We start from the raw sequence: 144179 nt of genomic DNA on the forward strand, positions 1-144179 counted from the left end.
TAGAACATGCCCGCTCCTACGCCCATGACATGAAATAGGAAACGAAAATAAAGTAAAATAAGGTGTCATGCATCCTTAGCCAGCACTACCGACACTATCTTTCGGTTCAGCCTGTGCTGGAAAAAAACCCAAGAATATATGACATTTAATATATAGTTCTGTTCAACCCGGGGCTAGGGGGGCGTGGGCGGTAGCATGCATTTCCAATGAACAGGTCTCAATCAAACCGAGCCTGCAACATTTTCGTTTTTGTCGTGTTGGACGACCTGTGAAGTTTCCACTTTTCTCTATTTTATAGGAGAGATCGTGTTTGTATACAAATTCTATTTTTAGAACTGATAAGACAGTGATCGGGTGGGCAGAAGCCGACCGTCCATGTTTTTTTTTGTAAACAGTGATGTTTTTCTAACGGTCTAAACTTTCTTAAAACACAAATTACATAAATAATTTTTTGATCAATGGAAAGGTTATAAAACAAGCAATTTATTGATTACTTTTAATTGTTATTTCGAAATAAAATGGATTAATTATGAACGCTTAACTTACACTGTTTTTCTAAAGGTTGTGAAAATCACTACGCCGCTTTTAAAATTATATGTCATTTAAAACGGTTATTCGTTGAAAAAAGATATTTGGATACAAAAATATGAAGATTGTTAGTATTTCAAATCTTTTTGAATTTTGAAAATCCATAAATGAGCAAAAAAGTTATTAAAAATTAAAAATTCTGATTCAATACGCAAACAGTGTTAAAATCATTTGTTTTGCCAACCACCAGATAAACAGATGTTAACGCGTGACGTCACGGCGATCTCTCCTATACATTCCTTGTGAAAATGTAGTGGTGCCTTAAACATGTTTTACTCAGCTCAGGTTTACGGTAGATCTAGATAACTTACCGAGACAAACACCTGTAAAATTTATTAGATTTGCTCTTGTTTACAAGAAAATGGCGGCCTTTTCAAAAACTCCCCTTTCAGTTATCAGTTATCTCCCCTTACCGTTCAACTAATTAGATAATGTTTGCAAAGGTCATGTCACGTGGTATGAGCGGCTAGGTGCACGTTTCGGGACAGTGCGAAAACTTTTGACTGTCTACACTTTTTTCTCAATGTGAACTCGTAGTGGTTTGTGGAGCGAAACAACTACTGTAGATCTACGTTTATTTTTATTGAACAGAGAAGATCTACGTAGGAAGAAAACCTAAGAACACAAACAAAAAAAGTCAGGAACCTGATAAAATTAGGGCCTATGAACAGCAAACGTGGAAAATGTACATTTCTCGCTGTTATATATCTAAATAGCCTACTGTAGTTAGATCTAAATGAACAATTACAAATAAAAAAAAAAACTCACCAGATAGATCTACGTCTAAAAATATGTTACTTCGCGCCAAAAAAAAAACACTTGTTATTCGTGCAGAAAGCATATATGTGACCAATCAAAATGTATTCTCTCTTACAAAACAACTTTATTTAGATCTAGACTCTACACGGATAAACGCATGACTGGACACGAGCGTGTTGCACGAAATTTTGATGGGATGACTTGCTGTAAGTACATATACGTATACATACAGCCAAAACCCGACAGGAGGGTTGAGAGGACAAGGGCGTCTTCAGAGGGGGTGCGGTGGGTGTGAACGCACCGCCTTTTCGTTCGGGCAAAGTTTGCAAACTGCATTCCATTAATATACCTTTTAAGCCATTTCTAGTATGTTTTCTGTATTTCTTCCGGCCCGCTTCGCTCGCCAATTTGCATATACTTACTTAAATTACTTTGTAAGTTGTCGCATATGCAAACTGGATGCATGCAAACAGTTAAATAATTACTTTATTAAGACTGCAAATTGTGTGCTCCTCCTTCAATATGGCGAGCATACACGTTTGATAGACTAAAACTGAGATTTTAGACATTTTAGTCAAACTTCTCGTTCGCTCGCAAAACTTTATTTCAGTAGTATTTATAAACACTTAAGGGGTTGCAGACCAAAAGCACTACCTCCATCGCAATACCTGCCACCGGCGAAGCAGAGGAGGCCCATTAAAATCAGGAAATTCACAGACTGTGATACGACAAACGTTCTTGAAAATCAAGTGGTTAATAATTCACGTGGTTTATTAGTAAGAAACTGTAAAACTGAGCAGTTAAGAAACTCTTTCTTTGTGAAAACGCCATCTGAAAGATTATATAATGTGCGCAAACTTAAGCCGGTGTAACATTAAATTTTGACCCCGTTGAAAATTGACCCCATGGGTCATTTTTCAACGGATTTATGATCACTTTTCAACGTTGAAAATTGACCCTTCCCGTTATTTAATGACCCACCCACGCGTAAAAATTTGACCCTCGTTGAAAACTGATCAAGTATAGGCAGGTCATATTTCAACGTTGAAAACTGATCCCAATAATCTTACGCAATATGCCTATAACCATACAAATGAAAGAATAATATTTCTGTTTTTTTTTTTTTTTTTTTTTTTTCAGAACTTTAAGTAGGCCTAATAATCGTTTAGTTATACATTCGAGTGCGCCACGAGCTAATAATACATAATTCATCGGCAATAACTCTGACTCTGCAGTTACTGGTCAGAAATAGAAGTTAAAACCAAGCTACACATCTTTGGATGCTTATTAACGAACTGATCAACTACAGTCTGGTCATATTTCAATGTTATATTCAAAAGCTCTCATCGATTTGAGGCTGTTGGTTCGAGTGACAGTTCTGACCTGGTTGCTTCTTACACATAAAAGTAGTTGTTTTCGTAATTAACGAGAGAAATTACCTAGTATAAGATAAGACACTATTTCAGTTTTTGGTGAACAATTTTGCAAAATATTTGGAAAACATTTCTCTAGTCAGGTCAAACGAAACATAAAAAAAAAATTCTCAGAATTTTTCAGATTTTGAAGAAATTATCCGATCGGGCACCTTTAATTGCATGCTTTCAGCGGAAAGTAGGACACTTTAAAGCTTTAAGCGTTTTGTGACGTAGCGATCTCGGCAGAAAAAAAAAGGTGTAGTAATATTAGCCGGATAAGGGGGATAATATAACGGATAACCTAACTGATCACGATGTAGAAAGTTTGGATGTACGATTTCTGCAAAAAAGTTTCGGAATGTGCGCAATACTCTCTCATTTTACAGAGTGGCTTAACATGATCCACCCATAATATATTAGGCATTCGTATCAGTTGGTGTTTTGCTTTCGTGTAAAGGTGTTGTATATGTTATATTTAGACCCCGTGGTAAATTGATATAGGGGTCATTTTACAACGTTGAAAATTGACCTCCTGGGTCATTTCAACGTTACGCCACCATTAAATGACAGACCTGTACTGAAAAAAGAATGTCATATCCAATTGGGCACTGTTACAATCCTGTTGTATTATTTAGAGAGACCTCTGTGGCCGAGTGGTTAAGATCGCTGGCTTCAAACCACATGCCCCTCTATGACGTACCATTTGGGTCAAAAGTCTGAAATCGCTCGAGCGGTACCATAATACACGGTAAGCGTGTAAATTTACACGCTCACCGTGTAAATCTATACGTTAAGCGTGTTTTTTACACGCTAAGCGCGTAAATTTACAAGCTTACCGTGTAAATTTACACGCTCAACGTGTATTTTCGTTGACCCGATTCCTAATTTAGAATTCGAGCGGATAGACCAATCAAAATTTAGTTTAGAACTGCAAAAATGACTGCATTCACAGCGGACCAGTAGTAGGGTCGTCTTCTGTATCAATATGAAAAGAATGCATACAGCAGTAGTTTCTTAAACGAGTGTATATTATTAAATTGGAAATAATGTACAACTAAAACAAATGGAGAATAATTTCATAGAAGAAATTGATAATATTTATTTCCGGGTAGCCAACGACCGGCTGCGCGAAGTCCCAGTTATGTATATGATGCGTACCTGTAACTAACAAAGTTACACTGAAATGGATAGTAATTTATAACTACAGCGAAATGGAGAATTATTTCATTGGCGAAATGGATAATATTTATTTCTGTGTAGCCAACGACTGGCTACGCGAAGTCCCGGTTATTTATTTGATGCATAACTGTTACTAACAAACTTAAATAAAATTGATAATAATTTATAACTACAACGAAATGGAGAATAATTTCATTGACGAAATTAATAATATTTATTTCTGGGTAGCCGACGACCGGCCGCGCGAGCATCCTGTAATATTTATCATGCGTACCTGTAACTAACAAAGTTATTACTGAAATGAATAATAATTTATAAGTAAAACGAAATAGAGAATAACTTCATACACGAAATGGATAATATTTATTTCTGGGTAGCCGGCAACCGGCCGCGCGAAGCCTAGAAAATGTATATTATGCGTATAGTCCCCCCCCCCCCCCCCCCCCCCCCATTTAATCATATTTTATTGCTTATTACTGTTTACATTTATACTAACAAACATCAAAAATGTACATGTACAGCCAAGAAAATCATGAAACAAATAGGTCGGGCCACAAGTACATGTAACTAACAAACTTATTGCTAAAATGGATAATAAATACAACGAAATGGAAAATATTATTTCATAGCCGAAATGACTAAAATTTGTATTACCTAAATGGAAAATAATTATATATGGAACATTTAAAGATCAATTATTTATACCAAAGTATTTGTCTTATTTCCTTGCTCGACCTCGCAGAACTTACAACCTGCCGCAATAAGCTTGCATGATACTTGTAATATAATTAAAAAGTTGAAAATGGAAGCCTTTCATATTGTATCCACTTATACTAAAGTGAGGATAAATTCATTCCGTATTCAAAAATAGTAATCATCTTAAAATTGTTATCATTTCTATTGATTCTTCGAATTGAAAGTTTTTATTTGAAAATATGAAATGGCAGCGGTCAGATTTAAGAGAGAGAGAGAGAGAGAAAGAGAGAGAGAGGAGGGTTGGGGGGCGTGTAGCAGCAGGGAAGAGTGTTCTAGACTTGAAATCTTGTTCTATTTTTTGCGGAATTCAGCTTTATCATAATTATTCTATTAAATTACGGATAATGACTTTGCGCACGATACAGTTTCAATATGAAAATGATCCAGCATGTAAATTAAAAAATAGAAAATTATAGATTTATATTAGCAGGAAGGTCTAATACGTATCAGTTGTTCCAGACATTAGGTATTTCCCATCAGTAGTAGTTTAAGTCCTTGATTCATATCTAACGAATTTACATTTTTTGTTACTACACGTTCATCGTTTTAAAAATAAATGTCCATTAAATTTCCAAATATATTCTTACAGATTTTAGAATACTAGATATCCTGTGAAATTTTTATTTTCGTTTCACAAGACAGCTCCGCCACGTGATATATTAATCCGTGTTCGTTCATATATAGTGGCATTGATGACCGAAGGCATTAAATTATATCATATCAAAGCCATCTTATATGCTTCAGTAAATTTTATGATCCGCTCTACTTAGTGAACCTCGAAAGGATTTCCTGTTCTGATAACCTAGGTGACATATGTTTTATCATGTCATTTTGCATAAAAGTTACGTAATGATTTCCGGTAGATCACTTAAAACAGCAACTTCAGTGACATGGAGCCGCTCGATTCCCCCACCCCTCCCCAATTATGTACATGTCATTAAAGTCGGAGAAAAATAAATACTATTATTATTTATATATATATTATTTGAAGTTGTAGAAAAATAGATATATGATAACAAATGACATTTTAAAATGTAAAGTACAAGTTTTATATGTGTATGATGTGTGGAATTAGACTTGAAATGCTTGTTCTTTTCTGACGAAAATAAAAATAAAGCAGGCTTTTCAGGTAAGATATAATAAAAAATATACATGTCTTTAATCAAAGCATATATACAGTAGAATTAATTACTTGACTGAAATCATCTTTACAGTGGCAAAACATTTCGTAATATAATGAAAATATTATATATGTTACCTTAAAAGTAATAATTCAACCATAAACTTTATAAATATCTTCCTTTGTAACATGTATTTTGATTGGCTAACTTATTTAAAAGTGTAATTCAAGCGAGCGATACGTGCTAAGCGTATAAATTTGTACGCTAAGCGTATATTTTACCCGGTAAATGCGTAAAAATACACGGTGAACGTGTACTTCTATAGATCTACCGTTTGAAATACACGGTAAGCGTGTAAATTTACACAGTAAGCGTGTAAATTTACACGCTAACCGTGTATTATGGTATCGCTCGAGCGATTTCAGACTTTTGACCCAAACGGTACGTCATACCCCTCATCGATGTTGATTCGAGCGTCATTTGGGACGTTGAATTCTTCCAGCAGGCGAACGGAAGGTCGGTGGTTCTAACAAAGTGCCCGCTCTTATTGTGAGAAGCAGACGAGAATTCGACCTTTCTCAGAACATACTCCATAAATGTCTAGCTGACACGGAACCCCAAGCTGAGAGGAGATGGTGCGCCCTCCCGACACTGGCATACAGCGCACTGTTCGGGAAACCAGGTATAGAAAAGAGGCCACCATAAGAAAGTTCAATAGTGATGATATCAGACGACGTCAGGAAGAAGGTAAATAAAGTACAACGAAATAAGTAATCAAAACACCGCAAAATTTAGCTGTTACCAGGAAGGTCTAATACGTTGTTCCAGCTGTTACGTTCACAAAAACAGTAGTGTATTCATCATTTAACTATTACAACCTGAAACTTTCAGCACCGCTAGAAAATAAACATAGTTCGAATTCTATAGCAATTTTGATATGATAATAGTAGAATGTTAAGCAACAATATATAGAACAACCGATTATTTTCTTTATTTAAAATTACCTGTAATATTTCATACGGCGCGATCGTAAATAGCTATTTCGTTTTTATCGTTAATAATTGTGAAATACTATGGGCATAAAATTCAGACTTTCAGAAGATATCAAAAACAGAACAAAAATCTTTAATAACTAAACAACGACAGCATTTTAAAAACATAGAGTAAACAGTGTTGTCAATCAAAATTAATTTCTGTTAAATTAATGATAGCTGCTTATCGAACGAAGAGTTTAAAGTTTACAAATTTTAAATATTGTTTTTGGGGGGGGGGGGGACATATTGTTTTTGTCCTGTCCGTCCGTCCGCCCGTCCGTCCGTACGTCACACTTCATTTCCGAGCAATAACTGCAGAACCATTTGACCTAGAACCTTCAAACTTCATAGGGTTGTAGGGCTGCTGGAGTAGACGACCACTATTGTTTTTGGGGTCACTCTGTCAAAGGTCAAGGTCACAGGGGCCTGAACATCGAAAACCATTTCCGATTAACTAGAGAACCACTTGACCCAGAATGTTGAAACTTAATAGGATGATTGGTCATGAAGAGTTTTGTTTGTTTGTTTGTTTTGGGTTTAACGCCGTTTTTCAACAGTATTTCAGTCATATAACGGCGGGCAGTTAACCTAACCAGTGTTCCTGGATTCTGTACCAGTACAAACCTGTTCTCCGCAAGTAACTGCCAACTTCCCCACATGAATTATCAGAGGTGGAGGACTAATGATTTCAGACACAATGTCGTTTATCAAATAGTCACGGAGAACATACGCCCCGCCCGAGGATCGAACTCGCGACCCCGCGATCCGTAGACCAACGCTCTTACCTACTGAGCTAAGCGGGCGGGCTTGGTCATGAAGAGTAGATGACCCCTATTGATTTTGGGGTCACTCTGTCAAAGGTCAAGGTCAAAGGGGCCTGAACATTGAAAACCATTTCCGAGCAATAACTAGAGAACCACTTGACCCAGAATGTTGAAGGTCAAGGTCACAGGGGCCTGAACATTGAAAACCATTTCCGGTCAGTAACTTGAGAACCACTTGACCCAGAATGTTGAAACTTCATAGGATGATTGTTCATGCAGAATAAATGACCCCTATTGTTCTTGTGGTCACTCCGTTAAAGGCCAAGGTCACAGGGGCCTGAACATTGATAACCATTTCCGATCAATAACTTGAGAACCTCTGGATCCAGAATGTTGAAACTTCATAGGATGATTGAACATGCAGAGTAGATGACCCCTATCGATTTTGGGGTCACTCTGTTAAAGGTCAAGGTCACATGAGCCTGAATATGGAAAACCATTTCTGGTCAGTAACTTGAGAACCACTTGACCCAGAATGTTGAAACTTCATAGATGATTGAACATGCAGAGTAGATGACCCCTATCGATTTTGGGGTCACTCAGTTAAAGGTCAAGGTCACAGGAGCCTGAACATGGAAAACAATTTCCGATCAATAACTTGAGAACCACTTGACCCAGAATGTTGAAACTTCATACGATGATTGAACATGCAGAGTAGATGATCCCTATTGATTTTGGCGTCAGTCTATTAAAGGTCAAGGTCACAGGGGCCTGGTCATGTAAAATCATTTCTGGAAAATAACTTGAGAACCACTTGACCTAGAATGTTAAAACTTAATAAGATGATTGGACATGCAGAGCAGATGACCCCTATTTATTTTGAGGTCACTTGATCAAAGGTCAAGGTCACAGGAGCCTGAACAGTGACTTGAGAACCACTAGGCCAAGAGTGTTGAAATTTAGCGGGATGACTGGACATGCCAAGTAGATGATCCCTGTTGCAGCCAACCATCAGTGTCTCTTTGACTTTCGCTCCTGACCCCTATTGACTTCTTGCCTATAGGACTTTGCATTGGGGGAGACATGTGCTTTTTTACAAAAGCAATTTCTAGTTTTATTATGTTGTTTTGAGCAATCCTTGCGTGTATCAGTGCTATACACTAGGCACGTTAAAGAACCAGGCTGTCTATTCGCAACGAGCTAGGCTAAGTTAGCCGGACAAGCCTGTATCTGATTTCTGATCTCTCTGTCGTGGGGGCTTTGTCTCACTCTGTCCCTCTGGTCAGATCGCTGTGTGTCTGCACTAGTAGAGGATGAATTATGCGCCCTGTGTGGCTGCATTTGAACTATGTAAAGCGCCTTTGAACGTGAAATTGATCATGAAAAGGGCGCTATATAAATCTGGTATAATAATAATAATAATAATAATAAAAAGTAGAGTATAGACAGTCCGTGGACAAAGGCAGTTGTTCCTTTGGATGTCAGGAAGGGAAACCGCGGGTATCCTTGTGGACGATTACGTAAAATAATAACTTGCAGTAAACAGCATTAAACATTTTCATAACATCTATTTAATATTTTTATAACATGTTTACAATTTGGAGCTTTAGACAAATTTGATCGGAAAGCAACACTTAAAACATTGCAAAAACAAATCAATTATAGCACCACCAATACGCAGACATGTTTAAAACTAACACCCGGGCTTTGAATTAAGGCCCCTTTAATCATGTAAAGTACACTAATTACGATTTGGAACACACCCAGTCTAGATCTAGGATAATGATGTTAAGCTTGCTAACATAAAGAATTCTGAGTGAGGCTCGAACCTACATTGGTGTATGGCATTCGACCACGGAGGCCCCTTGTATTTGTGTTGGACAGTGCGCACGCGCATATACTGCAATTGTGCGTATGGCACTTACTAGTGTAGGAGAGCCTATATCTGAAACATCCGTCTAATGAAAGAATGCTATGAAATAGCAAGTTCATTCTTTTTATCATTTCATTACATTCAGCAATAGAAAAAACTGAATTAATTTAAATCAGGCATGTCATTTTGACCAGTCTTGAAAAGATGACGTTAGTGGTCTTTTTAGAAAATATAAGGGACATAAATAGATACATTATTTCTGAGGAGCAGAGAAATTGAAAAGAACACTCTTAAAAATATCTGTGAAAATTTTATAACAGTCTGTTAAAAAATGTGGGGTGGCTCATTCTACCATAAACGAGAAAAACATAATACGCTTATTTGTTAAGCGTCGATTATATGTTATTTGTTATGACATTGACTAGACTGATTCTTGCTTAGTGTCACATACGTAGGGACATTGTGTTAAACTTTCGTTAACAGTTCCCTGTCCAGCATATAGATGATCTCGCCTACCTCGGCGAAGTTGTCAGTTTGAGCCCAGGCTCGGCCTTGTGAAATTAGTTTTAAAGAAGCTATCCAACAAGCCTGGTAGTTTCTGGTTCTTTTCATTGTGTTTCTCTACTACAAACAGACGATCTGCGGCGTTTAACATAAATTTAAATAACCGTTAAAAATGCACCATTACTGATCAAAATTTAACGACTGATCAGTTATCAACGACTTTTTGATCAAAATTTAATATTGAAATGTTGGCAGGGTCAATTTTCAACGGGGTCAAAATTTAATGTTACAACGGCCCTCCGATATTACTAGCACCTCCCCCCGGTGTCCAATTCCGTAACTGGTCCTGCGCCACAGATACACAAAATCTATCCACTTTTTGAAAGCATACATGTATATAACTTGGTCTCAACTATTCATGTTGAAATATGTCAAAAATTATTGCATTAGAATATCTTATATATAAAACATTATACAGTAACTTGAAATAATATAATAAAATTATATGACTTCCATATCCCATATATTAAATAGACGGTAGAAAACATGCAGAAGTATGGTGGCTGATTTCTGCCAGTGTCGTTCTGTCGTTCTGGCGCCCCCGCCAAAACGAAAGAACGACGTTTTTACATTTGGCGTTGTCTCGTTCTGTCGCCCCCGCCAGAACGACGTTTTCCTCTTTTGGCGTTGTTTCGTTCCCTCGTTCTGGCGCCCCCGCCATTTGAAACGATATAACGAAGAATGCAACGCGACAGAACGAAAGAACGACACTTATAAACGGCGCCCTATAAAACGTCGTCTTGGCGTTCTGTAATTCTGGCGGCCCCGCCACAACGACGGAACGAAACAACGCCAAATGTCAAAATATCGTTTTAGCGTTCTGGCGCGTTCCGGTAGAGCATGCGTAGTGTTGTCATGTTTCGGCAGAGTAACTCTATAACGTCATCATCAAATATTTTAAATATTACATGTATAAATCTTTGTGGGTTATCTACAAAAATTCTTTTCCCAGATTTTATTGAGTTAATCAATCAGTATGATATAATAGGACTTGTTGAAACAAAACTCGATGACTTTGATAATATATCGTGTGAAGGTTATACTTTTTGTGGTTTTAATCGCAAAAAAAAATATAATAGAATCTCTGGTGGTGTTGGTATTCTTGTAAAAGACCATCTATTTAAACAGATTAGGATACTTAATTCTGAAAATGAAAACTGTATGTGGTTCACATTCAATGGACAGGTGTTAGAAAGGGAAGTTATTTTTGGTGTAATATATATTCCACCTGAGGGTTCTGTATATAGTTCAATGGAATTATTTGATAATTTTGAGGATGATGTGTTAGATTTCTCAGTAAACGATCCTCTATTTTGTCTTCTTGGAGATTTTAATGCCAAATGTGGATTATTAACAGATTTTGTTATGTATGATTATCAAATTTTTGATGAAAATTTTGATTTTAATACAAAGTGTAATACTAACAAGCAGAATTTGAATTTGCTGGGAATTGCAACTCAAAGATATTCTTGTGATAAATCTTGTAATAACTATGGATATAGGCTGATTGATTTTTGCAAATGTTTTGATATTCACATTGCTAATGGAAGATGTGGTCAGGATAAATATATTGGTGATTATACAACAATCCATAATAGTGTCATTGATATGTCTTGTTGTCAGCTGAGTTATTTCCTCTAATAAAATCATTTCAAGTATGCAGCTTTGACCCACTACTGTCTGATGTTCATAAAGCAATTTCTTTTTCCATGAAAATTTGTAAGGACTCACAAGTTCAAGACAATACAGTCAATTCTGATACTCATCATTATACAGGGGCGTCGGAAGTGGGGCCGCAGGAGCCGCGACCGCGGCCCCAATAATTTGCCCAAAAACGATTTTTTGTAAATTCATAAGTTGGAGTCGCAGGTCCGCGGACCCAATATTTTGTATAGTCTATTAAATTTTGCTTCGCTGTACACGCTGTCCAGATTAGTGTGTTACCGTGTTACCGTGGTGAGTCATACACACGTGTCCGTGATTGGACTTAATTACGCATGAACAAATCAGCATGTTTTTAATTGGCATGTCTTTAGTCAATGGAACGTTTAAGCTATACCCAGCCGCAAAGATCTAAGGTATTAACTTATAAAATTCAGAAAAGTAATTATCATGTTTTTATTTAATGAAAGAGGTAAGTGTTAAGATTTATCACACCGCTAAGATGTAAGGAATTAATTACATAAATTGTTTTTACTCAAAAAATGATATTTCAAACAAAAATAAGAAATGAATGTAACATGAATGATTATTGTTCAATACATTAAATACAAAAAAAAACATACATGCAAACTTTGTATTGCGTTTATATAGATTATTAATTCTGATAAGAGTTTATTAAACTTTATTTTGCTTATAGTCATGTAAATAGTAAGAAAATACTGGAGACTTGAGATGCCCTTAAATGCACCAGAACTCGCCATTTATTATGATCCTGTTTTAAAAAAATTTCAGGGGGAGTTCCCCCTTACCCCCCTTACGGGAGGGGGATGCCCCCTCCCGTACCCCCCCCCCGCCCCAATATCAAACACCTTCCCGACGCCCCTGTCGTTTTTGGGCAAATTATTGGGGTCGCGATCGCGGCTCCTGCGGCCCCACTTCCGACGCCCCTGTCATGAAGAGAATGATTCATCAGAATATACAACTAAACCTATTTGGTTAGCAGGTTAAAAACAAGAATATATAGATTCCTTTGATATGCAGTGCATTAATCAGATCTCCCAGAAGCTTGATTATCTTTCAGAGAATCACAAGGAGTGTGCTTCCTCTATTGATAATGTTATCTCTGATATTTCTGATATTTTTTCTTCAGCAGCAAGAAATTGTGATATGATAAAAAATGTCAATATTAATAATAAAAGTCGTAAAAATAATGACAGGAGGAAAAATCAACAACTATGGTTTGATGCAGACTGTCGTAATAAGAGGACTTTGTATATAAATGCAAAGAAAAATTCTCGACGTTGTAATTCAGCTGCAGCTTTTCAAAATTTGAAAATAAATAGTAGTAAAGCATATAAAAAAGAAATGAATATGAAATTTCATAAATTTCATAAATTTCACAAAAATATGAATAAGAAGTTCAGAAATCTTAGATCCTCTGACCCAAAGGCATATTGGTCACTTTATACAAATATTCTAATGATAGGAATGAGACAATTTCTAACATATCTAAAGAAACATTTTTTGAACATTTTAGCAAGTTAAATGAAGGCAGTGATGATGTAGAAATAAACTTTAATCTTGATAATGTAACTAACTATAATGTGGAACTCAACACCAATATCACTGAGGCAGAGATATTGACATGTATGAACAAATTAAGTAATAACAAAGCCTGTTCTGTTTATGATAATATTTTAAACGAGTACTTGAAAAATTCCAAAGAGGTAATGTTGCCAGTACTTTGTAAGTTGTTTAATCTTATTTTTTGATACATCACTTATCCCAGATTCATGGTGTAAGGGAGTAATATTTCCAATTTATAAAAAGAAAGGTGATGTCAATGACCCAGATAATTATCGTGGAATTACCATCCTAAGTTGTCTGGGCAAGTTGTTTACTAGTGTACTAAATAATAGGTTAAACAATTTCTTGGAATCAGCAGGACAACTTTGTGAAGAACAAACAGGTTTTCGAAAACATTATGGCACTGTTGACCATATTTTTGCACTAAAATTATTAATTGATTTTTATTTAAGTAAAATTGTCGTCTTTATTGTACTTTTATAGACTATAAGAAAGCTGTTGATTCTGTTAGTCGAGTTTGTTTATAGAGGAAGTTACTTCAAGATAATGTTGATGGAAATTTTTTTGAAGTTATATACTCAATTTATGATCAAGCAAAAACTTGTGTTAAAAGCTGTCAAGGTCTCTCAAATTTTTTCATTAGTGCATCTGGAGTTCGACAGAGTGGAAATTCATCACCAATACTTTTTTTCTATTTTTCTGAATGATTTAGTGTCCTTTATGACACATTTTTACAAAGGACTAACAACTCTATCAAATGATGTTAAAGATGATACTACTGAAGTGTTTTTCAAATTATTTTTATTACTCTATGCAGATGACACTGTACTTTTGCTGAGTCACCAAATGAGCTACAAACATCTTTAAACGCAATATCAGAATATTGTGATATGTGGAAACTGACTGTTAACTCTAGGAAAACTAAAGTTGTTGTTTTTTTCTCGAGGTAAAGTGAGAATAAAACCATTTTTCCGTTATAATGGTGAAGTACTTGATATTGTTGATAATTTTAGTTATCTAGGCATAAAGTTCAATTATAATGGTAATTTCCACGAGACGAAAAAAACATTTAGTAGATCAGGCTACAAAAGCTATGTATTCTCTGTTGAGAAAAGCAAGAAAACTTCAACTCAGTATTGATTTACAGTTACATCTATTTGAAACAGTGATAATGCCTATATTTTTGTATGGATCTGAGGTGTGGGGTAGCAGTGATATTAGTTTAATTGAAACTTTTCAACTAAAATTTTTAAAGATGTTACTAAAAGTTAAAAAATCCACGCCAAATGTTATGGTATTTGGTGAACTAGGGACTTTGCCCATTAATGTTATTGTCAAAAGTAGAGTACTTAATTACTGGTGCAAGGTTATTGAAAGTAAAACTGATAAGATCAGCCATATTCTGTATAAGCTTCATATTCATGATGTATATTGTTGCCCTTGGATTTCATATGTTAAGAATACATTAGAACAACTTGGATTTGCAGAATATTGGATTAATCAGTCAGTTCCTTTGCCACTTTTTTTTAGTAATATTATTAAACTTAGATTAAAGGATCAGTATATACAAACTTGGACCAGAATGGTTCAAAACTCAAGAAAGTGTGAGCGTTATAAAATATTCAAGACAGTCTTTAAATTTGAAGACTATTTGAAATTGTTACCATCAAATCTTGCATTATCCTTATGCCATTTTAGGTGCCGTAATAATAAGTTGCCTATTGAAAAGGGTAGCCTATATTTCTTAATATTGTCCATGTGTAATAATGCAGCATTGGGTGATGAGTGTCATTATATTTTTGATTGTCCTTTTTTTAATCTGGATAGACAGAAATACATTCCAATTCATCACCAGATTTCAAGTGATAATAATTATCAATGTTTGTTTCAAAGTTGTGAAGAAACCCTTCTTCTGAAGTTGGCATTATTTACACAAAAAGTTATGTATGTTACTCAGTGAATCTGTTAATCTGGTGCTAGTCAGAAATTATTGATTTACATCAGATATGCATATATCTTCCGTTAAATACCTACAGTAAGATACAGTATCTGCTATGTATTTTTTACATGTATACGTTTTGTTTTATGTACATGTATTTGCATGTAAATGTTGCCTTTAAAAGGCTGATACCCATATGGGCCTAGTTCTTGAATAAAATCTGAAACTCGGAGTTACTCCCCTTTAGTGGAGACCGCCATTTGTTTGCGAAACATTGCAGAAGAAATTTTTGAAAGTTCTCAAAGTGATTACCGGCAGGTATTGTACTGTTCCGTATGCCAAGTAACTGAAGTAGAAGTCACACCATACATACAGTACTGAACTGCGTGTTGAACTAATTTTAAAGTATGAGCATCCGTTGAATATCCTCGCCCTCTTACAGTACAGGGCCGTAGGTACCTGGGTACCGGGGAGGGGCACAAATTTTAGAAAATTATGATTTTGACTCTGGTTATAGCTTGTTCATCTGACCATGGTGTTCATCCCCCCTCCCCACTCCCACAAAAGGTCATGGTCACAAAATGGCGGCTGTGCCTGGTTTTTAGTAGCTTGTTTATTTTTAACTTTTTATACAAGAACAGTCGTTTTTATCGAAGTCAACCAGCCAGAAAGTAGTTTTAAGTTTTATCATGCTGGAGATATTGATTATTCCAGATTTTAAACCTACAAGAGATGATTTTACGTTTGAGTTAATATCGTACCTTTCGCCACCACTTCTTAATGTTGGACTCGGTCACTTCGTACCTTCAATGAGAACTGTTGTGAATCTACAGAAATACTATGCTACTACAAATTCAAGATTTGTGTTTATAATTTTTCTACTGCAAAGTGGAGACGTGCATCCGCACCCAGGACCAGGAAACGTAGATTATGTTTTAACTGACAATAAATTTGGAACGTCAACAAAGAGGACAGGGAGACAACCCAAATTTCCGTGTTCGGTTTGTGCAAAAGGTGTAACTTGGTAAAGCTGTTAGCTGTGACATTTGTGAAGTATGGACTCATATAAAATGTTTGGGAAATAAAGATGATGTAAAATACTCAAACTTGATTCAAAGTAATACTGGTACTGATGATAAACCCGAACAGAAAATGAGGTTTTTTACGAGTGTAGGACAAAATCCCCTGTGGACAAAACCCCCTTTGCTCATTTTTGCATAGGCGGACAAAACACCCTTCATGTTTTTTACAAGCAGGACAAAACCCCCTTCGCGTTTTTTACAGGGAGGACAAAAACCCCTTCATCCTAGAATGAAAAGGGCAAATTATATAATATTATTTAATTAATCAAACTATCGGAGAGTTATTTAACAATTTACTTTAATGAACAGTTCAGTGAGAAAAAACATACAATTAACAAATTAACATGTCAATTAATTAAGAGATATTTCACACTTTTTTCTACAAACTATAATAATTGTATATGTATAGTCTGAATAATCTCAAAGTCATTATGGAACAAACTGTAATAATTATATATAACAGAGTAAGTACATCAATTATCCATATTATAATCGTTAATTATAATTATTTTCAAGACATCTTTTTCTATAAATAAAATGATAAATCTTAAAGTGTATTATGATGTTTTCCCTTTTGAATCCTTATAAAAAGCAAAGGGGGTTTTGTCCTCCTTGTAAAAAAATGTGAAGGGGGTTTTGTCCTCCTTGTAAAATTCAGCGAAGGGGGTTTTGTCCTCCTTGTAAAAAACATGAAGGAGGTTTTGTCCGCCTATGCAAAAATGAGCGAAGGGGGTTTTGTCCGCAGGGGATTTTGTCCGGATCTCGTTTTTTACCTGTAACTTTTTTATTTCTGCAAATTGAAATCAATGGTCGGTATCAAAATAAAGCTTAACCTTTGCTGAAAACTTTACATAATTCAAATTTATATTTAGTAAGCAAACTCACACGAAGTGAGGGCCTGAAAGGGGTATGTAAAAAGGGGACTTTATGAACGTTGACTGATGATAAATTCGAACCATTTGTCATTTACAAAATTTTCTTGGTATTATTATATTGAAACTTTCCCCAAAAAGCTGCAACAGTCATTCCTGATCAAGTAATGAAAAGTTAACAAATGTCAGGCCTTCATGTACAGACTGTAAGCATGCGCAAAAAAATACCCTCTTCCCCAGTAATTTTGGATAAATATTTTTTATACAAATTTATTTAAGTCATTTTTTTTTTACAGAATATTTACCAATTTTGTTTTTTTTTACACCAGTTGGTGTTGTAAGTGGAAACTATTAGATGGTGTGTTCAATTTTATAAATAACCGTTTGCAATTGAATATTTCCAAGGTGTTCGACTTTATCATCTGTCCGGGTTTATCATCAGTACCAGTACATCATTTAATTTTTTATGTCAGAAGTGTACTTTTATTAACTTACCTTTTAACCAGTGTGAAGAACTGAACAGTTCCTTCCAAAGAGTTGATGATCATCAAGGATATCAAGGTCGTTTTACTGAATCTTGTCACAAATTTAACTGCTTTGAACAAAAAGGGCTACATTTTATACATTTTAACGTTAGATCGCTCTTACCTAAATTATCAGAAGTGAAACTTTTAACCTCAAAATTTAGATTTGCTGTTTTAGCTTTCTCAGAAACGTGGTTGGATAATTCTATCACTGACTCAGAAATTCATATCGAGGGCTACAATGTGATCAGGAGGGACCGGGATAGACAAGGAGGTGGGGTGTGCTTATACATACATGAGGACCTGGCGTTCACCAAAAGACGTGACCTGGAAAAAGACAATCTGGAAGCTGTTTGGGCTGACATTTTATTGCCAAAAACTACACCGGTTTTAATAGGGTCATGTTACAGACCACCTAAACAACGGATTTTGTGGAAATTTTTGAATCTGTTCTATCTTTGTTTAGATCTGATATCGAATGGTATATTCTCGGTGATTTTAATATTTGTTTTTTACAAGTGAAATCAGACCTATATAAAAAATGATGCAAGTTCTTAATATCTTTAACTTGAAACAGATTGTTAAGGGCCCTACCAGAATCTCATCTACTTCTTCTAGTCTGCTAGATCACATTTTATGTAGTCACACTGAAAAGATTGTTCAATCTGGTACTTTGCCTGTAGGTCTTAGTGACCATTTGCCTGTGTTTTGTACAAGAAAATCTCAAAAAGGAACTTAAAATAAACACAAGAATGTTGTTATTAGGTCTTTGAAAAACTACAATGTTGAAAATTTTATAAATAGTTTAAAACTCTGTGATTGGTCAAGTATGTTTACTGCTAAATCTGTGGAAGATTCATGGGTATTTTTCAAAGATATTTTTATATCTGTTTTAAATACTGTTGCTCCGGTGAAGGAAGTTAGATTTAAACAAAGGAGCGAGCCATGTCAGAATTATGGCCCTTTTTGTACTAAGAAAATTTGAGTTTCTTGGTTGAAATTCTTGTTTAGGTCCACCTTTTCTCAGAAACTGTTAAGAGCTACAGCTTTGAAACTTTGCACACTTGATTATAATTACTAGATCTGATATGTCATAGAGACTCTTTTCTTTTTAAGTATAAAAAATACAAACAGAAAGAGATGTATATCAAATATTGTTATTACAGAAACATGGTACAGAGGGAAGTAAAAAAGGCCAAGTCTGAGTACATGTCTTATAAACTTGAAGAAAATAAAAATGATCCTAAAAAATTATGGTCAGATTTAAAATCACTTGGATATAGTAACAAAAGTAAATCTTCTCCTAGTATTATTCTAAACATAGATAGTGCTAATTGTTTTGAGCCTTCTAAGATTGCAAATCATTTTAATACTTTTTTTACCAGTGTTGCTTCTAGTTTAGTTAAAAAACTACCATCGCCTTACAACCTGTCTAGTGTTGATTCTGACAGTTTTAAACAATTTTATAGGAACAGAAACCCAGAGTCTAAGAAATTCAAATTACACACTGTTAGTGAAGACTATATCTACAAAAAATTGAGTAAACTCAACACCTCTAAAAGCACTGGTTTAGACATTATTCCAGCACACTTTTTGAAAGATGCTGCACCTTATTTAAAAATACACGTTACCTATTTAGTAAATAGCTCCATTTCTAGCAACACACTGTACCTAGTGAACTTAAAAGTGCTAAAGTTAAACCTTTGTTTAAGAAAAATAATAGATCTGATGTTTCAAATTACAGACCAGTTAGCATTCTGTGTATTATATCAACAATTCTAGAAAAAGCTGTTTATAGTCAGCTAGAGTCTTTTCACAATTCTAGAAAAAGCTGTTTATAGTCAGCTAGAGTCTTTTCTTGTTTTAAGCAAGGTCTTTTATATGAATTGCAAAGTGGCTTTAGATGTAATTACTCCACTGGATCATGCCTTATTCACTTGTCCGACCATATCAAAAATCAAAACTCCAAAGGTCTGTATACAGGAATGATCATGTTGAATCTCCAGAAAGCTTTTGACACGATGGACCATATAATTCTTTGTGACAAATTAAAAGAAATGGGTGTGGAGTCAGTTGAGTGGTTTCATTCTTACTTATCCGGTCGTAAACAAACTGTCAATGTGAATAATTCTATGTCAGATTTTATGAATATTTCATGCGGTGTTCCACAAGGAAGCATATTGGGTCCTTTACTTTTTCTATGATATGTCAATGATATGAGTATCAGTGTGAATAATAAGTGCAAGTCAATTTTATATGCTGTCAGATGATAGTGCTATCCTATTTTCTCATAAAGATCCAGAGGTAATTGGAAATGTTCTAGGAAGAGAGCTTGAAAACTGTAGTAAATGGTTAGTTGACAACAAATTATCACTGCATCTTGGCAAAACTGAATGTATCTTGTTTGGTTCTAAAAGAAAACTAGCAAAGGTTGACAAATTTAATGTATTTTGTAATGGTCATACCATAGAATCACAAAAATCTGTTAAATATCTTGGAAGTGTATTAGACAATGATCTTTCTGCTACATCTACAATTAACAACATTGTTAAAAAAGTAAATTCTAAACTGAAATTTTTGTGTAGGCATGAATATGAATATTTAAACATGAATATGAGAAAGAATTTATGTAATTCTTTAATACAATGTCATTTTGACTATGCCTGTTCATCTTGGTATAGTGGTATTTCAAAATATTTGAAAAATATATTACAAGTGACTCAAAACAAAGTTATCAGGTTTATCTGTGGTTATGATTATCAGAGATCTTTGAAAGTGTCAGATTTTTGTAATATTGGATGGCTTAATATTGAAAACAGAGTCAAACAACTAAGGCTCAATCATGTTCATAAAATTTTTAATAATAATTGTCCAGCATACATGCACAATAACTTCTCTCTTGTCTCTAAGAAACATTCTTATAATTGTAGACATAGTGTTAACAGCTTTCATGTACCTCAAGTTGACAGTTCTACATCGACTACTTTTTATTTTCAAGCTATAAATGACTGGAATAGCCTTCCAAATAACATAAAAAATTTAAAAAACAAGTATACTTTTAAAAAAGCAGTCAAAATGGAACTCATTGAATATATGAAAAGTGCTGAAAAATCAGATTTTATCTTTTATTAGTTGTATGATATCATTTTATCAATATGTGTGCAATATTTCATGATTTATTCTGTGATATGTATGTCATAATTGAATATAACTGTGATACTTGTAATAATCAGGGATAATACATGTAACTCTTGATTTAGATTTTCATTTATGCTAGTAAGAGTTGTCTTTCTTAGAACAATGTTGTATTTAAAACAGCCAATATTTTGTACCTTGATAACTTTTCATAAGGACCCCACTGGAAATAAGTAGAAATACTTCATAGGTTATCCTGTGATATATATGTCACAAAATTTAATTTAATTTATTTTATTTATTATATAAAAGAGCTAGTCCATTTTTCTTTAATATCATTCTGAGATATAAGACACAGCTATTTCTGTGATATAACTGAATGTATGTTTTGTAATAATGTTGGTTTTATAATGTGATATTTTGTAATATTTGTATTCATGACATATATATTCACGAATAAATCTATCTATCTACCCCCCACCCCCAACATAGCCGCTTATTTCACCAGTGATTTTTTATGTAGCAGATTCGTTTGTATCAGGTTCCAGTGGCAGGTCTAATCACCCCAGGACACACCGAGACGCCTTTTTATTATATTAGAAGTTGGAATTAAGTGACTTTGATGCTATATTTTAGCAAGAAATGGATGGACGAGAAGTAGCTTTATCTGTGTTGTTGGTATCAAAGACATTACTCCTCCGGGACAATACACGCTGGGACTTTACTCCTCCAGGTCGATCTTTACACCCTAGGTCTTTACACCTCCCTTATTTATATACCATAAAATCTACTGTGTAGGTCATAGATAAATATGGATTATTCAAGTTATAATTGATTTGATTAAATAGAGTGTCAGGCACACTTATAATTTATAATTAACAGTGGGTACTGTAGCAAAACATTATCACACTGTAACTCACTGCTTACAGTCGGCGAACGATAATAAAAATGGCGCGAAAATGTCAGGCGAGTCTAAGACAGATAATTCAGGTTGGTCAGTTATCACGATAAATGAGATAGGTATTCTCATGATACTTGTCAAATGAAAACTATCTTACATATGAATGGCAAAATAGCTCAGGAGGTTAAGCTGTCGGATTTACAATTGCAGTGCTTAAATAGCACGAGTTCGAATCCCGCAATCCGTTCATTTTCTAATGAAATGGGTTTTTTGTAATCCTGCTTATTTTTTTTTTTTATATTTGATTCTGAGTTTTTTCTTTTTTATTTTTTTTCTAATTACGTGTATTACTTATTTTTTCTTGTTCTATTTTCTTTTTATTTTTTATTATCAATGAAATTTCAATTAATACAATTTACAATTCATTTCATTTATGCCTCGTCCGCTGTATCTGTCGCAGAATCATCAGCTGTGTCCGTCTCCGAATTTTCACCTTCATACGCTGTGTCTGTATCAGAGTCACTGCCAGAGCTAACAGAAATCACCAACCGTTCCATATCAATATCTCTGGCAACATCCTGTTGCCAAATTCCTTCTCCACCCTTTTCACATGTTCGCAGCATGACTTCCAGTCGCTGGGTGTTATCTGTCCGAAAGCTTCTTCAACAAGAGAAGAGACTTCTTTCAAGTTAAACTTGAAATTGCGAACTGCAACCTGTCGTTTCAAGTTAGCCCAGATCAACTCAATAGCGTTTAGATCTGCGTGGTACGGCGGTAACCGAATACAGTCATGTCCATGACTTTTAAGAATGTTGTCAACAACGAACTTAGGTGCAGGCTTGTTCCTTTTGCATAACTCCAGAAGTTCCGGTTTTAGCATGTTGTCATCAAATCGGATATTATTTCGTCGTAACCAGTTTTTCACTTCCGCTTTTAACGTTGACTGTGAGGGACAGCGATCTTCCTGGACATTATGATATGGTGCGTTATCAATGACAACAACAGAATTGGCAGGCAAGTTTGGTATGAGTTGTTTCGTTAACCCTTTCTGAAAATTTTCTGAGTTCATTTCATCATGGTAATCTCCACTGCGTGATTTCGATTTAAAAACTAATCCGGCACCTTTAACAAAGCCAGCGTCAGACCCAGCATGTACAATGATGAGTCGATCGCCTTTATTAAATGGAACATCGAGAACAACATCTTCCGACTGCCAGCATTTCAAAGCTGTATGTGCTGCGTGCACAAATGTTTCGTCCGTATATATGATAGGGCGTCCGAGCTCCCTGAATGCCTTCATTTTCCGTAAATATTGCGCCCGAAGAAAAACAATATCTGACCGTTCCATTAATTGCTTCCTGATCGACCCAACACGTTTCCAAGAGAATCCCAGTTCCTTAAGTATGCGCCTTAAATGATGCTAACCGCCAAGATAATTTATTTTTTCTTTTAACAGGTCCGCTAAGCGTTTGGCTGTTGGAATAATTTTCCGTGAATTAATCATTTCTTGCACTGTTCTTCGTACAACAGATTTATCAAAGTCATCTATTTCATATTTATCTGAGCGAGTTTTGCGCGATTGTTCACGAATGTGGGATTCCTTACCGATCCTTTGTACAGTTGTCTCGGATACACCCGTCAAAACAGCTGTTCTTCTTACGGCAGCATTCAGTGGAACCTTCAACTGTCCCTCGTTCTTCTCTTCTTTGCATGTCTGAAATTATAAGAAATAAGGAAAACAGAAAAATACTTTAAAAATTACAGGTATTTTTCAAATAAAACTTACCATAATTTCAAAATTACAATAAACCTTTAGAACTTGTCGAATGATCTTCCTAGAATCCTTAGAATAATGAAATCGCTCATCAGAACCTTTTTCAATGTTCACCATTTCGGGTTACGGAATGGTATGTCAATGTATAAGGTGGAAATACTGTACCTGCATTCCATCGGTATAAATGGATGTTCACGAAAAAAACGTGTACGCTGTATTACCGTTTTACTTTCAAAGCCACTGGAAAAACCGGTATTGTATCTATGCTAAAAATAATTGAAAAAAAAACTTCAACCCAGTATCGAACTCCGGACCTCGCATGTCACACCTAGCGGCCTAACACATTACGCTAATACAGTACTTCATTCAGCGTCTCTCAATTTAGGATACATATTCAGATATCGTCTAATCGTGATTTACCTAAACTGGTCAATGATACGGTCGACTGTGTTTGTTTACATATATCAAATTATCGTTCGATTACTGTATGTCCAAACTTGGTAAATTGACTGAAATGCTGTTAACAAAATAAAAGTTGTGTTGATAGATTTATTCTTTGTAGACTCTCAACACAAAATATTAATTATATTGTTTACATGAAATCCAACAGCATTATTATTGACATTTCCACAATAGATGTTTTAAGAATTAGAATCTAATGCTAATTCAAAATGCTGTCAAGTTCAGGTATAATTAATTTTTTCAAATGCATTCATTATTACAGTATTCTAATTAATAACTATTTTTTAAACATATTGTGAATTGTAATTGTTCATCTTAGAATTAATTGTCAAATATTGTGAAGAAACATAATGCATTAAAATGAATTTTTTAAATATAATGAACTGACAAAGACTTTTTAATTATCCAATTAAGATTTTTGAGCATTGATTCTTGCATCTTGGAAAATATAAAACATGAAGGAATGAGATTCATATTTAAACAGAACCATGTTGTCTGAAATGTGTAATTTGACTGCATCATTGTTTTTTTTTGTTTTTTTTTTGTTTTTTCAAAGACAACCAATTACTTAAATCTAAATTCTTGCACACCAGACTGGCGTTTCCGGTAATTTTACCCATGCCGGCAAAAGCCATCTGGCACCCCCATGCCAGATGACTTTCATGCTGTTAATGACAACTGGTTGTTCATGCACTGATAATATATTGTTTATGTAAAAATACGAGAAAAGCAGGTACCTTGATAGTTTCTCTCCGTTCCTTATAGTATATTTCTCGATTCAAAATACTTTAGTTTATCGTAAAAACATAACGTTATGCTACAAACGATAAAACTAAACTAGTGGAACTTTGTTATTGTGCGTAACGCACAACATCATGACATCACTTCTGCTTGCGGACGTTAATTTCCCGAGCTTTGTGTTCATTCTCTACTATAAGAAAGAGTGCTAAAAAGGAAGTATTTCTACCTTTTTATAAAATACGGTATGCAAGAAAAATAATCTGCCAGAATAAAATGCTAACATGTATATGATATGTAAGAAAAAATATCAGTCATGTGTTTACGAACCGAATGGAAATGTCCATCCCTCGGCCACCTGCGCATGGGCGGTAATTTGGCAAGCCTCATTACCGCCCAATGCGCAGGTGCCCTCGGGACGGATATTTCTGTCTGATTCGTAAACACATGACAGATATTATTATTCTAACACACTTTATAAACTTTGATGGATCTGCTGTAAAATGAAACTAAAAAAAGTTGATTTAAAGACAATTTTTTTTTTTTTGGATAAAATGTCACAGTTTATTCAAGCAATCATTTTAGCACCTGTCGATAATCCTATTAGTGGAGATGTGATTAGATTAGCACATCATTAGCAAAGTAAACATCTTGTGTTACACCCAGAACTCATCGAAGGATTGTCAATTGATTGTTATTAAATTAGTAAATTGACAAACTAGTACTGGTTATCATAAAGTTTTAAAATCATATAAAAGTAATTTTTTGAACCAGTAAGAAAAGAATATTTCATTTTTATTTTTTTCCAAATTGCATAATATCTTTTTCAATATGGTACCAGATTATTGTCAAGCATTTGTAGTTATTCTTGAAATTTCCTGTCTTTGGTTTTGGTTGAAAAAAATATTATGGCTTCAACATATTGAAAAAAAATCTGACTCCCAAATCAGTGAAAAAAAAAACAGGCTCTTATCAGGCTTCTGAAAACCATATTTTTGTTTCGAAACTGCATTTAGATTTAATATTTTATAAAATAATAAGGTTAGTACATGTATACATCGTAACATAACAGCATTTTTTTCAACATTTAAAACTTGGACACTGCTGAAGAAGAGTGCCAGATTGATTCTGTGTCACTTAGTGTATATAAATTGTTATTTCAATATGTTATATACTGATAAATTGTTGAAATTCTCTTTGAATTCAGGATTTAGCAGGCACAGATTGCATAATATTATGTGGGAGGACCCTTATCCTCCTTGTACAGTAATAATACAACACTTTCTCAAAATAAGAATAATAATTAGAACTTCTAGTTGTTTTAACTGTATAATTTGTGATATCTTGGCCATCTTTTTTTATATTAAATTTGTATATGGCCATAGGTATATTGTATATGCCAATATGCCAATAAATCTTAGAACTCAAAATAAGATCAATCAGATGTCAATCAATTATTATAACAAATATATCAAAGTTTGAGGTTTTCAACATAAATGACATAGCCCAACAATAATCAGTTAACCATTGATTAAAATGGCCTCAGTTCCCTTTATTAAATGTCAGAATTTACAAACAGCACTGTGACAGACTCCAGTCCATGGTTCTTGACTACAGGGTTCTCTGAACTTCAATAGACTTGTTACCAGTATTCTGGTCTGACTACTTGCCTTCTCCTGTGTGAAGGTCCTTGACTGTTTGATACCCTTACTGGTACCTGTATGGCAAATCATGTGAGATTTTAGTAGCGAAACATAACTTGAAATCCTTATGTGTCTGATTCCATTTATTTAGACTATACCAGTGAAGTCATCATTTTGTCCTGTCACAGATTCTTTGTATTGTTGTAACGTTTCTTAAATTCTTCATTTGGTAGAACACGTCTTTATAATTACTCTTTTTGTTTCTTATAAATACTCTTTTTGTTTCAGGCTATGCATGATATACTGCAGGCAGTGGGTTTACAACATTTAACTGATATATTTGAGGATAATCAGGTAAGTAAACAAGAAAAAAAAACGTTTTTCTAGCTGTGTAATTAACCTTCATAGAATGAACTGATGCCATAAAAAAAAATTCAGGTAAAACACCAGACAATGCAGTGTTTTATATATGAATTAGGAAAGAAGCATCTTTCTCTGATAATTTATACATGTGTTACTTCAACTTACTTGTGTAGATTACTCATTATACAGTCATGCAGGAAGCTTTTTTCAGATTGGTGAGCATTTTCATATTTTGGAGCACATCATAATCATGGTATTCATTGACAAGATTTTTAAGTTGTGTTGTGTGATAAGATTTAACCTCGCTGGGAAAATTATTGGGGAGGCCCAGTCACCTTCCTATCCCCTGTTCTATGGGCCTGTTATAAACATGAAGATCTGTATAATTAGCTCCACTATTTGGAGAATAGGGGTGCTATTCTACTCACCCCAGCATTGGTGTCGGCATGAGCTGCCTTGGTTAAAGTTTTTTGGCAACCTTTGTTTTTAGCTCACCAGAGCCAAAGGTTCAGGGTGAGCTATTCTGATCAGTCACCGTCCGTTGTCCGTCGTCCGTAAGCATTTACTTTAAACGACATCTCCTCATAAACCGCTAGGCCAATTTCATCCAAACTTCAAGGGAATGTTCCTTGGGTGAAGCTCTACAAAAATTATTCAAAGAATTGAATTCCATGCAGAACTCTGGTTGCCATGGCAACAGAAAGGAGAAACTTTAAAAATCTTCTTCTCAAAAACCAGAAGCCCTAGAGCTTAGATATTTGGTGTGAAGCATTGCCTAGTGGACCTCTACCAAGTTTGTTCAAATCATGACCCTGGGGTCAAATTTGATCCCGCCCCAGGGGTCACTTGATTTTACATAGGAAAATCTTAAAAAATCTTCTTCTCAAAAACCAGAAGCCCTAGAGCTTAGATATTTGACATGTAGCATTGCCTAGAGGACCTCTACAAAAATTGTTCAAATCATGACTGCGGGGTCACTTGATTTTACATAGGAAAATCTTCAAAAAATTTCTAAAAATAAACCAGAAGGCCTAGAGCTAAGATATATGACATGTAGCATTGCCTAGTGGACCTCTACAAAATTTATTCAAATCATGACCCCGCCCCAGGGGTTACTTGATTTTACATAGGAATATCCTCAAAAATTGGCCCCGCCCCAGGGGTTACTTGATTGTACATAAGAAAATCTTCCAAAAAATTTCTAAAAATCATCAGTTTGACATTTGAAACATGTAGCTCATATTACTCTGGTGAGCGATCCAGGGTCATCATAACCCTCTTGTTCTGTCATATCTTCATTTCTTTTGTTTATATGTAACTGTAACTTCACATTAACATTGGGCAGCATACAAACAGTATTTGCAGGGGCTGTGTCCATTATACCCAACTTCCCAGGGTTAAGGTCATCCAAGGTGTTATACTTAGGTTATTTTAAGGTTAAAGTTTTTTGGCAACCTTTGTTTTTCTGTCATTTCTTTGTTATTTTTGCTTATATCACATAAACTTCACATAAACGTTGTGCAGCATACACACTAAGTATATGCAGGTGCTGTGCCCATTATACCCAAGGTCAAGGTCACCAAGGTATTATACTTTGGTTCTTTTCTGGTTAAAGTTTTTGGGCAAGCTTAATTTTCTAGACATAATTATCTTTGCTACTATCAGAGATATTGAGTTGAAACTTAATATATATCTTAATCATCGTGGAAACAATTCCCATAACTCTGATTTGCCTAATAGTGGAGCGGGCTGTCTTACTGACTGATCTTGTTTTAATTGTACTTTTTGTTTCCTCCAGATCGGACCTCGGGAAGTGCTTCATTTATCAGAAGCAGAATACAATGTTGTAGGCGTAAGCAATATTGGAGATAGGGTTCGACTCACCAGTTTATAAGTGGTATGTTATTAAGATTAAGATGTTATGAATTTAATAAGTAGTTTGATTTTCATTCTGTCTGCGGTCAAACCTTATGTTTTAGCAACTGGCTATGTTTTTCTTCCTCTTCATTTTTTTCTGATCTACATGTAGTATAGATGTATGTCAGGCCAAATAGAAAATATGTATGGTTCAGGTAACATGCCAGAAATTATTAGGTAGGAAAAAAATTATTTTATGTTTAATTTTTGTATCGAAATGTAAGTAAAGATATTGGTAAAGGTCTTGAATAACAATATGTACATATAAGCTAATATGAACAGAAAACAACATAGTTGTTTGTGAGAAATGATCTTAACATAATATCAGGACTTATTAGAAGGCAGCATTAAAAGATTTTGTTCTTCAGAATTAAAAAAGTTTGGGGTCTAGTTAAGAACTAGGGTAGGTAGGGTTACCTGAACCACACATATTTTGGCCTAACATATTTTGTGAGGGTCATTTGAGGCATTGTACAGTTCCTTGCCCTTGGAGTTGGCTGGCATAATGGGAGTTTGTGGCATGAACTACAATAAAACATCGATAACTCAAGGTTGCATGAGGACAAGCGAAATACTCAGAGTTATCCAAGGTCTTGAGTTATCCAAATTCAAGGCTTGTCTGTATCTTTTAAACCTGCTAGTGGCACTGCTAAAATAAGCACAATCTGTACAAAAACAGGACTTTGCATTTGTGCAGTTTTTATTCTTCAGTGTTGTTTGCAGTCTTGGTATAACATTTTGCCTCTATTGTACTTATTGAAATACTATGCATTTTGAAATGACCTAAATTGTGATGAATGGAGATGCAAACCTTTTTTATTATACATATATGCTCGAGTTATCCAATATGAACACAGAACAAAATAATGCCTTGGAGATAAGACATCGCTCAAGTCTTCAAGTTATTGATGCTCAAATTATCCAGGGTAAAGTTCCATTGAACAAATATAAAATTGGCCGGGACCATACAATGTCCTTGAGTTACCCAGGGTTCTCGAGTTATTGATGCTCAAGTTGACGGTATTTAACTGTACAACTTTTGCAGTTGTAGAGAGTTTCCAATGAAACTTCATAAACATGGTTATTATGTAGTGCAGATTTGTGTGACATGTTATTATGACCCTTGGCCTTGCAGCATTATACACCCTTGGACTTAAACTTCCTTATTTCCTTAGACAAAGCAGTAATTTTGCGTATTTATTATGCATTGATAGCTCTAGTTATGTACAAGAAAAAGTAGACATAAAGTAATGAAAAACAACTATCCACATGTGGTCTTACTATGTTTTGATAAGCCTTGAATATAAAGATTGCTTTACTAAGTGAAATATGCTTTTCAGGAGAAGCTGAGTCGCCAGTACTGACAAAAGTGAAAGAATTCCAACAGAAGCGAAAAAGAAAGAAACTCAGCTTTAGTCTAGTATGACATTAATTTTATTACAATTGCTTTTGTTAGATGCCTGCTCAGTTTTTAGCTCGACTATATGAATTATGGAGAGCTTTCCTACTCGACCCGGCGTCGGCGTCCTTCCGTCCGCACATTGGGTAAAGTTTTGATGCACTTTCTCTTTATCTTTGTTATTACTTGATGGATTTGCTTCAAACTGAAAATAATTGTTCCTCATCATCACCCACATCATATGGCACAATGGTCATAACTCTGGCACCAATATTTCATGAATTATCCCCCCTTTTCACTTAGAATTTCAGGTTAAAGTTTTAGTGCACTTTCACTTTATCTCAGTTATTACTGAATGGATTTGATTCAAACTTAAAATAGTTGTTCCATGTCACTACCCTCATCATATGACACAAGGTCAATAACTCTGGCACAAATATTTTATGAATTAAGCCCCCTTTTCACCTAGAAATTTAAGGTAAATTTTGATGCATTTTCACTATATCTGTTCTTTCAGAAGGGATTTGATTCAAACTTAAAATAATTGTTCATCATCATCACTTACATCATTTAATATAAGGGCTATAACTGTGACACCTGTACATTTTTGTATTTTATGAGTTATCTCCCGTTTTACTTAAAAATTCAGGTTAAAGTTTTTTATGCACTTTCACTCTATCTATGTTATTACCAAACAGATTTGATTCCAACTTGAAACAGTTTAGTCTAGTATGACATTAGTTTTATTAATCCCCCGCCACAAGTGGTGGGGGGTTATAGGAATGGTCTCCTTCTGTCCTTCTGAGCTCACATTTGCATACTTAGGTGGCTATAGGAACAATAGGTAACTGTACTTTTTCTTTGATGTCATTCATTCCGTAAGGCTTTTATGTGGCTATTTTTCTCTTACGTGGCTAAAAGAACAATAGAGAGAACAAGTGAGTAGCCACATAAGTATCCATATGTAGGAACATCCGTCCTTCCATAACACTTTCGTGTCCGCTCCATATCTCCTAAACCCCTTGAAGGATTTTCATGAAACTTGGGTCAAATGATCACCTCATCAAGACAATTTGCAAAACCCATGAGTCAGCCATGTTGGTTCAAGGTCAAGGTCACAACTCAAGGTCAAAGGTTTGAGCCTTCCATTTTGTGTCTGCTCCATATCTCCTAAGCCCCTTAAAGGATAATCATGAAACTTGGATTAAATGATCACCTCATCAAGACAATTTGCAGAACCCATGAGTCAGCCATGTCGGTTCAAGGTCAAGGTCACAGCTCAAGATCAAAGGTTTGAGCCTACCATTTCGTGTCCGCTCTGTATCTCTTAAACCTCTTGAAGGATAATTATGAAACTTAGATTAAATGATCACCTCATCAAGATCATGTGCAGAACTCATGACTCAGCCATGTCGGCTTAAGGTCAAGGTCACAACTCAAGGTCAAAGGTTTGAGCCTTCCATTTTGTGTCCGCTTTGTATCGCCTAAACCCCTTGAAGGATTTTCATCAAACTTGGGTCAAATGATCACCTCATCAAGATTATGTGCAGAATTGATGAGTCAGCCATACCGGCTCAAGATCAAGGTCACAACTTAGAGTCAAAGATTTGAGTTTTCCATTTTGTGTACATTCTGTATCTCATAAACCCCTTGAAGGATTTACATTAAACTTGGGTCAAATGATCACCTCATCAAGAACTCATGAGTCAGCCATGTCAACTCAAGGTCAAGGTCACAACTCAAGGTCAAAGGTTTGAGCTCTGTATCTCCTAAACCCCTTTTAGGATTTTCATGAAACTTGGGTCAAATGATCACCTCATCTAGACGATGTGCAGAATTCAAGGGTCAGCCATGTCAGTTCAAGGTCAAGGTCACAGCTCAAGGTCAAAGGTTTACCCTTTCACTATCCATACCAGTGGCGGGGGATTTAGCTGTCTTTCAGTCTGCCTTGTTACAGTTGCTTTTGTTAGATGCCTGCTCAGTTTTTAGCTCAACTATACAAAGTAAGGAGAGCTATCCTACTTGACCCGGCGTCAGCATCCTTCCGCATTCGCACATTGGTTAAAGTTTTGATGCACTTTCTCTTTCTCTTTGTTATTACTTGATAGATTTGCTTCAAACTTATAATAATTGTTCCTCATCATCATCAACATCATATGACACAAGGACCATAACTCTTGCACCAATAGTTTTTTAAATTATCCTCTTTTGTTTAAAATTTTAGGTTAAAGTTTTGATGCACTTTCACTTTATCTCTATTATTGCCAAATGGATTTGATTAAAACTTAGAATAGTTGTACTACATCATCACCCACATCATATGGTACAAGGGCCATAACTCTTGCACCAATATATCATGAATTATGCCCCCTTTTTTCTTAGAATTTCAGGTTAATTTTGGTGCACTTTCACTATATCTTTGTCATTACTTGATTGAAACTTAAATTAGTTTTTCCAGATCATCATCCTTATCATATGGCACAAGGTCAGTCACTCCGGCACAAAATGTTTTATGAGTTATTTCACCTTTTTATTTAGAATTTCAGTTTAATTTTGATGCTTTTTATATCTCTGTTCTTACTAAATGGATGTAATCAAACTTAAAATGGTTGTTCCACATCATCACTCACATCATACAACACAAGTTTGATAATGCTGGAACGAGTACGTTCTGGGTTATGCTCTCTTTTTATGCCCCCCTTCGAAGAAGGAGGGGTATATTGTTTTGCAGATGTCGGTTGGTAGGTCGGTCGGTCGGTCGGTCTGTCGGTCGGTCGGAATGTAGACCAGTCTGTTTCCGGATGATAACTCAAGAACTTATGAGCCTAGGATCATGAAAGTTGATAGGGAGGTTGGTCATCACCAGCAGATGACCCCTATTGATTTTGAGGTCTGTATGTCAAAGGTCAAGGTCACAGTAACCCTGAATAGTAAAACGGTTTCCAGATAATAACTCAAGAACCCTTGGGCCTAGGATCATGAAAGTTGATAGGGAGGTTGGTCATCACCAGCAGATGACCCCTATTGATTTTGAGGTCAGTATGTTAAAGGTCAAGGTCACAGTGACCCTGAACAGTTAAACGGTTTCCGGATGATAACTCAAGAACGCTTAAGCCTAGTGTCACAAAAGTTGATAGGGAGATTGGTCATGACCAGCAGATGACCGCTATTGATTTTGAGATCAGTATGTCAAAGGTCAAGGTCACAGTGACCAGGAACAGTAAAATGGTTTCCAGGCAATAACTCAAGAACGCTTGGGCCTAGTGTCAGGAAAATTGATAGTTAGGTTGGCCATGACCAGCAGATGACCCCTATTGATTTTGAGGTCATTAGGTCAAAGGTCAAGGTCACATTGGCCAGGAACAGTTAAACGGTTTCTGATCTTCTTGTCCAAAACCATAGGGCCTAGGGCTTTGATATTTGGTATGAAGCACAATCTAGTGGTCCTCTAGCAAGATTGTTCAGATTAATTCCCTGGGGTCAAATATGGCCCCACCCCGGGGGTCACATGGTTTATATAGACTTATATAGGAAAAAACTTTGAAAAACCTCTTGTCCAAAACCACAGGGCCTAGGGCTTTGATATTTTGTATATGAAATCATCAAGTGGTCCTCTACTAAGATTGTTCAAATTATTAGCCGCATGATATGACACATGGTTCATTACTTTTGCAGAAGTTTTCCATGAATTATGTTCCTTTTATACTGATCTGATGTTTGAGACTTAAGCTATTGTCCATTTTCTTCATCCACATTTGAGTCATTAAACACTCCAGTGACAGCTCTAGCTTCCTCAGATGTACCCAATTTCACTATCCAGCATCAAAGTAGTCGAGCGCGCTGTCTCCTGTGAAGCTCTTGTGTTACTGGGGAGTGAAGGCTTTCAGAAAGTTAAATTTTGAATTCTGATGGTACCAAATTTCAGAATTATAAAACGTAGCTCAAGAATAAAGAAGTATGAATACATAGGAAATAACTGTTGCTATAGTGATACATGTAGACAGTAAAATTGCATGCAATATTGACTGTTGAAATACTTTTTCAACCCATATTTCAGTCTGTGTTGGTGTATCTACTGGTATTAACAATCTGTTTGCTATATCCAGTTATACCATGTATCCAAGTTTGCTTTAAGTTGTTTTATTTTAAGACAACACTAAATATCCGTAAACCCAGCAAAACAAGACCTGTGGCTGTTGGCTGTAAACACAAGACAAGTTACACGTATCATTTGGTTGATCCAAAAAAGGGTGGTGGCAAGCAAGTTATCGATATGGACAAATGTCTATCAATAGATGAAGCAACATCACTAGTGGCAGCAAAGTACTTTCCAAGAGAAAGAAATTTGACAGCAAAGATGAATCTGTCCGGTCTAACATATTTTCTTGCTTCATTTATTGGTGAAACCATTAACTCTGATACCTATTCAACAATAGGAGATTTCTTCAACAGCCTCAAGACATCACCCATACGGATTTATCTTCACACAGAGTTGAAGGTATTCCAAAACAATAGCTTCTTTATAGTAATTAATTTGACACTTCAGTAAGTTGTAAGTAAATTCCCTGTACATTTGTCTGTATTATAAAGGAGGTAATTTGTTCCATTTGCAGCTCAACTATTTGAGGAAGAGGGATAGCTATCTTACTCACTACAATGTTGGTGTTTGCGTCACTTCTTGGTCAAGTATTTTGAAAACCAGACCTTATTGTGTCAAAGCTGTTTCACATATGCTTTGAAACGTTAAATATATACTTGATTGACACAATGGCCGTGATCTATAGGCAAGATACATAACTCTGTCAAGGATTTTGGCTGAATTATGGACCTTTTCCTATTAGAAGTTATCCAGAATCTGTATTAAGTTTTTCGTACCAGTAAACAATTTGTCAGCAGTTGCACATATGGCTTTGGAACCTACATGCTTATTTACCCTATAGGCAAGAGTACATAGTTCAGTGATTTGGGCTGAAATAGGGCCGTTTTTGTTCCACCACTCGGGGTCGGGGGAGCACTTATTTACCCTAGTCCATCTGTCTGTCCCACTTCGCTTGTGGCATGCACTATTTCACCTAAGATCATGAAACTTTACAGGGATGTGTAGCTCCATGTGAAGATGTGCACCTGGGATTTAGTTGCCACCCCTCAAAAACTAGGTCACTATGTCAAAAAATGTGAAAACACATTTTTGATTCTAGAGAGCACATTTTTCATCGGATCTTCACCAAATTTAGAATGAATATTTATCTTATGGAAACCTTGGAGGAGTACAAAATCTGGGTCAAAAAATGGGGGCACGGAATCAACTTAACAAGCTCTTGACGGGTATATTTTGTGACTCTGGCATCCTTGTTACTTCACTCATTTGGCTCATATTCACACACAACAATCTTTGTGACAAGATGTTCACTTTTTTTATTAATATATGACCATGACCTTTATTTAACCTTTAACCTTCACTTTTAGAAATCGGAAAAGATGAAATTGCCCTTAACTTTTTCATTTTTAATGACCAGCTTGCCTCAAATACAAACAGAACAATCCCTGAGACAAAGAAGCAGCACAGGGATACGTGATGGTTTCCATTAACAAATTCTAGTTAAAATCTGTGATGATCACTCTAACCAGTAATGTAACTTTCAGAATTTTATAACTGCTGTTCAGGTTGGTGATTGCATTGAACATGAAAGAACCTTTCAACTTTTTCAGACTTCATTGCCAGTTGATTCTTCAGATGATGATTTACCTTCTATCAACAGACAGCCCAGCATCAATCACAGGGTATGTCCATTTTGATTCCTTAAGTTACAGCTACAGTAATAGGAAAAAATTAGTTTGTCAATTAAGACTGAAGATGAATAGATGATCATGAAATTTGAATTTCTTAGATCAGCCTATGGAAGGGGACATCTGCCATTTCACACATTATTGTAATTGGTATTCCAGTATGCCAATTCCTTTCCAATGCTGGCAATTCATTTCCCATGTCGCTTTTTAATAGTGCATTATCCATATTTGTATGTAAATTGTGATATTGTAATGATAACACGACCTTTAATGTTGCAACCATTGAAAACATAAGTTTTTTATAATTCAGTCATAAGAATTAATATGTAGATATTTTAATAAAGATGAAGCATTTGGTTTGCTTACTATGCCAATAATACGAAAACCGCCGAGTTATAATTTATTCACTGGACTTTGTATGCAAATATTTAAATTATAATTAAGAAGTTATTTTGCTAACTTTCTCAATCATCATAAAACAAGGACCTGTTCTATAAAATCCTTGATAAAATATTTGATTGGTCCTCGTAACAGTGATTGCAAGTTAATACTATTGTTCTGCAAATATTTGTTAAACAAAATATGGATGTTCTCGTAATAATTTTGACATTAAAAGTTGAAGCCGAGCACCAGACCGCATTTTTAAGACAGAGGGCGCCGTTTAAAAAATAACCGCTCCTTCTCCGGTGCAACGTCCATTTTCACCTCGGGGAATCTACACAACGACGATAACTACCGCTGAGTACCGGTTTGTACATTTATTATTGTTTTAAACTTTTTATGCCCCCAAAGGGAGGCATATAGTTTTTGAACCGTCTGTCTGTCTGTCTGTCGGTCTGTCCGCAATTTTCGTGTCCGGTCCATATCTTTGTCATCGATGGATGGATTTTCAAATAACTTGGCATGAATGTGTACCACAGTAAGACGACATGCAGTGTGCAAGACCCAGGTCCGTAGCTCAAAGGTCAAGGTCACACTTAGACGTTAAAGGATAGTGCATTGATGGGCGTGTCCCGTCCATATCTATGTCATCGATGGATGGATTTTCAAATAACTTGGCATGAATGTGTACCACAGTAAGTAAGTTAAAGATCATTTTTCATGATAGTGCATTGATGGGCATGTCCGGTCCATATCTTTGTCATTTATGTATGGATTTTAAAATAACTATGCATGAATGTGTGACACAGTAAGACGATGTGTCCCGCGCAAGACCCAGCTCCGTAGGTCAAAGGTCCTAAACTCTTAACATCAGCCATAACTATTCATTCAAAGTGCCATCGGGGGCATGTGTCATCCTACGGAGACAGCTCTTGTTTCTATTATTTACCACAGTTCAAAGGTTTTAAATCATTAATATGTGTTAAGAAACCAATGTCATTAGACAGTCAATGAATATCGTACGTGTGTCATTTCCTGGACTAGTCATTTCCGTACTCAAATTAGCTCGTACCCATTTTTGGTCGCGATATATTGATCGTATGAAAATTAATTTTCTGCAGATTAAATCATAGGCGCTTGATGGTATGAGCGAGTAACCCCTGTGATTATGGATTTTACAACATAATACTATAGATTATTTAGATCTAGGCATCAGTAGTTCATTACTTACATGTAGTCAGTGTTAGTTGTCATTGCTGAAAGTTTGGATAAAATCTGTCAAATAATGAATGAGGAGTTCAGGTCACAAAAATGTGTGATGGACTGACAGACAGAAGGACGGAGGACGGACGGAAGGACAAAGTGATTTCAATATCCCCCCTCAACCTTACATATCCCCCCCAACCTAAGCCAAGGTTGAGGGGGGCATAACAACTATTTTTTCCAGAATAGAATTGAATAGAATAATTCTACTTTCCAATCGGACATTCAGTCACACTTATGGCCACTCAAGGCATAGCTTGTTGTTAAAGAGGAACAACAATTGTGTCACTATTAAACAAAAAATATAACTACAGGGTGTTCCCAAATGTAAAGAAACCAATACTTTTTATTAGCTCACTTGTCACTTAGTGACAAGGTGAGGTTTTGTGATCACCTTCGTCCATCGTCTGTGCATCTGTACGTCTCGTGCGTCCGTGCGTCAACAATTTTGTGTCTGCACGATAGTGGTTTCATTTATGATTTTATTTTAACCAAACTTGCACACAACTTGTATCATAATAAGATCACGGTTCCTTTCTTGAACCAGCCAGATCCCATTATGGGTTACAGAGTTATGGCCCCTGAAAGGGCCAAAATTAGCTATTTTGACCTTGTCAGCACAATGGCAGCTTTATTTATGATTTGATTTTTACCAAACTGGCACACAACTTGTATCACCATAAGATCTTGGTTCCTTTCTTGAACTGGCCAGATTCCATTATGGGTTCCAGAGTTATGGCCCCTGAAAAGGCCAGAATTAGCTATTTTGACCTTGTCTGCACAATAGCAGCTTCATTTATGATTTTATTTTAACCAAACTTGCACACAACTTGTATCTCCATAAGATCTTGGTTCCTTTGTTGAACTGGCCAGATTCCATTATGGGTTCCAGTGTGATGGCCCCTGAAAGGGCCAGAATTAGCTATTTTGACCTTGTCTGCACAATAGCAGCTTCTTTTATGATTTGAATTTAATCAGACTTGCACAAAACTTGTTTCACCATAAGATCTCGGTTCCTTTTCTGAACCGGCCAGATCCCATAATGGGTTCCAGAGTTATGGCCCCTGAAAGGGCCAAAATTAGCTGTTTTGACCTTGTCTGCACAATAGCAGCTTCATTTATGATTTGATTTTAACCAAACTTGCACACAACTTGTATCACCACAAGATCTTGCTTCCTTTCTTCAACTGGCCAGATTCCATCATGGGTTCCAGAGTTATGGCCCCTTAAAGGTCCAAAATTGGCTATTTTGGCTTTTGCAGCCATATAGAGACTTCATTTATGGTTTTATTTGATACAAACTTCCAAAATATCTTCAACAACAATAAATCTTTGATTCCATGACAAATCAGATCCAATCGTAGGTTCCAGAATTATTTTATATCTGATTACCTCCCCTGATTGTAATCAAAATGGATTTATATCAGTAAGTACTTATAGGATTTATTTGAAATTTCATTATTGCTATTAGTTGGACTGAGACAACCAGGGTAGATAACTATGGACTGATTTTATGTCAAATTACCTCCCTTTATTTAAAATTAAAATGGGTATATCTCCATAACTAATGAAGATACTGATCTGAAATTTCATTTATGTCAACAGATTTATTTGGCAGTTCCTTCTTTTGTTCACTTACAGTATTTTTTTATGCCCCCACCACTTTGTGGGGGGGGGGGCATATAGATTTGCTCTTGTCCGTCCGTCCTTCCGTCCGTCCATCCTTGCGAAAATGTTGTGTCGCGTGTAGCTCTGAAAGTATTTGACGTAGAGTCACAAAACTTTACAGGAATGTTGGTCAGCATGTGTAGTTGTGCACCTGGGGTTTCGCGTCCGGATTCATTCAGTCATGTAGAAGTTATGGCCCCTTACTTTGTAAAAATTGGTCATTTTAATGTTGTGTCGCGCCTAGCTCCAAAAGTATATGACCTAGAGTCACAAAACTTTACAGGCATGTTGGTCAGCATGTGTAGTTGTGCACCTGTGGTTTCGCGTCCGGATTCATCCAGTCATGTAGGAGTTATGGCCCCTTACTTTGTAAAAATTGGTAATTTTAATGTTGTGTCGCGCATAGCTCCAAAAGTATTTGACCTAGAGTCACCAAAGTTTACAGGTATGTTGGTCAGCATGTGCAGTTGTGCACCTGGGGTTTCGTGTCTGGATTCATCCAGTCATGTAGGAGTTATGGCCCCTGACTTAGTAAAAAATTGGTCATTTTAATGTTGTGTCGCGCATAGCTCCAAAAGTATTTGACCTTAGAATCACCAAAGTTTACAGGAATGTTGGTCAGCATATGCAGTTGTGCACCTGGGGTTTCGCGTCCGGATTCATTCAGTCATGTAGGAGTTATAGTCACTGACTTAGTTAAAAATGGGTCATTTTAATGTTGTGTCGTGCGTAGCTCCAAAAGTATTTGATCTAGAGTCACCAAAGTTTACAGGAATGTTGGTCAGCATGTGCAGATGTGCACCTGGGGTTTCGCATCTGGATTCATTCAGTATTGTATGAGTTCTGGCCCCTGACCTGGGAAAAATTGTCATTTTTGGCCCCTGACCTGGGAAAAAATTGTCATTTTAATGTCATGTAGTGGGGGCATCTGTGTCCCATGGACACATTTCTAGTTTTTAATTACTTCCCTTTTACGTTACTATAAATAGCTTATTTTTAGTAACTTTTTTATTATTGGCCATAGGGAAAAACCGAGACCACTTTTCTGTGGTACAACATGGATGGTACCTCCAATTTTTAGGTGTATTTTGACATAGCTGTACCTTGTAAGAATTATTTTTTCTTTTTGGTTAAATTTCTTTGTTTGTTGTTCCTGTCCTTTGGACTATTTTTTCTGAGGACCTTCTTGTCCTCAAGTGCAATGATAACAGGTGAGCGATATAGGGCCATCATAGACCTCTTGTATTCATTTTTAATAAATTGATGGTCACATATTTTTACATCTGTTTGTAACTCAAATACTTTACAAATGTTTGAAAGGGTACACATAGGCATTTTATTCATGTAAAGTAGTGAAAGAAGCAAATACTGCGAATTCATTATTATTCGTCGGGTTAAATTTTTATTGGCTTATCCTGGTTGTTTGTTGCAGTAGATTGACAAATATGTGCTTTAACATACTTGCAACACACCAGGTAATCTTCTGCATGCCCCCCACCCCAGTCACGACGCGCACGCCACTAGCGATGAGGATGTAGTTTGTTTTCCTTTTTTTTTTGTATTTCTTATATATTTTTCATTTCTGATTGATATACCTGTGATGCATAGGTCAAGAACAGTAGCTTCATGGCAGGTCATATCAGTGACGGTTTCACATTTAGTGTGATGCCACGAAAGTGATGTGTCAAGTCGCTTTCCATGCAGATGTCATTTATAAATACGGCTAGCTGCGAAAACGAACTAAAAGATCAAGCCGAATTTCAGGTGGATTTTTTATAAAGCGACCTGGATACATTTTTATTACATGTTTAAGCCAAATGAGCCGTGCCATTAGAAAACCAACATAGTGGCTTTGCGACCAGCATGGTTCCAGACTAGCCTGCGCAACTGCGCAGTCTGGTCAGGATCCATGCTGTTCGCTAATGGTTGGTCTAATCTAATTTGTAGCGCTGCCCCATAACAATCTCTCAAAGGGGACAAATTCTGAACATTGCATGAATATTATCATTTTGACCGGTTTTGGTTGGGCTACAGTTTGGGATATTTTATTTTGCTCACCGAAGGTGATGCATATAGTCGCCGCTTCGTCCGTCTGTCCATCCGTCCATCCGTCTGTCCCCCCGCAAATTCTTGTCCGCTCTATTTCTCAGCAACTGCTGGTTGGAATTTAACAAAACTTTATGGGAAGCTTCATTACCAAGAGGAGATGCGCATGTTGTCAGCATGTTCTGGTCCAATGATTTTTCACAGATTTATGGCTCTTTGATTTCTTCCCCTTAATAGTACATATAGTGCTATTCTTGTCCGCGCTATTTCTCAGCAACTATTGGCTCGAATTCAACGAAACTTTATGGGAAGCTTGATTACCAAGAGGAGATGTGCATATTTTCAGCATGTTATGACCCAATGCTTTGATTATTTCAGCTATATTTCAATAAAAGTTATGAAGATGTGAAATTTCGAATCAACACAACAACACTCCCCAACATCCCGACTCCCCTCGCCCTCAACTCCCCCCCCCCCTCTGGGTACACCCCCAATCCCCACGGGGACAAACCCCCCCCCCCCCCCCCCCTTTAGAAAACTTTATCACCCAGTTTTGGAAAACAGTATGCTTTGGGGAGCATCCATCGGTTTTACCGATTCCTTGTTATCCCCCGACGAAAGTCGGAGGGATATAGTTTTGGCGTTGTCCGTCCGTCTTTCCGTCTGTCCGTCCTTCCATCTTTCCGTCCGGAGCCATATCTAGGAAATGGTTGGGAATATTTATTTAAAACTTCATATACATGGTCGCCACAATGAGTTCTTGCCGGCCCACCACTGATCATGCATCCTCTGCCCCCCCACTCCAACTTCACCCTTTTACCTTTTTTTTATGCCCCGAAGGGAGGCATATAGTTTTTGAACCGTCTGTCGGTCTGTCAGTCTGTCCGCAATTTTCATGTCCGGTCCATATCTTTGTCATCGATGGATGGATTTTCAAATAACTTGGCATGAATGTGAACCACAGTAAGACGACGTGTCGTGCGCAAGACCCAGGTCCGTAGCTCAAAGGTCAAGGTCACACTTAGACGTTAAAGGTCATTTTTCATGATAGTGCATTCGTGTCCGGTCCATATCTTTGTCATCCATGGATGGATTTTCAAATAACTTGGCATGAATGTGTACCACAGTAAGATGACGTGTCGCACGCAAGACCCAGGTCCGTAGCTCAAAGGTCAAGGTCACACTTAGACGTTAAAGGTCATTTTTCATGATAGTGCATTTGTGTCCAGTCCATATCTTTGTCATCCATGGATGGATTTTCAAATAACTTGGCATGAATGTGAACCACAGTAAGACGACATGTCGCGCGCAAGACCCAGGTCTGTAGCTCAGAGGTCAAGGTCACACTTAGACGTTAAAGGTCATATTTCATGATAGTGCATTGATGAGCGTGTCCGGTCCATATCTTTGTCATTCATGGATTTTAAAATTATTGGGCATGAATGTGTACCACGGTAAGATGAAGTGTCGCGCACAAGACCCAGGTCCGTAGGTCAAAGGTCCTAAACTCTAACATCGGCCATAACTATTCATTCAAAGTGCCATTGGGGGCATGTGTCATCCTATGGAGACAGCTCTTGTTTTTTTTTTTTTTTTTCATTTTTAATTTTCAATCAATATTTATAATCAACATGTGAAATTTTGTTTCCTCTCCCGTTCCCCTGCACCCCCACCCCCTAAAGAAATAAATATATACATATATCTATATTAAAAAAGTCAGTAAAATCCTTGTGCAGGTATAAAATATATAAAAGTTCAATTTGTAAGGAATAAACAGCAGCAGACTTCTGTGTTTTACAATTATTTTAATTTTTCACTGCAAGCGCTTTCAATACATATATCTCTTCAGGCAGTTTACATTTTGAAATAATGTACAATGACGTCACGTCATAACAAAAATTACGGGAATCGTCGTAAACAGACGTTGCGGCAAACTTCAAGAAAAATGTATTATACACTAAAGAATACCCTGTGTATGTATGCACACAAAACTTGAAACAGATATATTGTACCATTTAAAAGGGAGTTAATAACTGTGCTTAAAACATATTTATACTCGATATATCAGTTTAACAAATAATACCAAGATGATTAATTAAAAAGTAATAATAGCTTAAAAATCAATTATGGATACAGTAAAGAGAAAGAATTGCTCAAATTACCCACACGTTCTTTATGACAAAAGTGGTATATAGTCAATGATAGATATAGCATCAAAAATTAAAGGGAGGTAATAAAATTTAAAGTTAAAACTTTATTTCAGGAAAGAAAAGAGATAAAAATTTAAAAACAAAGCAATATAGTACGTTAAATGTACACAGTTGATGATATTAATTTCTAAACAATTATGACCAATACTATTCCACGTGTAAAGATAGATGAGCAAGCGTATATAAAGAGGAGATTCTAGTTATACTGAACATGTAGAAATAAATTTAAGGAGATGGCTGGGCCCCAAGAACTAATAACAAATGCTGTTAAGTTCTGGTTATAGTTCTTTCTCATCACTGAAACTGTCACTATTAGTCAAATTTTTGAAAAGAGGGAATACTTCAAACTTCCCACCCGAGCATTCATGGATATGTTTATTTACTTTCAGGATACGTAGTTCATCATTATTAGTTTGTTGTCTATGTAGTGTCATTCGTCGGCACAGTTCATTCTTTGTTTGACCGATGTAAAATTGTTTGCAATTCGCGCAGATGATAGAATAAATAACATTTTTTGAAATACAATTCATATTCTGTTTAACAGTAAACGTTTTACCATTTGAAAATTTAATTGAGTCTCCTAGCAAATCTGGACACGTCTTACATCTGCTTCTGTTACACTTTGTTACAGTCGCGATATTTTCCACCATATCAAATTTCGATTTAGATAGAATGCGTTTTAAGCTTTTAGGTTGCCTTTTACTATTTATTATTCTTTTCTGTTGTAAAACATTTTTCATCCTGTCACTGTTCTGCAGCATTGCTTTGCATGATTGTATTGCCGGCGACATGTTCTTATTACGTGGGTTAAAAGTTGTTACAAATGGAATGACATTATAATCCGATGTTTGATTTTCGCGATTATTCGTTGCTATAGGTCCTTTTGATTCCGCCTTTGATATTCCGTGCTTAATAAATTCCTCCGGATAGTTTTGTTTCAATAATTGTAACTTTAATTCTGAAAGTCGTGTTTCTTGTAACTGTTTATCTTTCACTATAGTGATTATTCTTGAAGCTAAGTTAAACGGTATATTAACCTTAGTATGTTTAGGGTGACAGGAATTAAAGTTTAAGTAGTTATGTGTGTCAGAAGATTTACAGTACAGGTCCGTCGTTATACTATTTCCAGATTTTTTAACAAGAATATCTAAGAACGGCATGATAACATCATTCTCGCTGCATGTGAACTGTATACTTGGATGTAACTTATTAAGTTCTTGCAAAAATTCTAATGCGTTAATTTTCTTGTTCAGAATTAAGATACAATCATCCAGAAAACTGGCAAATTCAGAACTGTATCTATGTTTTATATTGTTGTAAAGTGTTTCCTCTAAGTATCCAAGTACTAATGTTGCGTAAGTTGGAGCGACCCTCGTACCCATTGCTGTGCCCTTTTTCTGGACGTAGAATCTACCGTCAAAATAAAAAACGTTTTTCTGTAGTATAATTTGAAGAGATTTAAGAATGAAAGCTATTTTAAAACGTGTCTCTATTTTTCCTGGTATTTTTTCTATCCAAAAACGAACCGCTTCCAATCCAAGATCATGAGGGATATTTGTGTATAAGCTTATTACATCAAAGGTTACGAGTGTTGAATTCTCTTCGACCTGTTCTGGTAAATAGTTAAGAAAATCTAAGTCGTCTCTGATGAAACTGGGGACCTCTTCACAAAATGGTTTTAGTATAATATTAAGAAAATGACTGAGTCTCTGCGTAACACTATTAGGTCCACCGACTATTGGTCTGAAAGGAACGTCATCTGGGATTGGGACTTTTATGTATTCGGAGTTTTGTTTCTTTAGTTCATCTGCTATTATCTTACTTTTATGGATCTTTGGTAAGCCGTAGAAATAACTAGTTGTGTATTCAAAATTTAATAAATAGTCTTTTTCTTCTTTCATTAGACCTTTGCCATACTTATTTATAGTATCGTGTATTAACCGTTGTGTTCTGGAATCTGCATGTTCATCTATGCATTCGTAATAACTAGTATCACTCAACATTTCTAAAATTTTGTCTCTATAATATTTCTTATCCATACATACCACGGCTCCGCCTTTATCTGCTTCTTTGATAATTATTGATGTGTTATCCAGTAGTGTTTTTAATGCAGTTTTGCTGTTTTTAGATAAATTACCTTTAATTGAAGCATTGCTATCTGTGGGGTATTCTTTCAACGATTGAATTACTTCCTCTAATACCTTGTCTTTGCTCTTAGGAGGATTCCATCCAGTTTTATTTCCATTCCTTTTTTTTTTTTTTTTTAAATGTTCAAACCTTCAACATGTTAAGTTGTGACTGCACAAACCTTGCCCTCAGCCATGTTCAAGATATCTTACCTGTGTTCTCTTAAGGACATCTGATCTTTTAAGTTCAAATAAACATGTAAAACAGCAACACCTGGTGCCAAACCACTCAAAGACAATATTTCATTCCAGTTAAACTTCAAGCTCACATTTCAATTAACTGCATTTAATTTTGAAAGCTAAGCTTATTACAGTAAGCATATCCCATTCAAAATAAATTCTTTAGTCAGGATCAAAGTATCATACATTTATTATGTACTCTTTAATTAAACATTTGTTTTCTGTTAAATTGATTTTGACTAATGAAATTATTTGCTTCTTATTAACATCCTTAACTTTTTGCCGGATATATCTTTTTGCCATTCCTCACCACAAACCCTTTCGGCGGGGGATATTAATTCATCGAATTTGCTTGTTATTTCTAATTTCACATTTGTGGTTGTTTCTTTTAGACTACTGCTCCTAATCGAGATGAAAAAGACAGACTGTACAGAGCAGACTTTGGAGAAAAAAGATATCTTTTGAGAAAAATAGTAGCTCGGAATATTTTAAAAGTCGAATAGAAGAACAGTATCCAAAACTTACTGGGATAGGAGGATTTGAGTTGTTGCGAACTCAAGCCCGAAGTAGGTGTGATTTGGAAGTCATACAATTACCTCCAGGAGGATACAATGTGAACTTTTTGGCAGACCAAAGCAATCTGGGACAGGCAGTCTGTTATATTAGGCCAATACAAAGGAACCTGTCTTTGAAAGAAGAAGAATACAATGTAAATATTCATTACATGTATATATTTGAATCCTGAGTCATAAATTCAAAGAACAAAGTAATGATAATAGAAGTTTTAGGATTGTTGGTATTTATGCCTGAGCCCCCCCCCCCCCCAAAGGAATGCATATTCAAATCGCGCCATTTGTCTGTCCTCATTCATGTCAAGACTGTAACTTTGTCATGCATTTTAGGAATTTTTTTTAAATAACATGGCACAAATATTTTGTACACCAAAAAAAGGTGTTGTGTGCAAGACCTACGTCTCTACCCTAAAGAACAAGGTACAGGGTGGATAATTATGGACACATTTGTGTCCAGACTTTTACTTTATTCTGTATTGAACAATCTCCATATATTAACTTTGAACATCTTTCACCATTATGACCCCAACTTGAAGACAAAAGGAGTAAACACTATTAAGAATTTAGACAGAATTATGCCCCTTTTATGACCTAGAAAAAGGGGTTAAAGTTATTGGTAACATTACATGTCGGTAAGTAATGAAAATAATGGGTTGCAACTTTAAGCTATGCAGTTGTTTATGATGTGTCAAATTTTGAGAAAAAAAAACTTTAACCTGACCAACATCTTGATCACTGTCAAATCTTGAAAAGGTGCATATGTATTTGGGTCATTACTGGAGGTCTCTGATCAAGATCTATGAAAAATTACTCTTTATCCCCCTTTTCAACTTAATAAATTTTGGTAAATATCTCAAACACTATCAGAGCTTTTCACTCAAAACCTTGCATATGTAAATTTGTAATAGGGGTCATTAGCAGAGGTCACTGACCAAGTGCCAGAACTCTTTCTGGGAGTTTGAATGAATTATCTCCCTTTTTGGAGTAGGGAAATCTTTGTTTAAGTTTTACATGCAACTTAATAACTAAAATTTATATTGATATTTCATTGAAACGTTACAAATATCTTCAGTGTCATAATGTTAGGTCATTGGCTGACATTGTCATATATTTGAATTTAATTATGCTTTTTTCTAATGAAAATCCTTGTTAACTTATTACAGGCCCGTGTCCAGGATTTTTCTGCTCGGGGGTGGGGGGGCTGAACCTGGGGTGGGTTGGGTAGGGGTAACCCATCCCGATATCGAAATTTTTTTAGTATGGCACATGGAAAGATGCATTTTCCTGCTATCTGAAACACATTTAAGGATGCATGAATGTATCATGTATTTAAGGAAAAGTCTATTTTTTAATCATTTCATCAAGCCTTTTCAATGTATGTATGACTGTACAGACACAATGTATGAACTTCATTTTTCTGTATGATACCCAGGTCTCAGTGTATTGGCTCTGATATCTACCAGTCCAATGTATAACCAGTCACCAGTAATAAAGAAGCTAGTGGTTTGAAAATCAACTTTTTTTATTTATCATAATAAAACGAACTATATGATTGTCAGCAATAATTATACTACATTTTAATCAAATGAATAAAATTTCATTCATTCTACCCTTTTCTTTCAATCATAATATAAAAAAAATTCTAATTAAAAAAAAATAATATGTGTTTACTAAGTTCACAAATAAATATTAATAATAAAATAAATAAAAACACAAAAATATCTTTTGAACTTTTTCTGCATTTCTTGTGTTCTAAGCAAATATAATGAAAAAAAATCGTTGAAGTTTTAAGATGATTTATTTATTTGCAAAATGGCCAATGTTTTTAGATTTCCAACAAAACAAAGTAGATCTATTATGACAATTACTATTAACATCATAGATTTCAAATGACAATGAACTCTTAATTGTACAAACTATAACATCACAGCACATATTTTTATGTATAAAACCCCTCATAAGTAGCGAGTTTTAGATGCGTTTTGTAAGATTTACTGAGAAAATACTTTTAAAACTATGAGGGTTTTAAGTAAGGTTATTTACCCAGTAAAATTGATACAGTAGTTTCAAATTCATAATTGTTGTAAAATTAAAAGAAAGGATAAATATCTATCAATTTAATAAATTTGGGGAATATGCCTTAATGTAAAAACAAAATACAAACCATCATAATGTTTCTATTTTCAGATTCATTTTAAGATTTACTTTACAAAACCAACAATGTTATGATCATTTTAACTTCCAAAGAGTAAAAAACATAATAGTTTCTCCACTACCCAATCAAGTAACCCGTTTAAAAAGCAAGTGATCAAAGAAGCATGTTCAGATAAACTTTTACCTGTAACATGCCTGGAGCTAATTTCCACTACCAGACACGGTTTTATGGCTCTTTAGCCTGTGTATTGCTGTCAAATCAAGCCAATTGGGCTGGTGTATAAATTTGTTAATTGAGGGGCCCATAGTAATAAAAATTGTAACTAGCCAGCCAGCTGGGGGGGCCCCCTGGCCCCCCACCTGGACACGTGCCTGTTATTATTATGCTGTTCATATGCATTTCAACAGACTTAAAGGCTTATATTTTACTATTCAGAACTGAGAATAGTTGTTGACAGCTCTTGTTTGCTTGTTTGATATATTTTGTGTGGACATACTGTTTTGGTCTTTTTGGGGGTATTTGTTACAAGTAGTGACAGCTCATGTTACTGTTTCATTTAGTGTAATGACTTTTCAGCTCATCTGTCACAAAGTGACATTGTGAGCTTTTGTGATCGCATTTCGTCCATCGTCCATCCGTCTGTAAACTTAAACGTCACCTCCTCATAAACCACTTGGTCAATTTCATCCAAACTTCACAGGAATGTTCCTTTGGTGAAGCTCTACAAAAATTGTTTAAAGAATTAAATTCCATGCAGAACTCTGGTTGCCATGGCAGCAGAAATCAAAAAACTTTAATCTTCTTTTCCAAAACCAAAAGGCCTAGAACCTTGATATTTGGTATGTGGCATCATCTAATGGTCCTCTATGAAAATTGTTCAAATTATGTCCTTGGGGTCACACAGGGCCCCGTCCGAGGGGTCCAAATTTTTACATAGACTTATATAGGGAAAAGCTTTAAAAATCTTCTTCTCCAAAACCTTAAGGCCTAGAACCTATATATTTGGTATGTTGCATCATGTAATGGTCCCCTATGAAAATTTGTCAAATTCAGTTCATTGATGGCTTGCATGGGGAACTATGTCACAAATAGGTATACCCCTAGTCCTGACTCACAAGCCCCTCAAAGGGGTCAATGTTACTAAAAATGGTAATTTTATGACAGCTTTCATATTGTGGGTGATGTGGAAGTCCACATCCATTCTGTCACTCTTAATTTTGAGGATTGTATTTAAAAGCTGGGCTAGTACACCAAATGTACGGGGGACGATTGGGGCCCCCTCTTGGCCCTCTTGTTTTAAAGGGAACTTATTATTGTTTTAAACAATAACTTTAATATAGGAGAGGTTGGTATTCAGGAGAGAGACAGTGTAATGACTTTTTCCATTGAGTTTGCTTAGGAACATGCAGTGTCTGTAAAGTTGAGATGGGTAAAGGGGGGGTTTTTTTGTTTTTTCCAAAAAATTTTATTTTTAAATATTTTTAAACCCCCCCAAAAAATAAATTTTTTTTTAAAATTTAAGCCATTTTTTAAATATTTTTTTTTTTTAACCACTAAAATTGAAAAAAAAATTTTGAAAGTATGTGCCTTTAAAATGTTATCTTTTTCCCTATGACTAAAATTCACCCGTTGTCAATGTATGTGGTATTATTAAATTTTTTTGTTCTGGTTTTAATTTGAAATCTTTACAAATATATTAAATAGGAAAAAGTCATTTTAAATGATGGGTCATTTTGTACAAAATAAAGGGAAAAAATTTTTAAAATTTTTATTTTCAGTTTGGTAGGGAGAAGTTTGATATTACAGTTGTTTGACCTTTTTTCCATGTGGCAGTCCAGAAATGTTACCTTTTATGAATAAAGCGGGGGATTAGCTTTTGTATGTTAAAAAAAAGGTCCAAAGTTTAAATTTGCGATGACTGATACTTGTTTTTTGAAATAATTGAACAAGACAGTTTTAAAGATGACATTCCTGACAAGATGTAACCTGGGGACTTTTTGTCAGCCGGCATAAGCTTTCGTTCCGTAGTTTTGTGTACCCCTAAATTTACTAAGTACATATCTCAATTAAAAAGATAATGCTAATGATATTTTTTGAAATAAATTGTGATAGCTTTGTAATGTAAACATTTAAAAATAGAATGAAATGTATTGATAACAAACATTAAAATAAAAATTTTAGTATATTGTATCAGCCCTAAAAACATAAGTACTTTGTATTTTTATATAAGAAAATTATAATATTAATCAAAGCTTTGACATTTTTAGGTGGTTCCCTAAAAAGTGGTAAATTAATGTTTTAAAAATTTTCAAAATTTGAAGAAAAGGGTTAGGCAAAAAGGGACATAAAAGTAATGTAAAGTAAAGATAAAATAAGGTAAATTATTGTGATAAAAAGGCGGCCATGCTGCACATACAAAGGAATTTTTAAATTTAATTTTGCCATTTATGGTTTGAAAGTGATTTTGCAATTACATAACTGTTTATTAATATTTTTTACTTGCCCCTTTTTTAGGGTTTTGAAAAAGGGACGATTAGGGGAACCCCCCCTGGCAGGGGGCGGGTGGCGTCCACAGACTTTTGTCGGAGATATTTCAAAAATGCATGGGGGATTTTGATAAATTTGGAAAATTTGTTCCCATATGAGACGGGTGTCATGCACAAGAACCAGGTCCCTAGGTCAAGGTAAAGGGGTCAGAGGTAAAAGGTCAAATTCAAGTATGATTTTGCCCGGGGGGGAGCATATTTTTCATGCATAGGGGAAATTTTTTGAGAAAAGTTGGCAAAATTGTTAAATATATGAACGGAGTGTCAGCACAAAAAACAGGTCCCTAGGTCAAGGTAAAGGTCAACTTAGAGGTAAAGGGAAACAAGAATGAAAACTTTGTCGGAGCATTCTTCTTATGTAGGGGGATTTTTTATAACTGGCAAAATGTTTACCACCACGGGGGGTTTCATGCACAAGAACCGGGCCCCTGGGTTTTAAAGGGTCAGGTCCACTTAGAGGTCAAAGGATACAAGAATAAAAACCTCCCCGGGAGCATTTCTTTTCTGCTTTGAGGGGTTTGATAAATTTGGCACAATGTTCAACACCATGGACGGAGTTTCTGTCTAAGAACCGGTCCCTAGGTCTAAGGTAAAGGTCACTTTTTGAGGCCAAAGGTCAGATACAAGAATGCTTTTTCGAAGATTTTTTTCCCATGCAGGGGGGGTTTTTGATGAAATTTACAAATTATACACATCAGAGACAAAGTGTCTGCGCATTTTCCCTTCTTAGAATTATTCCCTTTTTGTTACTATAAATAGCTTATTTTTTAATTTTTTCATTATAGTCATGGGGGAAAAATCGAGACACTTTTCTGTAGTAAAAACATGCATGCTACACCCAAAATTTTGAGGTGTTTTTTTGCCAATCTCTACCTGGTAAAGATTTTGGGGGAAAGATTAATTCCCTTGTTTTTTACTAAAAATAATTTTTATATTGAACTTTAAAATTGACCAAGGGAAAAAGCAAGACCACTTTTCTGGGGTAAAAACATAGATGTTACTTTCCAATTTTGGGTGTTTTTTAAGGTATCTCACCTGTAAGGGTTTGTGGTAGTTAGAAAAACAAAAGACTTACAGTGATTACTAAAAAACCCCAAAAAATTAAAATTCCTTTTGCAAAACAGGTTAATTTAAAAAAAATTTTTGCTGTGCGGGGGATTTTGTGACTTTTCTGGCACTTTTGTTTCACATGATTTTGTCAAGATGAAAATTTTGTTCAGGGAAAAAAATATTTAAAAGGCACATTGTTCACAAAAAATTTTTGCATAGTTGCCTAACATTAAATGTCAAATTGTAAAAAGGAAATTTAAATTTGGAGAATCTTTGTTGTTTTTCTCCATTTGGCTCAGTTGAAAGAGATGGATTTTAAAGAAATTTTTCGTAAAACCCTCCCAGAGTAGTCACTCTGAAGAAAAAAACCTCTCAGTAACAACATCATAAATTTCCCTAAGCTGAAAAAAACACAAATTTACCTCCAGAACAACAACCTAAACTTTACTAAAAAATTTATTTTATTCCCACGGGTGTTGCCTAAAGAGGTTGTTATAATATCATTTTTAATGTTTTAAGAAAAAAAAACACTTTCAACAAGGGGGAAAAAGTAACATCATTTTCTCATAAGGTGAATTTTTGGGGCATTCAAAATTTCATTATTCTTGAATTTTAATAAAAACATTTTGGGAATTTTTCTTTTATTACATCATGTACAAATCACAGGTTGTAGGTTGTTACCAATCAAAGCCGAAAATTCAAAATGCTCCCCTACATGTATAATTTTTCAGTTGGAAACTCCCAAATATCTTTTGAACGTTCTAAAACAAACCAGACAGAAATTTTGCGTTTTTTCAAACTCGTTACTGGGGTTTCTTTGTTTTTTCCCAAAGCGAAAAACGTTCGGACGAATTTTTGGTACGTTGGACCAAAACTCGGGGATGAATGGGCCTCCGAAATAAGGAACTCGGATCAATAGTGTTTTCAAAAAAAAATTTAAAAAATATTATTTTGGAGATTACTTTGCACCTTTTTTAGAGACTGTACGTAATTTTTAAAAAAAACGAAGAAACGTGAACTGGATGATTTATGTGAAATACATTCGAAAATGAACATATTATAAAAAATACAAAATACATTTGTTTGAAATAACTTCTGGCTGTTGCAATAACCCATTTATTTACTTAATAAAAATCACTGTCTAATTTATTTTAATATTCTAATTTTTATTTTTTATTGATGTTTAATTTTTTTTTTTTTTTTTTTTTTTTTTAATGTTTACTAAATATTTATTCAAAATGGTATTTATGTTTTTTTTTTAAATGCATTAAAAATATCTTTTTTTTTGTGATTTTTAGTTTTTTGTAAAAGCCTTTGAAATGTTTTGCGTAAAAATGGTTTAATAAATGAAACAGTTTCAGTTTTCAGTTATTTGAGTTTTTAGGTGAGATCATAGGTGAACATCATCAGATTTATCTTTTTATTTTTTTTATATTTATGAATATTCCCTGAATGTTTAAAATATCCTGCAATTTTTTTCAACAGTCCTTTTTTAATTTGTATTTGAATTAAGTATATTAAAATCAAAATAAAGCAAAAAAGCCAAGTAGGAACACGTTTGTGTTTAAAGAGGGTGATTCCCCTTTGCAAGTTGAAATTAACAAAATGTCAATTTGTAATTTACCTACTTGCGTTTGATCCTATATTTCTTAGCTTTGCAAAGTAAAAAATGAGTTTAATTGTTTTACAAACTGCTTGTTTTTCCCTTTATGAATAATTTTTATTTTGTTTTTTCCAGAAGTGCTGCAAGTGTGTTGTCAGGGAAAAAGACTTTCCCCCCAATGTGCGCATGTGATATTAAAGAGTGAAACCATCACTCTGAAAGGGGTTAAAGGTCAGAAAATTAAACCTTTTTTGTTTCTATAAAAAACGACAATTCATGTCTTTTCAAGGTTCTTTAGAGAACATCCCCTTTTTCCTACCCCAATTTTTTTCATAAAGTTCATACAAAAACCAAAAAAAATGAAAAGAAATGGGGGGTTGAATATTTCCTAGTAAAAAGCCAGTCTTTGTGGTTGTCCCCTAAAAATGGCGAAAATTTTGCTCCCCCCCCCGGAAAAAACACTTATTCGGTTTCGATCTCCCAAAATTTGCCATGGGTTGTAGAACATGAAAAACGTTCATTTCATGCAAAATGTATCTAGTAGCGAAAATGGTGATTAAAGCCCCGTTCTCACGAATTTGGCAAAAAAGGGAAAATTGGTCTATTTATTATGGACTTTTTTCGACTACCCCACGGAACCTTTTTCGCCCCAAATTTTTACTGACCTTATTCTAACTGAGAGGGAAAACCCCAAACCTGAAATATTTGACTTTTTTATGTATTTTCATTTGTACAAAAGGGTTTTATGAAAGACGTTACATATATTGTTAAATCATTTTTTTTCCCATTATGGATGCTGTAAAAGAAAGTTTAAATTTTTAAACAATTGATTCTAAAAATGTTAAAATGTGATCAATCAAAATTTAAAAAATTTAACCCTTTAAATTTGGATTTCAAGTTTATTTATTTTTGGTGGAGTTTGACCAGTCATTTAGCAACTTTTATGCTGGGGTCTTTTCCCTTGTAACTTAATTAAATTCTTTTAACCCCAGATTTGCAATTTTTTATATAAAAATTTGAATAAACAGTTAGTCTAATCAATCTAGAAATGATGTTCCACAATTTTTTAGTTTACTTTTTTTTTTTGATGTTCAACAATTTTTACTAACATCAACAAAAACTTGATATTTTCCCAAATTTGGGTTTTGATAAATGATTGTTTTGTTGATATGTTTTTTTCATTTCCATCCAGGGAAAATAAAAAAATATACTTTTTAAAAATACCCCATCATTCCAGTAAACATACTAATCAAGATAAAAGAAATAAGAAAAAAATTTGTGGAATTTTTTTTAAAAAAATTGAATAAGTCTTTGTAAATTTAATTTTTTAGAATGTTGGACTGTAAGGGGAAATTAAAACAAAAACTTCGTTTTTTGTAGTAAAGTTAAATGGAATTTTTAACTTGAAATAGTTTTATCTCGTGTTATCCCATCTGGTTTAATATTTTAAACTTTGTCATTGGCAAAAAGGGCAAATCATTATTTTTTAGTATACCTTGCATTCTGTGTGAAATGTTTTTATGGTATTCTTTAATATGATAATGCTTTTCTCTTACCAGGGGTTTAAAAAATATATATTTTTGTTTAAAAATTAAGATAAAAAATACTGACTGTTTTAATTGCAATATAAAAAAGTTTATATGAGAAAAAGGGGGTAATTCCATTAAAAATTTTGTAGAATGTAGAGAAAAATTTTAATGAAGGGGGGTAAAAAAATATTGTGAATTAAAAATTTCTTTCTTGAAAGCTATTAATTTTTTTCCCATTTTGGGTTTAATTAACTAAAAGTTGCCCTTTAACATTTTTATTTGCCGAAGGAAAATAAAAAAGTTTTTTGATGTTCTTGTACTGTTATTGTACCGGATTTGTTTACATTCCAGTCTAAAAGAACAATGAAACAGACTTAAGAGGGTATCCCGAAAATCCTAATTTATTTTTATTCAGCAAATTTGATGAAAAAAAGTTTTTTAGGATTTTCTACCTTTTTCCCAAAAATGTTATGGGGACTAATTTTTGGGGGAAATATGTCTTTTAAAAAATAAAATAAATACAATGTTGGTTTAATTATTGATGCACTTAGAAATAATTTTTGGAGTCTAAATTTAAAGAAAAAAAAAATCCGTTTTTAAATTTTTTTTGCTCGACTATTAAAGAAGGGGGGAGCTATCCTCTCCCCCCGGTGTTAGTTTGAGTGACGTGGGCGTCACAAAAATTTTTAAAGTTTGTGTACCCCCCCCAAATTTTTTCAAAGTCCTTGGATATTGCTTTCATATTTTGCATATGTTAACCATCATGACCCCAGTCTGTAGAAAGGAGGGGGCAACTCTATAAGCATTTTGATGAATTATGGCCCTTTTCGACTTAGAAAAAATGTTAAAGTTCCCGTCCCCCCCAAATATTTTAAGGGGCTTAGATTGCTTTATTTTTTTGCTATTTGTTTCCCATCGCCCCCAGTCGTAAAAAGGAGGAGGCAACCTATCAAGCTTTTTGACTGAATTATGGCCCCTTTTCGATTTTAAAAAATTAAAGTTTGGTAACCCCCCAAATATTTTAAAGTCCTTTTGAGTTTTGCTTTCTATTTGATTTGTTTACCATCATGCCCCCAGTCGAAAAAGGAGGGGGCAACTCTATAAAGCATTTTGACTGAATTTTATGGCCCTTTTTGACTTAAAATATGCTTTTTGAAATGTTAAAGTTTTATCATTGCTTATATTATAATAAAGAAGAGAATGTCGAGCCGCGCCCACTGACAGCTCTTTTTTTGTTACGTGTCTTTAATTGCAGCACTCCGTAGGGGCGAAAAACAAGGTATGAGGACAAAAAAGGGAAAGTTTCCGTTTTTAATGTCCTTTATTTCAAAAAAATTTACAAAATGTTTTATTAATTCTCAGCCCTTTAACTTTTTTTTTATTGAAATCCCCTTGAAAAAAAATTTAAATTAAAAAATTTTAGGTCGATAAGTTCCCCTTTTATTGAGCAAAAACTGATTTTAAATTTCAGTCACTGTGCAGGATACCGAATATTAAAAAAAGTAATTTTTTACTTTGACCAATAACCAAAAATTTTGATTTTAGGTGAAAACAGTTCATGAGTTTCTGCGAAACTGATTTTAAATTCAGATCACTGGCCCTTGACCTTGACCAAAATACAAAAAGTGGTCAATAAAAAATATGCCCAAACAAACCTAAAAAATTTCAATGTTCAATGAAAAAAATAATTTTGGTGACCTTGATTTGACCCTAGTGCCCTCAGTCTCGTTAGGAAAAATTTTGGGCACGGGGGGGATCATTGTGGACATTTCATCAAAATTCATCAGATTTATAAAAAAGGCGATAACAAAATTTTATAAAAATTTTTAAGTTGGGGTACTGTGCCCCTTGCCCTTTAATGTAGTGCCCTCATTTTCAGTTAACCCCAATGGGGAAATGGGGATCATTTTGGTAAGTTGATTAAAATCACCATTTGTTTAGGGGAGATGTGATAAAAAATTTTTTCCAAAAATTTAACTGAGGTCAATGTTTTGACCTTTGAGCACTGACTCTTTTGAGTAAGGATCATTGTGACAATTTTCATTGAAATCCCTCAGTATTTCAAAGTGATGCAAAAGTAAAGGGGTTATGGAATTGAACTTTACCAAGTGCCCTCTTTCATTTTGGGACCAACAAGGCACGGGGGATCTTTGGCAGTTTTGTCAAAATCCCATGGGGATTTAGGGGAGTGCGAAAACAAAAATTGTTAACGGAAGGCAGAGTGCGGACGAATGGCCCCACGGTTTTAAAGCTTTTTGACTAGCCCACCACGGGGACATGTAGATGGTGGGATAAAAATGAAAAAAAGTTTTTTCTTCATTTTTTGTTTTCCCCTTGCCCCTTTTTCAAAATAGTTAAAGTTATTGACAGCCCCAATATTCCAATATTTCGGTAGTTTTTAAATATAAAACCCCAAATTTGTTCGAGTCTTTTGAAGTATAGTTGTAACTGTTTTTTCTGATTTTTTTGTGATTTCCATGGCTGTAACAACTATGATTTGGATGAGTTATTAAAAGCCCCGGGTTGTAGTCAATACCTATCATTTTTCGTCCGAAGCAACAAAAGCATTTGTATAATTGCGCAATCTTTATGTAAGTTATATGAGCGACAAGGGGACATAGTCAAACTTGTGTTTGGTTTCATAAATTTATATCATAAAAAAGAGATCCCAGAGGGATACAGGGCATTTAAAACATGAACATGATATTTTAGGAGTTTCAAGGTCTTTTTTGAAAGGGTTTACCAGTTACCAGGTATTTGAGAAACAGTTTTTTTTTTTCATGTCAATGTGATTTTGAATTTGAATGTATCAATGTTTTCCCGGTGAAGTCTAGTCCCTTCGAAAAAGACCCCCCCAAAAGGGTTTCTCCTGTGAAGTTTGGGCAAAACCAATCAAAATTAACCCAACATAAGGTAAAATGTTTATTTTTTTTAACATTTTAAAATATTTTCACCATACATTGGTTTTTTTAAAAAAAAAAAACCATAATTTAAAACGTTTGACAATATACTTATGATTTCAGATCCTATGTGAAAAGTAAACAATAAAAATGAGCAAAAGATTTTAAATGTCAGAACATTGGGACCCTTTACCTTTGCCTAAAGGGGCCTTAAAAACATACGGGGTTCAAACCCCACATCTGAAAAAAAAACCCAAGAAAGTTCAAGGTTTGGGAAAAAAATAGTTCACCAAAAATTGAGCAGAAATGATTTCAAACAGCATTTCACTGTGGGCATTGACCTTTTACCCATGACCTCTTTTTCAGTTAGGACAACTGGGCAATTAAGGTCATGTGCCAATTTTATTGAATCCACCAATTTGGTTCAGAGGGGGATGCGACAAAATATTACCCTTTACCTTTGACCTATTTATCAATTCTCGGGGCAATCAGGGGACTGGGGTCATTTTGGCCCAATTTGTTTAAAATCTCCCGTGGTTTAAGAGGAGATGCTAAAAAGAAAAGTTTTTTGGGCGGACGAATGAAGGAATGATCACTTTAACTTTAGAAAAACTGGGTTTAAATAAATATTTTATCCCCGATCCTACCGTTTCATGATACGGTCAACCAAAATTGCAAAAGGGTTTGTTGTTTTTGTTCTAAGGGCCAATCGGCTTTGGTAAATCTATCTAAAAGAGCTTGTATTCTATGAAGAACAAAGGTTTTAGAACATTAAAAGGTTTGTTTGGGACCAGAAAACTGTTTTTTCCCCGCGTAATTAATGTGTAGTAAAACTTGAACACCCGCCCACACTTCCCCTCCTAACCCTTAATTCTGAAATAAAAAAACCCACAAATAGACAAAATAGTTGTGCTTAATACAAGGTGACCTTAAAAATTCCTTTTTAAAACAACAACAAAAAAATTAAGTTGACCTATCGCCCCCTTTGGAAACTCAGACCCGGAAATTTTGTCATCACTTTTTCTAAATGTCACAAATATGTAAAGTTTTATTAAAAACGTTTAATTAGTAAAAAAAGACAAGTGTTGGGCAAGTATTGAGGAATGAAGGAGGTAACAAGAGACTCCAATTACTTTACTCCCTCCAACTTCACGGCGGGGTATAATGCTAGTGGGTTTTCCAAAACAGATTTAAAAAACAAAAAAACCAAAATATGAAAGACAAAAAATTTTTTTGCTTTAAAATTTTTTTAATAAACTGTGGGGGTTGTTAAGCAAGGTTTTTCATGTCTTAAGAAAAAGTTAATCTATTATGGCTTTCCAGAGAAAACCCCGCAGAAACGAAAAATTAAACAGAAAAACCAAAAGTTTAGGGATGGATAATAAGTAACATTATACATGAAGGATGATGCAAACCCCTTGATTTTGTACAGATTCCCTGAATAAAGGTCTTTTAACTGATTTTTGAGCTGAAAGATGACTCGCCACTAAGACTTTTTTCCCCTTTGTCGACTTTACCCCAGCTGGCTTTCCAAACTTGTTACAGCCCTTTTAAAAAAGGGACATAGGGCAGTTTGTTCAATATTATTGCTGACCTTCAAAAAACGGGAAACCTTTTAAAAACCCTCCACCCCTCATGAATAACAAGGCGCCATCTGAAAAACAAGACCATTTTTGTTTTAAAACTTAAAACACACCCCTTTTTGCCTTTTTGCCGGAGTTTTTTGAAATAATTTTTTTAAAATTGTTTTGTTTCCCTTTCTATGTTTGGGTGATACATTTCTTCTGCAGTAAGTAGTATAAAAAGGGAATTGTTTTTTGTTCATACAGGTTTTCCTAGGTAAGAATTCCTTACCGAAGCATTCAGGACAATTTTTTACACTCATTCAAGAGTACCATAACTCACCTTTTCAATTTTTGATTTTCCCTAAAAATGCCCAGTGCTTGAGGGCCACAATGATATGTTCTTCTTGTATTCTAGATGTCAGAAAACTCTGCGAAAGAGCCCCCACAAGGATCACACTGCTTAGAGCATGTTGTACTTTTTTTCCCCGTATTTTTAACCTTTTGAAAAAAGAAGACTTTTAATAGTTCATATCCAACCCTTTTTAAAATGGGGCGAGAGCTGTTGAACTTCACTTTTTTTCCTCTAGACAAGTTCTTAAGTCTGACGGACTATAGATTAACTTTCCATTTTCTTTCAAATGTCCCTTACTTTCATTCAGCAACCGAAAAAGCCCATTTAGGGTCCCGAGTTTTTTAGAACTGTAGCATTTTTAAAGGGAAATCATATTTTTTCCCTTTTTTTACCAAAAATTTCTTTTCATAATGCTGTTTTCAGGTGTAAAGGACCAAGATCTGAAGTGTTCATGACAAACCGTATACGTTATCAAACAAACAAATCGGGACAGCTGTAACAAGTCTGTTAAAAACTATTGTAGTTTGTTTTTACTGTTTGAGTAGTCCCTTCTTTACTTGAATAACAAGAAACTTTTTGCCGCAAAGATCTATAATGCTAACAGCATGTTCTTCAGAGCTGAAACAAAAAAACTGCAAGAAAAAATATTCAAAATATCTTGTTTTTTTTTAAGCTATGATTAATTTAAAGAGAATTCCTATATTTTTTCCTTTCATAGATTTTTTTTTAAATTTCCTAATATGGAAAAAATTTTCTGAAAACAATGAACAAAAAAAACAAAAGGTCACCAGGCTTGTTTTTGTGAAAAATTGTTTTGAACAACCCACTGTTGCTGAAAAGCACGATTTTTCGAATTTTTTTAAATTTTTGCTTTTTTTTAGATACCAACCCAAAATTTACATCCCGGAAGCAAAAAATATGTTTTTTCTTTTTCGATTTATTATTAAATTTTTTGATATCATAGTCATATTTGTAATACTATTCCTTCAAAATGGGGACAAATGAAAAAAAAAAAATTTACAATTTCTTTTTTGAACTTTTTTCAAAGAAAAATCCCATAGTGAAGAATTTTTTTTTTAATTTTGTAAAAAACTCTTTCATAGAATTTTTTTTTTTTCTTTTTGTGTAAGAAATTTTTTTGAGCATAAAAATGCAAAAAATGATGGGGCCTAGCTAAATTTTATGTTTAAGACCCCTTTGAATACAACACCTGTTCGGACGGAATGCCGCGAACATGGCCCCAAAATTTATTACAGTTTGTCTGTAAAAGTTAAAAAAAAGTTTTTAAAAAAAACTTTTTTCTTTCATAATTGAAAATTTAAAAAATTGAAAGGTATATTGTCTTTCAGTACAAGTCAATTAATTTTCATATAAAACAACACTGTCTTTGTACTAAAAGCGATGTGAAAAAAAACAACCACAGAAATGCAAGAACCTGTCGGATGATACTTTTAATACAAAAAACCAGATAACATTTTATTACTGTAACTTCAAAAATGTTATTTCTTCAATTCCCCTATTTAAGATTGAACATGTTTAACAAAAAGTTGACTTCAGTTCGTTTTCCCTAGAAGTGTCGGTGCCAGAAAGATGCGATAAAAACAAAGGAAAATTTCCCCCTTTAAAGGGAAACCCCTTCCAAGATTCTAAACAAAAAAGTTATTTTTAGTCAGCGTAATTTCCAAAAAGGTTATAGTAAATTATTTTGGTAAGCAAGTAAGGCAAACTTGATTGAGACCACTTTTTTTTCCCGCCCAAGGGGGGTTTCTTAATTTTACATGGAACAAAAAAGATAAATTGCTTTTTTGGACATGTTTTTATTCTATCCTATTAACCATGATGGGCCCAAATTTGACAACAGACCCCGTTCTCAGTGGGGTAGTTGCCCGCTGTTTTAAAATACACCCAAAAGTTTTTTTCCCCGGTCATACTGTCCCTATTTCTATGTAATTCCAATTTCCATAAACCAAAAAAGTATGTAAATGTTACAAACAGTAGTGGTCATGGAGTAGCAACTTTTTTGTTGTTGAAAAGAGGGTCCATGTTGTTATTGCTCAAAAGCCCAAAGTCTTTTAAAAAAACAGCGTGAGTATGTGACCTCAAAACTACGCTATTAAGTTTTTTTTTGATTTTTATATTTAAAAAAATTTATAAGTATAGAATTTTTTCCTGTATGGGCATTGGGGGATTTGTACGCATGTATGGGCAGGTGCCAGCTATTATGTGTAGAGCTAGGAGCATATGACATTTTTTGAGGGGTTCGTTCTTTGTCAGGTGCATTTACCCCCGTGGTTTGCTCACTGGTGTCAAAGTAAATGGTGTGCCGACGCCTGAGCGGGGTTTGGCCCGGTTGGGGAATCAAAAGATAAAAAGGGGGGGAGGTGCAGTGTTAGTGAGTTGGAGAACCCACACAGGCGAAGCTAGTTTAAAATTTGGTAAAGCTACAAACTAGATCCTGGCGGTCGTGGGTTCGAGCCCCTCGGCTGCCTTTCCCCCTTTGTTTATATATCAGGTTTTTATCTAGAATAAACAGTGTCAGTGAATAGTGATAAAAGAAGATTTTTAAAATTGAAGCGACCCCCACCAAATCCACTTTAAAAAAAATTGGGGGACTAAATTTTGCCCTTTTTCTTTAAACAAACATTAATTTGTTTTGACACCAAGGGGAGGGTCATATAACCTTTTTTTTTGGGAAAGTAAATTTTAACACTTCCAAACACTGTCTTCACGTTGATGTTTGCGGGGCTTTTTTTTCTTATATAAAATTGTGCAAAAAACCGGTTTGGGGGGCGTTTATTATTTTTACAGTTTTTACAATTATCCCCCTTTTTTTAAAAGGGCCCTTTTAGTGCAAAGAAATTTCGTTGAAGGGCAAAGGGGGCAAAGTTCAATCATATGACAAAATCAAAATAGATTTAAAAAAAGGGGAATAAAAATTTAACAATGCCCTTTTTGCTATGAATAAATTGAGAAAGTTTGCAAAAAAACTTCTTAAAATTTTATTTAAATATTGCATACAAAGTCCAGTGAATAAATTTTTAAATCAAAAGGTTTTCGTATTTTGGCTGAATTTAATCAAATGCTTTTTCTTTATTTAAAAAAAAACAATTAAATTTTATGATGAATATAAAAAATTTTAAGTTTTCAATGGGGTTTCAATTAAAAGGGCATGTTACATTACAAATTTACAAATACATACAAAAAGGAAAGCATATTAAAAAAACGACATGGGAAAAGAATTTTCCAGCATTGGAAGGAAATTGGGATACTGAAAACCAAATTTCATAATGTGTGAAATGGCGGATGTCCCCTTCCATATCAGCCTGCCAGTGGCTCAAAATCATTTGTTTTCCAATAAAGGTTAAGGTTAAGCCGGTGTAGGGGCGGGGGGGTGTTGCAATTTCATTACCTTCATGAAAATACAATCAAATGGGTTGCATTATTCTTTGGGTTTCATTCTTTGCTTCTAAAGGATCTTTTTACAGATTTTTTCGTTTAAACCCCATTTCCCCATTTTGTAAACTTTGCGTTGATTCCAACCTTTTTTGGATCTAAAACCCGAATATTCCTTCTTTTTTTTTGAGCCTTTTCCTAAGCCCATACGTCCCCTTTTTTTTGCAATCTTTGTAAAAATATACCATTTACAAATACCCCAAAATGTCTGTTTTTTTTTTTACAGATAAGCAAGGTCTGTGTAAAATTTTAAAGAAGGGGCATTTTGGTTTTGTAAAAGTTGACATTTTTTTCATTTGATCTGTATTTTGTGTTTAGTGTTTAAGGGCCCCAAAGTGGGAATGGACTTTAGATCTTTTTCTCCTGCATTGTCAAAGGAGAACTGCATATTATCTTTATCTTTTTATACAATTATCACAACAGGTTTTGTGACCCTCCCCCAGACCAACCCTCCCCCAATTTTTGATGTTGTGCCTGCATGATTTTATCTAAGAGGTGCAAATATTTACATACATATACAAAAAAGCCTGCTTGCTTCTTTAATTGGTATTTTATGCTGCTGTTAACATGAGTAGTATGTCAAACAATATATCTCATGTAGGAAGTGATCAAAAAGTAAAAAAAAAAAAATTCGTTTTTTATTGTTTTGAGCAACTTGTATCATGGAGGACTAGACGATCATTTTGCTTGACTGAACACCAGAAGTTACCACAGTACTCCCGCAGAAAAGGCTTTTTTATAACGTCAAAAATGTTATATTGGAAAAATACCCTCCCACATCTTTTTGTGCTAACACAATCAACGCCAATCACTGATGCTTTTTGTGCTTGAAGTTTGGGGAAATTATTTGTGGAGTCAGCAACACCTGCGGTACATTTTAAAGCTACTCATCCTTTTGTTTTGTTAAATAAAAATTTATGGACTACCTGAAGCTATCATTATTTGGAAAAAATACGAAAATAAAAAGGTGGTAGAATAAATTTTGTAAAATTACGTATTTGTAAAAATTTTACAAACCAAAAAATACAGGGTGCAAAGACTTTTAAAAAATTTTTGGGGAAAAGAGTTAATTTTTTGGGGTGTAGCATTTTTTTTTGCCTACCAGGGTTGTTAATAATTTTCTTTCAAAAGTAAAGCATTAAATTAGCATTACTTCCCCCCAAAAAAACGGGATTTAAAATTTGCTTAGCATTTTCTCATTTTGTCAAAATAATGCATTAAATTACACTAATAGGGTGCTTAGATTTTCATTACTTTTTTTGGGAAACATTGCAGTTTTAATCAAATCATATTTTTTTGTTGTTTTTTTTTCATTTAACATTTTTGTTTTTTATTTTTTGCAGAACATTTACAATCATTTTTAATGAAATCAATCTACCAACTAGGGATTATATAAATTTGAGAATACTTGAAAAGATCCAACGCCCATAAGAAAACGGCATTTAAAATTTTTCAGTATTTTTTTATTTTAGTCTCCATGGCTGATATTTTAATGTATTTTAGTTTCACTGTTTCATTTTATGAACATGAGTGCTCAAGATTTGGCGTTTAGTCTGCTTTCAGTATTTTCCTAGGGAAACTAAGCTAAATACTGCATAACTTTCTTTTATTTATCTGAATTTTTCTTTTACCATTCCCTTACTTTAAAAAAACGAGGGCCCTGTGGCCCTATACCCCCTCACCTGAGTTTAATTTCTTTTTGAAATAAATTTTTTGCTAAAGCTAAACAAATAACCCATGGGTGGGGGCAATTGACCCGGAGGTCATGTTTGAACAAATTTTGTAGAAGTCTATAGGCCCATGTACATGTCAAATATCTAGATCTAAGCCTTCTGGTTTATTTTTAGAAAATTTTTGAAAATTGTCCTATGTAAAATCAAGTGACCCCTGGGGTGGGGTCAATTTTAACCCCGGGGGTCATGATTTGAATAAATTTTGTAGAGGTCCACTAGGCAATGCTATATATGAAATATCTAAGCTCTAGGCCTTCTGGTTTATTTTGAAGATTTTTCTATGTACAATCAAGTAATCCCATGGGGCGGGGTAAATTTGACCCCGGGGGTTATGATTTGAACAAATTTTGTAGAAGTCTACTAGGCAATGTTACATATCAAATATCTAAGATCTAGGCCTTCTGGTTTATTTTTAGAAAATTTTTGAAGATTTTCCTATGTAAAATCAAGTGACCCCTGGGGTGGGGTCAATTTTGACGCCGGGGGTCATGATTTGGACAAATTTTGTAGAGGTCCACTAGGCAATGCTACATGTCAAATATCTAAGCTCTAGGCCTTCTGGTTTATTTTTAGAAATTTTTTGAAGATTTTCCTATGTAAAATCAAGTGACCCCTGGGGCAAGGTCAGTTTTGACCCTGGGGTCATGATTTGAACAATTTTAGTAGAGGTCCACTAGGCAATGCTACATGTCAAATATCTAAGCTCTAGGGCTTCTGGTTTTTGAGAAGAAGATTTTTTAAGATTTTCCTATGTAAAATCAAGTGACCCCTGGGGCGGGGTCAATTTTTACCCTGGGGTCATGATTTGAACAAACTTGGTAGAGGTCCACTAGGCAATGCTTCACACCAAATATCTAAGCTCTAGGGCTTCTGGTTTTTGAGAAGAAGATTTTTAAAGTTTTTCCTTTTGGTTGCCATGGCAACCAGAATTCTGTATGGAATTCAATTCTTTGAACAATTTTTAAAGAAGACCATCAAAGGAACAACCCTGTGAAGTTTCATCAAAATTGGCCTGTTGGTTTAGGAGGAGATGTTGTTTAAAGGAAAGTGTGGACGGACGGACGACGGACGGACGGACGCCGGACGGTGAGCGATCACAATACCTCACCCTGAGCACTTTGTGCTCAGGTGAGCTAAAAACACTTATGTTGAAAGTCAAGTACCTGTTTAATGACTTTCTAACAGCCTATTTGACATGTAAAAGCTAGCAGCCTTGAGGTCTTTAACATCACTCAGTAGCATACTGTTAATTGATACAAAAGGTGTCAAAAGATAACAATAGATTCTGTTTGATATTTTGGTTGACAAAACTAATTATGTCACACTTTAATTGTTATGAATTTGCACTTTGGAGCTGTCCCAGATTTTAAATGTATAGTTCAATGCATTAATTTGCATTAGATACACTGTGAATGTTATTGAAAATTTAATTAGTTGCAAACAAATAGTGCTAGTGTTTTAAGTAAAATGGTGCGTTCAAAAATGTTTCATAACTAGATAGCCCATATATGATTTAAATTTTATCAGTATTTAGGCAGAATATTGTGCATACCTGAACATTTGGATTGTGTTTTATATCCTTCAGATCGAGGTTTGTGGTATATCTCTGAATCTGATCTGATTCACACCAAGTTAACTTGAACCTTGTATTTCCAGTGATACAGAAAATAATGCCTAAGTAATGCTAAGCATTAGCATTAGCATTACTAACTTTGGCATTAAATTAGCATTATTTTTAATGCTAAAGTTATGGCATTAATTGTTACTTGGCATTATTTGAAAAAAAATAATGCATTATTCATGCATTAGCATTACTACAACCCTGGCTCTGACAAGTGAAAGTACACTATTAGTGAAATTGTGGTGTTTCATAAATAGAGTAGATCTAGTATTTTCAGGAAAAAAGTGAGTTCATTTAAGAAGTTATAAATGTATTGAGAGAAATGTGACTTGAATTTTTACTTAGGAACCTACTGGCAGCACCAGCAATACAGAGGAGAGCTTTGAAGAAGCAGGCACACCAGCAATGCAGAGGAGAGCTTTGAAGAAGCAGGCACACCAGCAGTGCAGAGGAGAGCTTTTGTAGAGGAGAGCTTTGAAGAAGCAGGCACACCAGCAATGCAGAGGAGAGCTTTGAAGAAGCAAGCACACCAGCAATGCAGAGGAGAGCTTTTGTAGAGGAGAGTTTTGAAGAAGCAGGCACACCAGCAATGTAGAAGAGAGCTTTGAAGAAGCAAGCACACCAGCAATGCAGAGGAGAGCTTTGAAGAAGCAAGCACACCAGCAATGTAGAGGAGAGCTTTGAAGAAGCAGGCACACCAGCAATGCAGAGGAGAGCTTTGAAGAAGCAGGCACACCAGCAATGCAGAGGAGAGCTTTTGTAGAGGAGAGCTTTGAAGAAGCAGGCACACCAGCAATGTAGAAGAGAGCTTTGAAGAAGCAGGCACACCAGCAATGTAGAAGAGAGCTTTGAAGAAGCAGGCACACCAGCAATGTAGAGGAGAGCTTTGAAGAAACAGGCACACCAGCAATGTAGAGGAGAGCTTTGAAGAAGCAGGCACACCAGCAGTGCAGAGGAGAGCTTTGAAGAAGCAGGCACACCAGCAGTGTTATTCAGACGCAACAGACTCAGCTTGGTAACAATGTATTAGTGGGTTTAAATTAAACTACAGTATAACCTCTCCAGAGCGGCCCTCTCTTAAACAAAAACCTCTCTGTAACAACATCATCAAAATTTCCCTAAGCTGACAATATACTATCAAATTTTCCTCTCCAGAACAACAACCTCTGCATAACAGTCAATATTTGTATCTCCAAAAGGGAGTTGCTCTACAGAGGTTGCACTGTATTGCGTTTCACGTTTTTTAATTGATTTTGTAAGTGACGATAGGAAAGAACTTGCATACAACTGTATTTTTGAAAAGAGGCATTCATTGAAGTTTCTGTAAGAAAAGTGTAGTATCTACAAATAAACTATTTAAAAAAGTCGGTTATTAAATTGGCAAATATTGTGGGGGGACTTAATTTGCATTAACATACCAATAGTAAACTTTGGCAATAGGTGGCTTAAAGAAAAACCAAATTTGGTATTGTATATTGGGTCAAGTAAATGTACCTTCAGTGGTGTGGAATGGATGGGTATCGATTCAAATCCCACCCCGGGTCATCATTTTATTCTTTTTTGGTAATAAAAAAAGTTTTGATGATTTGAATCAGGAATGACTTATGGCAGCTGGAATTCTGGTTTACATAAAATTTCCATGTTTCTGCAACCTGTTGCGTTTTATGCTGGACATGAGAATGCATACTATTGCCTTTGGCATTGTAGTATAAGGTTAAACTTGAGATGGCATCTGGTCCAGCTGTGAATACACTTTTGACTACTCACCAACACACACAGATAAGTACATACATGTAACTTTTGAAGTTTATTTTACAGAACAGGAGAATCCAGACAGACGATGGTGAATCTCGTTGCGAAACAGCAACAGTAAGAAATACATCTGTATGGTAAGTTCAGTATTTTCAAATTTTAAGCACCTGCAAATTTCTGCTTTCCTCAGTTTTTCTTGTAAGCTCATCTGTCCACCATCTATGAAACACAATAGAGGCCACATTTTTAGCTCACGTGAGCCAAAGGGTCATGGTGAGCTAACATAATCACTTTATGTCCATCATTGCGCAGTGTGCATCATAAAACATATGGGTTGTAAACACTCAGGAAAATAGTAGAAAAACCTTTTAAACACAATAGGGGTTTTATTTATGAAAGAATTTGCATTGAATTTACTCAGAATGATTGTCTTGATGATATCTATGTCAAGTTTGAACCTGGGTCAGGCGGGGTCAAAAACTAGGTAACCGGGCCCAGTGAAAGAAAATTCTAGGAAATACATTGGAGACCATACATTTCAACCCAGATTTAATGAACTTGATCAAAATGTCATTCTTGGCGACATACAGGTCTTATTTGAAACTGGGTCATTTTGGTCAAAAACTAGGTCACTAGATACTTGCCTTGCAACAATCTATACTTATACCAACAAAGTTTAGGGGGTATATAGGAGTGAGCTTGTTGGTCGGTTTGTCAGTCGGTTGGTCGGTCCGTTGGTTTTCATGGTTTCTGGACAGAAACTGAAGAAAGGCTTGATAGATTTAAATAATTTCTGGTACATGGGTGTAACATCATAAACTACAGGTCAAATTCGACTTTGAGGTCAGAAGGTCAAAGATCAAGGTCACAAGGACCTGGAACAGTTAAACAGTTTCCGGATGATAACTTGAGAACGCTTAGGCCTTGGATCATGAAAGGTGAAGGGAGTTTGGCCACATAACCAGGAGATGACCCCTATTGATTTTGATGTCAGTAGGTCAGAGGTCAAGGTCACAGTGACCCAGAACAGTTAAACCATTTCCGGACGATAACTTCAGAATGTTTCGGCCTAGTATCATGAAACTTTATAGGGAGGTTGATCATGAACAGCAGATAACCCCTATTGATTTTGAGGTAAGTAGGTCAAAGATGAAGGTCATATTGACCCAGAATAGTAGAATTTTTTTGCAGGCTTGACAGATTTAAATCATTTTTGATACACAGATGTAACATCATCAAATATAGGACAAGTTAGACTTTGACATTGACTTACTTCTGTGACAAGGCTGTATTGTGAGGGTATAATTTGTCACTCCTGTGACAGCTCTACTTTATATCAGCTGTACTTAGGTGAGCAATTTAGGGTCATTGGGACCCTCTTTGTTGCTTAAAAGGAGCTGAATGTGCAATTTCAAACATGAGAAATATGACAAAATAACATTGCACACATTGTGGATACAAGCAGAGATGTGCTCATGAGTCTGTCCTAATGCAAAAATATTTCAGCTTAATTTAGCTTTCATTGGGAGCTTGCCCGCTTAGCTCAGTAGGGAGAGCGTTGGTTTACGGATAGCGGGGTCGCAAGTTCGATTCCAGGGGGTGGGGGGGGGGGGGGGGGGGCATATGTTCTCCGTGATGATTTGATAAAAGACATTGTGTCTGAAATCATTCGTCCACACCTCTGATAATTCATGTGGGGAAGTTGGCAGTTACTTGCAGAGAACATGTTTGTACCGGTACAGAATCCAGGAACACTGGTTAGGCTAACTGCCCATCGTTACATGACTGAAATACTGTTGGAAAACAGCGTTAAACCCAAAACAAACAAAAGCTTTTATTGGAAGAATCAGTTCCTTCGTTTAAAGTAATTGTAGGTTTCACAGTCATACATTAATTCACTCGTCCATCCCCCTACCCTTCCATCATATAAAATTGTGACTTCAGCATCAGCTACAGAATTGCTCAGCTTAATCACTTTACACAGCAACAGCTATACATATAACCAATTTGTCATTGTTGTTTAATCCCTATCCTCTGAAAGTATAAAAGTATTGAGTACTTGGTAACTGAAAACTGGAAAATGCATATTTTAAAATATGAATGCTATCTGAAAGACTGAAAAGCATTAAGGAGAGACACTGCGCAAAAAAAAAGTTATACACAGAAAAAATGAAGGTGACTCTTGCTGACATTTAAAGTAGGATAAAGTATGCATGTATTATACTGCCTGTATTTTAGCCCCTTTTTAATTCACGTTGTTGTTGTTCTAGTTTGCTATCGTGTAGCTGTTAACTCATATGAGAATGTGATGCCACATCATTGTCATCCTTGGTAGTTTTTTAAACTCATTTGCATATATGTCACTTTTGGGAAGGAGTTTATTCTGATTCGCTGCTGAAGCGACCAGAATTTTGTATATATTGGCTGAAAACATCTATCAGTTCTCTCCTTGCCTCAACCCTTATATCAGCCAGTTCTCCTACTAGGGTAGATATTGATATGTTACCACAATTAATGTTTTCCCTGTATAGTATTGTCTCTATGTCTCTTTCAAGTATCTCTCTCTGTTGTGTAAGTCTGGCACAATGAAAAATGTAATGTTGTACTGTTTCTGGTACCTTGCATTGGCTGCACATTGCTGATTTTGTTGGATCAATTTTTGACCAGTGTGCGTTTAATCTTGAGTGACCGCATAATAACTGATTAATAATACAAAAAATCTTCCTGTTTTCCTCTCCTACCATAGACCTAGCTCCTGCTTCCTGGTAAACTTCCTGAATATTTTCAACGTTTTCTGACAGGTTGTATTAAAATTTTGTTGTTCCATTTTTCTTTTATTTTTTCTTTCATATTTTTAACAACTTCCCTAGCATATCCCTCTTATTTGTGACCTCTGTCTCATCTTTGGAGCACATTTCTATAGCTGCAGCTTTTGCCTGTGCATCTGCCAACTCGTTTCCTGTTATGTTTTTATGGCCTGGAATCCAATGATCTTCAATTTTGTACTTTTTATCTTGTAGGCCTGACAAATATTTCTTGATGGTTAGAATATTTTCAATCATTTGAGTAGGGACCTCTTTACAAAACACTGAGGTGATTGCAGCCTGGCAGTCAGTGAAGATGTGAGTATTTTTTGATGTAGGTGTTTTTACCTCAGTGAGGAATTCCAGTGCAATTTCAATACCTACGATCTCTCCCGCAAAATTATTTCCAAATTTGCTTACTGGCTTCTTCAAGAGGATTGAAGATGATTCATACCCATTTAGATAAATTGCTGCTCCAGCTCCTGTTGGGCCAGGGTTCCCTATTGCCGATCCGTCTGTGAAGGCTAAGATACAATTGTCTTTACAAGACCCTAATACTTCTTTTATATTGACCACCTGTATTTCCTTAGAGTCATGAAATGTTTCTACATGTATATATTCTTTGGCTCTAGACAGCCCAAAATGTTCTTTACTGTATTCAAATTCTTTTTCAATATGTTCTAATCTCACATCTTCTCTAACCTCATTAAATCTACTGACTAGTAACTGAAATGTTTTTGGTCTTCCTCTGTGGTTATAACATTCTGCCATCCATGCATTAAATTCTTCCTTCAAAGGATCTGTCTCTCGTTTCTCAGCTATTCTTATCAACTCTTGACACTGTCTTAATTTCATATGCAGTTCAATAGGGGTGCAATTAGTCAGGACTTCTAGTGTGTCTGTACTGGTACTTGATACACATCCAGTTGCTTTCAGCATTGCGCTTCTCTGGATTCCATTAAACTGTCTGTAATAACTGTCAGTTGCTGTAACAAGTAAAGGTGCTCCATAGTCTATTACTGGCAATACCAAAGATTTGTACAATCTCATATAGTTAGATTGTGAACAACCTGTATTTTGATTGATGAAAAAAAAAAGATGTTAATATTTCTCAGTGCTGCATATCCTGATTCATGTCATTTCAGCAGTAAAAGTGTTATTGAAATTTGTGACAGTGAGGACGAGGAAATATCCAGAGCAATAGAAGCCAGTCTGAATGACAGTCAGTCTCTTCAGATTATTGTTCTCTGTTTAGTTCACCTGAAGTGTACTTTAGGTTTTCCCTTCACTAGTCTGAGCAAACTTTTTTTATACTTAGGTGGCTAGGAGAACAATAGATAATTTTAAATTCCATTCATTATGTCACTTACATGGCTAAAATATTCTCTTGCGTGGCTAAAAGAAGAAAAGAATGGACAATAGGATAGTCAAAAAGTATCATAAAGTCAGGATGTCTGTCCATCCATCTGAACCCTTTTCTGGAGCATAATTCTACCACTAAAGGGACTTTGTTGAAACTGTTGGGAAGTGCATTGTACAAAAAACAGAACTGTGGCTATCCCTGTTATTATTTTATGTATTAATGCGTGTCCAGAGCATGACTTGAAGTCTTGATAAGTGATTGTCTTCATACTACAGTTCACACAATTGAGTGGAAGTGCATTGACAAAGAAAGACTACATTAGCTGTCCCCATTCATTGACAATCTATCTTGATGTCAAAAGTCAAAAACAAAGGTCTTAGAGAAGAAGTGTATTTTGACCTTGTTTTTAGCTCCACTTTCAGAGGATATGGCTGCTATTCTACTCACCCCAGCGTCGGCATTGGCTTTCTTGGTTAATGTTTTTCAGCAACCTTTGTTTTTCTGTCATAATTTCATTACTGTTCATCCAGTCTTACTGCAACTTCACATAAACATTGTGCAGCATACAGACAAAGTATATGCAGGGGCCCATTATAGCCAAGGTCAAGGTCACCAAGCTGTTATACTTAGATTATTTTCATGTTAAAATTTTTGGGCAGGCTTCGTTTTATGCACGTATCTTTAATACCATCATAGATAATGACTTGAAAGTCTAAATATATTTTTATCATAATCATCTGCATGTGTGGAAACAATCCCCATAACTCTGATTTGTATTTTTGACAGAATTATGCCCTTCCCTGACGGTTTTTGGCAACCTTTGTTTTCTGGACATAGCTTTGGTAATGTAAAAGATAATGACTTGAAACTCAAAAGGTATCTTCATCTTTAACATCTACATGTGTTGAAACAATCCCCATAGCGTTGTTTTTTGTTGTTTGTTTTTTGACAGAGTTATGCCCAATTCATACTTTGTTAAATTTTTTTGGGCAAACTACGTTTTCTGGACATACCTTAGGTACTATCGATGATAATGACTTGAAGCTCAAAATACATCTTTATCATCATTATCGGCATATGTGGAAACAATCCCCATAACTTTGGTTTGTTCTTTTTTTGAGACGGAATTATACCCCTTTAATACTTTGTTTGAAGCTTTGGATAAGCTTTGTTTTCTGGACATATTTTTTTATAATATCAACATCTGCATGTGTTGAAACAATACCTATAACTCTGATTTGCCTATTTGAAAGAATTATGCCCCTTTCATACTTGGTTACAGTCTTAGGGCACTCTTTTGTTTTCTGGACATATATTTGATACTATGAAAAATATTGACTTGAAATTCAAAATATATCTTAACCATCAACAGTCACATATGTAGAAACAATACCCATAACTTGAATTTGCATTTTTGACAGTATTATGCCCTTATACTTGACCTTTAAACCCTATGAGTAGAGGGTCTTTCTAAATCTTAGTGTATTCCTTTTTAAAATTTACAAAATGAAGGTCTCTTATCATTGACACAAATCCATTTTACTATCTAATCACCAAAGAGTGGATCATGCTGTCTTATTGACAGCTCTTGTTAATTATTTGATTTTTATTTAACCTCCCTTTCATGTGAAAAATTTGCTTCAGTGGTGAAATTGGCCATGTCTAACATGGCTCTGTTTCTAAAAGAAAAAAAAACAAAAAACAAACATGGCACAGAAATTTTATTGTGAGCTGATATGATCCATCATTCATTTGTCAGCAGATGGCTTGTTTACAGAATAAAGGCCACTGTTTTGGTCCAGCAAGAATCAAATTGAATGTTCTTGTAAATTGTAACCTGTAAAATAAAATGCATGGGTGTGTTATAATTTCACTTCCAGGAATGAAGAAAGCTCCATAGAGCAGGTTATTAAAGATTTCCATGTTGCAGCTGTAAATAAGGATGTAAGGATTAATGTAATAGTTTCTCAGAGCAGAGTCTTGGATAGTGCTTTTCTGGGAATATGCAGAAAGTCATTTAATCTCAAAGGACAGTTGTATGTAAAATTCAGTGGTGAGGATGGGCAAGACCATGGAGGACAAAGAAGAGAATTTTTATGCCCCCGAAGGGAGGCATATAGTTTTTGAACCGTCTGTCTGTCTGTCGGTCTGTCAGTCTGTCGGTCTGTCCGCAATTTTCGTGTCCGGTCCATATCTTTGTCATCAATGGATGGATTTTCAAATAACTTGGCATGAATGTGTAGCACAGTAAGACGACGTGCAGTGCGCAAGACCCAGGTCCGTAGCTCAAAGGTCAAGGTCACACTTAGACGTTAAAGGATAGTGCATTGATGGGCGTGTCCGGTCCATATCTTTGTCATCGATGGATGGATTTTCAAATAACTTGGCATGAATGTGTACCACAGTAAGATGACGTGCAGTGCAGAAGACCCAGGTCCGTAGCTCAAAGGTCAAGGTCACACTTAGACGTTAAAGGATAGTGCATTGATGGGCGTGTCCAGTCCATATCTTTGTCATCGATGGATGGATTTTCAAATAACTTGGCATGAATGTGTACCACAATAAGACGACGTGTCACACGCAAGACCCAGGTCCGTAGCTCAAAGGTCAAGGTCACACTTAGACGTTAAAGATCATTTTTCATGATAGTGCATTGATGGGCATGTCCGGTCCATATCTTTGTCATTCATGCATGGATTTTAAAATAACTATGCATGAATGTGTGACACAGTAAGACGATGTGTCGCGCGCAAGACCCAGGTCCGTAGGTCAAAGGTCCTAAACTCTAACATCGGCCATAACTATTCATTCAAAGTGCCATCGGGGGCATGTGTCATCCTACGGAGACAGCTCTTGTTCAGGTAAAAAATAAACCTATAATGTTTTTATGTCGCCCACAAAGTGGTAGGCATATACCATTGCACTTTTCCATACGTCCGGTCATATGTAGATGAGTACCTCCAATAAATTTTGTGAGTCCAACTCCTCCACTTGAAAGATTTTCTTTAGACTTTCACAGATGATCAAAGAAAGAAATTTTTGCTGCGGCTATTTGTACTAGATTTATGTTACTTTATTATTTCACTATTTACTGTATTGGGATAAAAAAATATTGGAGTATCTACTGTTGTAGAACCCACTATGGGAGCATACAAATGGTTCCACAGATATTCTTGTTTTTGAAGTATCTTTTCAGAGACAGTATGTATTTGACTTTGTCTGGAGAGTTACTATACTATTAAAGTTCAAAATGATGATGCCTCGATTTTTGTACCCTACGCACAATCAAGTTGTAAGTGATCAGTAGTAACCCTAGTTGTGCATGGTGCATGTTAGGTTCTTTCAAAAGAAAATTCTGCACAGTTATGGGACTTCATTTTTTGTTCATGTACTATATACATACAGTCTGCATATACAGTCTTGTGCGCACCAACTCTCCTCTTCCCCTTGACACAGTTTAATGAAACTTCATACAAGTGATCAGTACCAACCCCATTTGTGCATTGTGCATGTAAGGTTCTTTCAGAAAAGAATTGCAGAGTTATGGGAGTTTTTTTTTTTTACTATACTATACACACAGAGCCTGCATATGTAATATTTTTCGCACCTAATCTCCCGAACCCTTGCACACAATTTAATGAAAATTCACACAAATGATTAGTACCAACTCTAGTTGTGCATGATGCATGTTACGTTGTTTTAGATAAATATGCTGCAAAGTTATGGGACTTTGTGTTTTGTTACTATACTATATACATAAAGTCTGTATGTCTATATAATTATATAAAGTCTATATACTTACAGTCCACATAATTAGGCAATCTTGTGTGTGTCAAATTGCAGTGTACTGTGTCAGTGCATGTGGGGGATGGGGGTACATTCATCACCTTCAGTAATGGCTGTAGTTTAGGACAATTTTTAGTCATTTCAGGCTTGCTTTGAAGGAATTAATTAACTCCTCATTATTCGAGGGTCAAGAAAGTCAGAAGTACTTCTCACATGATGTAACAAGTTTGGATGCTAGAAAGTATAGGCTGGCTGGGAAGTTGGTAGCACTGTCGCTAGCTTAAGATGGCCCAGGGTTACATAGCCTGAATACAGATTTGTATGTCTCATGACAGGCTTGGAGCCAGAAATCTCAATAGCCAACTTTCCAGTACATGTACAACATATTATTGCAAAGGTAAAATATTGATTATGATTTTAAATCCACTATCGTTTACCTGTGACAGTTACTAAATATAACAAAATATTTGCCAAGACCTATTTCTTCTCTTTGCAAAATCGCTTGTTTTTGACTTCATCAATTTTCTGGGAAAGCATTCATTTGTGATAACATCTTTCATTGCATATACTATTATATGTTGTGACCTATTTTCACTTTTAATGGATGGAAGCCTTGTAAAATGTTAATAAATCAGTACTGGTTATCTGTAAGGATAAAAAAGTCTGTAAAAACGTCAGTTGATAACTTAATTACTATTAATGGTATTTTAACCAAATTTGGTGTGCCAGTAAATCACATATACAGGAAGGGTGAGATTATTTTGGTACTGCTATGTGAAAGGTCAAGGTCAATATTAATACAAACAGACAAAAATTTATAGTTAATAACCAGTTACCATAAAATAGGGTTGTAACGATATACTTGTCTCACGGTACAGTATGTCACATATCAGGATACAGATGCAATGATACGATACATATCACGATACAAATTGTTTACCAGAAGTAAGCATTCATGTGACAAAATGAAAAAAAAATTCATTGTTCCTACACTTGGACAGTACTTGCAATTTTGCTTGAATGTTAAATAAACTGTTATAAATGATAATATAAATGATGTATTTGTTTAGTTACTATCTTTAATACTGATTGTATGAAAGTTTTCATTCAGTGTCTTGAAACAGGCCTACGGTACAATAAACTTATTGCCAGACTAACGTATCGTGATACAGTGAATTTTGATATATCGTTACACCCTTACCATAAAGATATTTTATTTAAATTTGGTGCGCTGGTGGCATAGAGAGGATGTTTGGGATTGTTTTAAGTGTTACTAGAACAAAGATCAAGGTCACAGTGACTAAAAATAGTAAAACATATTACTTTTTTTCCCATTTGATAACTTCATTTGTGATAAAGATACTTGAAATTTATTTGGGGTGCAGCAATAGGTTGGAATCTATTTGGGGAATGGTAGCTTCAAGATCACAGTTACTAAAATACTGCATGTTTTTTCTCTTGCATTAATGCCAACCTCTCTTGATTCCTATGTTTCTTCCTCTACATATACATAATGTAACCTTTCAGGTTAAAGAAATAGATGATGATACAAAAAGGGACGTGTTTCTGAGGGATCACATGGATTGGTTCCTTGAGAGGGGATTTAGCGATATATATAGAATGACTTTAAACGAGAAAGAAAGCTTGTACAAATGACAATGAAACATTATATTTTTTACAGGTATGTAAAGGTTGAACATTTGTTACAGACAAGAATTCAATGAAACCTCACATCATTGATAGATATTAAGCATAGCATTGTGAAGTTTTTAACACCTTAAGTGATAGTTCTAGTTTTGAATATTGACCTTGAATGGCATTGACTGGCCTTGACTTGAAGCTACCTTAAGAAAAGTTGGTTGGTATAGTTTTACAAATTACAAATTCTTCACTGATACCTTTTGACCCACTTTCTTGGTTTTTTATGCCCCCAGCATCTACTGATGCGGGATGCATATAGTGATTGTCCTGTCCGTTCGTCCGTCTGTCCTTCCGTTCGTCTATCCGTACGAGGTTAACCAAATGGGACCGTTTCGTCTAGCATCAATACCCCTTACTAGAATGACTTGATACTAATGCAGATGTAACCTGTGAATATTCCTCATCTTCAAACATCACCGGACCTCAGTTTGACCTTGACCTTGACCTCATTTTGGACTTAGGTTGCTTTGTTTGGGTCATCTCTTGGTTAACCAAATGGGACCATTTCCTCTAGCATCAATACCCCTTACTAGAATGACATGATACTAATGCAGATGTAACCCTTGACCATTCCTCATCTTCAAACATCACCTGACCTCAGTTTGACCTTGACCTTGACCACGTTTTGGACTTAGGTTGCTTTGTATCGACAAGGATGCCACCAGGGGCATCAAGCGTTTAGTAAACGCAACTTCTTGTTTTTTCTTGCCATCATCAGTGTTATGCCTGTCCAAACTCTTTTGTTGCCTAGGCCTTTAATATGGCATGTTCTAATCTCTGGCCTGGCCTGGCCCGATGAGCCCAATTTCGGACTGAGCCGGGCCAGGCCAGGCCATAGATTTCAATTTCGTAAAAGGTGAAAGTGATTTCTATAGCATCTTTAAAATCTGACTTTTGGAATAAGTTTGGATATTTCAGACATTATATAAATACATTTTGAACTCCCACTCTGTAAAATTATACACCTGGGAATAAGCCTGTAGCTAACGTAACTATTATATCTAATTTAAAGGTGATGCCTGATTAATTGTTATGACTATTATCAGGGGATCTCCACCTCAATTGACCCTTGACTGGTGGTTTGGTTTTCCCCCAATTGAATAACCTAACTAATTTTATTATTTTGTCTATTGAGGATTATTTAGTATTGTCCGAAATAATTGAACTAGCACTCAAGAATATTCCGTATGCTTCCGTAAAAAAAAATTGTGCCCAAACATAAATAAAAATATAAATATTGAAAACCAAATAAAATATAAACATTTTTACTGCCAGGTTGTACATGCAGATAAAGTTGTGCTGACAAAACGTTCAGCTACCAATCTCGGGACTGTAAGTTCGAAACAACTGTTTGACCATTTTTATTATCATTATTTTTTGTAATTTCCTCTGTAAACTTAGAATGCAGGAAAATTATCACTTATCGTGATTTATTGTTCATTTATTGAAAGAAATACACAAGTATTTGACATTCTTCTACATACAAGTTATTACCATAAAATGTTGTAAGAATAAAACCAGTATCAATAAAATGATATTATATTGATTTAATGAAAACAATCTGAATTGAAATCGAACCCACGTTAACATGTGTGAAAGTCAGAGAACTTATCACTATGCCACTGTGCCATTGGTAAACTTTGCATGTTATTTTGGTCAATTTAGATATTTTCAGGTTACAAATATGATGTAAAATAAAGAGTGGCACCTGTCAATACTAACGGACAACAACTTTCAATTTCTAAAAAATGCTACCTCCGTTCTAGAACCTGGGATAGTATGGTGCGGGGAAGCGATATATAAATTTTGTAGTTTAGGTTATACACATACTGAATAATTTGTAAGATTGTTTTTATATTAATCTAAGTATGTGGAAAAAAATCCTACAAAGTTTTGTGAAACAGGCTCAAGAGCATCTTTTAGCATGAAATATATCACTTAGAAATAACATAAACACAATGCACCATTATTTTTTTGTGCAAGAATCAATAATCTAAATCGCCAACACCCTGACAATGAGTTAGAGGTCCCACAATTAATGAATATTATTTTCATTACTCTTCCATAAATTGAACATCAGCTTAACTAAACCAAACACATTAAAAGTTCATCTGAACAGTTAAAAGGTCAGCTAAGGATAGTAGGGACACAACCTGTAATTACAATTCCCAAAGAGATGTGTTCTCTGCATGCAAATATTCAGTTATATTGCAGCAGGTAAACTTATCAATGAAATTAGCCATTAATAGTTTTAAAACCAAGTGTTAAAGTTGACTTTAAATAATTTGATTACAGAAAAAAATGGGTAGTTATCATTTAGTTACACCATTTTTTTCAGTGCAAATCTGTATTTCAAATAAAATGAATGACGGCTAATTAATGATTCTCTAGAGGACTGGTTGACATGCAGCAAGTAAACAATGCAGGTTAATACTGCCTGCTATTGTAATTGTATATTTAGATTTTATGCCATTCATTTCTCTATGTATAATAAAATCTGGCCTGGCCTGGCCTGGCCTGGCCTGGCCCGGTCCAGTCGAAAATTGAGCTCATCGGGCCAGGCCAGGCCAGGCCAGAGATTAGAACATGCCCTTTAATATTTGGTATGTAGCATTGCCTGTTGATCCTCTACCAAGATTGAGCCCGCCCGCTTAGCTCAGTAGGTAGAGCATTGGTCTATGGATCGCAGGGTCATGAGTTCGATTCTCGGGCGGGGCATATGTTCTCCATTACTATTTGATAAACGACATTGTGTCTGAAATCATTAGTCCTCCACCACTGATTCATGTGGGGAAGTTGGCAGTTACTTGTGGAGAACAGGTTTGTACTGGTACAAAATCCAGGAACACTGGTTAGGTTAACTGTTGCTGTTGAAAAATGGCGTTAAACCCAAAACAAACAAACAAATGTACCAAATTGTTCAAAGACCCTAAAGGTAAAAGGGGCCCCGCCGGGGGAGAAAAAAATTTTTACTAGACTTAAAAGGGAAAAAAGCAGTAGATTGCCTAGTGGTCCCCCCAAAGAGTATTCAAAGCACCCCCCAGTGGGGGGTGGAGGGGATTTTAAAAAATGAGTGTTCAAGGGGTTTATGGAAGGTTGGGATCTCCCCAGGTCCTCTCTTTGAAATAATCACAGAGGGGCACACAAAATAATTTTTTCTAGCATGGCATCATCAAATTTTACACAAAAAAATTTGATTCCTTCCATAACCATGCGTGAAAGAAAAAATGAAGCCCCTTTCAAAATTTTTTTCTCAGCACCAAGGATTTTGAAAACTTTGCACAGATGTTCAATATCATTAGTAGGCATGTCTCTCTCAAGACACCAGTAATTGATCAAAGGTTAAATTCACACTTGGGGGTTAACAGTAAAAATAGACCTCATCCTGGCTATATTTTACTAATACACATTTAGATGAAAAAATTTGGATAGGAGATTATGTTTTTCTAACTTTTTTTTTTTCACCCTTTTTAGTATTTTTAATAGGGAACGTGGATCAAGTTACTTTCCATTCACCTTTGCACAGCTCTAAGCTCATGTAGTCACTGTTTGTCTTGTGCATGCAGGCTCAACATTCTTCTAAATCTGTAAATCATTTAATTTCGTGGCATAAATTTCGGGGTTTTTGGTAAAAAAACGGCAATTTCGGGGGGATAGAATTCGTTAAATTCAACTTTTTGAACAAAAAATGAAGGGGAATTTTTTACTTGTCTTGGATAAAATTCGTGGATTGACCAACCAAAAAAATCCCAAAAATTATCCCCCACAATATTATGTTTACAGTTTTTTTAAAAAGATACCCCTGGCTGACCTTTTTCATGACCTTCTTTCATGTTTTGGTTACTTGAATAACATGATTCATGTGTATGGACTTGACAGAAAGAAGTTTTGTTTCTATATTATACCTGTATTTTAGGACTTCAGGAGAAATCACAGAGTTTACACGAGGGATTAATGAGTTGGACACCTGGGGGATGAGCACAGAACATGAAATTTTTTTCAAGCCTATATTTTGCACAAAAAAACCTTACCAAAGTTGGTTGCCCCATCTTTGGAAAAAAAACTTTTAAATTCGGATCTAAGCCAGAAAAAGGAAGGGGAAAAAATTACATTTGGGAAGTTTAACTGAAAATGAAAGGTCAGCTAGGGTTCTTTTTATCAAAAAAAAAACAAACTTTAAAACGTTAAAATATTCCACTGTTTTTAGCTCACCTGAGCACAAAGTGATCATGCTGTGTCCGTCGTGCGTGCGTCAAGTCTTCCGTCATCAGCAATTATGTTTAAACGACATCTCCAAAACCATTGAATGGATTTTGATGAAACTTGGGCTGGATGTTGCTTGGATGGTCCTCTACCAGAATTTTACAAATGGTTTCGCTTGGTTTGCAATAGGGGTGCTTGAGCTAAAATAGAAAAAATCTTCAAAAAACTTTCATATAAATGAGGCCGATTTAGAAAAAATTTTTCAGCAAAGTCCTTATGCACCCTTACCAAAATTATAAAATTTAAACCCAATTTTAATCAAAAAACTGGCCGCCGGGGGCCGGGGTCACTTTTTCCTATATGTATAATAAAAACTTTAAAAATCTTCTCCTGTGAAACTGCGGCCGATTTTAAAATAATTTTACATAAGACCCTTTGTGTACCCCACCAAATTGTTCAGATAATTTGTTGGAAAAAAACCGGCCCCCAGGGGCTTGGCATTTTTCCCATATGAATAGGGGAAAATTTTAAACACTTTTTGTTGAAACGCTACATATTTTAGAATAATTTAACACATTCAAAGGGCCCTTGGTGCCCCAGTTAAAATTATTTGATTCTAAAAAAAACGGGCTGCCGGGGAGCGTGGTCATTTTTCCCATTGTATATTGAAGAAACTTAGAAAATCTTTAGTTAAAACTTTTAGCCCGTTTTTTAAAAAATAATTTCACACAAAGTCTTTGTTGCCCTATAAAAAAGTGTTCAAATTTTTCTGAGTACCGTAGATACCATGTATAATGCGCACCCGGTATAATGCGCACCCCGTTTTTGGGCCCAAATCGGGGGAAAAAAACATTTTTGGCAATTTTGAGTGGAGGGAAAACAAAAGTAGATTTTACACGACCCGATAATAAATTTTTTTTTCCGGGGCGAGAGACATGGGTCTCGCGGTACAATTGATTTTTGTTTCTCGAAATAAAACCATAAAAAAATTTTTTAAATTGTTTTTTAAATTATATCAAAATTTTTGTTTTTTTAAAACATTTCTTCATCAAAATATTTTAAAAATTTTTAAATAAATTTAAATTTTTGTTTGAAAGAAAAATAAACCATTCGATCTTTTAGGAACGAAAGGGCAATCTAGAATTTGCGGACAGTAAGCACAGGGAGTAGTTCCCTTTACCAAAATGGCGAACTTGGGTAACAAACTTGTTTTGGAATTGGGAAAAATTTGTCTAACATGTTATTTGCGCACCCCGTTCGGGGGGGTCCTGGAGGTCAAAAAATGGCTTAACATGGGATCTAGTAAAAAAAAAAGGCCGCCAGGGGGCGTTGTTTTTTTTGATCAACAATTTTTAAACACATCTCCCCCAAAACCACTGAATGAATTTTGGTAAAAACTTTTGAAAAGTCCTGAGCCCTTTTTAAAAAGTTTTTTTCTTGAACAAAAGGTCTTTAGGGTTTAAAAAATAGGTTTTCACATAAACTTCAAAAATCTTTTTTCTCTAAGTTTTGATAGGGCTTGTGATAAAGGGTTTTTGACTTTTACCAAAATTGCCCAAATATTCCCCAAAGGTAAAAAAATAACTGCCCCCCCGTTTTTGGAAAGTACTTACTAAAGGTTATATATAAGAAACTTTGAGTCTTGACCTGAATCCATAAGTAGTTTTCAAATTATTGGGGAAAGGTTCAAGAAATGGGACATTCTCTACATTTGCTACATTCCCCTCACATTATTGGCTCTAACCTATTCAGAGTAGGTTAAACATAAAATAATAATTATATTCCAATCAACTGTATTTTTATAAACTTCAATCATGAAAAAATTCAGGTTCCTTGTTGCTAGGCAATTTTAGACTTAGTGAAATATCAAAGTTACATGGTACCAGAAAGCATAATTTAGTCTTGCTTTTCAAAATTTAAAAAAACCATTTTTAAAGGTTGAAAGGTTGTCAAAATATTGCTTGTACGTTTAAATTTAGAAATTCTGCCCTCACAACTTCTAATTTCAGCCCGAAATGTTCGAAACTCGGGAAAAATTACTAAAAATTTTAGGGAGCAGCCAAAAACCACTTTGGGCTTTGAAAAAAAAGATATTATTTCATGATCAAGAAAGAGGTGTAACAAAAACCTATGTCTAAAACTGGGGCTTACTGATGGGGTTTCCAAAGGTTTGGAAAACCCAGATAACCTTTTTTCCTTTTAATTCGGGGACTGCAAAAAGGTTCCCGGGATTTAAAAATTATGTGCTAAAAGAATTTTTGAAAAGTTACAGCAGCACTGCTTTTAATAACAAAAAAATTAAAAACAAAAAAAGGAAATGATTTTAAAGACACTATGTTAAACCAAAAAAAAAAACCTGTCAATAAACTAATGCATCTTTTTTTTACTTAATACTGCTTGTAAACCTTGTAGCTTACAATCCTTTTGAACAGCAAAAAAACTGGGACAATGATGTTTACGAGAATTTAGAGTGTTAGGTTTTTTTAAAGTCAGATTTTGGAAACCGCTGTTGAAATATTGTTCTTAAGCACAGTAAAAAAATTAAGTTGAGTGTAAGCTTTTTATAAAGTCAGATTTTGGAAACAGCTGCTGAAGTATTGTGCTACTTTGGGTCAATAATTAATTTGGGTTTTAAGCTTTTTTTAGTCATTTTTGGAAACAGCGTTAAATATTTTTCCAAGCAAATAAGTAACTTTTTATAAAGTCGGGTTTTTGGGAAACTTTGTTAAAATTGTCTTACCCTGGAAAAAAATTTAAAGGTTTTGACCCACCAAATGGTGAATATTTCAGTGTTAAAAACAGTTTTGCACAATAACTTACCAGTAAGGGGAACTCGAGAAAAATTTAAACACTTTTACTCGTGTTTTTTATAAATTTGTTTAAATTTAATTTCCTCAAGTCAGAGAGACAAATTTTCAAAAAAAAATTGCCACTGACCAAAACGTTTGCAGAAAATTCATTATACCATAATACCATTAACTTTGATAAAAGAAACAGGAAGCTATAAAACACACAAAAATCTGTATATCATTTTTTTTTCCTACGGTCCCTTATGAAAGGTTTTAAAAGGGAACAAAATTTTAAAAACTCAACTTAAAAAAATTTAAAGGGTCGACCCTTTTGGACTTTTTTAATTTTTGCCACTTCTTTAAAAAAACCCTTTTGGGACAAAAGAAAAAACCTACCTACATTTCTTCCACAATATGTAATCTAAAAGTAAAGGGCAAAATAGGAACTTTTACAAAAATGAATAATACAATTTCTGAATTGGACTGGGGTTTCCGGTGATTTTACCAGCCGAAAAACCCATCTGGCAACCCCCCATCCCCATGATTTCTGCGTTATGACAATAGTACTGCTTAATATGAAAGAAACAAAAAAATCAGGTACCTGAAAGTTTCCCCGTTCCTTTTGGGATATTTTCCGATAAAATAGTTATTTACGGTAAGAAAAAAGCGTTACGCTACAAACAAAAAAAAAGGGGAAAAAATTTGTTTTTGTGTTCATGAAAGCAGAATCATCTGCTTAGGGACTTTAAATTTTCCCGCGCTTTGTGCATACTTATGCAAGAAAGAGTCCATTTCTATTTGCTTTATTTCTTCTTTTTTTGTAAAATAGGTAAAAAAAAAAATGGTCAAAATAAAATTTTATATTTTAAACGATATAAAGAAATAAATCAATCATGTTTTTACAACTCAAGAATTAAATCCCTCGGCCACGTGCTAGGGGGCAGGTCCCTCGGGACGGATATTTCACTCTAAGGTCCTTTTTCAGGAATCTTTATGAAAATTGGCAGAATGTTCCCCTTGTGAATCATCATTTAAAAGGGGTCACGGTTTTCAAAAACTAGGTCAGTAGTCTAAAAAAAAAACCCTGTGACCTTTTCTAGGGCCATATTTTTTCTGAGTCTTCAGAAAATTTGTCAAAAAATTTACCTGTGATTTAGGCGGGTTTAAAACTGTGTCACGTGCCGTTAAAAACTAGGTCAGTAGGTCAAAAATAGAAAAACCTTTGTGCCCCTTCTAAGGCCATATAATCAAAGATCTTCATGAAAATTTGGGTCAGAACGTTACCTTGTGAAAGGGGTCAAATTCAAACGGGGCCCGGGCCCTTCAAAATAGGTCAGTAGTCAAATTAGAAAAAACCTTGTGCCTTTAAAAAGGCCATATTTTTCATGGGATTTTTTTGAAATTTGGGTCTGAATTTTTATCATGATGATTTTTAGGCAATTCAAAAAAGGGGCCCGTGCGGTCAAAAAAGGCGTAAGTCTAAAATAGACAAAACCTTGTGACCTCTCAGGGGCCATATATTTATAATCCATAAAAATTTGGCAGAATTCCCCTTTTGAGGGATATCAGGCAAGTTCGAAAGTGGGTCACGTCATCAAAAACTAGGCAGTAGATCAAATAATAAAAAAACCGGGACCCCTCTAAGGGGCCCAATTTTTATGGGATCTGTATAAAATTGGTCTGAATATTCATCTTGATGATACTGGGGTAATTTGAAAGTGGGTCAGTGCCGTCAAAACAGGTATAGGTCAAATAATAAAAAAACCTTGTAACCTCTCTAAAGGCCATTTTTTAGGGGATTGTAAAAAAATTTGGCCCCCATTTTAATCGATGATACTAGGTCAGTTTGAAACAGAATCATGACGGTAAAAAAATGGGTCAGTGGGTCAAAAAAAAGAAAAAACCTTGTGCCTCCGGAGGCCATACTTGTGAATGGATCTCCAAAAAAAATTGGTCAGAATGTCATCTTGAATATCTGGTAGTTCGAAAGGGGGCACGGCCGTCAAAAAATAGTCTAGGTCAAATAATGAAAAAAATGTTTTGACCTCTCTAGGGGCCTATTTTTCTGGGTCTGTATGAAATTTGGTTTGAAGTTTATTTTGATGATGTAAGGTCAAATTAAAACGGGGTCAGTCCCATCAAAAACTAGGTCAGTAGGTTTGAAATAGAAAAACCTTGTCCCCTAGAGAGGCCATACCATTGAATGGATCTTCAAAAATGTCAAATTTTCCCCTTTGAGAAAAATAGGTCAAATTTGAAACGGGGTCATGTGCCTTAAAAACTGGGCATAGTCAAATAAAAAAAAACCCTTGACCTCTCTAGAGGCCATACTTTTCATGGGACTGAAAAAGGGGGTTAATTTTCATTTTGAGAATCTAGGTCAAATTTGAAAGGGGGTCAACGTGGCCAAAAACTAGGTCATAGATCTAAAATTTTAAAAACTTTTTTGACTTTGAGGCATTTTTTTTCAATGGACTTCATAAAAAATTGATTGAAGTTCACCTTAAAGAAATCTAGGTAATTTTCAAAAACGGGGGTCACGTGCGTCAAAAACTAGGCCAATAGGTAAAAAAAAAAACCTTGGGACCTCTCTAGAGCCATTTTTTCATGAATTTTCGGGAAATTTAGTGAGAATTTTCCCTTGTGTTCAGGTAAATTTCAAAACGGGACACGAACCTTCAAAAACTAGGCAATGGGCAAAAAATAGAAAAAACCTTAGACCCTCTAAGCCCAATTTTCAATGGATCTTCATGAAAATTGGTCAAATTTTATCTTGAAATAATTATCTAGGTCAAGTTAAAAAATGGGCCCTTTGACTCAAAAACTAGGTCACTAGTCAAATAAAGAAAAAAAACGACGTCAAAACCAAAACGGGGTATGTGGGAAGAGGTGGCGATTCAGGCCATCATGGCCCTCTTGTTAAAGCTAAAGATTTTTATGTACTTCATTTATTCCCCCCTGGGGCTCATCTTTTTTTTGATAATTAAGAAGGATGGTTTTTATAAGCATACAATCTGACTAAAACTAAAAATTTGGGAATACCAGACACACTTTTTTTTTTGACAGGGATACAAATGCAGGACAAAAGCTTTTTAGTTTTTATCCCTGTTGATAATTTGATATATTTTTGGAGATGTTGTATAGGGTAGCAATTTTGACTTTCCCGAAACGAAAAGAAAAATTTAAAGGGGGAAATAATTTTGGTAAAACCCTAGCAAATCTTTGTTGCATTTTTGATTGCATTTTTAAATGGAATGCAGGATGAAAAGAAGGAAATTTTATGCTTTGCAAAAAATTTGGACCCGTGTTGTAGATTATATGAAGTTCTATGGTTATTTCCAAATTGGTTTAGGGAAAAAAAGTTTAACGTGATGACCTGATCTTTTTCCCCATTTCTGTAATTAATTTTAAAATTTTTTTCCTTCAAAAGGGGAAACCCCTTTAAATATTGATACAATTCAACCAGCCCTAAAACGGGTTGGGGGGAAGAAAGGGCCCTAGATTTCCAAACAAGATTGTGAATGAAAAAAAATTTCATAATGAAAAATTTTTTACAATATATCAAGATTTTGTACTGCTATACAAAAATCATTTTAAATTTTTTATGATCTGGGAAGTAAGATGCGTTTTTAGTCGTATACCTTAAGCAGCCCAGCCCCCATGGTGGGGGGTGAAAGTGAAACCCTTTAAAACAGCTAGTACTTTCCGCATTTGGGATTTAGTATGTTAGTTCAAGTGATTTTTGAAATATACAAGGGTGGGGAAATGACTTTAAAAAAAGCATGTAGTGGAAATGCCCAATTCCAGCATAGTAAAAAAAGTCGCTTTTAGAAACTAGAGATAATCCAAAAAAAAGTGGAAATTGTCAAACGTCACCACAAAAAGGCTTCGATCCCAGTATTCAACAAGGAATGGGAAACTATTTTAGTTCATTGCTTTATGAGAGCAGAATGAAACCCGTTCAATTTGATCCAACATATATTAATAAGGATGAAAGTGCTAATTTTTTAAATGAGCCCTTTTTCAATTGTGAAATAAGGTAACCTTTCAAATTATAAAAGGAAAAGTGCGGATGATGGTATTCCTCAGAATTTTTGAATATACTAAGATTGAAGCACCATATTTCATGCTCTGTTTAATGAATTATGGGAAAAGGTAGTTTCCCCGATCTTTGGGGGAAAGTATTTTTTGTCCTGGACACAAATCTGGGTCGATGGTAATCCAGGAAATTTTTGGGGTATTTTTATAACAAATGTCATGTATAAGATTTTTTCAGGGGTTGTGAAAAGCGACTTTATACTGGGCTGAAATGAACAGAAAAAAGAGAATCTCAGGCTGTTTTTGTAACACGGAAAAAGACAAGGGGGGGAAAATCAAGTTCCCAAAAATCTTTACATTTTTCATTGATGATTAACAAACCCTTTTTCGGGAAAATTTTGGGTCAGGGATTTTAACAAAAGAATTCCTGATTCAATTTCTATTTTTTGCTAGAGTAGCAAACTGGCTGAAATGGCAGTTAAACTGCAACACATTTTAAAAAAGTAGAATGTTTTGTCAGAGACTGGTAGGAGTAAATCTTGTAAGACAGAAATTATTGCTTTCCCTAATGGTGGCATCTTGGAATTATGAAAAATGGTTTTTTTAAGGGAAAGTAGTTAATATTTCCTCTGTTTATAAAAATTGGGGTTATTGTTCCACCCAAATTATCTTGGGTTCTGCACAGGATAATTGGCTGCTCAAGCTCAGAAAACCAATTTTCAATTATTCACATCAAAAACCATTTGGGTTTTCCCCACAATGAATTGTTTTAAAATTTTGATGCGGTAGTGAAACCAATTTATTTCGGGTCCAGATTTGGGGTTTTATTTTCTCTATTTTGAAGTTGATAAAAAAACCTTTTGTAAGAACATTTTGTAAATATTTCTACTAATAATTTTATTGCTCCGGGGGGTGCGGGCGCCTACCTTTTTGTATAAAATACTTTTTAAAATTGACGGTTTGGTGTAAATTATTCATATGGGAGAAAACAGATACCCAAAAAATTTTTAAAGATGTTAAAAACACTAGATAACAGGGGGGAATGTTGGGGTACTAAAATAAAAAAAATGTGTATACATATGGTTTTGGATTCTAGATAGTACAAGAATAGGTTTATGTCAAAAATGTTTTTTCAATGTTTTCAAACAACGTTATTAGATTTTTTTAGACAAAATGCATAATGATATAAACAGTTCAAGCCCCTGTGAACATTATAAACCTTTAAAAAACTATGAAACTGAACGATACCCCATCTTGTTACCTTTAAAATATAAAAAAAGCTTGGCCTAATTTTTGATTTTCAAACCATAAGTTTTGAATTTAAACAGGAGACAAAAAGAAATCCCTCGGGGTCAAGAGTCGCATACTGGTGAAAAATTTTATTAATGTTGTGAATTTTTGGGAAATTTTTGTTTTTTCCAATTTACAAGATTTGAGCAATTTGTAAAACAAAATCATACAAATGGTATCATTTGGTTACTGTAAACGACTTTTATGAATTGTTTTTTAAAAATGATAACCCCGAAAAAATTCACGACACTTTGGGGGTCGGACCCCCCCCACCCCATTCTCCCCCCCCCTTGGTTTAAAAACCAATTTAAATTTTTGCATTTTTTCCCTGTATTTAAACATAGTGCGACAAAAATGATTTGTAATATTTTTCCCTGTTTTTTTAAAAAAAGTATTTTAAACCACAAGCTCTCAAAATTACAAATATAAACATTGGGACGAACAATGGAACACTTGCTTGCGCTGGAAACCCTCCTTTTTTTTGCGCATGTCAAAAACCGGGGGCCAAAAATTTTTACCTTTCGGCAAAATTTTAACCCCACGTCATTCTTTTTGTAAAAAACCTCGGTAACACGGCTGAAGAAAAATCCGGGAAATGCAGTCGAAACGGGTTTAAATTTTTGGACCCGGCAACGATATGCCCAGTTCAAAGCGGGGTCTATCGCAAGGAAGTGTTCCATAGAATTTAGATAGATTTATTTTTATTTTTTTATTGATTTTTAACAGAATACAAATGACATTTGGGGACCCCTGTCATTTGACAGAATGAACAGATCGACATTGATACCAGTGATTTTTTGGTAGGGGTTCGTTTAAAAAAGTTTAACTGGCTATTGTTCCCTAGGTTGGCGATGTTTATACTTGAATATCGAGGCATTGATGGGAAAAAAAACATTTTTAGCTCTCGATTTTTTTTAAAAAAAAAGATGATTTTGTCATACTTAGCGGTTGTGGGTCGGGGCGGCGTCGCGCGGTCGGCTTGCCTGGTTAAGTTTTTTTGTTTTGGTCAGCTTTTTTCCTAAATATCAAAGCTATTTCTTTGAAACTTGGAAACTTGTTCACCACATAAGCTGACCTGTTTGCAAAAAACAAACTCCATCTTGATTTTTGCAAGATTTAGGGCCCCTTTTGACTTAGAAAAATCAGATTTTTTGGTTAAGTTTTTTGTTTTGGGCAATTTTCTCCAAAAAAATCAAACTATTTCTTTGAAACTTGGAAATTTTTCACCATTTTAAGAACCCCGTACATCAAGAAACCCAAATTTCCCCTTTCTTTTTGCAAGAATTATGCCCCTTTTTGGATTAGAAAACAGATTTCTTGGGTTTAAATTTTATGTTTTTGGTCACTTTTCTCCTAAACTGTCAAAGCTATTTCTTTAAAAAATTGCAACACTTTTTCACCACATAAGTTTACCCTGTACAGCAAGAAACTAACTCCTCCGCTTTTTGCAAGATTTATGGCCCCCTTTTGGGCTTTGAAATATCAGATTTTTGGGTTAAGTTTTTTGTTAGGGCAATTTTTCTCTTAAACATCAAAGCTATTTCTTTGAAACTTGCAAAAACTTTTCACCATCATAACTGACCCCGTACAGCAAGCAACATAACTCCATCCTGCTTTTTGCAATAAAAAATTTCCCCTTTTGGGGCTTAGAAAATCATTTTTTTGCTTGAGTATTATGTTTTTAAATCCCCTTTCTCATAAACTATCAAACCATTGTTTTAAAAAATTGCAACAGTTTTTAACCCTTTTTAAAGTGGACACTGAACATCAAGAAACATAACCCACCGCTTTTTGCAAGAATATGCCCTTTTTTAACTTAAAAAATCATGGGTAGGACAAAATTTTTATTACCAAAAAAAAATCAAAAATGAGCGTCCACCCCCGCAAGCGGTGCTCTTTTTTTAAAAACAGTGAAAGTTACAAAATGCGTTTTATGTCATCCCCCTAGCCAAACATGGGAAAATGCTAAAATAATTGGGTAAATTTAACCAGGGGGGGGGGAGAATGGGGGGGGTGTGGAGGCCCAGCCCCAAAATGTCGTGAAAAAAAATGCATGTTTGTTAAATTTATTGAATACATACATTTAAAATTTTGTTGAAGGGAAAAACCCCTTTGTTAAAATGCAAAATACCCAAAAATTGTCTTTCTTTGGAGAACCCGGCCCCAATTTGCGAGGAAACTTGGGGAGTTGCTTGTTTGGGGCTGTTAAAATATGCTGCTGCTTAATTATTGTTATTTATGTGATTTTTTTTTAAGCAAGGTTTTTAGCTAAGTTATACTAGGTTTGTAGTTTTTTTCTGAGTACTTTATTTCAGCAAGCAAATATCCTTTTCTACTAAGAACGAAAACAAAAATTTAAATTTTTCTTGGGTATTTCTTTTTTTTATACTTCGTTTTCTTTAAAATTCAGAAAGTTGTCTTCTAAATTTTTGGAAAGGTCTATATGGTTCTGTTATAGTGAAGGGGTCGCATTGAAGGGAAATTAAAGAGCAACTGAATTTGAGATAACAGCTTGGGTGGGTTTTCTGGGGGGGGGGGGGGGGGGGGGGGGGGGGGGGGGGGGGGGTTTTTGTTGTTTTTTTGTAAAATTGGGGGCCCGGTACACAAACTACATGTCTATACTGATACATAACATCATTAAAATTTCAAAATGAATTAAAATGAAAACAGGGGGGCATTAATATATCCTTATAAAATACTGAGCACTTTATAAAAAAAACATTGAAACATTGAACCTCAATTGGTTTTAAAAAAGAATTTTATGCATCTTTTCTTTTTTTAAAGCCAGGTTGATTGATATAATAGAAAAATTTGTATTTATCACCTGGCACATTGGTTCTACAGTATCTTTTCTCATTTGTGAATAGCAGGGGTGTCTAACATTTACTAAAATTTATGCATTTTGAGTGAAAGTTAAAGGGAAAAACTCCTTGATTTTAAAATCATTTTTAAAAGAGTTGTCTATCTTTAATGCTGGGTGCACAACCAATGTCTTTTTCTTCTTGTCGTTTCCAAAAACCCCATGTCTTAACTTCTTGCGTCGCAAACCACATGTCTTTTTTACTTTTATATTTATTATTGTGGGCCCTGGCCTTTTTAAATTTCAAAAAAAAATTGGTGATTTGATTTGATTATTTTATTTGTAGGAATTAATATCTTCAAAAGGGGTTTGCACATTACAAGGCCATACCCTTTGTTCAGCATTATTCAAAAAAATGAAACAATGGATCATAAGAGTTCCACCCAGGGGTCACTTAATTTTCTCAGTTATAAGGAACATTCCTCCAATTTTTCTTACCCATTTCAAAGGATGTTAAAAATTTTTTATGATAACTGTTTTGGGGTCAATGACCCTTACCTAGATAACCTTTATTTCTTTCATATTCATGTTTTTTAAAATTTTGGGAAAGAAAAACTTTATGGCACTGATGAGAAATGTAGGGAAATTTCTCTGGAAGCTATTCATGGTGCATGACCCTTTTTTTCACTTTTACAATGCTAAGACAATGAAATATATCCCTATCCAAACACAACCGCTACACACTTGTTACCCTACGTAAACAGTGACTAATTTTTATTATTTTCAGCCCCGATAGAAAACTCTTTGTAATTTACCACAGAATAGTTTCGTAAAAATTACTACAAAAATATTTAATTTCTCGAATACTTTTAAGCCTAATACAGAATAACCTTTTTTTTTTAAAGCATTATGAATACTTTTTTTAAAAGTTGTTAGCTCACCCAGCAGAGGTCTGGGGGCTTTTGGACAGTTCAATGTCCCTCGTGCGTTGCCCCCAGGTCCCCAACATTTTTAAAAAATCTTCTTTTTGAAAACCACTGGGGGGAATTACACCAAACTTCACAGGAACATTCTTGGGTGGCCCCCCCCTTTTAAAAGTTTTAAAAGAATTAATTCCCTGCAAAACTCTGGGTTTCCTGGCAACCGAAAAGGAAAAAATTTGAAAACTTCTTCCAAAACCCATGGCCTAGGGCTTTGATATTTGGTAGTAGATCAGTATGGTCCTCTACCAAGATTGTTCAAATATTCCCCCCGGGTCAAATATGCCTGCCCCGGGGGGCCCCCCTGATTTATATAGACTTTTATGGAAAACCTTTGAAAATCTTTTTTGTACAAAAACCCAGGCCCAGGGGTTTGATATTTGGGATGAGCATCTACCAAGATTTTTCAATTTTTCCCCCAGGGGCAAAAGTGGCCCCGCCCCGGGGGTCATATGGTTTATATAGACTTATTAGGGGAAAACTTTGAAAATCTTTTGTACAAAACCCCATGGCCAAGGGGTTTGATACTTGGGTTTTAGCATCATCTAGTGGTCCCCTTTCCCAAATTGTTTAAATTATTCCCTAGGGTCAAAAGTGGCCCCCCCCCCGATGCATATTTTTTATAAGTTTATTTAGGAAAACTTTGAAAAATTTCCCGTACAAAACACATGGGTAGGGCTTTTATAGTGGTATTAGCATATTAGTGGCCCACCAGATTTTTCAAATTATCCCCCTAGGGGGAAATATGGGCCCCGCCCGGGGGGGGCCCAAGTTTTAATAGGAAAAAAAGTTTAAAAATTTCTTGTCTGAAACCCAACACTTAACCTTTGATATTTTGGTTTGTAGCAAACTTATGGTCCCTTAAACCCAAAAATTTTTCAAATGTACCCCCGGGTGAAAGAGGCCCTGCCCCGGGGGTCCCCGGTTTTCTCTATCACACAAATCTGTAAGTTCAACAGTCTGTGCATTGATTATATCATTCTGATGTTTATAAAATTTCAGTAAAATTTTTAACTAAATTGCACTTTATTTAAAATTGTTTAATTTTTTTTTTTACAGGTTTTAAAAGTTTTTCATTGTCCTCTTTGTTTTTTATACTTTTTTAGTGTAGGCAGGGACTGCGATTTTTTTTTGACCCAAGGGTGGTATCTTTGACTTTTATCATTTTAAACAAATCAAAATTGGGTTTTCCCTTTTCACAGTTTCGATTTTGAACAGTCAGTTCGTATTCATTACATTTAATATTTAGTTGATAAACATTTAATATAATTTGTGTTTCATTGTTACATATGAGCATTTGACAGGCATTTAAAAAGCTAAGCTTTTGTTAGAACCTTCTTGTCTATCACAGGTGCAGTTTTTGAAGAAATTTTGACCACTTTATTTTCAATAAATGATATAGTGATTATCCAGAAGCTGATGTATGGTATTTTGGTGGTGCTCCGAAAATATTGAACGTTTTGACAAAATTCCAGATATTTTGAAAGTTACACAAGAGTGAAGTTCAACCTTCCATTTGATAAATCTAAAATTTGAAGCATTTATTAGCTCGACTATACAAATTATGGGGAAACTATCCTACTCACCCCGCATCGGCACTTTTCCGGGCCCCACCTTGGGTTAAGGTTTTTTCACACTTCTCTTTTTTTTCCTTTTTCCTGTAAAATTGATGGATTTTGCTTTTAAACTTAAAAAAAGTTATTTCCTTCATACCAACCAGCACAAGGGCCCAAAAATCTCACACCAATATTTCATGAAATTTTCCCCCTTTTTACTTAAATTTCATGTTAAAGTTTTGATGCACTTTCACTCTATTTCAGTTATTCCAAAAAGGATTGATTCAAACTGAAATGGTTTTTTCCACTCATATGACACAAGGGCCCCTAACCTGGTACCAATAGTAAGAAAATCCCCCTTTTTCTTAGAATTTCAGGTTTTAAAATTTTGATGCCCCTTTTTCCCATATCTTAGATATTACTAAATGGATTTGATTTAAATTTAAAATTGTTTAACTTTTCACCAATCATATGGGCCCAAAGGGGCCCTAACTTTGCCCCAATTTTTATGAATTTTTTCCCCCCTTTTTTTACATAAATTTCAGGTTAAAATTTTGATACACTTACATTCTACTCAGTTATTACTAATGGATTTGATTTAAACTTTCCACCCACAATAGAAACAAGGGATAACTCGGTACATTTTTCATGAATTATGCCCCTTTTTTTAGAATTTTAGGGGATTTTTATGCTTTTTACTCTTTTTCGTTATAAAATGATTTGATTCAACCAATAGTTTTTCCCTCAATTACACAAGTTTGCAAACAAAAACTGCACCAAAAATTTTATGAAATTTTGCCCCCCTTTTTGCTTAAAATTTTAATTATAAAATATTTTGATACACTTTATCCTTACCTCTCCTATTATGTAAAATGTTTGACACACTCAAGCTATTGTGCACTATCTTCATCCACCATTGGAGTCATTAAACACTCCACTGACAGCTCCAGTTTCCTCAAGTGTGCCCAGTTTCACTATCCAGCATCGAAATAGTTGAGTGTGCTGTCTCCTGTGTCAGCTCTTGTTAAAAATATGTTGTTGTGAACTTCAAGATTTGCCTAAATCACTTGCATTTTTTTTAATTTTTCAAATGCTTTGGACAACTTCTTCAATGGACTAGGTTATTGTTATCATTGTAAACTCCTTACTTGCTATTCATATTTTTTGTAGTTTTACAAGGGCAACAAATTTTATTTTCTGTGGTAATATAAATTGTTCAGTCAAATTTACTCAAATAATTATCATAAATTTTCAAGTGTTAAATTTACTAATTCAGTGTAATTAAGTAACATTTTTCCTGGAGCGGCAGAGAAATGTCAGTGTATAAATAGAAATTAAATGGCCTGTATCATTAGTGTTTGTGCTTCTTTGATTGTATGGTGCAAAGTATACTGTATTTTGAAAGTTTTGTTTGTACATATTAAAATGATTTACATTGATTCTGACTTGAGTTTTGAAATTTAACATTTCTGCAATGAAATGTTTTAGCACACAGACTCAGTAGACTACTGGTATTCTTATTCCTCAACTAGTTTAACTCAAACAGTTTATGGATAGGAGTGCTCAGTTACATTCATGATTCATACATTCTGTCCACAATTACTGGTCTGTGATGAATTATGCCCCTTTTACTAGAATTTGAGGTTAATTTTGATGCATTTTCACTCTATCTCAGTTATTATGAAATGTATTTGATTCAAACCTGAAGTAGTTGTTCCACATCATATTACACAAGTTGCATAACTAACTCTTGCACCAATATTTTATGAATTATGCCCCCTTTTTGCTTAAAATTATACTTATATAGTGTTTTGATACACTTTATCCTTACCCTCTCATTATTATTAAAGTTGAAAATACAAGCTAATATGGCATATATCTTATCCACCATTGAGTATTAAACACTTACTGATAGCTCAAGTATTCCTAATGTGCACCAAGCACTAAGCATACAAATGATTGTTTGATTGTGCTTAGTTCTGTGGTCATTTTGTTACTAATATGTTGTTGTCGTAACTCAAATTGCTTAAATCACTTATTTTAAAATTTTTCAAACGAATATCCTTTTAAATGCGCGACTAGATTAACTGTATTTCATATGGTAATATACCTTACTTGCATCATAATTTTAGTGAAAAGTCAAAATTTTATGTTTCTTGGTAATATATTGTCAGTCAATGTTCTAAATTAATTTATAAATTATGTAAGTTTAATGTACTATAAATCAGTGTAATTAGGTAATAACAATTTTTTCCGGAGGCAGATAATTCGTAGATATAAATAGAGATTAACTGGCCTGTTTCAGACGATGTTGTCACTTTTTGATTATATGGGCTGAATGTACTACCGCAATTTGAGTATATTTTGTTTATTAAATGATTTAATGAATCTGACTTAGAGTTTTGAGATTTACATTTTGACCATGGCAATGTTTTACACACGTATCGTGCATACTGTATTTCTTATTTAAATTTATCAAACAGTGTTTCGGATAGGATGCTCGTAAATCATGTCATACATTCTCGACATTAGTAGCGTCTGAATGAATTACTTCCGTTTACATAGCAATTTGAGGTTATTTGTGTATTCCTTATCTATTGTGAAATGATTTGTTCAATTCGATGCAGTGTGTCCATCATTTTCAGTTGCAATAGGAGTCCTCAATTTACAAACATGTTTTTTTCATATTCTTCATGCAGCGTTTAGTAATTGACCTTAATGATGTTTTGTAGAATACTACTATATGTTTTGTACATTATCTTATCTCCTCTTGAGTAACTTAAAAGTCAATGACAATGAATTAGCTTCTCAAAATAGACTACACATTTTAATATCTACATAAATATTATGGTGCCGTCAATATTCCTCTTGTTAGCACATCAAAGAAAATATTAGTTTCTATATGTCGTGACTACATGGGTTTTTAATTTTATGCAAGTACATATTGCTATCATTTAAAGGCATATAGCTTTGAAACTTGTTTCTTTTTCTAGGTCAATTACCAACCTCACAGGGTCAAGTCCCATTATTCTGACATGTATTTTGGGCAAATTATGCCCCCTTTTGGACTTAGAAAATTCTGGTTAAAGTTTTGCATGCAAGTCACTAACTAATGCAGATACTGGATTGAAACTCTATAGATATTTTAACATCAGGGTAATACTCCTGCTTCTGGAACAATGATTCGAATAGTCAAGCACTGACTGTCTTACAGACAGCTCTTGTTGTATTTTTATGTTCTATAACATTTTCCTAGTTAGTAGTGTAAAAAGTTGGAAACTGTAAAGGAAACAGGGAATTTCTGGAATATTGAAATAATGTTGAAAGACATTTATTTATCTGCAGTGGATTTCTTTAGTAATGATAATAATGACTGTACTTTTTCAAATAGTGTTATTAATGGAAATTCGTAACTGTACAAAAGTTTTGAAGGTCACAGTAAGTGTCAAATGATAAATTTTCAGGAAAATCACTGTTTCACTGCACACATTTTTTGTTGTACAAATAGGAAGTTTATCATGTAATAAGCATTCATAATGGCCACCCTTTACACAAAAAACATTATTTCCAAGCAAAACTCTTTAAAAATGACATCAAAGATTGCTGCCATGGATAAAAAAAGTATGCATAATTTGTTGTCTTCTAATTACATGTATACCACACGTCTATAGTATATTAATCATACAACTCATTTATATTGGTGAACATTATGGATATAATTATGACATTCATAATTTTTCATGGAAAAATAACTTTGTAGCATAATGCCATGGTCACAGCTTAGGTCAAAAACTCAAATTTTCATTAAAATAAAAAAAAAATCACAATTTCAAAGCAAATCATATTTATTTATTTATTGCTAACATAAAACAGATATAATAACATATTGTTATCATAATTGAAGAAACAGTCGCATTTTATAGCAAACTTATTTCAATGTCTTGATGAAATAGGAGTTTTCAAAATGGAAGGCAAGACGGCCACCATCTGCAAAATGTTTAATGTTTTTTCTTTTTGTTTTTAAACCTTGATTGATATTATAAACCAAACTATTATTTTCATGATTTTTGTATGTTGATGTACAATATGGACAGTTCATGTGAAGCACAAAAGGAAATATAAAGATGGTCAATGTCAAGGTCACAACTAATGTCAACTACCGGTAGTCACTTTTTCCAAAACAAGTCACTGACTCGGCACAAATCATTTCTGTGTTTGTAAACAAATAAAAGAAATACATGTATTATGATTTGTTCTGTAGAAATTCTGTAACCATTGCCTTTCTATACGCCCGAAGGGACGTATTATGTTATGACGCTGGTGTCCGTCTGTCCGTTAGCAATTTCGTGTCCGCTCTGTAACTCTTGAACCCCTTAAAGGATTTCAAGGAAACTTTACATAAATGTTCAACACACTGAGACGATGTGCAGAGCGCATGTTTTGGATGTCTCGCTTCAAGGTCAAGGTCACACTTAGGAGTCAAAGGTCATATCAGTTTGTCTGTAACTCTTGAACCCCTTGAAGGATTTCAAAGAAACTTGACACAAATATTCACCACACCAAGACGACGTGCAGAGCGCATGTTTCGGATGACTTGCTTCAAGGTCAAGGTCACACTTAGGGGTCAAAAGTCATATCAATTTGTTTCATGTCCGCTCTGTAACTCTTGAACTGCTGGAAGGATTTTAAAGAAACTTGGCAGAAATGTTCACCACATTGTAACGATGTGCAGAGCGCATGTTCCAGATGACTCGCTTCAAGGTTAAGGTCACACTTAAGGGTCAAAGGTCATATATGACTTTGCTTTGTGTATATTGCATTGCAGTGCTCTTGTTTTTGTTTGGCAGATCTCTTTTTTGTACTTGCAATAATTCTTTTTTTGAATTACTTCCCTTTTATGTTACTTTAAATAGCTTATTTTGAAACTTTTTTATTATAGGCCGTAGGGAAAAACCGAGACCACTTTTCTGTGGTACAACATGGATGGTACCTCCAATGTTAAGATGTATCTTTTCATATCTGTACCTGATAAGGATTTTTTGTTGACTTTGAATATTTTTTTTGTGGACTTAGATTTGTTTTTTGAAGTTTTCCTTTTGTTGTTCCAGTCCTTTGGGGCTACAACAGTCAAGTTCTTAAAATTTTGATACCATCCTCTGATGTAAGCCTTCGGGCGTATATTGCCCCGCTTGGCGGCGCTCTTGTTTTTAAATAAACTAAATGTATAGATTTCTAATTTGTGGTGGGGGACTCTCAAAGTCGTGTAAACCAGAACCCAAGACTTGTATCTTGCATTATAGCCTGTCTGGATATAAATTTTCACATTGGTCGCTCAGAAATGGGAATCCATTTAAGTCCCTGAATATCTTTCCTTCTTATGCAGATATCTTATAAAGAAAATTAAAATCTGTGGTAGCACAGAAGCTTATTAAGAATGTAACTGGCTAATCTTGTAACAAGGCCTTGTAAATCAGAAGTGCATCATCCACAGTGGAAGGTGCTGGAAGTCCATGTTGCTGTGTGATTCTGGAAAATGTAGCATTCGATTCTATTGAGCATCCTCTCCACCTATGAACACCCTAAGTTGCTGTCACTTGGTTTAAGTCGTCAATATTCACTTCCACCTTGTAGTCAACTGTGTCTGATGATTGAAAATAAATAAGGTCAAGCTTATGATTTTACTCCCTAGTATAGTTCTGTATTTCTGGCTTCCCTTGTATCATGTGGAATAGAAATAACGCTCGAGACTCGTGCATGTTTGGAACTGAAATTTTTTTTAACAATCCTGTTACTACTTCTTGAAGTTCTTCAGGAACTTAGAAAACTAGGTTATTGTTGCAGTTGTAAAATTTGTAAACAAATATTTTTCTTCACTGAAGACACTAAAGGGGCATTTATGAAAGTAATCTTTCTAAAATATAACAGTGAAAATAAAACTGATAATGACTTTCAATGCTTACACTGTGGACCTTAACTAAGCATCCAGTATATGTAGTGTAATTTTTGGAACCACTCTGATTAAATTATTCACGAGCAAATCTATGCAACAGACCCAACAAGAAAACTTTTGGCTGCCTTTGGTGTGTTTGCCCTCTATATGCTGAACTGAAATTACGGATTTGTAAGTGTTGGTGTTTCCTTGAACTGCCATCAATGCGTGTTACTTTTGCTTCATATATTGATTATGCGATATCTCAAAATAAAACACAGAAATACGAGAAGAGCGTAAAATATAACGGATGCATACCAAATAATTGTGGAATGTAATACATAAGGTCGGGTTTTCCTGATGGGCATGTAGATCTGCATGGCCTGATTCTGTGACTGTTCCACTCCGCTTTCGCCCTGTCTAAGTCTCTCTGTATGAGGTCTGTGAAGCAGAATCTTACGATTTCTCTGGAAAAACCATAATATGTACTAGTACTTATACTCCAGAATCATACTACTCATTCCATCGTGAGATTAAAAAATGTTGAAACTTTTATATGAAAGATGCGAATTTTCATTCAATATTAAATTTTGGGAAGACATGATAACAGAAATGTACCAATGTTATAGCCCAATATCTGAAGATGTAGTCACAAACAGCTTTATAATGTGAGAGAGAACTTGGACAGCTGATGTTTTAATCACACTTGGCAGCTGGAAGAAATATACAGCAGTGCAGTTTATGCTTTGGTAATGTTTGTTTTATTTAATGTTTTTCACCTCGAACCAAATGCATGTTCTAGAGAAGTACATTTTGCAAATGTATCACATCCATACTCTACAGCCTCTTGCGGTGGAGGGACTCTTAGCAAAGGAGTCCAATGAAAATTCGAACCACCGTGCAGCCCTGCATGTATCGTAAGAAGCGACTGAATGGCTTTAACAATTACAATCTCTCCAACTCTATATCCAGTGAATGTGTGGTTTTGATTCCATGCGTAAAATTAGATGTAAACATCCTCTTGTAAACATACTCAGTACGCTAGATTTGTTTACTGGTACTGGTAGCTTGTCCTGGAAAGATGTATTAACTGACAGTTGTGATATGACAGTGTTATTGACTGAAATATTGTTGAAAGTGGCATAAAATACAGGACAGTTGAATCCAGGCCTTGATCACCTACAATGGGGACTCCGTGGCCGAGTGGTTAAGGTCGCTGACTTCAAATCACTTGCCCCTCATCGATGTGGGTTCGAGCCTCACTCTGGGCGTTGAATTCTTCATGTGAGGAAGCCATCAAGCTTGCTTACGGAAGGTCGGTGGTTCTACCCAGGTGCCCGCTCGTGATGAAATAATGCACGGATGGGCACCTGGGGTCTTCCTCCACCATCAAAGCTGGAAAGTCGCCATATGACCTATAGTTGTGTCTTTGTGACGTTAAACCCAACAAAATAAATAAATGATCAGTATCATGAACATCAGTTATTTGAAAATTAATTGTTCAAGAAACGCTTACATATGTAATTGTTCAGATGTTGACAGCAGCCCTTCGTCCCCCATACCGGCAAAGAAATTCATCCAATAATCGCATGTTTCCTGTCGTAAGAAACGCCACCAACGTTCGATCCACTGAAATGTAATAAGTTCGTGGCTGGTCATGAATAGTGATCAAATGAATAATATTGTATCATGAGTGCTATCGACGGATTAGGAAGGTAACGCCCACTCACTATACTATAAACGGACCGTTGTGATATAAACGAAACTCGACTCGAGCAAACCCGGAGCTTTATAGATGTCATATAACAAGTTTAAAAATAGATTGGTCGAACTAAGATTCTAATACTGCTTCACAGTTTATTAGTTATTAATAAATAATAAAACGCTTAAACTGCAAATGCTACACTGGAAATGTAGCATGCTCCAAAAATATGTACTTTGTAATTATTAAATACTGTTAAAATGGTAATTAAAAATCAGAATGTTCTGTTAGATTGGTTTCCCTTGTAGTTAATTTAAATTGAGTATTCAGGAAGTACAGTGGTAGAAGCTGTGCCTAACTGGAAACAAAATTGGACTAAAGATTAGTCAAATGAATCTCTGACATATAATGAGAAGTGGGTTGTACTTTAAAGATTGACCCGGTCTTGTTTGCATCGGTGCCTCCATTAGGCCATATGTAGGTCAGGTAACACCAAGCTGAAATGAAATTACTTAAAAAGGTTTACCACAAGGCCTAGGTGAAGGCTGTCAATCTAAAACGAACACTGGAAGAGGTTAGAAAACAGAGCAGACATGAATTACTTCCAGTACTGTCGTTTCACTCCAAATACGATTTTTAAACTTATCTTGGTTACCTGATTTAAGTGACTAGAACCTCTAATAACACTTTTTTCACCCGCCATGTCATCCATATGCTCGCAACGAAATGCCTTTTGAATGTCCTCAAGTTATGTGTTTTCAGTACACAATCCATTCTTATACATCGAGGAACACCTGTAAGAATTTTTTTCGGAACCAGCTTTACTACCTTAAAAACCAGAAATGTATGTAAACATACACTTAAATCTCTGTAAAAGGAAAGTAAAGCAGTGTAGCTCAAAGTAATAGAAAGAATACAAACAAAAAGAAAAAAAGTACTTTTAATATTTACTTTACCTAGGCATCGATCATTTTACAAATTACTTTTGCAACAAAGGTGATACTGTCCAATAGAAAGTAAAACATGTTAATATTCATTCAATATTGTCTAATTATTTTACTTTATCAGAATATATACTGACATGTGAATTTTGATTTACATGCCTTTTGTTGGTCGAGGTATGGTTTTCAACAAACCACACAATGTCATGACATGGTTCCTGTCCTTCCCCCCCTGTTAACCAAGTAGCCATGAAGATGATAATATGATAATAACCTTGAAACTAATAGGACGAAAATTGGCAATTTGGTTAACAGCAGGGAACAGGTCTGTATTTCAAACAGGTATTATAAAACAAGAGTGCCAAGATGGCCCTAGGACGCTCACCTGAGTAACACACCATAACAGTGTAAACATGTTAGACCCAGTGACCTAGTTTTTGACACTACATGACCCAGATTGGAAATCATCCAAGACTTCATGATAACAAACATTCTGACCAAGTTTTATGAAGACTGAATAAAAATTTGGCTCCTAGAGTGTAACCAAGCTTTTTCTTTGATTTGACCTGGTGTCCTAGTTTTTGACCCCACATGACCAAGATAAAAAAAATTCTGAGATTTTATGGAGACAAACATTCTGATTATGTTGCATGCATATCAAATGAAAAATGCAGCTCCTATTGCATACAGAAAGTTTTTCTTTGATTTGACCAGGTGACCTAGTTTTTGACCCCAGACGACCAATATTCGATCTTGACCTACATTTCAACAAGAAGATCATTTTGATCAATTCACCGAAAATCCAGTAAAAAATACAGCCCCTATAGTACACACACAGTTTTTCTTCGATTTGTTTGGGTAACCTAGCTTTTGATCCTAGATGACTTATATTCAAACTTGGCCTAGATTTCATCAAGACAAACATTTTTACCATTTCTCATGAGTTTCAAACTTAAAATGTAGTCTCTAGAGTGTTAACAAGATTTCCCTTTGATCTAGTCTACTGACCTAGTTTTTTTACCCCACATGACCCAGTTTCAAACTTGACCTAAAGATTATCAAGATAAATATTCTGACCAAGTTTCACAAAGGTAGGGTCATCAATGTGACTTTTGGAGTGTTAACAAGCTTTTCCTTTGATGTGACCGGATGACCTTGTTTTTGACCCCACATAACCCAGTTTTAAACTTGATCTAGAGATCATCCAGAAAAACATTCTGACTAAGCTTCAGGAAGATTGGTTTATAAATGAGGCCTCTTGGGTGTTAACAAGCTTTTCCTCGGATTTGAGCAGGTGACCTAGTTTTTGACCCCACATGACCCAGTTTCAAACTTGGCCAAGCAATCATCAAGATAAACATTCTGACCAAACTTGACCTAGAGGTCATCAAGACAAACATTTTGTACAATTCCCATGAGTTTCAAGCTTAAACTGTGGACTCGAGAGTGTAAACAAGATTTTCATTTGATCCGGCCTACTGATATAGTTTTTGACCCACATGACCCAGTTTCGAGCTTGACCTAGAGATTATGAAGACAAATACCCGGACTAAGTTTCATAAAGATTGGGTTACAACTGTGACCTCTAGAGTGTTAACAAGGTAAATGTTGACGCACGACGCACACCACACGACACCGGACAATGACCGGTCACAATACCTCACCTTGAGCACTTCGTGCTCAGGTGAGCTTAAAAGGAAATATTGCAATATAACTCTTCAGTCAACTAAATAGGATTTACCAGCTGAACTCTTAGGAACTCTGAATTTTAGCAGGAGCACAGTTTTCATATCTTGCACTGGGTTCTAACGCACGAGATTGAACAAAATCATCCATGTTGTCAGCTGTTTTCACAATTCAACATCTAGTGACATGTACGATGGTACGATGACGAAAACGCGATGGTGCGATTGCATGATGATGAAACAACGATGGTACGATGGTGAAAACGCAATAGCACGATGATGAAATCGCGATGATGCGATGGTACGATGGTGAAATGTCGATGTAATATTGCGTTTTCATCATCGTAGCATTGCGTTTTCACCATCGTATCATCGTACCATTGCGTTTTCATCATCGTATCATTGCGTTTTCACCATCGTGCCATCGCGTTTTCATCATCATACCATCGCATTATCACCATCGTACCATCGCATTTTCACCATCGTGCCATCGCGTTATCACCATAGTATCATCCCGTTTTCATTATCGTACCATCGCGTTATCACCATCGTACCATCGCATTATCACCATCGTACCATCGCCTTCCGGTGGTCATGCGCAGTGGTACAGTTTATGTGTCAGTAATACTCATTTTCACATTGCACTATGAACCTTCTACATCCTAACAAGAATAACTATTACATCCAGCTTTTTTTTACTTTCATGCATACATAAATACAAAGGACGTGGCCTTGAAGATTTTACACAGTTTTAATGAGTTGAGCACTGAACATTTTGAAAAACATTTTGCAAAACAGCAGAATCTAAATGGTAAATTTCCTCTTACAAAATACATTGAGATACATTCATCTATTGTTGACAAAAATTCAAGTGCACGGAACTACGCCTTTCTAACCGGAAGGCGATGGTACGATGGTGAAAATGCAATGGTACGATGGTGAAAACGCGATGGCACAATGGTGAAAACGCGATGGCACGATGGTGATAACGCGATGGCACGATGGTGAAAACGCGATGGTACGATGGTGATAACACGATGGTGAAAACGCGATGGTACGATGATGAAAACGCGATGGCACGATGGTGAAAACGCGATGGTACGATGGTGATAACGCGATGGCACGATGGTGAAAACGCGATGGTACGATGATGAAAACGCGATGGCACGATGGTACGATGGTGAAAACGCGATGGTGTGATGGTGATAACGCGATGGCACGATGATGAAAACGCGATGGTACAATGGTGATAACGCGATGGCACGATGGTGAAAACGCGATGGTACGATGGTGATAACGCGATGGCAGGATGGTGAAAACGCGATGGTACGATGATGAAAACGCGATGGCACGATGGTACGATGATGAAAACGCGATGGTGCGATGGTGAAAACGCGATGGTACGATGATGAAAACGCGATATTACATCGACATTTCACCATCGTACCATCGCGATTTCATCATTGTGCCATCGCGTTTTCACCATCGTATCATCGTTGTTTCATCATCGTGCCATCGCGTTTTCGTCATCGTACCATCGTGCATCGCGGTTTAGTTTTAAATAGAAAGTCATGATTGTCCAAACGGAACACCATAGATAACTGAAATACTGTTGTTGAAAGCAGAAGGGAAACACAGTTGAAGAAACAAATATTGGCATATAACATCCCCATGGAACAGAGTTTGATGAGACATACCTTTTAGTTCGTGTAAGATCTGTAAGAAGAAAGTGGCCACGATGTTGGGATTGTTGTTGGACGTAGCTACATTTAACCACAAAATTCTTCTTGAATACCTTAAAAGAAAACGAGATGCATGGAGCTGGCTAATCTGTGCATATTGAAAACACCAGCCACACCATTTTATCTACAATACATGTATTTCACACTTATTCCAAAACTTTGCAATAACTCGTGCAAGTAAAGCATTGCTACAACACCATAATGATACTTTTCATTTAAGGGTCTGCTAATATAAACTTTAAAAGTAGCCGGGGGTGGTGAAAAACAATCTGCATTTTTCCCAGTGAAAACAAGCTCAGATGAAGTGGTGATACTTAAATTGTATTTTGCGGTTCCATAGAAACTCATTGGGCCTGACTATATCTCAACTCTAATCAAGCCGGTATACGTAATATACTTGTAGCTTTTATGACCACAGATAGCCCTTTAAGTGCTACAGCACGGCTCTGAGTCTACTCTGTTGCCAAAACTGGATCTATTCAGGTACAAGAATGGATCTATTTAGGCACAAAACTGGATCTATTCAGGCACAAGACTGGATCTATTCAGGCACAAGAATGGATCTATTCAGGTACAATAATAGATCTATTTAGGCACAAAACTGGATCTATTCAGGCTCAAGACTGGATCTATTCAGGCACAAGAATGGATCGATTCAGGCACAAGAATGAATCTATTCAGGTACAGTAATATACGTAGAATCTGTTTCAATATTTACCCGTCAATCGCTCCACCCTTACAGAAGAAAAAGGCCTGCTGCGTACTCTTGCTGTGTACATACAGCGTATATGATGCGTACATGATGTGTACTGAAATCAATAGTACGCAGGATATACACCGCACATACACCAATAGTACGTTTGTTGTACACTTTTGACATGCAAATGAGCTCTGCCGCGTACTACTTGCTGCGTACATGCTGTGGACTACATAGTACACAGGATGTACGCTGGAGGAATTTAGTATGCGAGAAATAGTACGCAGCATGTACGCGGCACATACACTTTTCACATGCAAGTGAGCCTGCGGTGTACTACCCCTGCGGCGTACATGCTGTGTACTCCTGCGGCGTACATGCTGTGTACTCCTGGCCCGAGTCCTGCAGCGTACATGCTGTGTACTCCTGCTGCATACATGCTGTGTACTCTTGTGGCGAAACTGCTGTGATAATGTAAATTCCTTACCCCACCAACTTTCGTATGCAAATGCTGATCATTTGGACAGAAAAAAACAGAACAAAGATAAGTGACATGCATCAATAAGTATTTACCCTTACCAAAATAATGTAGATTGATGTTATCAAATAAATTAGTATGCTTTTCTCCATCCACTTATCAATGAAATAAATCAATTTTTGTAGCATGTAATTTGGTAAACATTTGAAGAAAATGGCGTAACTGCATCAAGGGGAAACAACTTTAATGCAACTAAATATAAGTGTTATGATTTATTATAGACGATGTGTGCGTAGTATGTATTTATTTTGATTAAAATCCATCTGAGAACAATCTAGGACTGGAATTATATAAGCATTTATACACTTTTACGTCCGTAAAAAGTAGCGCACCAATAAATTTTGGATTGATTTTTTCCAATGGGGCAAGCGCAATTAGCCAAAAACGTTCTGAAAATATACGAGCGGCAAATTTGATGAACAACTTTTTAATTTGGTGAGGCCTTAATGAGTTAACATAATGAGCATTAAAGCCTTTATAAAACATGATAGAGTGGTGTTTTGCTTAAGAGTATTCAAATAACAGTGAGAGCTATTAATTCTTCTCATTCGGGCGCTGTTGAGGCATTATCTTGGTAATTATTTCATGTATTACAAAATGTAATGCAACGAAGTTCAAATAAGGCTTTTCAATTATCCAAGTTAGAAAGCTCCAGGATTAATTCAAAATGAAAAAGAATATATTTTTACACTGCATGCAAGGTGCAGCTCAGAAATCACTAAGATGTAAGCTTCACAAATGAACATTGCAAATAGTTTGGCAAATTTTTATTGTTCAGAATACCGGTAATCTGAACTATTCTATGCTATTAAGATAAAAGTTACTCGGAAATCAAGTTCTTGCTTCCAAAAAAAAAAAAAAAAATGTACAAATCCTTCCTGCATGAAGTCCCTCCCGCGTATATGAAGTTTACTTCAGACTTTAACTTATAAAAAAAAACTAAGTATAAATGCCAAAAGAAATTGTACAAGTCTTTCCCGCGTATATGAAGTGTACTGCACAAATTTCAAAGTATCTGCGGTGTACATGCAGTGTACTATTTTCTTGTACAAGTCCCTCCTGCGTACATGCAGTGTACTCCTTAAATTTTCAGAGTCTGTGCTGCGTACTTGAAGTGTACTAGTGACCTCCTGCGTACATGCTGTGTACTCGTCGAAATAGTACACGGCATGTACGCGGCATGCGGTGTATGTAAAATGTATTCCTCTGGCGTACTACTGTGTTCGCGGCATATACACAGCAAATACGCAGCATGTACGCCACAGAGGCTTGCTTCTGTAAGGGCATGTATCGGAAAGCCGAAACGTTTTAGTTTGTCGTACCCATCAACATGAATCAGATAGTTGGGCCCCTTGTTTATATATGATCTTCTGATGAAGACTTCTTTGCCGAGCGTCCACTCCTTGTGGGTCTGTTTCCCGAAGTATGTTTGAGACGGTATGCCTGTAATCACATTGCTATGTTGATATGTAGGTCAACGAAACGCTATGCCCACACTTAATAATTATAAACAAACATTTAAGAAATCTCTGTTTTGAAATATCCTTTAAAGACATTACTCCAAGATCAAATGACTGTAACATATCAATGCAAGTTTATTTGTCATCTGTTGTAGAAGATATTAATTGAGGCATCGACATGAACTCTTTAAATGCTGCATTCGATGATGTTTCTTATAAAAGGTTTTTAGACATTGAATATGGTTCAGGCTTCGAAGTCTGCAACTGGAAGTCATTTGAGATGATCAAGTTGCATTGCAATAAAAATATTGAAACATTATAATAAAACGCCTTTTCATTCCAAAGTCAATGATATATATCTCCACAAAATCAGTTCAAAATTATGTCAGGGCCTCGTATTATAGCAGTACACTCAACACTCTTGCTTTTATCGTAATGCATAAAAAAATATAATAAAAAAACACTATTTCGATAATATTGATAATCTTGGAGTTTATCTCTAAAACGATTTTGCATACTATTTAAAAGTAATAAGGTAGTGATGCACACACATTGCAAAAATATTCTTCTAAGCAGGTAAAACATTCTCAACAATTGCAGCGTTTAAGTCAGTTAAAGTAATACCAATGAAAGACTGCATACTGGTATAATTATGTTTAATGCATATGTCTGTAGAAGCACCATCCAGTCAAAATAGAACATTTCCAACGATTTTAATTTTAACCGTCTTGATCGCCTAGTGGTAGAGCGCACGCTTTGTGTGCAGGAAGTCGTGGATTCGCTCCCTGGCCACTTCATATGAGACATGAAAGTGTTATCAGTAGTTCCATTACTTGGCGCTCAGCATTAAAATGGAAACTAACTTCTCTGCTACCCCGTGAGGACCTGTGGTATAGTGTTTAATACACTGGACTCCCGATCCAGGTGCCATTAGTTCGATCCCCTGCTTCCCTCTAACATTATTAACAGTCTTTCGGATGAAAGTTTAAACTGAGATCAAGTGCACAGTGCTTTAAACAGAGACCAAGTGCACCGGGCATGTAAAAGGACCAGGGATGCTTCTAATGCGGGGGCATCATCAATATCGTGCAATATTCTCCAAAGTCTAACATCACTCACGTCGCCCATATGGGCAACCGTTGGCGACGATGTATAAACGGGAATAATGTGTCGATTCAAATTACCTTGGAACTGTTATCCCATGTGTATTTGCAAGTCGGCTAGTCATACTTCTGTAGCCTAGCAAAGAGCCATTCCCACAAAGTTCAGTCTGAAAACAGCAAAATATAACAGAAAATACATGGGTGCTCAAAAGATTACGTGACAGTATCTGTGCTGCTCATAAATTGCCTTGCTACTGTGATGTTCTGCTATGAAAAGTATAGTGTCGTCACAGAACATCGCAAAAGCAAGATCACGTAAGTTACAGCATGAAGCACATAAGATAAGTGATAAAGTAAGTGAATGACAAACTTCATTGTTTATGATGAGGCACGGTTAACGGTGATGTACATCCGACCACTAGAAAAAGTCCCTTAGTGTGAGTCTCGTACCCTGGCACAGTCTCCTGTTGACAAGTCTGGTTATCCACCAAATAAGCAAAGTGATAGCAGGAACGGTCTGAAGTAAACGGGCCGTGTACGACTGATTCAGTCAGAAAATAAATATTTAGCCACCGTTGGATAGATATCACATCGATATCGTTTTGCTCATTGGTAACAAGTTGAACCGATATCTTGTTGGTAACACATCGCACTTATATCGGACAGTTATCGCTTTAGTCATCTTGCCTTCATTGGTCCGACAGTTGTTTGGATATGCTGGGGATACTGGGGGCGGGCGATCAACGGTTGAAAAGTCCAATATTGCTTCCGTTTTGGATATGAGTCATATAGAAAAAAGGCCAGTGGAACCTGTTTACAGATCAACCGCTAAATGGCCGGTTAAAAGCAGCCGACTTGTTATCGATGGGCATAACGATATCGACCAGATGTATGGTCTTTGTTGGATTGGTCTAAACAACCAATTTGCCGATATTCTAATCAATATTCGGTATCTGTCTGATATGGGCATGCTCACTGGGGGAAATACCGAGAAAGCTGGATGCAGCAAACACACAAACTTGCCTGAATAATTTCATAACCGAATTACAAATGGGATAAAAAAAAATTGAGCATCAACCCTGGGATTTATGCAGTTCACATGTTACGATTCCGTTCCAGTCCGACTGGATTTTATTTTGGCAATCCCGTGCATCGTACTATTTAGTCAAAATAATTCGACGTCGTTCATTACGAGATATTTTTACGTCGGATCATCACACTGGATAACCGGCTATCCTGACGCCCGCTGGAAATGTAACCCATCTGGAAATGTAACCTAGCTGTAAATCGGTAGGTGAAGTTTTTTTTTTTTAATTATTTCTATTTAAACGAAGCCAATTCTTGCAAATCAGCTTGACAGTTTTGTCAAGGAATGACCATGGCTTACATTTACAATTTCTGGGCCAAAAACGATTGTTATGTTTTGAGATATTCGCTTTACAATTTCTTCAGTTTGAAAACCCGAGCAAAAATCCAAAATTTTGCGCAAATTGTTTTGTTTATGAACAACCTGTGAAAATTTTTATCATCTGGTTTAACAGATGTGGCCTTTCGGAACACCTGTGTGAAGTTTCCGGGTTCTACGTTATTCCTGAAAAGGTATATTAGCCGTTAAATATGCATGGACAAAAAGAAAAGACTGTCGAAAACGGCCGCTAGTGCTGTCGTTGAACTCGGATGTTAACATTTATAGACTATCCATTAACTCCGATGATTTTGAATACTTTTGAATGTAAAAAGTATTGCTGGCAGTGATTTGACGGAAACGTAATTAGTTTTAAAAATGGCACTTTCATTTCAAGAGGCTTTAGGACTATATTCCTTCACATCCCGGCTGAATTTTAACCTAGCCTCACGCGTTCTTGCCATTTTTCCGCCATGCGAAAGCCAACCATGTATTTTTTTGCAGTTACACCGAGGCAATATTACAAGTACATCTTGCCATTTTGCCAGCTTTTGATGGTGGAGGAAAACCACTACATGTGCCTCCGGGCTACTACAGAAAGTAATTTCACCTCGGGTTTTGCAAGTGCACATGATTGCTTCTGGTCGTCAGTCTTTTGAATTTCGTTTGAAGTATCTTTAATGAATCTCAAATGCCCGTCCTTGTTTTGAAAAGTGTTCTTGGTGCGGTGTTAGATAGGTGTATAATCTGTTTTGCTCATATATAATTATTTAATTGCTCCTAATGTAAATCTGCCATTTTGTTTTATTCATAAATACCTTTTCAACAAATACCAGTTTATTCATGGTCTAAAAAAGTTGTTGATGTATAGAGGCAAACTAATGCCGAAACTGATCAAATGCAAGCACAACATAACAGACCAAACACCAAGAAATTATACAGCCTTCTCAAGCACTCAAAACAAGATTCCACTGGCATCGACACACTCAAACATGACAACAAACTTCACACACAGGACTCTGACAAAGCCACAGTACTCAATAAGCAATTTCAGTCAGTTTTTACTTCAAAATCTCCTCTCTTTGGCTGATATGAAGGTCCAGGATATCGCAGATACAGGTAAAGAGATCCCAGGAAAAGAAACGTACAGCCCACACAAACCTATGCCTGATATTGATATTTCAACACAAGGTATCGAAAAACTTCTTAGCAACCTTAATCCCCATAAAGCTGCGGGGCCCGACCAAATAAGACCGGTCGTACTTAAGAATATTAGCCAAGTGATCTCCCCTATCCTTACAAAACTCTTCCAAAAATCCCTGCAGTCCAGTTCTCTGCCAGATATATATCTTTAAGAAAGGCTCTAGGTCAGACCCAGCCAACTACCGCCCAATATCTCTTACCTGTATCTTGTGTAAAACCCTGGAACACATTGTATCCTCTAGCATAACAAAACACTTCACAAAGAACAATATGTTCTATGAATTGCAGCATGGTTTCCGAGAAAAGAGGTCTTGTCAAACACAGTTACTAATGTTAGTAGAAGATATCCTTCAATTCTTGAACCTGAAAAGTCAACTTGAAAAACTTCTCTACAAGCTGCATTTCTATGGTGTAAGGGGTCATACTCTTAAATGGATTAAAGCTTTCCTTGATAACAGGTCACAGTCAGTGGTAGTTAACGGGTCCACATCAGGCACCATACCAGTCTCCTCAGGTGTTCCCCAGGGTTCGGTCCTCGGGCCTCTCTTATTTCTTATCTATATCAACGATTTACCTGACTTTGTTAAACACTCTAAAGTTCGACTCTTTGCCGATGACACGGCCATCTACCTTTCTCTGACTGTCTCTTCCCATTCAAGTCTACTACAGCAAGACTTACAGCAACTGGAATTCTGGGAAACAAAATGGGACATGAAATTCAATCCATCTAAATGCCAAGTAATACAGATCACTAAGCGTAAAACACCTATACCAACACAGTACCTTTTACACAAAACCATCTTACAAACAGTACTATCTGCAAAATACCTTGGCATAACTATATCACACAACCTTACATGGAATGACCACATTGACAACATCACCAAAAAAGCAAATCAAGCATTGGGTTTCCTAAGACGTAACATCAAAGTGCACTCAGAAGGGTTAAAATCACAAGCATACAAAACACTTGTACGGCCCCAGCTGGAGTAAAGTTCCACTGTGTGGTCCCCACACTCTGAAACTCTTATTGATCAGCTTGAGTCTGTGCAGTGCAGGGCTGCACGCTGGGGCAAGCGCGATTGCGGCCGTACACCAAGTGTAGACAACATGCTGACTTCCCTAAATTGGTGACGCCTTGCACTCCGTCGCATTGACCAGCGCCTGGTTATGTTTTATAACATCTTGCATAACCAGGTCGCTATCCCACTACCGGACTACCTAACACCCAACACTAGATCTTCCAGAACCAGAACCACTCATTCCCAGGCATTCGTTCAAGTTTCACCCTCATCCAACTATCAAAAATTTTCATTCTTCCCTAGAACAGTATATCATTGGAATGCCTTGCCCTCAGATGTTGTCAACTCGTCTGGGCCATTGTTAACACAGGCTGTAACCCAGATTGAGCACATCTCACCTTAAATACACCTGCCCTATTTTTAACCTGTTTTTAACCATTCTCCTTCTTTCTTTTTACTACTACTTTTTTATTCATTTTAACATTCTGCTATTGACGCCAAGTCAGTCCCCAGAGGGTTAAACTATATGAAGATAGAACGATAGTAGATTGATATCAAACGATTGAAACGATTGTTTCAAATCTAAATGAGAAATAAGTGGAACTTTGCAAACATGACTGTTAATCAGTTATTTCTTAACATGGCAAACTCATGTAGCTTTAATCAACATATAACAAGGTAGATCGGGACTCTTCTTTGCTTGTTTACGATCTTACAATCCCGGATCCTAGAATTTATGTCACAAGAGTTATCCCCCTTTTGTGCAGTTTACACATTTGCTCTTTCTGTCATACACTGTCATTTTGTACAACGCTAGGTATTGTACATTGTTACACATACATTATGTCATTTTGTATAAAAATAAATGCTTTACGCATACACAGTATTGTTGTATGCTGCCATAAAACACAGACTTTTAGTGTATTCGTGTATACGAATCTTGGACGTTTCGACCCCAAGACATTTCGACCCCAAGACATTTCAACCCCACAATTTAATTTTCTTGGACAGTTCGACCCCAAAGACATTTCGACACCAAGATATTTCGACCCCTCAGAAATAGTTGTATGTTTTCATTTTATATTTCTTCCATTTTGCATATTTAGAAAATATGAATATATGTATATAAATATTCTATTTTTAAATGAATAATACACAAAATACATGTCAGTGAATAAACCGCGCTGACCAGAAAGTTTATTATTGGAACTAATTGAATTATTTTTTCATGTTTAATTTGATAATTTAAGAAGAAAATATATTACGAAAAATCAGTTTTTAAAAGAATTATATAAATATCATGTTTATATATGAATATAAAAACGTTTACTGCATTTATTGCCAAAGCACAATTAATGTCCTTTGAATTTATGCGGCGTAACGAACACATGCCTCTGATTAGTCCTGATAGAGTTTGATTGGATTATCACACCTATTGATTATATCAATTAATCAGTATATTTGTAAGCCAGCCCTTTTTTTGTAAATTTGGGGAAGGGTACCAGGTCCCTTTTGGAGGGGAAATTTACGTCGCGAAATCATTGTTTGGAGGAATATATTTGCTGAAAAGTTGTTAAAATCAGGACTGAAAATCAAAACTAATTTCATTTTTTTTGCATGGGGAATTTTTGGCCAAGGTGGGGAAAAAAGTATACTTTTTAGATTGGGGAATGGGGCCGAATTTCGGCCCTAAAATCAGCATAAAAAAAGGCCTGTAAGCACACACATGCGACATGTGACTAATGGCTAACAAGGTAAGTGCAGTTAAATATGATAAGCTTTTATTTAATTTAAAAGCTAACAAAATTGTGGTGATTGTGGTTCATCCACGAGTGCGCAAATTTCCCGTGCACTCAACACATTTTCAACTTCGTATAAAAACGTTTTCCGCATTTTATTTTCCTTTTTGTAAATTAATTATTTATTTGAGATATGATTGAATTCTATCATAAACCCTAAAATACGGTTTATTAAAGAAATACCTGTGTACATTTGAGAATTTAGGGCATGGAACTTTCGAATGCACAAATTTCCAGCGCGCACGCCGATTTTCAATCATGTACAAGACGTAACGTGCAAAAGTATTTTAATTTCTTTTTGAAAAATAATAATTTATGATATATATGTTTGAATTCAGTCACAAATCACTTCAAAAATACCATTTGTTGAAGAAATACGAGTGTATTTCGGTTATGGCAATTTCCCTCATGGTCCCCAAATTTCTATCTCTTATAAAATCGTTTTGCGTTAAAGAATTTTATTTATCCTTCTGAAACTATATTATACACGAATGATTTCTGCAATAAACCCTACAAAAATACCATTTATTAATAAAATAATAATGTATTTTGGTAATGGAAATTTTGCGTGAAACTATTTTATTTCCCTTTCGTATTTTATTCATTTATGAATTATTTTTTAAAAAAACTTCAAAAATACCTTTAACTTACAAAAGACAGGTGTATTCTGGTTATGGAAAATGTATTCCGGTGTATTTCGGTCTTTTAGGTGGATTCCGGTTTAATGTGTGACCGAAGTCGCTTGAAGTTGTTAAAATCATACTTTTAAAATCATACTTTAAATCACGTGTATTTGGTAAAATATTTAATATAGAAAAAATTAATACCGCTGCCACATTTCCCTTACAGATGATCATTTTTCCCCGTTTTTAACAGAACAGTACTCATATATTCTTATATTTTGCTGTAACTGGGATTTCGTGTTTGATAGTTTACACCTGGAAGGAATGTCTGTCATAGAAAAGAAAAGAGCAGTTTGTAAATAACAAAAATCATATTCTGTATTCTGTAAAGCAAATATTTTATGTGTGCGTCAAAATCGCTTACGAAAATAACATTAAATGCGAAAATAAGCAATATGTTGTTTAATTTCCTATTGTTTTCTTTACATTTTCGCCCAAATTAAAGATAATGTTGACACATGTTTATAAATATCCGCTGTCACCACAATTGCTTAATTGATTGTTAATTGCAATGCGCACTGCAGATAAATATACATGTGCTGTATATCAACAAACAATTAATCAAGGTGTGATAATCCAATCAAAAGATCACGTTTTTCTGATTATGATTTTAAATATCAATATAATGAAGATGGTGACATCTTAAACTTCTTTGAGTTACATTATAATTATTTATATTTGGTTGAATCCCATAGAAATGAGATGCATATATCTTTCACAAACAAAAAATCAAATAAAAATAAATAAATAAAGAGGTATTAAAGATGTGACTTTATTAAAGTTGTTTTCATAATTAAAATCAGCGAAATCGGCCCATGATTTAAAAATCTTTTTTTTTTAATATAGCCATGTACTAAAATAGTCGTTAAGATGATTTAAAAATATAAATAAACACCAGATTCAATTACACACACGCACACACACACACAGACAAATGCAAGTACACATGCACACACACACACATTTACACTTGTCTGTATACTTTTTTAGCTCACCTGTCACAAAGTGACAAGGTAGGCTTGTGTGATAGCGCGGCATCCGTCGTCCTTGCGTCCGTGCGTGCGTGCGTTCGTCCGTAAACTTTTGCTTGTGACCACTCTAGAGGTCACATTTTTTGTGGGATCTTTATGAAAGTTGGTCAGAATGTTCATCTTGATGATATCTAGGTCAAGTTTGAAACTGGGTCACGTGCCTTCAAAAACTAGGTCAGTAGGTCTAAAAATGGAAAAACCTTGTGACCTCTCTAGAGGCCATATATTTCACAAGATCTTCATGAAAATTGGTCAGAATGTTCACCTTGATGATATCTAAGTCAAGTTCGAAACTGGGTCACGTGCCTTCAAAAACTAGGTCAGTAGGTCTAAAAATAGAAAAACCTTGTGACCTCTCTAGAGGCCATATATTTCACAAGATCTTCATGAAAATTGGTCAGAACATTCATCCAGGTCAAGTTCCAAACTGGGTCACATGCCTTCAAAATGTAGGTCAGTAGGTCAAATAATAGAAAAACCTTGTGACCTCTCTAAAGGCCATATTTTTCATGGGATCTGTATGAAAGTTGGTCTGAATGTTCATCTTGATGATATCTAGGTCAAGTTCGAAACTGGGTCAGGTGCGGTCAAAAACTAGGTCAGTAGGTCTAAAAATAGAAAAACCTTGTGACCTCTCTAAAGGCCATATATTTCATGAGATCTTCATGAAAATTGGTCTGAATGTTCATCTTGATGATATCTAGGTAAAGTTCGAAAGAAGGTCATGTGCCTTCAAAAACTAGGTCAGTAGGTCAAATAATAGAAAAACCTTGTGCCCTCTCTAAAGGCCATATTTTTCATGAGATCTGTATAAAAGTTGGTCTGAATGTTCATCTTGATGATATCTAGGTCAAGTTTGAAACAGGGTCATGTGCGGTCAAAAACTAGGTCAGTAGGTCTAAAAATAGAAAAACCTTGTGACCTCTCTAGAGACTATACTTGTGAATGGATCTCCATAAAAATTATTCAGAATGTTCATCTTGATGATATCTAGGTCAAGTTTGAAAGTGGGTCACGTGCAATCAAAAAGTAGGTCAGTAGGTCAAATAATGAAAAAATGTTGTTACCTCTCTAGAGGCCATATTTTTTGTGGGATCTGTATGAAAGTTGGTCTGAATGTTTATCTTGAAGATATATAGGTCGAGTTTGAAACTGGGTCAACTGCGATCAAAAACTAGGTCAGTAGGTCTTGAAATAGAAAAACCTTGTGACCTCTCTAGAGGCCATATCCTTGAATGGATCTTCATGAAAATTTGTCAGAATGTTAACCTTGATGATGTCTAGGTCAGGTTTGAAACTGGGTCAACTGCGGTCAAAAACTAGGTCAGTAGGTCTAAAATTATTAAAATCTTTTGACCTCTCTAGAGGCCATATTTTTCAATGGGTCTTCATGAAAATTGATCTGAATGTTCGCCTTGATGATATCTAGGTGGGTTTCGAAACTGGGTCACGTGCGGTCAAAAACTAGGCCAGTAGGTAGAAAATTAGAAAAACCTTGTGACCTCTCTCAGGGTTTTCCCTCGGGTTTTTTATTTGGGAGTCCATGGACTCCCATGGCTGCTAATTTAAGGGTCCCTAATAATTTTTGGGGGTCCACAAACTACTGATCTTGAAAAGGGACATTATTACTATAAAAATTTACCCTGAAACCGAATGAACTTGTATCTTTTTAATTTTGATAGCAGATGATTCAATATTTCGGAATGGCATCTTTCAAAATGACATGAGCTTCTCAATTCAGACCGATAACAAAAGGTGTGATACTCTTTTAGTTAAGTTCAAATAGCCAGTAATTACCGGCAATTAGTGTGTCACCTCGTGCCCATTATGTTGTTCACAGTTTGATCTCGGTTAAAGATAATACTCGATCCTTAATTAGTATCATAATTTTTGTGATTTATTTATATTTCTTACATCAAAATACTTCTAATTCATATGAAATTAATTTTGTTTGAAAGAAAAATAAACCGTTCGATCTTTTACGGAACGTAACGGCAATCTTAGATTTTAGCGGTGACAGCGCGGAGAGTAGTTTCCCTTTACCAAAATGGCGAACATCGGTACCAAAACTTGTTTGAAGTTGGAAAATTGTCTATACCTAAGTATAAATGCGCACACACGATTCGGGGGTGGTCCCGGGGGTCAAAAAACTGTGCATTATACATGTGTATCTGCGCAAAAGTGGCTTAAGTGCAAAGGAGTTTTGTGACCGATTTTGCGGGTCCATAATTTGGACGCAGAGGCACTGAAAAATGCGAGTTCAAAGCAGTAAAAGCGCGTCAGGGACGCAGAAAACCTGCGTCCGGGAAAACCCTGTCTCTAGAGGCCATATTTTTTCATGAGATCTTCATGAAAATTAGTGAGAATGTTCACCTTGATGATATCTAGGTAAAATTCAAAACAGGATCACGTACCTTCGAAAACTAGGTCATTAGGTCAAATAATAGAAAAACCTTGTGACCTGTCTAAGAGACCATATTTTTCAATGGATCTTCATGAAAATTGGTCAGAATGTTTATCTTGATAATATCTAGGTTCAAAACTGGGTCACATGAGCTCAAAAACTAGGTCATTATGTCAAATAATAGAAAAAACGACGTCATACTCAAAACTGGGTCATGTGGGAAGAGGTGAGCGATTCAGGACCATCACTAGTCCTCTTGTTAAGTAATGGACATACACTCGCCCACACACACACACACACACAAAAGCACACACAAGCACACATGCATTTACACACACGAGCACACACATGCTTATACGTATAAATACATTGTATGTACTGTTTTAAGTCATCTGGTGGATTTTGATGTTTGTAATATTATTTTTTACTGTTTCATATGTCTCTTATAATTCTAAAATTGAATGGCCATTTACATATGTTTTAATGCTATGTTGTATATTTGTATATACTTCTAGTTTGTAAATGGAAGAGACTGGAATAAATAAATAAAATAAAATATGAAAATATGTTATATGAAGGTTATTTTAAGATAGATAATCAGAACGATTTTTTCATAAATTATTTACGAAATAAACGCGGCAGATACATAAATCCCGTTATTTTCGTTAATAAAAAAAATTATAAATGATGATTATTTTGTTATTGTGAGATAAAAATTACTCATTTTTCATATGAAGGCAGGTACTAATATAGTCTTTAAGAAATAAAAAAAAAGAATTTTAGAAAATAAAGAAATTTAGACAAATATGGCTCATTTTCGTAAAAAAACCTCTTATTTTCGTGAAAATAACCGTATTTTAACATTTTAATTGGTAATTAAGCATTATTACATTTTGAAATTGCTCACTTATCTACAGATTAAAGCTTAATTATAATAACAACGGCATTCTTAGATGTTTCTAGGCATATCATTGAATGGGGTCGAAATGTCCAAGGAGTTGGGGTTGAAATGTCTTTGGGTCAAATTGTCTCTTGGGGTTGAAATGTCTAGGGGTCGAAATGTTTTGCTATTTTTATACTAAGATTGGTGTATAAATGTGACTCAGAGGTAAAATTAACCGATTTGTACTGCCAATCCCGTACTTCAAAACATGATAGAGGTCACTTGAATATCTTAGATCCAAAAAACAATTAGAGGACAAGTTCAGATTCTGCACACGAGGAAAATGTTCATGTGTACTAGGTATTGTACCCAAATCCTCTTCCACTATATTATGTCTATGCATGTAGGAATTGCCAGTCTGACACAAAATACTTATATATAGCTCTGTGTTAAAGATTTTTTTTGTTAAACTGACATTGGAGGTGGTCATTAATGAATGGGCCTCACCGTGAGGCTAATACTTGTATCATTGGTAACACATGTTTGAAGTTTAAAAATCAATACTTAAAAATCAGTCCATGCATGTAGAATCAGAGCCCGGACAAGACACTGCGGGCGGACAGACGGACGGACGTAAGGAACAAAGCAATTTTTAGACCCTAAACCAAAAGGACAATGATAATGAAATCAACCATAATTACTCGACATGGCAATAAGGATCATACATAAGTATATACAAACTGTTTACTGACTACAAGTATACACATTTTACACAAATGAAAGATGAAAGAAATCGCTAAAACACAGACAGACTTAACAGATACAAAATATACATAAAGAAGAGACACTACGGGGCATATAACATGTCTACAAGACAGTTTTTCTGATTGCTCGATGTCCGGCGTCTGTCGTCTGTCTGTCTGTCGTCTGTCAACATTTGGGTTGTGTATGCGATAGAGGCTGTATTTTTCAACTAATCTTCATGAATTTTGGTCAGAATGATAACCTTGATGAAATCTAGGCCGAATTTGTAAATGGGTCATCTGGGGTCAAAAACTAGGTCACTAGGTCAAATGAAAGAAAAACATTGTGTATGCGATAGAGGCTGTATTTTTCAATTAAACTTTTTTTTTTTTTTTTTTTCTCTTTTATTTTTCAATCATAAATACAAACATACAAATCGTTTATATTTCAAATTACACTCAAACACAATAATACAACTAGATTTACATGTTTATATCTAAGAGATTTAAATAAAAGTTAACGAGTTTAGAAGTGAAAGGACAGTGGGAAAGATAATAATCATTCAGGCAAGAATGGAAGGATGAGAAGGGAGAGTGAGAAGAGTAAGAGTTGAGTTATGTCACTTGGAATCATGATCCTAAAAGGCATAAGGAAGGATATTTTTAAAGGATAGTGTTGTTCGTTTCCTGTTTTTCATAATTGATAATTTGGTACTGTATTGTATAGCTGAGAGGCTTGGCTTATTTCAATATTAGTCCACTTCAGTAAAATTTAACCATTTTTCTTCATATTTATGTAGCCTGTCATTAATCATTGCTATTTCTTTTTCAATTCTAATTCTCTGCTTGAAAAATGTAAAAAAGTTATCAAAAGAAGGAACATTTTTTGTATATTTCATTTTAAAGATAAAAAATTTACCAAGAATAATGATAAAGTTTAGGATATCTTCTTTATCTGTGTTACCTATGTAACCAAAACAAACATTCTTTATATTTAGTTTTAACTCATTGTATCCCTTATTTTCCAGAAAGACTTGTAGTCTGTTCCAGAAAATTTGTACCTTTGGACATTCCCAAATTAAATGTTCTATACTCTCATTACTCATGCAACAGAAATCACATAAATTACTTTGAGACAATTTACATTTATAAAGATATTTGTTTGTTGGGAGCAAGCGCATTAACAGTTTATATTGAAAACTTCTAAGATTGTTATCTATTGTGGCTTTGAATGGGTTACTAAAAACTTTTTTCCAATCAATTTCCTTATCATCAAGAATGTTTTCCCATTTGAATATAGCTATTGGTTTTTCATATGTTTTCTTACTCATTAAAAGGTTATAAAGAAACTTGTTTGGGGTTTTACTTGATTTCAGTTTCTCAATAAGGTGGTTGGTTTTGCTTCCATAAAGAAATTGCATTGAAATAAGGTCTTTAAGATTTTTCGGAATTGCTGATACTAACTGATGATATTTCAAAAAGTCAGTCTCATTCAGATCAAGTATTTGTTTTGCGTCTTCAAATTGATACCATGTATTTGTTCTAAAATCAAAAAGTTGATCAATGAATTGTATACCTTTTTCATGCCATCTTGTCCAGTAGATTACATTATTTCCAAGTTTAATTTCACTGTTGTTCCATATTATATGTTTTTGTAATTCATTGTTTTCAGCATAATAACTGTTTATTAAAAACCATGAAACAAGTACATCTTTCAAAAAAGGGTGACCTGTGCATATTCTTGATACATCTTTCTGGTTCATATTGCATTGTAGAATGAAAGTATTACCAACCCTGTTAAGTATGTTTCCATAAAAGACTTTCCAGTAACCATTATTTTCATTCGAAATTATGCGCTTTACCCAACATGCTTTAATAGAAGTTAGGAATGTATTAATATCTGTTAACTTTAGGCCTCCTAAACTGTAATTACTGAAGAGAGTGTTTCTTTTGATTTTATCATTTTTTCCATCCCATAAGAACTTAAAAATTTTTGTTGTTATATCTTTGACAATACTTTCTGGTGGATTTTCAAGTACTGTGAAGGGATATATAAGTTTAGGTAAAGCAAATGTTTTGATTACTGTTACCTTTCCCATCAGAGTAAGTTTTCTGTGCTGCCATTGTTTTAAACAATTTGTAAATTCCTGTAATTTTGGTTCTAAATTAAGTTCAGTATTGCGTTTTAAATCTGTATGAAAAGTTATACCAAGGGTTCTTGCTTGTTTTGATGTCCAAGTAAAATTCATATTTTCTGCATAGTTCAATTTAATGTTTTTAAGGGTTCCCAATTTTAATACTATAGATTTTGATGTATTTAATGCTAATCCAGATATTTTACCAAATTCATTGATAACTTTTATCAGTTTTTCAAAGGAAGTTTTTTCTCCATTATTTATATATGTAGCATCATCTGCAAAAAGGGTTTGTTTTATCTCTGTATTATTTATTTTTATTCCTTTAATTTCTGTGTCTCTGGCTACTTCATTTGTAAGAAGTTGAATACATATTATGAATAAGGACGAAGATAAAGGGCATCCTTGTCTTACACCTTGTTTTATAGGGAAATTTTCTGTCAGATATCCGTTATTTATCATAATACTGCTTATATTTTTATAGAAGAGTTTTACCCAGTCTATAAGTGATGGACCAAATTAAAATAGTTCAAACATTGTATGATAAATTCATGATTTAAGCTATCAAAAGCTTTTCTGTAATCTGAGAAAAAGAGTAAGGCAGATTCATTTTTGCTTTCAATATATTCTATGATTTCAAATATTAGACGGACATTCTCTCCAATATAGCGTCCCTTGATAAAGCCTGTTTGTTCATGAGTAATGATCTTGTTAAGAACTTTTTTTATTCGATTAGAGATTGTTTTTGTTGCTATTTTGTAGTCAATATTTAGCAGACTTATTGGTCTCCAATTCGAGAGATTTGTTTGATCTTTATCTGTTTTGGGTAAGAGTGTTATTATACTTTGTTTCTGTAATTCTGAGAGTTCACCTTTCCTATAGGCAAAATTTATACCATTCAAAAAATAGGTTTTAATATCATTCCAATATAGTTTAAAAAATTCAGTAGTCAATCCGTCAGACCCAGGAGATTTCTGATTTTTCATTTGAAAGAGTGCAAGTTTACATTCGTTTTCTGTGAGTTCACCTTCACATGAAGTTTGTTCTTCCGTAGATAATTTAACAATATCTTCTTTAATTAATTTTTCAATTAAACTTCATGAATTTTGGTCAGAATGATAACCTTGATAAAATCTAGGTCGAGTTCGAAAATGGGTCATCTTGGGTCAAAAACTAGGTCACTAGGTCAAATCAAATTAAGTCAAAATAATAACCTTAATGAAATCTAGGCCAAGATTGAAAATGGGTCATTTTGGATAAAAAAGTAGGTCACTAGGTCAAATCAAAGAAAAACCTTGTGTATGCGATAGATGCTGTATTTTTCAATTGATCTTCATGAAATTTGGTCAGAAAGATTGCATTGATAAAATATTAGTCAAGTTTGAATATGGGTCATCTGGGGTCAAAAATTAGGTCACTAGGTCAAATCAAAGAAAAACTTTGTGTATGCAATAGAAGCTTTTTTTTTTCAATAAATCTTCATGAAATTATGTCTGAATAATAGCCTTGATGAAATCCAGGTCATGTTTGAATATGGGTCATCTTGGATCAAAAAGTAGGTCACTAGGTCAGATCAAAGAAAAATCTTGTGTACGCTATAGAGGCTGTATTTTTCAACTGATCTTCATGAAATTTGGTCAAAATGATTGCCTTGATAAAATCTACGTTGAGTTTGATTATGGGTCATCTGGGGTCAGAAAGTAGGTCACTAGGTCAAATCAAAGAAACACCTTGTGTATGTGATAGAGGCTGTATTTTTCAACTGATCTTCATGAAATTTTGTCAGATTTGAATATGGATAAGCTGGGTTTAAAAACTAGGTCACTAGGTTAAATAATGGAAAAACCTTGTGTATGCAATAGGGGCTGCATTTAACACTGGATTTCATAATATTTGTTCAGAATAGTTGCCTTGATGAAATCTAGGTCAAGTTCAAATATGGCTAGTCTGGGGTCAAAAACTAGGTCACTAGGTCAAATCAAAGAAAAACCTTCTGTATGCAATAGAGGCTGTATTTTTCAATTGATCCTCTTGAAATTTGTTCAGAATGATAGCCTTGATGAACTCTAGGTTAAGTTTGAATATGGGTCATCTGGGGTCAAAAACTAAGTCATTAGGTCAGATCAAAGAAAATACTTGTTTATACTCAAGATTTTTTGCTCCAATTTTAATGATAATTGGTCAGAATATTTTTTCCATGAAATCATTAGGTCAAACATGTTTACACTGTTATGGTGTGTTATGGTGTGTTTCTCAGGTGAGCGACCTAGGGCCATCTTGGCCCTCTTGTTTACTTTTATACAGCTGTATTCTCGATAGCCGACAGCTGACTTCAACGACTGCCTATTTCAAATACAGCGGCCATTTTCGACAGTCTTTTTTTCTCGACTATGCCTATTTAACGGCTAGTTTGATGACCCGACGTAAAAAATATCTCATAATGATCCTATTTCCAAGACGGTTTAATAATAATTACCTGATGACCCCAAGTAATATGATGTCACTTGACTGTGACCTTGACCTACTGACCTACTTTCTTGTTTTTAGCTCACCTGTCACAAAGTTACAAGGTGAGCTTTTGTGATCGCGCGGTGTCCGTCGTCCGTCCGTGCGTCCGTAAACTTTTGATTGTGACCACTCTAGAGGTCACATTTTTCATGGGATCTTTATGAAAGTTGTTCAGAATGTTCATCTTGATGATATCTAGGTCAAGTTCGAAACTGGGTCACGTGCCATCAAAAACTAGGTCAGTAGGTCTAAAAATAGAAAAACCTTGTGACCTCTCTAGAGGCCATATATTTCATAAGATCTTCATGAAAATTGGTCAGAATGTTCACCTTGATGATATCTAGGTCAAGTTCGAAACTGGGTCACGTGGGTTCAAAAACTAGGTCAGTAGGTCTAAAAATAGAAAAACCTTGTGACCTCTCTAGAGGCCATATTTTTCATGAGATCTTCATGAATATTGGTCAGAATGTTAACCTTGATGATATCTAGGTCAAGTTCGAAACTGGGTCACGTTGGGTCAAAAACTAGGTCATTAGGTCTAAAAATAGAAAAACCTTGTGACCTCTCTAGAGGCCATATTTCTCAATGGATCTTCATGAATATTGGTCAGAATGTTCACCTTGATGATATCTAGGTCAAGTTCGAAACTGGGTCACGTGCGGTCAAAAACTAGGTCAGTAGGTCTAAAAATAGGAAAACCTTTTGACCTCTCTAGAGGCGATATTTTTCAATGGATATTCATGAAAATTGGTCAGAGTGTTTACCTTGAAGATATCTAGGTCAAGTTCGAAACTGGGTCATGTGGGGTCAAAAACTAGGTCAGTAGATCTAAAAATAGAAAAACCTTGTGACCTCTCTAGAGACCATATTTCTCAATGGATCTTCATGAAAATTGGTCAGAATGTTCACCTTGATGATATCTAGGTCAAGTTCGAAACTGGGTCACGTGCGGTCAAAAACTAGGTCAGTAGGTCTAAAAATAGGAAAACCTTGTGACCTCTCTAGAGGCGATATTTTTCAATGGATATTCATGAAAATTAGTCAGAGTGTTTACCTTGAAGATATCTAGGTCAAGACCAAAACTGGGTCACGTGGGGTTAAAAACTAGGTCAGTAGATCTAAAAATAGAAAAACGTTGTGACCTCTCTAGAGGCCATATTTTTCATGAGATCTTCATGATTATTGGTCAGAATGTTCACCTTGATGATATCTAAGTCAAGTTCGAAACTGGGTGACGTGGGTTTAAAAACTAGGTCAGTAGGTCTAAAAATGGAAAAAACCTTGTGACTTCTCTAGAGACCATATTTCTCAACGGATCTTCATGAAAATTGGTGAGAATGTTCAGCTTGATGATATCTAGGTCAGGTTTGTAACTGGGTCATGTGCGGTCAAAAACTAGGTCAGTAGGTCTAAAAATAGAAAAACCTTGTGACCTCTCTAGAGGCCATATTTTTCACGAGATCTTCATCAAAATTGATGAGAATGTTCACCTTGATGATATCTAGGTCAAGTTTAAAAGTGGGTCACATGCCTTCAAAAACTAGGCCATTAGGTCAAATATTAGAAAAACCTTGTGACCTCTCTAGAGGCCATATTTTTCAATGGATCTTCATGAAAATTGGTCAGAATTTTTTATCTTGATGATATCTAGGTCACATGTGCTCAAAAACTAGGTCACTATGTCAAATAATAGAAATAATGATGTCATACTCAGTTCAACACTGGGTCATGTGGGGATAGGTGAGCGATTCAGGACCATCATGGTCCTCTTGTTTAAGATACAGCCTTGAAATTTTGATGACATACACAGTTTTGCACACCAATCGTAAAACTGAATTTCAATGACCATGAATGTGACCTAGACTAACTTTCTTAATATTTTATCATCGGTTTAATCTTTGAAACATGTAGCTCATATTACTCAGGTGAGCGATCCAGGGTCATCAAGACCCTCCTGTTTTTTAAATGTTCAAACTTTCAACATGTTAAGTTGTGACTGCACAAACTTTGCCCTCAGCCATGTTCAAGATATCTTACTTGATTGTGTCCTCTTAAGGACATCTGTTCTTTTAAGTTCAAACGTACATGTTAAACAGCAACACTTGGTGCCAAAGCACCCAAAGACAATATTTCGTTCCAGTTAAACTTCAAGCTCACATTTCAATTAACTACATTTAATTTTAAAAGCTAAGCTTATTACAGTAAGCATATTCCATTCAAAATAAATTCTTTAGTCAGGATCAAAGTATCATACATTTATTATGTACTCTTTAATTAAACATTTGTTTTCTGTTAAATTGATTTTGACTAATGAAATTATTTGCTTCTTAGTCTTTTATCCTTAACTTTTTGCTGGAAATATCTTTTTGCCATTCCTCACCACAAACCCTTTCGGTGGGGGATACCAATTTACAGCTGAGTCAACTGAGGCAATCGTGACAAAGTGCCTTGCCCAAGGACACACGTCAGTGGGAGTAGCTAGGAATCGAACCCGGGGAAATGAAATTTAAGAGACTACTTATCTTAGAGTGGAATGAGGGAGATATTTCTTTCAGTTTGTCCTTTATTTCATAGGATATGGTTTATCAGCAAGTTATACAGCATTATTGACCTGGCTCCTTGTGTTGGTTCCAAGTAGCTTTAGTTACCTACAGGAAGGCATAGCGGGACCACAGACACCCTGGATACTGCCATTTTATGTGATAGGGTTGCAACAGATGCTTCTAGATGGTAAGCTGTGTCTGATTGTGGCTGTCACCCCAGTGGAACAGTTTGATGCTAAATATGTACATGGAAAATCCAAGAAAAATAAGGTATACATTTAATATATGCATGATTATTTCCCATCAAAATATTTTCCTTATAAAAAAAAAAAAATATGGTGCTTGTGTGGCCAAATGGTTAAGGTCACTGACATTGAATAACTAATGTTGGTTCAAACCTTAGTTTGTTGTAGAATTCTTTTACGTCAGGTAGGGGTGTCACGATACTCCTGTAGCATACCACGATATATGGCAATACATTACCGTCATATTGCAATACGTACCAAAATATATTGCTTCATGAACTAGAGCTATGTCTTGAGATTCATTTAATACTGTAAAACCTTTATACACCTCCCTACTCTAAAGTAGGCTACACGTTCATACACTTCAAATAAGTTGTAGAAAGTAAACATAAGCTAAAACAAATATCACTCTCAGGGTTTTGACAAGAAATATGAGGGTTTCAAGACTAGAAACAGAAAATAGAAAGTAATTCACATAAGAATTGTACATGTGTGCTGAACTGTTTAAAGTCAGTTAAAGAAAGTTAAAGCGTGTATAATACTGCACTGCTTCAACATGATTAGTTCTTCTTTAAAAAATCTTATTTTTACTTTCTACAACTTATTTGAAGAGTATGAACGTGTAGCCTACTTTCAGTTTCACTCAGATGAAGGCCGGTCGATATACGTTTTCAAGTTAGTTGTCCCACCTCTGTTTTTAGCTCACCTGAGCACAAAGTGCTCAAAGGTGAGCTTTTGTGATCACCCTGTGTCCGTCGTCTGTCCGTCTGTCATCCGTCATCGTTAACAATTTGACTGTTAACACTCTAGAGGTCACAATTTTGGCCCAATCCTAATGAAACTTAGTCAGAATGTTACTCTCAATAAAATCTTGGATGAGTTCGATATTGGGTCATCTAGGATTAAAAACTAGGTCACCAGGTCAAATCGAAGGAAAAGCTTGTTAACATACTAGAGGTCACAATTTTGGCCCAATCTGAATGAAACTCGGTCAGAATGTTACCCTCAATAAACTCTTGGATGAGTTTGATATTGGGTCATCTGGGCTTAAAAACTAGGTCACCAGGCCAAATCAAAGGAAAAGCTTGTTAACACTGTAGAGGCCACATTTATGACTGTATCTTCATGAAACATGGTCAGAATGTTAATCTTGATGATCTTTAGGTCAATAGATCAGGTGAGCGATACAGGGCCTTCATGGCCCTCTTGTGTTTGGTACAAATTGTACAAATAACAGACAAATTGCAAATTAGCATTGACAATTTTTAGCTCATCTGAAAAGGTGAGCTTTTGTGATTGCCCTGTGTCCTCAGTCGTCCGTCCGTCCATTCTCAACAATTTGACTGTTAACACTCTAGAGGTCACAATTTTGACCCAATCTTAATGAAACATGGTCAAAATGTTACCCTCAATAAAATCTTTGACGAGTTTGATATTGGATCATCTGGGGTCAAAAACTAGGTCACCAGGTCAAATCAAAGGAAAGCTTGTTAACACTCTAGAGGTCACAATTTTGGCCCAATCTTAATGAAATTTGGTCAGAATATTTCTGTCAATAAAACCTTGGATGAGTTTGATATTGGGTCATCTGGGGTCAAAAACTAGGTCACCAGGTCAAATCAAAGGAAAAGCTTGTTTACACTCTAGAGGTCACAATTTTAGCCCAGTCTTAATGAAAATTGGTCAGAATGTTACACTCAATAAAATCTTGGACAAGTTTCATATTGGGTCATCTGGGGTCAAAAACTAGGTCACCATATCAAGTCACCAGGTCAGATCAAAGGAAAAGCTTGTTAACACTGTAGAGGCCACATTTATGACTTTGTCTTCATGAATCTTGGTCAGAATGTTAATCTTGATGGTCTCAAGGTCCAGTTTGAATCTGGGTCATGTAGGCTCAAGAACTAGGTCACCAGGTCAAATCAAAGGAAAAGCTAGTTAACACTGTAGAGGCCACATTTATGACCATATCTTAATGAAACTTGGTCAGAATGTTGATCTTGGTGATCAAGAGGTCAAGTTCAAATCTGGATCAGGTGGGATCAAAAACTAGGTCACTAGGTCAAATCAAAGGAAAAGCTTGTTAACACTCTAGAGGCCACATTTATGACTGTACCTTCATGAAACTTAATCAGAATGTTAATATTGATGATCTTTAGGTCAGGTTAGAATCTGGGTCATGTGGGGTCAGAAACTGGGTCATCGGGTCAAATCAGAGGAAAAGCTAGTTACCGTAACTCTTTAGAGACCACATTTATGGCCGAATCTTAATGAAACTTGGTCAGAATGTCGATCTTGATGATCTTTAGGTCAGTAGGTCAGGTGAGCGATACAGGGCCTTCACGGCCCTCTTGTCTTTGTCTTCAAGCCGAATTTTAACCTGAACTGAGACCTAAGATTTCTCTCTCTGCCTTTTTGTTTGCGACAATTTATAAGCCAGCAGTTTTGTCTGCCATATATTGTTTATATCTAGTCATTGTCATAGAAAGATTGGATATATGCGGTAATCAACTGCTGTAAGCACCTGCATGATCCATATTTATTTGATTAAATTTTTGGAACTAATATTTCAATCGAACGAACCATGAAAAAAAACTGCAGTTTGCGGAACGCGTTAGACAAAGAAAAAAATGCGAGGAAATACACTGTGCAATACAGTTTTGGCAGCATACTGCAATATACCGGTTTATCGTGACACCCCTAATGTCAGGAAACCATCCAGTTGGCTTGCAAAAGGTCAGTTGTTTGACTCCCATGTGTTTGATATAAAAGATGGATGGGCATCTGGTATCTTTCTCTACCAAGAAAGTTTTTGAAAAAGGCATTATAGCCTAATAGCCTAAACTTGTGTTCTTGCAATGTTAAACTATTAAAATCGAACAGATAAAATACAGCTGAAGAAATTTTTTGTGAAAATGTCTGTTACTATTGGCAGTCTAAGTTCCTTATGCTTATTTCTAAAATTAAATCATAAAGCATAGATAAATCCTTAAAATTCATGTCCCAACAAAAGTTGAAATTATTTACTTCTATGCAGGAAAGTGTAGTATATTCTCTAATGAAAAGAAATTGACTCTGTCCTGTCAAAAATGTACAAAATAAAACACATCTGAATCTCTCATAACAAAATAGAGCTAAGCCAAGCCAGCTCTTGCGATAACTAAATAAGATCTTGTGTATTGAAAGAGAAGCTTTATTTTTGATTTTTACTTAAAGTGCCTATGCATTTGATGTGATGATCATGGTAATACATGGTTTCAAGAGAAAACTGCTTGTTACAATTCATTTTCTTGTAGTTATTCTTTCTTGGATCTTGTTGAAATTTTTTCAAATGGAATGGTCTTGGCTGTTGAAGTTGAAAGCAGTTTTAATCAATATTTCTGAGTATTACAAGGATTTTATTTATATTTTGGGAATGATATCTGTTTGATGAAATTGAAAATAAAATGCAAGTAAATTATTTGAGACACCCTCAAAAAGTGAAAAGAACAGCAGTTTTATGTGAGGATATGAAACACTGTGCTATAATAAGTTAGGATTTTTTGCAGAAGTCTGAGAGTAAGAACACAACAGTACTCCAGCAACATTTACAGAAGTATTTTTCCACCAACACTGTGTTCATGGTTACAGAACATGGTGTCAATGGAACTGGGGCCACCAGGGGCAGATGAATCTGATGATCAAACATACAGTATGTACTTTTTGTACTTATTAAAGGATTTTAAGTTAATAGTTCAAAAGTTACATGGAATGCTTAATATGTGCTTTGGTAAATGGAGAATTCCTGTAATATAGGATTGAGTTATTTTCTGGTTAATCCAAGTTAACATTTCTGCACTGGTTTTTAGCTCACCTGAGCCAAAGGCTCATGGTGAGCTTTTGTGATCGCTCAAAGTCCGATGTCAGTTGTGCGTCCTCCGTCGTGTGTTTGTCAACATTTTCTAAAAAAATCTTCTCCTTGAAAACCACTGGGCAGAATTTCACCAAACTTCACAGGAATGATCCTTGGGTGGTCCCCTTTCAAAATTGTTCAAAGAATTTATTCCATGCAGAACTCTGGTTGCCATGGCAACAAAAAGAAAAAACTTTAAAAATCTTCTTGTCCAAAACCAGAAGACATAGAGCCTTAATATTTTTGACGTGTGACATCATCTTATGGTCCTCTATCAAGATTATACAAATTTTGCTCCTGGGGTGAAAAGAGGCCCGGCCCTGGGGATCACAAGTTTTACATAGACTTATATAGGAAAAAAATTTAAAAATCTTCTTGTCTAAAACCACAAGACCTAGACCTTTGATATTTGGTATGTAGCATTGCCTTGTGGTCCTCTACCAAAGTTTTTCAAATTATTACCCTGGGGTGAAAAGAGGCCCCGTCCCAGGGGACACAAGTTTTACATAGACTTAAATAGGAAAAAACTTTAAAAATCTTCTTGGCTAAAACCAGAAGACCTAGACCTTTGATATTTGGTATGTAGCATTGCCTTGTGGTCCTCTACCAAAATTGTTCAGATTATTATCCTTGGGTGAAAAGAGGCCCCGGAACGGGGTGGGGGGCCTCAAGTTTTACATGTAGACTTCTATAGGAAAAAACCTTCTTGTCTGAAACTACAAGACCTAGGCCTTTGATATTTTGTATGTAGCATTGCCTTATGGTCCTCTATGAAGATTGTTCAGATTTTGCCCCTGGGTTGAAAATAGGCCCCGCATCGGGGGTCCCAAGTTTTACATATACTTATATAGGAGAAAACTTTAAAAGTCTTCTTGTCTGAAACTGCAAGGCACAGGCTTTTGATATTTGGTTTGTTGCATTGCCTTGTTGTCCTCTACCAAAAGTTTTCAAATTATCCCCATGGGGTGAAAAGAGGCCCTGTCCTGGGGGTCCCAAGTTTAACATAGACTTATATAGGGAAAAAAATAGAAATCTTCTTGTCTGAAAGTTCAAGGCCTAGGCCTTTGATATTTGGTAGATATCATTGCCTAGTGGCCCTCCAACAGGATTGTTCAAATTATGCCCCTGGGTGAAAAGAGGCCCCACCCTGGTGGTCACTTGTTATATGAGTTATATAGGAAAAAATATTTAAAAAATTATCAAATCATATTTCCTAGACTGTTTAATTATATTTACCTGCTGTACTAGAGTGATTAAGTGTCACCTTACTGTAACCTTGACCTACTTCCTTGTTTTTTGAGATACAGCCTTGAAATTTGGATATCATGTACTGTTTTGCATACCGATCTTAAAACTGACTTTCAGTTACCATGGATATGACCTACTGACCTACTTTCTAATATTATAGCATCAGTTTGCCATTTGAAACATGTGGCTCATATTACTCAGGTGAGCGATTTAGGATCATCATGACCCTCTTGTTCACTTTTTAGCTCACCTGTCACGTAGTGACAAGGTGAGCTTTTGTGATCACCCTTCGTCCGTCGTCCGTCGTCAGTCTGTCCGTGCATGCGTCAACAATTTCGTGTCTGCACGATAGTGGTTTCGTTTATGATTTTATTTTAACCAAACTTGCACACAACTTGTATCACCATAAGATCTTGGTTCCTTTCTTGAACTGGCCAGATCCCATTATGGGTTCCAGAGTTATGGCCCCTGAAAGGGCCAGAATTAGCTGTTTTGACCTTGTCTGCACAATAGCAGCTTCATTTATGATTTGATTTTAACCAAACTTGCACACAACTTGTATCACTATAAGATCTTGGTTCCTTATTTGAACTGGCCAGATTCCATTATGGGTTTGAGAGTTATGGCCCCTGAAAAGGCCAAAATTAGCTATTTTGACCTTGTCTGCACAATAGCAGCTTCATTTATGATTTGAATTTAATCAAACTTGCAAAGAACTTGTGTTGCCATAAGACCTCAGTTCCTTTGTTGAAGCAGTCAGATCCCATAATGGGTTCAAGAGTTATGGCCCCTGAAAGGGCAAAAATTAGCAAATTTTGACCTTGTCTGCACAATAACAACTTCATTTATGGTTTGATTTTAACCAAACTTGCACACAACTTGTATCACCACAAGATCTTGGTTCCTTTCTTGAACTGGCCAGATTCCATCATGGGTTCCAGAGTTATGGCCCCTTAAAGGTCCAAAATTGGCTATTTTGGCTTTTGCAGCCATATAGAGACTTCATTTATAGTTTTGCCCGCCCGCTTAGCTCAGTAGGTAGAGCGTCGGTCTACGGATCGCGGGGTCGTGAGTTCGATCCTCGGGCGGGGCGTATGTTCTCCGTGACTATTTGATAAACGACATTGTGCCTGAAATCATTAGTCCTCCACCTCTGATGTGGGGAAGTTGGCAGTTACTTGCGGAGAACAGGTTTGTACTGGTACAGAATCCAGGAACACTGGTTAGGTTAACTGCCCGCCGTTACATTACTGAAATACTGTTGAAAAACGGCGTTAAACCCAAAACAAAAATCATTTATAGTTTTATTTGATACAAACTTTCAAAATATCTCCAGCAATAATAAATCTTGGATTCCATGACAAATCAGATCCAATCGTAGGTTCCAGAGTTATTTTATATCTGTTTACCTCCCCTGATAATAGTCAGAATGGATTATATCAGTAAGTACTTATAGGACTTATTTGAAATTTCATTATTGTCACTACTTGGACTGAGCCAATCAGGGTAGATAACTATGGACTGATTTTATGTCAAATTACCTCCCTTTGTTTCAAATTTAAAAGGGTATATCTCCATAACTAATGAAGATACTGACCTGAAATTTCATTTATGTCAACAGATTTATTTGGCAGATCCTTCTTTTGTTCACTTACAATAATTTTCTTTTTATTTACTTCCCTTTTATGTTACTATAAATAGCTTATTTTTAGTAACTTTTTTATTATTGGCCGTAGGGAAAAACCGAGACCACTTTTCTGTGGTACAACATGGATGGTACCTCTAATTTTTAGGTGTATTTTGACATATCTGTACCTTGTAAGAATTTTTTTTTCTTTTTTGTTAAATTTCTTTCCTTTGTTGTTCCTGTCCTTTGGACTTAGATATTTTTTCTGAGGACCTCTTGTCCTCCAGTGCAATGATAACAGGTGAGCGATATAGGGCCATCATGGCCCTCTTGTTACATGATTGTGTTCTCTTTTTTGTCAGATTTTGAATCAAAACTATGATCATCTTATAGGAAATGATCTAACAAAGAAAATAAGTGCTTACACCTTTATCAGTTTGCGGCAATCAGTACCGTTTATCAGTAGGCGAATCTATAAATATGCGGTAACATCCTATAGATCCCGATTTGCAATCTGTTAAAATATCTTTTCTGTGCAGGTGTTATTTCTAAAATATTAATTCAGAAAATACAGTGCTGAAATGAAATACTTTTCGCATGTCTAAGAAAATATTTTCAAGAGATATGTTATTTATAAAAAATAATACTATATTAAAAAAAAATAATAATAAAAAATAAAATAAAAAACAGTGTTTTACTTGAAATAGAATAGGTACAAAAAATTCATTACTTATTCGTCAGTTTGCTTAAAAGCATATTTATGTACTTGGTCGGACCGTCCTTATTCATGATTGTATATTATGTATAATTATATATTTTGATCTCGAAATCAGCCATAAATCATTATCAGAATGTCTTGTCCACACAAGTTGCATAAAAATGAATTGAATTTCAAATAGTTACTAAAATTTAATACACAACTGCACGTTGCATATCCATAATGGCGGACTCTTTGCAAAATATGCTTTATCGGCGGTGTCTTGCATCGGCACTGGCGATTCTTTGCTATAAACAGGTTGGCAGTTATAAAAAGTCAGATATACACACCAAATTAAGTAAGCTATAATGTTTCCAGATAGTCATTAGCATAGAGCCTCTCTGTGTGTAATGCAGAGGCCTGCCTGTGCATCAAAAAAAAAAAAAAAAAAAAAAAATACTGGTATGCAGAGAGACCGCCGGTGCCCCGACAAAACCAAAAGTAAGGGGTTTTGAAAAATTCCATTTACATTTCAGCCTATAGTCGACATTGTATTAAGAGACCGCCCGAGGGACTGCTAAAAAGTGGTCTCTTAATGGAGTGGTCTCTTAATGAATTTCAGTCAGGTGAAGAGAAAAGATATTTTTAACTGTTAATATAACTTTATATATCATGAGCATACATAATTATATGTATATAAATTTCACAAACTGAAAATTATATCTTGATTGTTTGTCAGTTCGACTGTTACAAAGGTTAATTGCATCCAGGCAGGTGCAAAATGTACTCGCTAATTACACAGGTGAAGAAATACCCGGCAGGAATTAGGTACCAGGTGGCTTAATAGATATACTTTTGTTCAAATATTTTGCCTGTCGGGACTCCTTTAAAGTGGTCGCTGGTCGTTTAATAAAAAAGTCGTTTAATGGAATAAATTTATGTACTGAAAACGTTCAGGAGGGATTTTGACCGGTCGTTTAATGCAAAAATCGCTTAATAGAGGTGGTCGCAAGTACGATGTCGACTGTATTTGTCTTTATTATTTGGAAGAATATTAATAAATGAATACAAATAGTGCACTTGATATGTATGATAACAAAGCAAAAACTGGTTAAAGACTGTCGAAAAAGTCGGGCTAGTGTTCCATGTCAGCACACCATCAACAAATTTCATCAAGTTGCGAGCAAAATCGCTGATAATTAAAAAGTAAACACTACAAAACATAGAAAAGACATTTTAATGTTCCGTGCTCTACTAATTTTTGAGCAGCATACCTATGATCATGGATGGCAGCGCTATTTTTTGCTTCTCATACCAACCTGGGCACTGTTTATAGCAAAGAATAGCCGGTGCTGATGCAAAGAAACCGCCAATATAGCAGATTTCGCAAAGACTCCATTGATATGGATATGCACTGTGAATTGGAGAGAGCATCCTGAATATACATGTCATCTAAGAAACGTTTGTATCTATGGAGATGTTGTCAAAAGTTATGGCATCAGAATCTTGTGGGCATACAGTAATTTCAATAGCAACCACCATGCCACTGCAAATCAGGGGAGATATTTTTTTACTTTTTCCAGAAATCCGACCTCCCTATAACGCCAATAGAAACGCACTTATTCTAGAAAAGTATGGCATTTCCCAAACTGAATATGTGCCTGATTCTTTAGTCTAAAGATCAGAACATTATGTATATGACATGTTTAACATATAATGTTCGGGAAATCCTTGAAAAAAGACCGAAGAAAAAATTCATTCCCAGATTTTTATATCAAAAACGCCATCAGTATACGCTGATCAAACTGGTATTTATAGGAAAATTATCGTTTAACGTAAAGAGTGCACTAAATACTGTTATAACTGCGCATACATATACGTATTTTATCATTTTTCAGACAGAGTATGTTTTGCTATGGGAGGTAATACGCCATTCCGCGATGATAACTTGCCGCAGGTGCCCATTATAATATTTTGGCCTCATTTTCTCGGTAATTATCTCTGCAGATGTACATTTATGTTACCAGTTTAATGTATTTCATCTATCTGATGGTGCAGATGGTTTTTGATGGTGATATTCGAAGGCAGAACCACCAGAAATCTTGTTCTTTTCCACGGGCGTTTCGTATCCTAATTTACTTGAACCTTACTGTATACGCCAGTTCGGTAGGTTAATTGATATGACGAATCACGGTTTTCATAGTGTTTAATGTATTTCTTATATTATGATATTGATAGTTTGAAATACAGGTGTATATTAAGTAACCTAAAATTAAAACAGACAATGTTATTTAGATCTACAAACATAACAAACAATATGAATAATAATATCATCATATGTCATGTATGTTTTTAAGAAAACAGTTACTGAATTTTAGCAATAGTTGGAATGGAAAAGGTAGATCTATGAAAATGTTTTTACAGGTGTTTGTGTGTTAACTTATGACGACTTCTTATTAAAATGATGCTTATTTGTAACAAAAAACATTCCTGACTTTTTTAATTGATAAGTATTGTACACATTAGAAAACATAGCCTAGTTTTTTTTTCAATGTCAGTTCAAGGAAATCGTGTTCCTTTAATCTTTCACATAGTGGAATATTTTGACTTTCTTTCCAAACTTTCATAAAGTGTTACAAAGTTTGCCTGTTTTTGTTAGACTGTCAAGAACACATGATGTCAGGACATAGAGTGCAAACAGAAGTATTGAAGAAATTGGAATACATTGTATAGCTTTATATTTTTCATTTTATCAAAGCTGGCAATGAAAGGTTTTTGTTTGTTGATGGACAACTGCTATTGGACAAGACTAGATTTTTGTTATCTTTACCTTTTGAACAAAATATAGAAGTGTATTGAACACAAAGTTAATAAATTTTATTTTTGTGCACTGTAAAAGTTGTGACCACTCCATCTCTTGCCACACACAAGTGCATAATGCCTGCATGTACTTCCCTGACATGAATGGGTTACATTAAGTCTTGAAACTGCAAAACACTGCCCCCATCAGTCCTCTCAGTACTTTGATTTTTTTCAAAATGGTGATTTACAATTGGAAAAATACATTTATGAAAATAAGTTAATTATTAAAGCTATAAAGATTCTGCTAATCATCTGCGGAGACATTTTGAATGACATATAGTTTTGCCAGATTTTGCAAAATTAAGCCAATATTCATGAAAAACTTTGTTACAGATTGGATGAAACAGTACATACATGTAGATCATAGACAAATTATGTAGTTGACTTTTTCAGGAATCACAGGAGAAGGTCTGAAAGCATTCTGTCCTGGATCTGCCTCAGAGTTATGTTATGCCAGCCTTGCGGACCATGTTGACCCCAAATTTCATGGTCAATGGCGAGAGTGTATGTTCCCATCAGCCATCCTTCAGTTACTGAAGGAAAATGCTAGTCACAGTGCGGCCAGTCTTGTAGAAGATTGTATGGTACAACTAACACTGCAGGGCATTATGGGTAATTTGTATACTTCCATTATGTGAAGATGTCAAATAATATTGCAGGCTTATTGTACATATTTGTCATATGGTACTGCAGGGTAAATGTTTTTGTAAGATGTGAGATCTGCTAATTATATGATTTAAGTTTACATTTTCTAGATTTTATTATCTTTTCTTTCCTTTCTGCAGTTTTATAAAAAGCTGGGACTAAATGAAAAAGTAAATATTTGTAGAATATGTTGATACAGAACTAGATTTTTCCTAGAAAAGAATGTAGTGTCTTTACTTTGATGATTTTGAGTTTCGTACTACTGGTACTTCGTATGTAAGTGCTGGCATCTGGCTGATTTTAATATGTTACCGTCTTTCTCTTTCAAATTGGACAGCACCTGTATTAAACAAAATATCAACATAAAGTTTTATAGGTAGAATCTCAGAAGTGGATCACATTGGTTTTTAAAATGGTCAGTTATATTTCACATGTAACCTGCATAAAGCGATCTTCTGCTTTTAGGAGGTCTCTATGGCCCAGTAGTTAAAGGTCACTAACTTCATATTAGTTGTCTCTCACCAGTGTGGATTCAAAACCTTACATGTGATGTAGCATTCACCATGTGAAGAAGCTATCCAGCTGGTGAATGGAAGGTTGGTGGTTCTGCCCAGGTGTTGATGCATGCCTGAAACAATGCTAGGAGGGGCACCTGTTGTCTCCTTTCGCCAGCAAAAGCTGGAAATGTTGCCATACAACTTAAATTGTGTTGTTGCTACTCTAAACCTAACAGAAACAAAAATTGTGCTTTCAGGAACCTTGCAGAAATGTGAAGGATACCCCCTAGAGTCTGTACATATGTTCCATGCAGCTAGATATTCTGATGGTTTGCTGTCAACACTTGGTGGAGATTTCAGCAAGGTATTGTGTGGAAAATCCTTCTGCTGTGGATCTTTTCTACTCACCCAAGCGTCAGCATCACACCTTGGTCAATTTTTGCATGCAAGTACATACAGCTATCATTTAAAGGCATATAACTTTCAAACTTTTTTTTTCTTTTTCTAGGTCAATTTCAAACCTCACTGGATCAAATTCCATAACTCTGACATGTATTTTGAACAAATTATGCTCCCTTTTGGACTTAGTTTAAGCTTAACATGCAAGTTACTATCTCCAAAACTAATGCAGATATTGAATTGAAAGTTCAAATGTGTCTTCGGCCTTATAAAACTACTTGATAGCACCAGGTCTCCCCTCTGACCTGCATTTTAGCCAAATTATGCCCCCTTTTGAACTTAAAAAATCCTTGTTAAAGTTTTGCATGCAAGTACATACAGCTATTACTGAAAGGCATATAGATTTGAAACTTATTTTTTCATTTTCTAGATCAATTTCCAACCTCACTCGGTCAAGTCCCATAACTCGGACATGTATTTTGAGCAAATTATGCCTCCTTTAAGACTTAGAAAATTCTGGTTTAAGTTTTACATGCAAGTTACTATCTCCAAAACTAATGCAGATATTGAATTGAAAGTTCAAATGTGTCTTTGGCCTTATAAAACTACTTGATAGCACCAGGTCTCCCCTCTGACCTGCATTTTAGCCAAATTATGCCCCCTTTTGAACTTAAAAAATCCTTGTTAAAGTTTTGCATGCAAGTACATACAGCTATTACTGAAAGGCATATAGATTTGAAACTTATTTTTTCATTTTCTAGATCAATTTCCAACCTCACTCGGTCAAGTCCCATAACTCTGACATGTATTTTGAGCAAATTATGCCTCTTTTAAGACTTAGAAAATTCTGGTTTAAGTTTTACATGCAAGTTACTATCTCCAAAACTAATGCAGATATTGAATTGACACTTAACATGTGTCTTCAGGGTTGTAAAACTAGTTGATTGCATCAAGTCCCATAACTCTGACATGTATTTTGAACAAATTATGCCCCCTTTTGGACTTAGTAACTTGTATGTAAAACCAGAATTTTATTTCTCCAAAACTAATGCAGATATTGAATTGAAACTTCACGTGTTTTCGGGGTTATAGAACTAGTTGATAGCACCAAGTCCCCTAACTCTGACCTGCATTTTAGCCAAATTATGCCCCCTTTTGAACTTAGAAAATCCTGGTTAAAGTTCTGCATGCAAGTACATACAGCTGTTACTTAAAGGCCTATCGATTTGAAACTTATTTTTTCATTTTCTAGATCAATTTCTAACCTCATGGGGTCTATTCCCATAACTCTGACATGTATTTTGGGCAAATTATGCCTCCTTTCGGACTTAAAGAATTCTGGTTTAAGTTTTACGTGCAAGTTACTGTCTCCAAAACTAATGCAGATATTGAATGGAAACTTCGCATGTGTCTTCAGGGTTATAAAACTAGTTATTGCATCAAGTCCTATAACTCTAACCTGCATTTTGGCCAAATTATGCCCCCTTTTGGACTTAGAAAATCCTGGTTAAAGTTTTGCCTGCAAGAACATACAGCTATTACTAAAAGGCCTATAGATTTGAAACCTATTTTTTCATTTTCTAGATCAATTACCAACCCCATGTGGTCAAGTCCCATAAACTCTGACATGTATTTTTGGCTTATTATGCCCTGTTTTGAACTTAAAAAATTCTGGTTAAAGTTTTACATGCAAGATACTATCTCCAAAACTAATGCAGATATTGAATTGAAACTTTACATGTGCCTTCCGGTTATAAGACTAGTCCCATAACTCTGATATGCATTTTGGTCAAATTTTGTCCCCGTTTGAACTTAAAACTCTTTTGATATTTTAACATTTTGGGTAATATTTTCCTGCTTTTGGGACAATATTTCGAATAGTCAAGCTTGACTGTCTTACGGACAGCTCTTGATATGAAAACACACGTCTAGTTCAGTCTCTTGTGATCCAATAACTATGAAAATGTTTATAAGTAATGTGAGTTTTTAATACTGGCA

General features: G+C 35.3%; 3 protein-coding genes across 3 annotated transcripts; 1 reads left to right on the forward strand and 2 right to left on the reverse strand.

Moving 5' to 3' along the window:
* Positions 1–22296: 22296 nt before the first annotated feature.
* Positions 22297–23055, reverse strand: LOC128546425 (uncharacterized). The gene has a single exon (XM_053516937.1). The coding sequence runs from the start codon at positions 23053–23055 to the stop codon at positions 22297–22299; it is 759 nt and encodes a 252-aa protein (XP_053372912.1).
* A 5451-nt stretch (positions 23056–28506) lies between these two features.
* On the forward strand, positions 28507–78197 carry LOC123530785 (uncharacterized). Its single transcript, XM_053516938.1, has 11 exons — positions 28507–28632; positions 29993–30072; positions 34202–34549; positions 35761–35832; positions 46165–46266; positions 66816–66821; positions 67197–67283; positions 68670–68740; positions 72553–72672; positions 74651–76953; positions 78084–78197. Exons 3-10 carry the CDS (start codon positions 34325–34327, stop codon positions 74895–74897), a joined length of 930 nt encoding a protein of 309 aa, XP_053372913.1. The 5' UTR covers positions 28507–28632; positions 29993–30072; positions 34202–34324; the 3' UTR covers positions 74898–76953; positions 78084–78197.
* A 21600-nt stretch (positions 78198–99797) lies between these two features.
* On the reverse strand, positions 99798–104337 carry LOC128559952 (uncharacterized). Its single transcript, XM_053553193.1, has 4 exons — positions 104200–104337; positions 103359–103471; positions 102161–102309; positions 99798–101554 (listed from the first exon to the last, which is right to left on the reverse strand). The coding sequence occupies exons 1-4, from the start codon at positions 104254–104256 to the stop codon at positions 101493–101495; spliced, it is 381 nt and encodes a 126-aa protein (XP_053409168.1). The 5' UTR covers positions 104257–104337; the 3' UTR covers positions 99798–101492.
* Positions 104338–144179: the final 39842 nt, after the last annotated feature.

The sequence above is a fragment of the Mercenaria mercenaria genome, chromosome 10, assembly GCF_021730395.1.
Source record: "Mercenaria mercenaria strain notata chromosome 10, MADL_Memer_1, whole genome shotgun sequence".
Lineage (NCBI taxonomy): Eukaryota > Metazoa > Mollusca > Bivalvia > Venerida > Veneridae > Mercenaria > Mercenaria mercenaria.

Excerpts from the sequence above, each read along its gene's own strand:
- LOC128546425 (XM_053516937.1), bottom strand. The coding sequence starts at position 23,055 with ATGAAGGCATTCAGGGAGCTCGGACGCCCTATCATATATACGGACGAA.
- LOC123530785 (XM_053516938.1), top strand. The coding sequence starts at position 34,325 with ATGGACAAATGTCTATCAATAGATGAAGCAACATCACTAGTGGCAGCA. Across the intron at positions 34,550-35,760 it reads ATCTTCACACAGAGTTGAAG|ACTTCATTGCCAGTTGATTC; the intron begins GTATTCCAAAAC and ends CAACTTTTTCAG. Across the intron at positions 72,673-74,650 it reads CTCTGTTTAGTTCACCTGAA|GAATGAAGAAAGCTCCATAG; the intron begins GTGTACTTTAGG and ends TTTCACTTCCAG.
- LOC128559952 (XM_053553193.1), bottom strand. The coding sequence starts at position 104,256 with ATGGATGACATGGCGGGTGAAAAAAGTGTTATTAGAGGTTCTAGTCAC. Across the intron at positions 102,310-103,358 it reads ACATCTGAACAATTACATAT|AGAAATCGTAAGATTCTGCT; the intron begins GTAAGCGTTTCT and ends TGGTTTTTCCAG. Across the intron at positions 101,555-102,160 it reads TTACATTCCACAATTATTTG|ACACAGTTGACTACAAGGTG; the intron begins GTATGCATCCGT and ends TTCAATCATCAG.